Source organism: Natator depressus, chromosome 8 (assembly GCF_965152275.1).
Source record: "Natator depressus isolate rNatDep1 chromosome 8, rNatDep2.hap1, whole genome shotgun sequence".
Taxonomy (NCBI): domain Eukaryota; kingdom Metazoa; phylum Chordata; order Testudines; family Cheloniidae; genus Natator; species Natator depressus.
Genome location: NC_134241.1, coordinates 34461640 through 34601664, shown reverse-complemented (window position 1 = coordinate 34601664; position 140025 = coordinate 34461640). Strand labels below are relative to the sequence as shown.

Sequence of the window (140025 nt, the reverse complement as noted above, 5' to 3'; positions counted from 1 at the left end):
ACAGAAATGATGCCCAGCACAGCAGGGCCCTGCCTTCTAGGCACTACTGCAGGACAAATTCATAATAAGAAGTAAACCTTTACAAATTCTTTCTAGCCCTCTTGGAAAGCCTCTCAGTACTTCCTGCTTCTCTGATGCAATTCCAGAATGCATCTTTTGGCGACATCCAATGGATTACCATGGATTACCCAGGCTGCAGTGCGACCTCCGGTATTTGTGATGTCACATCCTGGAATCTCGTCAGAACTAATGGGATTTCATGCAAGGGGGGGGCAAAAGAATCGTATACAAGTAAATTAAACTGTATTTCTCTGCGGAATGCCCATCATGGCCTGGCAAGAGGTGGGGATGAGTATATCTCTAGGGAAATCTACAGCCGGAAAGCAAGACATATGAGCCCACTAGACCTTTGCAGTATCATAGATAACACCTTTCTGTGCCTACTACAGAGCTTTTGGGAAAGTTCACTACAGATGAACACAGCTCAACAGCCCTTGCCAGCCTTCTAAGCCACCTTAACTTTTCATCCCTTTGCTGTTTATCATGGACAGCAGCCAGGGAAAAGCTTGATCAGCCTTCTAAATTGCACCCATCCTGGAACGCCTGACATGCTGGCTCCATGACAAGCTGACCTGTTCAGAGCAAAGGACAACATGTTGAGCAAGCTGTAATCCCCACCATACCACAGTAGGGCAAGCCCTAGGTCTATGAGTACCCTAAATCCTATAAAGGAAGCACCCTTCCCTCCCATAATATCATATGTTCAGTGCCAGATCAGGAGAGTAGTGTCCTTCCTGACCCTATCAGTGATCAGCAGCAGCCCTGAAGCATGAGATTTTATTACTCAAGATGCTTTCAAATATTTTCTTTTTTATCTTAAACCAGGGAAGTTAAAAGCCAGTAACTATGTTAAATGCAACAGTAAAAGCTGGGATCTGAAAGCCACTTATGCCTGAAGAGACTCCCACAGGAACCATTCCACCATCCTCATGTGCACTGCAGTAGGGTCAGTCATTAGGTGACCATGTAACAATGGGGCAGGCTCGTCATTAGATATATAGGATGGGATTTTCAAATGCACTCAGTTTTGATTGGCCTAACTCCACTCTCCATTCAAGCCAGTGGCAAAACTCCCGTTGATTTCAAAGGGAGTAGGGTTAGGCCAATGCAGAGAGCTTTTGAAAATTCCCTCCTTATTTGACAAATAAGAACGGCCACATGGGGTCAGACCAAAGGTCCATCAAGCCCAGTATCCTGTCCTCTGACAGTGGCCAATGGCAGGTGCCCCAAAGGGAATGAATAGACAGATCATCATCAAGTGATCCATGCCCTGTCACCCAGTCCCAGCTTCTGACAAATAGAGGCTAGGGACACCATTCCTGCCCAAATATAAGTGAAATAGCTGGTATTATAGAAATGGGCCAGACACTGAGGGGCACAACTTGCTCTCAGTTACAGTATGTTAGCCTGGAGTGAATCCACTGCAGGATCCGCACTGCAGAACATTGTGAGCTTTTAACAAAGAGAAGAAATGTGTAATGGGTCCATCATCTGGGGAATAAAAAAAACAGAAGGCCTTTTTTCAAAGGTAAGCATGGGTTCATCTGCTGGAGACCCTGCTTGTGCAATCAGATCTGCTAGTGTAGCAGGTGAGAGGGGCGTAAATTAGGGTTACATTAGCCCAGACATCAAGATTCTTCACAGGTGCTCTGGTATGTGGGTCTGATTGCAGGATCAGGACATGGCGTGATCAGTATTTGGATTCCTAGTAAATGCAAGAGCTGATCAGTTGTCTACTGGTGCTAATCTGGTTTTGTTTTTTAAATGTGATCACGTGCGGCACCAGAAAAAAGCAACAGGAGTGACACTTGACGCTCTGAACTGCCAGGCCCTCTTCGCTCCGGAGAATATGCTTTGCCCAGCAAGCTGGAAAGATAGGTTCAGATGGACCTGCTAAAAATGCCTTGTTGTCTCCCTTTGATGAATTTGTGTCTTTCCCCTGTTCCAGGAAAATTTTGTATACACTTGAGAAGATGAAGACACTGAACAAAATAGCTGGTTTTGAATACTTTGTTTTGCTTTGTAATGCAGAGGTTATATCTGCAATGAGATAGGACTGGACGGGACTGTCACACTGGACCCTGACCTGCTCGTGGGGCTAAAGGAACCTTTCTCTAACATGCATAAAACAAATACATTTTTAAAGGGCAATAAAAGTGGTGAGATTTGAAACCATTATATTAATCATGTGTGTGAAACTGTATCGGAAGCCACCTTACGGGGGGCGCGGTATGTTGATGCAGATTCCTGATATGTTCGACTTGAATGCAATTCTTCCGTACAGTACAGGCTGATTCACTGTGGTGCCGATCCAAAGCACAGAGAAGCCAATGAAAAGCTTCCTGTGGATTTCAGTGGGCCATGGGCACTTTGGTAGTCAACCTGCTATGCCAGTTCAGCCTCTGTCCCCATTAAGGGGCTGGTCCTGGAAGCTGTCTATTTGAGGAGCCCCAGTTGAAGATAAGTCACCTCTGTTTGCAGGCCTGGACCGTGACAGAAAACATCATTAAGAGACAATCCAAAAAAACTTGAAATCGAATACAATGCTGCATGGAACAACAACCCCAGGCTAAACTGATACTTGTTGCATTTCTGTATTGCTGCACTCCACAGGGTGTTTTGGGTAGGCAAAATATGCAGGATCAGGCTCTTCCTCGTGATGAGAGTTTCGCTCCTTCTTCTTTTATTATTTCTTTGCCTTTCTGTTGGGCTGCACAAACAGAAATGATTTAAGCCCCACAACGCCCCGGGAGGTAATTAAGTGGCATATTATTTTCATTTTGCAGATGGGAAAACTGAGGCACAGAGCTATGCAAGCTCTGATTCTGCACTGAAAGCTGTGCAGGTGGGAGGTTCGGGGTCGGGGGGGGAACCCAGGTTTAAGCAAAAATAAAATCTATCCACCTGGAAAGAGCAGCAACTGCCAGGAATGGTGCCACCTGGTGCTTTACTTGACTATTGTATTCTATTCTATATGGGTTCTTATACCATGCTCAGCAGATCTATGTACTGAGACCTGCCAACTCATTTCACAGATGCCACTGACCTGCCGTCTTCCATTCACCAGCAGCCTGCTCCATTTGTGCCCGTCTGAGCCAGGCTGACCTTTCCGCTGTATATCTGAGCCAGCTGTAGAGTCAAGCCCTCAGTGTGTGCTGCGTGGAAGGAAAGGGGTATGTTTGCTTGGACCAGGCCCTACATTTTCAAGCCTTAAGATTCTAAGTGGTTTTCTCCCCGAGGGCAATATAACTGCAAGTCTGCTCTTCCGATCTGCTGATTTACCTGGAGGCGACTGAAATTTCACAAAGATGGATCCAAACTTCCTTAGTGCAGCTAGGAATTGTGCCAGTCAGCTGATCGCGCCTGGCCTGCAGCCACCGGGCTAACCCTTGCTTGCACTTTTAGCTCTGAGCAAGAGGCCTGCCGTGTTTCAGAGCACATCAGTGAGCCCAGGGGGTGGGGTGGGGGGAGCTTCTTGTAGCTAAAGCAAAGGGGGCAGAGCAAACTGCCATACAAATGTGAGAACCTGGTGGGAGTTTGGACAGAAGAGCTGGGGGTGGGGGGCTATGATGGATTTGTGCTTAGTGCCCAGCTCCACCCTCCAGTGAATTAATAAAGCCTGGATTCCCTGAAGATAGTTACAGAATCCAAAATACACCGACCAGCTGCCTGATTGCTTCAGTCAAAACACAAGGGGCCAAATCACCAGCTAGTGTAAATCAGGCAGCTTCAGCGAAGTCTATGGACTGCCCCAGCTGAGGCCATTGTGTCATGGAACAGTATTTGTTAGGAGAGGCTGTGACTGTCCACAGAGCCTAGTGGAGTTAGATGCCCCAATGAAACCATCTCTCACCTGTTGGAGTTGCAGACTGTCTGAGCAACGTTTGGGGTCTGACCCTGCAGGCCTTAATCAGGTACTGCTCCCACTGATTCAGTGCCACAGGGCTGGGCTCAGGCAAAGTTTGGCGCCAAAGAGAAAGTGAACCACTCGTTACCACTGCTAGAAAAGCAACACAAGCTGTCACTTCCTCCTCCCCTGGGGAGACGTAAGGCGAGAAAGTGGAGGGAATGCAGCAGGGAAGAACGATCAAGTAATCAGGGGATTGTTGGGGGGCTGATTGAAAAAGAGAGAATAAAGGATTTCAGAGTGACCAGCTTGTAAGTGGGAACTTGAGAACTCTTTGCAAACCCTGGAAGTGTGCAACATCTCAGCTGGGGTGTGGAATTATTTAGGGTGGCATTATTTATCAGGAGGACAGAACTAGGGATCAGGAGGTGGAATTAAGCTGAAAACACTCCTAGGTGTTAGTGAATGAGGCAGAGGAATAAACTCTCCCAGGAAAGGGGTGGAAACCTGAGGCCTGGGGAAATTTAACCCTAGACTGGCCAGGAGGCTAGCTAATAAGCTCAACTCTGCATCAGCCCAAGAGGGAAGCAGTCTGGTTGCTCTCGTAGGACTTCCAGCTGTAACACCTTCATGCTTCTGTGTCTTTATATTTAGCTTTCAGAGTAACAGCCGTGTTAGTCTGTATTCGCAAAAAGAAAAGGAGTACTTGTGGCACCTTAGAGACTAACCAATTTATTTGAGCATAAGCTTTCGTGAGCTACAGCTCACTTCATGCATCCAATGAAGTGAGCTGTAGCTCATGAAAGCTTATGCTCAAATAAATTGGTTAGTCTCTAAAGTGCCATAAGTACTCCTTTTCTTTTTATATTTAGCAGAACTATGGCCACAAGTGACCCCCAAACACCACAAATGCCTTGAGACTGAAGAAGGGGAAAACCGTGGAAAGCTGCAGCACCAATGCCCCCCAGGGGTTTGTACCAGGGCCTTAATCAACGGGGTTTTCATTTGGGTAAAAAAACTACAACAAAGCGGGTTGTGCAGAGGGTGACACTGCCTTGGTGAAGTGTCAGTGTCTTCTCATTGGCCAAAGGGTTTGCTTATTGCTGACCTGCTGCTTCCTTTCAGCGCATTCAGTCTCTCTCCCTTCTCAGTAGCTTCCTGAGAGGGGCTCTCTAAGCAGGGGAAATGAAGTCACTGCTGTCGGCTGTCTTGGTGCTGACCTTTTTTGATCTAAGAGCAGCAGATGACAGAAAGCATTCTCCCTGCAGCAACCCCCTCGGGGACTCGGGCCCAGTCTCGGAGACGGCCTTCTCTGCTACGGCCCCCCGCTTCAACGCTGAGGAAGCCTATTCTGCCCATATGCCTGAGCACCTTCAATGTGATGCCTGCAGAGCGATAGCCTTCCAGGTGAGTTCCCGCCCCACAAGCATTAGGGCCACTGGGCCTCAGCGGCCCGGGACAAAGGCCCACACAGAAACGCATTAAAATCTGAAGCAAATCAGTGGATCACAGAACTGAGGGTTCACCTGATGATAGTGACTGTAGTTACACTGAAGTTTATAATACAGTGACTGTAGTTACATTGTAGTAATTAGTGTATAGTTATAGTGTGGTTATGCTTCCAGTACATGGAGATACTATTAAGAGGCAAGTGAACTCCATGACTGAATTACTTGTTGTTACCCTTTTAGGGTCACTCTTAACACATGACACTACAACAACTGTGAAACGGTAGTTTTGGGTACAGGTACCTAGCCTGAAATCCTATACCCAGACAGTGAAGTAACTGGGTTACCCTCTAGCATTACGCTGTAACTGCCGTGTAATTACAGTCGGTGTATTATAATGTATGAGCAAAAGGCGAGATGGACAAATCCTGTGAGAGTCTCTATTTTGTTGTTGTTGTTGTTACTGTTATTACATAGCAACCCCCTGTCATGGACCAGGACCCCAAAGAGAACAAGAAGACAGTCCCTCCCCTTGCAGGATCCTTACACAGGGATTTCCAATGCTGCTCAGCTGATTTTGCTGCTGGTATTTCCACCTGGTTGACAGAGGAGTCCATGGCACAGAGAGGCTGCATATGCCCCCCACCCTCCTGCCAGCCAGGGGAGCATGGGCCTCTTGGTTGTCCTGTGGAGGAACTTCTGAAGGCTCAATGGGTGGGTTGGATCAGGCTCTCACCTTCCGTGACCAGAGTAACCCAGCCCTAAATCTCTATGGGGCAAACCCTGCCTTATCCTCCAGCCCTGGGATGGGCTCTGCCCATCACTGAAGCACACAGGTTCTGCTGCTCAGGGAGTGAGGGGGCAGGCACTGAGAGCCAGAGCATGAAGGGGGATCAGAATACCAGAGCTGAGATCTGCCAGGCAGAGCTAAGAGGAGAATCCGGCTCTAAAATCTTGGCAAAGGAATTTTTGCCAGAGCTGCTTCCCTTGCCCACATTCCTAGAAACCGTGAGGGAAGAGGAATGGGTCAGCGGCCACTGTCAAGGGAAAGCCAGGGGAACAATATCCATTCAGTCTCCCTGGCATGAAGCAGGCATTTCCTGGGCCAGAGATTTAGGACTCAGTCGTGCAATTGGATCCTCTAGCACTGGCTCTCCTGGGTATTTCTCCCCTTCCTCTGGTATAAATTCCACAGTTGATGCAAGTGACTTGTAATATGTAACCCAGATTTAATGGCCTTTTATTTACTTTTTATGGTTGACATTGTGGACCGGGTACAAATTGCTGTGCCTGGCTATAAACCAAAGTTATATGCATCGCACACCACTTTGCTGTAATAATCTTCTGGCTCAGCAAGGCACTCTGAGGCCAGATTTTGAGAACCTGGCCCCCAACACAATTTAGCACCCACTGTTATTCGGAGGCACAGTTTATGTTGTAGACACCTTATCCTCTCAGCCCATTCAGGGACTTTCCCATCCAAATGCCATGTGCCACGCTCAGAAAAACTCACTCCAAATCACCTCCTTAAAATGCAGCTCTGCTCTGCAAAGTAACCCTGCAAAAGTACAGCTTCTTACTTGGCAGATCTGTTCCTCATGGGTGTTGGAGCTGAGTTTATCTAGACTTGCTCTGAGCAGGGTTAGGCAATGCAGCAGCTAAATTCCAGCACCTTGTCTACACTAGAGCTGCCCTGGAGTTAGTAATGGCGTGAAGACATCTTAAGGGGGAAAGGCTAGAGTAGACAAGTGGTGCGTCCGTGGGCATGTTGGGCTGATCCAAAGCCCACTGAAGTCCAGGGGAGTCTTTCCGCTAACTTCAATGCCCTTTGGATCACGCCATTGTGAAACAAATGTTCAGTCCTAACAATGGCACAGCACCTTCCATCCAAAGCTCTCAAGGTGCTTCCTAAGCATGACTGAATTAAGCTTCGCCCCCCTCCCCCAAAAGCTAGGTGGGAATGGACATACGGCTACCAGTGACCTGTCCTGAGCCGAAGTACTGGGCCTTCCCTGGGCTCCTGGCAGTCCTGCTCTCCTCCGGCTTATCTCCTTAGCAAAGCAGCATATCTGCATTGAACTCCGAGGCAGGAGCAACTGCTGAGGGCCTTGGGTCCCTGTATTTCAGACAGCCATGCTGCGCTGCACAGGAGCTAATGCAGGAGAGCCCAGCTCCCCAGGAGACAAAGGGGTGAGGCGTTCATAGCTTGCCAGTCCAACATGGGCAGTTGCAGAAGTTAAATCTACATTAGAGGATGTCCCTGGTGTATTAAAAAGAAAACCTCCTCTTGCAGAGAGGGGCAGGATGCTGCCGTTAACAGCTGGCTCACAGCCGTCCCAAAGCAGCCTCTGTTTTCCCGCTAGAGGGTAAAAATGGATTTATGCAAATCACCCCAACCAGAAGCCTGCAGGTGCAGAGCGTCCCAGGAGAAAATCCCCGAGAAAACAGCCACACAGCTGCTTTCAATAGCCTTCGCTGGGCTCAGGCTGCAGTCAAGCCATACCAGCCCTGTGCGAGTCTGACTACAGCCCCTTCTGGCTGAGATCTCACAGCTCTTTCCTACCCAGGAATTCAGCCTTGCAATCCCTGTAGGAGGTAGGGAAGCATTTATGCCCCATCCCTCAGACGGTTAGGTGACTTGGCCATGTTCGTGCAGCAAGTCAGTGGCAAAGCTGGTCATAGATCCCCCGCAGGAGCCCTGATCACTGACCAGCTGCTGTGTCTGTGCCCAATGCCTTTCTGCCCATGAACTAATGAATGGGTTTCTTTTGCTGCATCCAGCATCCCGCACAGCTCACCGCTCTGACGTAGTACTGGAGCCCCCAGCTCTCTGGACTTGGCTCATTGATAGAGACTGTTGCATTGGGAACACTTTAGTGGTCTAGCTCAGCTCCTCAGAGGTCTTCAGGCACCTGACTCCCTTTGACTTCAATGGGAACTCGGCAGTAGTGCCTATGCCTGGCTCCAAGTGTGTGTGTTCTGTGCTGGGCTGGCAGCCCCCTAGATAAAGCACTGCTAAGAGCAGCGCAAGCTCCCTCCCATCATGCCCTGCTTCCCCACATGTGCTTCAGACCTGGCCCGGAGGGACCACTCCTACGGGAGAGTGGGGGGTGCCGGTTCCTTGACCCAGAGCAGACAGCCAATGAGAAAGCCAGTCATGGCTGTAGCTGCTCTGAGTTATAGGGGTGGTTGCTGAGAGCTAAGACTGAGGCCCATCAAACTCATTACACATGGTCAGCAAACAGCTGCAAATGGGCACTGACACCCTGGGGCTATGGCAGGGTGCTGTGGTGACTGAAACAGGTCCTTTCCAACCATGCAGAATAAAGACGAGCTGAGCTGCAGCTGCCCCTGAGAGTAACTATTTTTTGGCTCTTGTGCCAGGCTTTGCCAAACAGCTTGGCATGTTGCGTATTGATAAATCAGTCCCTTGTTTAGGTGCTGAGCTCTAGCTAGCCTCACCTCTGTTGTGAGTGCTGAGCCTTCAATACCTAGTCTTTCAGCTTGGCAGGGTAGCACAGGGCTCATAAGAATTAGAGAGGGAGGGGCCTTAGGCCATCCAATGCAGGTTGTTGTCTTCCTATCTCTTTGTCCAGCTCTCTCTTCTCCATCGTTCCCCGCCCCCCTCCACCAGTCTCTTTCATCTGCCATCCTGCAGGACCAATGCCTGTTTGGTTTTCTGTTGGCCTCAGGCTTTGCTCCAAACGTTTGCTAACAGGTGGCCTGCTGCTGCCTCTGCATGCCCACTGCAGCTGAGCCTTACTGGTATGTGAGGGGAGGATGTAAACTTATTTTAGCTTCTGGCCTGAAAGAAAGGAAACGCCAGGCGAGTGTTCGAGGACCACATTGCAGACAGGCTCCTGCCCCCACTCACGTGCAAAATGGACTGGAGGTTTGGAGGGAGGGGACACGTGGTATGTCCCACTTTTAAGCAGATTATTTAACGAGTTGATTTGCATTTTGAAAAGACTGCCCATATAACTTTCAGCTTCAGTCTGTGGGCAACAGGCCCTGGCCCCAGCAGTGGCCGTGCACGGAGCTGCACAAACCTTGGCATTAGGGGCGTGTGTTCTAGAGAGCACCAGGGGGCTAGGGATATGGGTGGATGCTGGCAGGTGCCAGAAGGGGAACCAGGGGTCATTGCTGTTCACTGCTCCCCTTTGGTCCCTGCTCCCCCAGCGGCTGCTTCCTGGGTTGGATCCAGCAGGGGGTGCAGCACAGGGTGAGAGAAAGGGGTCTTCTGGCTGCTTGCGACTGCACCCCTGGTGGCCACCAGCTGCAATTGCAGGCCAGGCCTGCAGGATGGTTGGTGGCTTTGCTACCAGCTCAGTCCCCTCCAGCGCACTCTACTCCCCGCCTGTCCAGGCTGGCCCTGCCTTCCCCACACCCAAATCCCCCCAATCAGCGGGGGGTGGCTGAGGCAGGCCAGAGTAGAGCCAGAGCTGCCTAGTTAGGAGTCCCAGCTGCAGTCTCCAGCCTGCCCAGCTGGGGACTGATGAGACCTGCTGGCCAAGCCCAGCAGCTGTTAGGCCGCTGGCACAGGAAGGGGGAAGGAGCTGGACAAAAGCTGGGGAGAGACATTGTTTCCTCCATTGACACCCCCCTGAAAGTTGGGGATATATGTTGGGGGAGGGATAGCTCAGTGGTTGGAGCATTGGCCTGCTAAACCCAGGGTTGTAAGCTCAATTCTTGAGGGGGCCATTTAGAGATGACCTCCTGATGTCCCTTCCAACCCTGATATTCTATGATTCTATGACAGAGGCAGCCAGGCTGGCTTTAGGAGCTGCTCCTGAGCAGCCCCATTGACTGGGGCAGGCTTGGTAGGGCTTCCTAGCCAGTACTGGCATGGCTGCACCAGTGCAGGTCTGAGTGCCTCCCGGGTTCCTCCTCCATGCATGCCAAGGGGAAGGGATGGATCCTTCCACAGTAGGGTTCCAACTTTCTAATTGCTGAAAACCAAATACACTTGTCCAGCCCCCTGCCCCACTTCTTCCCCCGAGGCCCCGCCCCTGCTCACTCCTTGCCCCCCTCCCTCCATCGCTCACTCTCCCAGGACGCACCTGGCTGGGAGGAGCTGACACAGAGCTTGCCCAATCAGGGCACTGCGAGGGCTGGGGTGGGGAAATCAGGGCAGACGGGGGGTGGACAGGATCCCCACCACCACCAGGTGGCGGCACCTACCTCTTGGAGCCCGATCTGGAAGCCAGCCACTGCTATGTCAGGCGTCCCAGCTGAACGGAGAGCAGTGGCTCCAGCCACAGCTGCTGCTCTTCCTACCCCCAGTGGCGAAGGCCAGTTACTGTGGCCAACTGGACTTTTAGCATCTGGTCAGCACAGCTGACCGGACGCTGCCAGGTTCCTTTTTCAGCTGGACATTCTGGTTGAAAACCAGGCACATGGCAGCCCGATTCCACAGAGCAGGAGTCAAGGCCTGGAAAGAGTCAGTGACTTGCTCTAGTAGAGCCAAGAATTGAACCCAGCTCTTCTGAGTGCAGGGCCTTACCATGACCCTTACACCACGGGCTGGAAGGGGCGGACATAGAGGCACGACACAGGAATCTCCTTATGCCAGGAGACCCTGAGAGTCATTTATCATCTGTTTACACCAGCAGAATGGTTTCAAGGGGCCACATCAGTTTGGAAGATTGGGCCCTGTGTGTGTAATTTAAATATATGGGTGAGGTACCCTGGCTAGGCACCATGAAAGCCTGCAGGTTTGTTTGTGTGTGCGTGCACTGTCACATCCGCTCGGTGTTTCCCTTCCACGAAAATCTAGGCACTAGAAGCACATTCAGACAAGTGGGTTTGGGCGTCCCCTGACCAGAGCAGGGCTGTGCATTGCTAACATCCCCACCATGCTTCATGGAGCAGTGTTCCCTCCTTAATATTATATCAATCTCAGCTGACCGGTCTCTGTCTTGTATTGAAGATGCAGAAATACCTGACAAAAGCAGAATCCAAACGGTCGTCTGCTAAAGCGCCGGCCGCTCGCCTCAGCGAGTCCGAATATGTGGACACACTGGAGAACAGCTGCTCGCAGAGCTGGGAAAGGTGAGTCAGCGCACGCTTTGATCTGAGCCCATCATATGTGCGTGGTAGCCAATATATCTGCCCAGCGTAGCCCAGCCTGCTCTCCTCCTCAGCCCCCAGGAAGGAATTGAGCAGCACTTTGGGACCCAGCAAAGCTAAACTCAGAGAGACCCGTGAGCATTTCCAGGGAGATGCCTGCTAATGCGTCAGATGGGAATGGGAAGGGCACCAGGCTCCCCACAGCAACTCAGTCCTCAGCAGTCCAGGGGGAGCTTAGAATGACTCAGAGAAGGTCATATTTAGACAGCACAGATGATCAAGGCAGGTCTTGGGTTAGTGGGATTTCTTCAGACTGGGGAGTCGTGCTCCAAGCCCAAAGCAAAGGGTGATGGAGGGGCAGGGAACCACCCTTAGGCACAGCCCCATGCTCTGTGGCCTCTTAGGCACAGCACCGTGATCCTGGAAGGTGCTCAGCACCCATGGAAGACACCAGGAACCTGGGTGAACTGTCTCCCAGAGGTGCTCAGCACCTGGCAGCACTGGGCCCTGAGCAGGCTGGTGGCCTTTGTATTTCCCCAGCATCATTCAGCCTTGTGGTTTCCCCACTCAGGGCAGCAGCTCCCTGGCCTCTTTCACTGGAAAAGGTGGTTACCGTCTCAGCTGGTCTGATGTCCCAGCCCCAAACACCTGACCCAGGCAGTCAAGGCTGTCGGTGCTGTTCGGTCAGCCTGGATCGCAGCTGGTTGGGAGAGGGACTCTGCTGGCCCCCCAGCCTGGTGAGCCGACCAGTGAGCAAAACAACAGTGCAGACCTGCGGCTGCTTCTCAGAGTGTTAGCCCAGCCCATGAGCCAGGCCACCAGCGCCTGGTCCAGCCCTTTCCAAACTCCGAGACCCGGGTGAGCCAGTTCCTTTGGGGCTCTGCCGCCCCAGAGACAGCCCGGGCACCTGACACTGGGTTTTCTGAGTCCTAGGCAGCGCCCTGACCACTGGCCCTTCCTTCCTCTCTACAGGGACAAGTCTGGGTTTGTTGTCATGTAGACCAGCCCCATGTGAGAGCTGCCAGGAAGCCAGGCACTGTACAGGGTCCTGCAAGATGTGTGGGGAATTTTTTCTGCCTGCTGAAACTTGACCCACTATGACACAGCTAGCCCTGCTCCTGGGAAATGGGCCTGGAGCCTTGAAGAGGCTCAGGACCCCATTTGACGAGACAGTGCCAGGAGCTCCCCTTTCCTGCCCACCCTGGGCAAGGCAGGCCCAGCTCCCGCCTCTCTCCACTGCGGGTGTGAGATCTCCAGTGGGCGGTGGGAAGGGGGCTGCACCCGCTGCCCTGGGTGTAGACTGGGAGGCATGCTGCAGCGCCCTCAGAGTTGGCAGAGGTGTGTCTCCAGTGTGCGCTCCCTATCCTGGCTGACTGCCACAGCGCTGCCTACAGCCTCCAGCCACACTCTGGCCTCTCAATACTCCCTCTAGCTCACTCGAGGGTGCCAGGGGACAGAGCCCTGCCCTCGGAGAGGGGCCTGTTGTGTGAGGCTCAGCCCTGCACTACCCCGGCCCTCAGAGCACTGGGATCCAGGGCTGCAATTCAGGCCCACCTGGAGACGGGGGCCAGCTGTGCCGCTCAGCTCTGGAGCTGCCCATCTCGACAGCTCCTGAGGGCTCAGCTCTGGGCTTTGGGCTCCAGCCCAGCCCTGCAATTGATCAAAGTTCAGATTCAAGCCAAACTCAGGGAGGGTGTTTTATTTAGCTGCAGGCAAATTCCCAAGGCTCAGTGACATGTAACAACAGGGACATAAACAAGGGGGTTAATAGATTCCTGCTCACAGGCCCCCCATGTAATCAGAGGAAAGGCCTGGGCTGCCCTCCCCTCACTAGCCCCAACCACCAACTGCTTGGCCTCACTTGGCCTAGCCCAACCACCAACTGCTTGGCCTTCCCCAGGGGACTTGGGGTTTGTGTGGAGCAGCTGCTTCCTCACGGCTTCTTAAAGGCGCAGACTCATGTTTCATGTCACCATCACTGTGACTTTGTGATGTTCCCTCTTCTCTCCCCAGCTATGGAGTGAAAGAAGTGGGGGGAGTGAAACGCTTCGCAGGGCCTGGCCTGAAGAGCCAGGAGACCATGAGTGTCATGATGACGGGTGGACCATGGCCAGCAAGGTAATCCCACAGCCAGGCAAACAAGAGTGGGGGACTGGGGAGCGTGTTAATGGAGGAGTAGCCTTGGGGTGCGCAGCAAAGTTTGAAATACCAAATGCAATTCCCTGCTGTATTTGGGGGGAACAACCCCCCTAGAAGCCAACTGGCTGTTTTTCTGGATGCTAAATAGGTTGCCAGTGGCAAACTGGGCTCTATTAATGGTGCCTTCCAAAAGAAATGGAAACGGGGCTTCCACAGGTCCCCTGGGGCTCTCGCTCCCAGTCAGGGACCAGCCTGAGCCTCCACTTCCTGCTGAGCACCAAAGGAGAGAGGGCAGCTGCTGAGCATGCTCTCCACACCTGACTCCCAGACTGGCACTGTGACGCGGGTAATGTTTGCAGAAGTGCCCAAAGGCCAGATTTTAAAAGGGTTTTGGTGCCTAACTCCCAATGGGACTTAGATGCCTAAATACCTTTAAGAGTCCAGGCCTGAGTCCCATTTTCCATGGTGAACATTGCCAACCTTGTGCGAAGCAGTAGCAGATTTCGGAGCCATGCACGTTGGCGGAGAAATCCATGGCCCTGAGTCTGGATATTTTTGTAGTGTCACTTATTTGTTGACACTCTTTGTGCCAGTCCAGGAATGGCGGTGTTCACACAGCACCCAGACAATCCCCTCTTGCAGAAATCTCAGCCCCAGTAAGCAACTCTAGCTCAGGAGATTAAGGCAGAGAGCAAACTTGCTAGATGTTTGCAACAGCTCCCCGCAAAGAAACTAGATCACAACCCTGCATTGCTTCCAACTCCGTGCACGGCTTACACGCTGAGATAAACAACCTGTTGTCCTGTGTGTGACAGCGCCACCTGGTGGCACCTGCCATAACAATGACGTGAATTCCTGTTTCTGTTTCTCGTCTTTGTAGGTTATATAAGCTGTGCCACAGCTACCTGGGTGAATTTGGGGAAGAGCAGATCTACGAGGAGTACCGACGCAGGCCGGCTGCCTTGGCAGAGTTCCTGTGCGCCGAAGAGCAGAGAACCTGTACAAGACTTCGCAACACCAAGGGCAAAAGCCTAAACAAAGCGAAGGCTCTGCAGAGTGAGCTGTAGTTCTGCTCCCGCTCAGGCAAGATTGGCAAGTAGGGCTAAGCTGACGAGTGTGTTCCATCAGCCTGGCTTCTGCCAAGGCAGATTGGCCATCAAAGGAGACCAATGTGATGGTTCTGGGCTTTACCCCAAAAAAGAAATGCTTCCAGGCTCTTTTACATCGTTGCTATTGCTTAAAAAAGATCAATCCCTGTAGCCTTGCAGGGCTGACAGGCAACCCAATAATAACAAACCACCGTGTACATCCGGGCAACCCAATAATAACAAACCACCATGTGCATCCGGGCAACCCAATAATAACAAACCACCGTGTACCTCCGGGCAACCCAATAATAACAAACCAAAATATATAGTCAGGCAACCAAATAATAACAACCCAATATGTAAATCCAGGCAACCCTATCATAACAAAACGACACGTACAGTCAGGCAGCTTTATAAGAATAAAATTATATTCTTAGCCCAGCAATTATTTATTGGCAACCCTAAAATAAACCAACACACATATATAATTACACATCATATATCAATCCAATGCCAGAAACACATGGTGGCAGATCCTCAGTGTAAATTATCATAGCTTCAGTGAAGTCTGTTGGAGCTGGGCTGTAGTCAATGGCACTCTGACAATTTCCACCTGCTGAGGCTCTGCCCATTAGATCTCATATAAGCTCAGTATACTGAAATAGTTACATCCAGCCTGCTTTTTAGAAGCCCCGACTCCTCACAGGTCCCTTTGACTTCCTTTCCCGCATTGAGGCATGGGGCATATGTAGGTTTGCTGTTGAATTCCTCAGGTTTCTAGCTGTACATTCTATAAATAATGCATTTTACTAACTATATGAGTATAAATCAATGGCCCATCATTTCCCACTGTATCTCACATCTTTAAGTCATTCTCAGAAGGTCATTTCAATGATCGTCAACCCTATGATGCCCATGGTGCAAATACATGTTTCAGGTGGTTTGAAAAATCTCTTTCTAGGCTGTTCCCTCATATGGGCTAGTGCCCATTGCCTGGCAGTGCTAAGGTGTCTCCTCCACCACCCTAACTGAGCACAAGGGCATTGATGGCTTAAGTCAGTGTGGAAACTTTCTGTCTTTGTTTAGGTGGAGGGGTTTTAAGTGCATTTGGGGGCCTTTTACTCACTGTATGATTAATTGTTTTCCCTTGGCTATTCTTCCCCTGTTATTTCTATCTAATTTTAGGCTGCCTGTCTTTTGCTCATCACCTGTGGGCTCAACAGGTAACCCTGCTGCCCTATCTTCCCAGCACTTAGGGACCTTTCAACCCTTTTCCACCTAACTTCATTCAATTCTTCCTTCACAGTGGGATTTTTCTGACAGCGAGAGTCATTCCTTTGGAATGTTTCCAATTATTAGCTGCTTCCTTTTGTGGCTCACAGACCTGCAGTCTGATGAGCAGGCTGTGTATTTAATACTTTGTTCTGATCCTGTTCTAGGTTCCTGCTTTACATTGTTAAGTTCTAGCTGGCCGAGTGTCTGGGCTGAATGGCGCTGTTATTTCAGGGGATGGTTTGTTTTATAAAACATGATGGCCTGAAAACTGGTTTATTTTGCCACAGAAAAATACAATGAAAATTAAAGAAAACTTGAAAATGTTGACATTGCATTGAAAAATCAAAAAAGCAAAAAGTGTTTGGTTTTCAGTTTTTCAATGAAAACTCAAAATATCCCAGGGAAAGCAGCCACTTTTGGGGGAAAAATTTATTGAGTTGAAAACTCAATTTTCTGTCAAAAACCTGCTGAGATCAAAAAATTTTGACCAGCCCTACTCATGGGCCTGGCTTAGTAAAAGGCTCAGGACAGTGGGAGCTGAGCACTCTGGGAGATCTGGCCTGATCTTGTGTAGTGCTGAGCACGTCCTGAGACAGCATTCTTCAGCTCTGATTACTGTCAGTAGGAGTTGGAGGCACTTAGCACCTGGCTGGATCAATCCCTGCTTGTGTGTGTTCAGGCATTTGTGGAAATGTTCACAAGTGCTGAAAGTTTTCCCAGCTTAGCAAAGAGCATGCTCGTCTGTAAAGCATGTTGTTCGTTAGCCTTTCATGTAACAACTTTTAATGATTCACCATTTGCAGCTGATTAAAATGGTTCATTCTTCCAATCAGGGAATGGAACAATGTCATGTGACTTTTGGTAATCGACTACATGCCCCAAACAAGGAATAGTCTGAGTGAACTGTTCACAATCGACTTACGGTCTGAAAATTATTCACTCCAACACATTCACTGAAAAAAAGCCTAGACTGATTCATACACTGTTCTCTAACCAAGAAAGGGTCTGATGTCACGATGCATACTGTACATAATGAATAGCTCAACCAGTTCATGAAATGAGACCATTTGTAGATCCTCTGTCGGGATCATCACATAGTCCAACTTTTTTTACATTGTCCCTTTAAAGAGCCATTGACAAAACCAAAAGAAAAAGTGTAACATTTTCCAAAGTGCCTATGTCACGTCGGAGTCTAGGACTCGTTAAAAGTCAAAGGGCATTAGGCACTTTTTCAAATCGGATTTAGGTTCCCAAGTCACTTATGCACTTTTGAAAATTTTACCCACAGCCTATGGCTGAATGAGCGCTGACATCAAACTGAAAATGAGGGCCCAAGTCTGCTCCCCCTTATATTAGTGTAACAACACTGCAATGGAGTTGCTCCTGTTTTACACCAGTGTTAATGAGAGGAGGATAAGGCCCTAGGGCTTTGGCTACATGGGAAGGTTTTGCAGTATAGCCTAAAGTGTGAATTTAAACCATTATAATTCTACCAGCATAACTCCCTCTATGGACACTCATACCAGAAAAAGTGTGTCCACACAGGAGGTTGGCTATGCAGTATAACTATAGCCATGTAACTGGCACAACTTTCCCATGTAGACAAGGCCTTAGTTAAGTCAAGTCAAGTTCTAATATGCTCCACGGCCATTATAGCATCCCTCCTCATTCTACATGAGAATAGCTACTACATTCATGTACAATGTTACCATGTCCCATAGGGCTGAATGCTCAAAGAGTTAGATGCCTAAATACCTCTGAGGGTGTAGTCCAGATTCCTCTTCCCATCACGCAGCCCAAGCAGTGCTGGGCAAGGCAAGTGGGGGAGCATTGCCTTGTGCAGCATCACCTTGCATTGGGTCACTTGACCGCTGCAGGTGGCTTCAGGGGCAGTGACCAGCAGCCATCAGATGACAGCATGGCCAAGGGCTGTGGGAGCAGAGCAGGCAGCTACTCAAAAGCACTGGGCCTCCATGCAGATGGCATTGGCCTCTGCAGGTGTCCAGAGAACTGTGCAGGACTTAGCAACATTTACAGGACTAGGGGGCCAAACCCCCAGCTAGAGCCCTGTTCTTCCCAGCCCCTTAGGGAATGAGTTGGAGCAACTCTGGTAGTTTTCTGCCCCCTAGCTTGGCTTTTAATGTGGCCACCAAAAATTAGAGATGGAGAAGACATCTTTGGTCATCAAGTCAATCCCTGCCAGCATAGGATTGTACTTTGGGGCTTATCTATACATGGTATTTGTATCACTATAACTCCAAGCCTCTAGTGTGGATGCAGTTATACTGCTGCTTATAGTTACAGCAATACAAAATCTGGTGTAGACCAGCCCTTATAGGGTCATTCTCAAGTGTGTTGCTCAGGTCAGTTCCCCACCATTCAAGCACTGGGCCTTGCAGTGCTTCCCATGGGGTTTCTCTCATTCCAGATGGGATTCCCAGATGAGCAGCCCATCCCATCTTTGTCCCAGATCCCACATTTGCCATCCTTCTGGATGCATCAAGAGCTAGGTTTCCTCTTTGTGATGGCAGTTAACATGACTAATTCCACTCTGTGTGTGATGGGGTGTCCACACCACACAAGGCAGAGCAGGCTGCACCTTGGGGAGAGCACAGGATTGAAAGGTTGATTGATGATGGAGCCCAGCTGAGAAGGAACAGGTAGGGCTGGTATAAAGCCAGGAAGTTCACAGCAGAAAGAGGCTTCAGGGGAAGTAGTCTGCAATCACCCCCTGGGAGAAGGGAGTTTGGGCTGGTAAACCCGGAGGAGTCAGAAGATGTAGGAAGGAGTCCAGGGCAATAGCAGCAGGGTCTGGGAGAAAGCAGACCATGATTGCTAGACATAGGGTCCCTGGACTGGATCCTGGAGTAGAGGGTGGGCCTGGGTTAGAAGTGGTGCAGACTGGACAGTGGAGCAGAAGACTGCCTGGGACTGTTGTACAATAGGACTTTGCAACTGCAGAATGGGAGAACTATAATGGCCTGGCCTGAGGGCCAAGCCATGAAGAGAGAGCCTCCTGAGTCACACAGAGAGAGGGAGGGAGGTGGCAAGGTGTGTGAATGAGCGGCAGCAGTGGGTGTTGGACCCAGAAGGAGCTGGTCCCCAGAGAATCCAGGAGGAGGTGCCCTAGAAGTGAGTGGACCTTGTGACACCTTGCCCTCTCCCATAGTCCTGGCCCCTGTCATCAGCTGGGACTTGGAAAACATTAGCTCCCCCATCCATCAGCAAACATTCTTTAGCATCTAATGTTGCAGTTAATGCTTAATTTCATAGCAACCTTTGTAACTAATAGGCTACTAGAGAGAATCGGTGTGAATCATGGATAGACACGGGTACAGAGACTTTATGCCAACAGCAGCACAAGCCTGGGGCTGTGGACACCTTCCCACCAGCCTCCTGCCACCCTTGAGCTTTAGATGGTGAAAGACACTGGATGGACAGCCCTGGTGACCAATTACTCTGGGTCTTCACAGCATAGAGAGTGGCAGCACAAGCATCTTCCATATTCCCCGCCATTGTGCCTCACCCCTGGCCTGGAGACACCAGTGTGAAAGGAGAGTTTGGTCTGCATAGCCCATTCAGTCCTTGGCCTATCTACTGTAGTGGTTAGCCACTGGGAACTGGATCAGCACCACCAAACAGCAGGATGACGGTGCCGACTTTCAGCTGCTGAGGTCCAGGAACAGATTAGAACCAGCGTTATCAGGCCATGCCTTTAAGGGTGTGTCAACTCTGAGAGAAGTGTGTGGCCATAGCTCCCTGAGAAATGGGCTGTGCCCCTTTTCTGTGGGTCGAGGCATGTAAGCTGAGGGCCTAGTGCTGAACATAAACTGGGGTGAATCTCTGCTAACAATTCCCACCCATCCACGAGTTTTGTCGGGAACGCTATTTCAAGAGAGAGATGCTTTTATGGGAAGGAAGAAGCTGTGGTGTTGTCAGATACAGGCCAGGTCTACACTAGAAATGTTTGCCAAGGCAATGATGTTGCGGGCGGGGCCTGATTTTTACCACATTTCTGCATAGTCCAAGCCAAGACATTGGGATCAGAACCCAGGCCCAGAGCTGACTTGCCCCAAAGTTTGGGGCTGTCCTCTGACCGATGGTGAATCTGTTTGTAAAACAGCTGTGGTGTCTGCAGACCTGAAATACCCATGTTGGGCTTGTCAGTATAATGTCTAGCCCTGAGGCAAGCATGACCCCAAATGGAGTGTGCGTTTGGAACTACTCAAGGCTGTAGCTTTGCCTGTGCAATGCACTGCTCTGTTTGCTCCTTGGGGGTCCCCCTGGGGAAGCCAACTCTGTGTAGCTGCCTCTTGAGTCGGGGAGGGTGTCTGAGATCTATGAGACCTATGGGGAAATGCTCCACCTCTTGTTGTCGGGTGATCTGGGACTTGGGATCACTGGGTTGTGTTCCCAGCTCTGCATCGCCTTGGACAAGTCAGCAAAGGGCCTGCCACGCAATCCTTCCTTCATGAAAAAGGAGTGAAAGGCTCAGCCCTATTTGCTGTGCCTCAGTTTCCCTGTCTATAAAAGGAGGGTGTAAGAGGCTCAGTTCATTGATGTCTGTAGCATGCTGAGGACCTTGGGAGGGAAGCACAAAGTGCTGTTATTTAAGGAGCACTAAATGCCTCCCATACTTACTAAAGAGGACTGCAGCCTGCTGGTCCCACATCTGCCATCCCACAAAGATCCCACTGTCCAGAATATGGCACACGAGCCTCTAAACATTTGGAGCAATAACACAGCTCTGATCTCATCAGCATGGACCTCCTGCCAAGTTAGCAGCTGGGGTAGAGGAAAGTAATCAGTGTCTGTAATAACCTCCGCCAGTCCCCACTGGCTCAAGGTGAAAGGCAGCTGGAGCAGTAGCCTAAGAACAGGTCTGTCTAAGGTCATTTGTGCCTTCTTTGTTCTCATGGCATGACACTGACATATCTCTGCACTCTCCTCTCCCACACAGACACCCTGGAGCAGCAGCTCTTTGCCCGCTGCTGTCGCTTGGCTCTGAGAAGCAGCAATGCCCATCAGCTTTGCCTGCCTACTTTAAAGACGTCCCCCCACCTCCAATCACTGGCTCTAAAGGCATCAAGGTTTTGTGGGCACCAAGATCCAGACTTGCACACAGTCATTTTCCAGGGTCTAAAATATCCAGGTACCTTTTGTTATTTCTCTTTCTGCCTGTCCAGGTTCCATCCTCTAACAGGAAGTGCCATGGAACAATCTCTTATCCAGAGATGGCCAGTCCAGAGTTCAGCACGTGTCTGAGGTTTAGGGGTGTTCTGACTGGATTTGGAAAAGTCTGCTGGGCCCGAACCAAAACCCCAGATCCAAGCACTCACTGCATTGTGGAACGTCGCATCTGGGGGGATCTGCTTCCAAACCAGAACCACCTGCCCAATGAATGTACACCGCACGCAGCTCTAAGAGCCTCTGACTGGGGGCGCTCCAGTGGGCTGACACATCAGAGAGTACAAGAGTGGGCGCAGATACATTGGCCCAGCAGGATGGTGCTTCCTATCAGACTTGATGAGCTGATTAGTGCAATCTGTAATTCTGTCCATTTATGAACTAGTCAGTTACACTGTAACTCAGCTCTCTAATGTTTTCACAAAAGAGCTGTGAAAAACCGATACATTTAGGAAAGGCGGATCATTCCCCTGTGATGCCAAGCATAATTAATGGAGTTAATATATTATCTTTAAAAACACAGCTCTCATTTCTTTCACAATCAGCAGCCAATAGCTGTGGTTATAGATTGACTCCGTGAACAATGTCGGGTGTATTGACTAAAGTCCTCCCCAGGACCATAAAACAGCGTCACTCTACAAAGTCCCCTTGGAAATCCCAGTGGCACTCTGCAGGAGAATGGGGAACAGTTCGGAAGATTTGTCTCAAACCAAGGTGAACATGTTGTTTGCTATTACCGTATTTTCACTCCCTCCTCTTCCCTCTCCCCAGATGCATCCATTTCCTTTCTTACCGGTGTTTGAGGTAACTATCTGAGAATTGGGTGGCAAACTATCTGTGTTGGTAAAAAGAAAAAAGAAAAGGAGTACTTGTGGCACCTTAGAGACTAACCAGTTTATTTGAGCATGAGCTTTCGTGAGCTACAGCTCACTTCATCGGATGCATAGCATAGGATGAAGTGAGCTGTAGCTCACGAAAGCTCATGCTCAAATAAACTGGTTAGTCTCTAAGGTGCCACAAGTACTCCTTTTCTTTTTTCTTTTTACGAATACAGACTAACACGGCTGTTACTCTGAAACCTATCTGTGTTGGTTGTTAGAAGGGAGGGGAGCCGTGATCACAGGTTCTTTCTTAGACTTGTGTCTGAAAGTAAAGGCAACTTATCATTTGATCATTTTTGGAAGCCAGATTTCACAAAGCGCTTCCCTTTGGACTGACTGATTAAACATACCCATCTATCTTAGAAGCGAAGTGGAAGCGACTTGGCCCCCAGTGGGGGGTGACTCCGCTGTGCCACTCAGGAATGGAGCACTTGACATCAAACAATGACTTAATAGTCAGAATGAATAAGGTTCAAGTGATGTCCTTTTGTCGCTGCTGGTTCCCCTCCTTGGCTCTGCCTCACCCTGGGCAGCTCTCCCCTTCGACATGGCCCAGGGAGCCCTGGCAGCTCCACTATGCGTTCACGGACTCAGCTAAAGGCTTGTGAGGTCCTAAGAATCAGGCTGGGACTGGAGGTCAGGCAGACCCGTCAGTCAGGCCCCAGGAGAGAAGAGAGCCCAGACTCCAGGCCCCAGAGGGTAAGGACCACAGACAGAGAAATGGGATCCAAGAAACTGAGGAACTTTGGGGGTTTTGTCAGGTAAATTTGCAAGGAACTTGGCTTTATTTTGTACAGGCTACTGTAATACAGGGACTGATGCTGTTTTCTGCTGAGCGCATGCAGCTGCCACTGAAGATACTGGGTGTGAAGTGCACTGAGCACCCCAAAGCAGCCTCAGCCCTTTGCAGGATTGGGCCCATACTGTGGAGGATTTGGTGTGACTCCTTTACAATGCAATGTAGCATGTATTCAAGATCCAGCTTCCCTGGGGCAGGGGAGGGGAGAGCAGGGCGGGTATTAAACACTAGTGTATTCTATAGCAATGATCCAAACCCTGTCAGCATTACTAGTGAAGGGAGAGTGAGCTGAGCCCCAGGAACTCCTGGCTGCTAATCCCACCACGGACACCAATGGACTGGGTGACCTTGAGCAAGTCACTTATTCTCTCTGCCTTGGATTTCCCATCTGTAAAATGGGGGTGATAGGTCACTACTATCTCCTGGGGGTGCTCTGAGGTTTAACTAGTGTTCTGTAAAGGTCTTTGAATGTGCTACACAGGTGGTGACAATGCTGTTAAATCCATTCACTTATTTTAAGGAGGGATATTATGTAGCTATGTAACTGCCATTTGATTTCTCTGTACTGTACCTTTGTGTTTCTAAGGCCCGGCCTACACACCGACTGATATAGCTATTACAGTTAGGGAGTGTGATTTTTCACTGATATAGTCATACTGGTGTCAGTGGATGCAATTATACCAGTATAAAGGTGCTTCATACCAGTATCGCTCATTCCCCTTCCTGTATGGGGATTGCTCTACTGGTATGAGCACATTTATACTGGTTTAGCTGCCTCCACATTGGGGGATTGTACCACTTTAACTATACCACTCTGATAACATGTTAGATCCATATAGTTAAAGCTGAACAACTTAGATAAAGCCTAATCTGCTCAGCTTCAAGGCCAGCAGCCCTTGTGCGAGCAGCGCTGCTGCAGCGTGTCACAGAGGAGACACACACATGGCGCTCTCACTGAGCTGCTCCGTTTGCTGCTCCCTGTAATGTCAATCAAAGCCACTCAGACTGGATCGTGGTGGCTGCTCTTTGCATGGGGAACAAAGACCAATTCTTCGCTCTCCCGTCCTGTGGTACGTCTCTCTGGGTTCCCAAAACAGACAAGCTGCTTTTAGCAACAGCCACCAGCATGGTGGAGACAGTGGCATCCTTCCAATCCGCACTGCCTCTTCTGCGCTGCGATCTTTTATTTTCCTGGTGATGGTGCTTCCACCAGCAGTTTCTCTAAGAAGTGACTTGCTCTGTCTTCCATGCCCCTTGGGGAAATGCAGAATGGAAATGCAGCTTCCACCTGGCACGAGGGGACCCCCGAAATCATCACCGAGAATTCGTATGGGAAGGAGCTGGAGAGCGAGGACAAGGTGAGACCAGCCCTCTGCCTAGGATGCCAGGCAGCTGAATCTGCAGCTTGCCACTAGCTTTAGCTGAGGGATGGGTCGATTGTTAGGTGAGGGGCTCAGCTGAGCTCTGAGCGAGGGGCAGCATATGGCTGCGCTGCCTTAGGGGCAGACCAAGGACCAGGCTGGGACTTGAGAAATCACAAACTGCCCCCTTTGGCTCCATGCAAGAGGCGATCTGTGCCAGCCTTTTACCTGGTGCACATTACTGCAGGCTCAGCTGGCATGCTGTGGGGATGCCACCGAGGCTCCACTCACTGCCTTCCTGCCATCCCTTCTTCACCCAGCCAGGTGCAAGGATGGGCAGTGGCCCCACACTTGCTGCCTGCTGCGATACAGGTAGCTACCACAGGAGAGAAAGGGGGCACTGTGGGCGCACTGAGCATGTCATAGTCTGCCCCTAAAAAAATGACATTCCTTGTCTTTAAAGCTCATTGTGGGCTCGTTCCACCCTATCCCCTTGTCTCTCTGTTGCCCCCCGCCCTTGCTCAGGTAGCAGCTGGCCTGTCTCAGCACCTCACCACTGGCTTGGTGCAAGAGCCTTCTCCTCTGCAGCCATTGGTGTCTGCAGCAGCCCTCCTGTAGCCCACTGACTCGCTGGGTATTTTCCAAGCTCCCTGGAGAGTCATCCCTTCCCCTCTGAAACACAAACATTGGGGCCATTGCGGAATGTGGCAGAGTTAGAGCGGGTCTTTTTTTTTTTTTTGTTGGTCAGTGACGTTCCCAAAGCTGGGGAGGTTTTGAAAAGGGATGGAGTGAAAAAAGGGAGGGGAGGAAATAACCCCCGTGAGCGGTGTTCTATTTCACTCAGTGGCAAAATGGGGCGGGGGAAGGAGGGGAACAACAACGACCCTTTCACGTCTAAAGAAACTTCGCTTTTTGAAAACTGAATCGACACACCAAGCATTCACTTGATTTTCCCTGGGAAATTTTCCTATGAAAACTGAACAAAAGAGTTCAAAGGGAAATTTTTCATTTGAAATGTTTTGGAGGGAGGGACAGGTATTTTGACCAGCTGTAATTACGAGAGTCTAAAATCATTGGGGCTGGTAACACTAGCTGGAGGATTGGGGATAAAGCACTGGGTCTGGGCAGTGAAGCCAGAGGCTTGGTGATAGCAGAGGATCTTTTCTCTGGGTCTTGGCAACTGTTTCTGGGCTTTCAGAGGAGTACATTCACAGATTCCAAGGCCTGAGGGGACCATTCTGATCAGCTAGTCTGACCTCCTGTATAACCCAGGCTGGAGAACCCAGGCAGTGAGGCTCGCATCTAGATCATCATTCCTGGCTGAGCTGTAGCATCTCAGTTAGAAAGACATCCAGTCTTGACTGACAGACATCAAGCAATTCAGAATCCACCACATCCCTAGATCAAGTGTGCCAATGGTTAATTACCCTCACTGTGAAAAATTGGCACCTTGTTGCTAGTCTGCATTTGTCTAGTGTCAGCTTCCAACCACTAGATCTTGTTATGCCTTGTTCTGCCCTCTGCTGTCAGAAATCTCTTCCCCATGCAGGTACTTATAGACCATGATCAACTCACCTCTTATTCTTTTCTTGGACAAACTAAATGGACTGAGCTTCTTTAGTCTCTCGCTATAAGGCAGGCTTGGCAGACGCCACATATTCTTGTAGCTCTGTTCCGCACCCTTTCCAATTTCTCCACATCTTGTTTGACATGTGGCCAGCAGAACTGGACCCAGTATCCAGGCCATGTGCAGAGGTAATAGCACCTCATAGAATCATAGAATCATAGAATAACATAGTTGGAAGGGACCTCTGGAGGCCATCTAGTCCAACCCCCTGCCCAGAGCAGGACCAATCCCAACTAAATCATCCCAGCCAGGGCTTTGTCAAGCCTGACCTTAAAAACTTCTAAGGAAGGGGATTCCACCACCTCCCTAGGTAACGCAGTCCAGTGTTTCACCACCCTCCTAGTGAAAAAGTTTTTCCTAATATCCATCCTAAACTTCCCCCACGGCAACTTGAGACCATTACTCCTTGTCCTGTCATCTTCTACCACTGAGAATAGTCTAGAACCATCCTCTTTGGAACCACCTCTCAGGTAGTTGAAAGCAGCTATCAAATCCCCCCTCATTCTTCTCTTCTGCAGACTAAACAACCCCAGTTCCTTCAGCCTCTCCTCATGTGTTCCAGACCCCTAATCATTTTTGTTGCCCTTCGCTGGACTCTCTCCAATTTTTCCACATCCTTCTTGTAGTGTGGGGCCCAAAACTGGACACAGTACTCCAGATGAGGCCTCACCAATGTCGAATAGAGGGGAACGATCACGTCCCTTGATCTGCTGGCTATGCCCCTACTTATACATCCCAAAATGCCATTGGCCTTCTTGGCAACAAGGGCACACTGTTGACTCATATCCAGCTTCTCGTCCACTGTCACCCCTAGGTCCTTTTCCGCAGAACTGCTGCCTAGCCATTCGGTCCCTAGTCTGTAGCGGTGCATTGGATTCTTCCGTCCTAAGTGCAGGACCCTGCACTTATCCATGTTGAACCTCATCAGATTTCTTTTGGCCCAATCTTCCAATTTGTCTAGGTCCCTCCATATCCTATCCCTAACTGCCACCGTATCTATCACTCCTCCTAGTTTAGTATCATCCGCAAATTTGCTGAGAGTGCAATCCACACCATCCTCCAGATCATTTATGAAGATATTGAACAAAACCGGCCCCAAGACCGACCCTTGGGGCACTCCACTTGATTCCGGCTGCCATCTAGACATGGAGCCATTGATCACTACCCGTTGAGCCCAACAATCTAGCCAACTTTCTACCCACCTTATAGTGCATTCATCCAGCCCATACTTCTTTAACTTGCTGACAAGAATACTGTGGGAGACCATATCAAAAGCTTTGCTAAAGTCAAGAAACAATACATCCACTGCTTTCCCTTCATCCACAGAATCAGTAATCTCATCATAGAAGACGATTAGATTAGTCAGGCATGACCTTCCCTTGGTGAATCCATGCTGACTGTTCCTGATCACTTTCCTCTCGTGTAAGTGCTTCAGGATTGATTCCTTGAGGACCTGCTCCATGATTTTTCCGGGGACTGAGGTGAGGCTGACTGGCCTGTAGTTCCCAGGATCCTCCTTCTTCCCTTTTTTAAAGATGGGCACTACATTAGCCTTTTTCCAGTCATCCGGGACTTCCCCCAATCGCCATGAGTTTTCAAAGATAATGGCCAATGGCTCTGCAATCACAGCCGCCAGCTCCTTTAGCACTCTTGGATGCAACGCATCCGGCCCCATGGACTTGTGCAAGTCCAGCTTTTCTAAATAGTCTCTAACCACTTCTTTCTCCACAGAGGGCTGGCCACCTACTTCCCATGCTGTGTTGCCCAGCGCAGCAGTCTGGGAGCTCACCTTGTTCATGAAGACAGAGGCAAAAAAAGCATTGAGTACATTAGCTTTTTCCACATCCTCTGTCACTAGATTGCCTCCCTCATTCAGTAAGGGGCCCACACTTTCCTTGGCTTTCTTCTTGTTGCCAACATACCTGAAGAAACCCTTCTTGTTACTCTTAACATCTCTTGCTAGCTGCAGCTCCAGGTGCGATTTGGCCCTCCTGATTTCATTCCTACATGCCCGAGCAGCATTTTTATACTCTTCCCTGGTCATTTGTCCAATCTTCCACTTCTTGTAAGCTTCTTTTTTATGTTTAAGATCCGCAAGGATTTCACTGTTAAGCCAAGCTAGTCGCCTGCCATATTTACTATTCTTTCGACACATCGGGATGGTTTGTCCCTGTAACCTCAATAGGGATTCTTTGAAATACAGCCAGCTCTCCTGGACTCCTTTCCCCCTCATGTTATTCCCCCAGGGGATCCTACCCATCAGTTCCCTGAGGGAGTCGAAGTCTGCTTTCCTGAAGTCAAGGGTCCGTATTCTGCTGCTTACCTTTCTTCCCTGTGTCAGGATCCTGAACTCGATCAACTCATGGTCACTGCCTCCCAGATTCCCATCCACTTTTGCTCCCCCTACTAATTCTTCCCGGTTTGTGAGCAGCAGGTCAAGAAAAGCTCTCCCCCTAGTTGACTCCTCCAGCACTTGCACCAGGAAATAGTCCCCTACATTTTCCAAAAACTTCCTGGATTGTCTGTGCACCGCTGTAGTGCTCTCCCAGCAGATATCAGGATGATTAAAGTTGCCCATGAGAACCAGGGCGTGCGATCTAATAGCTTCTGCGAGTTTCCGGAAGAAAGCCTCATCCACCTCATCCCCCTGGTCCGGTGGTCTATAGCAGACTCCCACCACTACATCACTCTTGTTGCTCACACTTCTAAACTTAATCCAGAGACACTCAGGTTTTTCTGCAGTTTCATACCGGAGATCTGAGCAGTCATAATGCTCCCTTACATACAGTGCTACTCCCCCACCTTTTCTACCCTGCCTGTCCTTCCTGAACAGTTTATAACCATCCATGACAGTACTCCAGTCATGTGAGTTATCCCACCAAGTCTCTGTTATTCCAATCACGTCATAATTCCTTGCCTTCACCAGGACCTCCAGTTCTCCCTGCTTGTTTCCAAGGCTTTGTGCATTTGTATATAGGCACTTGAGATAACCTGCTGATCGCCCCTCATTCTCAGTATGAGGTAGGAGCCCTCCCCTCACAGACGTTCCTGGCTGTGCTTCCTCCTGGTATCCCGCTTGCCCACTTACCTCAGGGCTTTGGTCTCCTCCCCCCCAGTGAACCTAGTTTAAAGCCCTCCTCACTAGATTAGCCAGCCTGCTCGCAAAGATGCTCTTTGCACCTCCTTATTCCTACTCGATATGGCCCTGTTCACACATCCAAGCATCACGTTCACCCTTTTAGCTACAGAATCGCACTGGGAGCTCCAGTTCTGTTGCCCCCGAAGTCCTCTGCAGCGTCACTGCTTTCCAGGATCCTGTCCCTCCTCCTAAGCATGACCCACGTTCTTTGTCCCTTGCATTTGGCTGTATCAAAGGCATGTTGGTCAAATGAGCCCAGCTTACCAAGTGATGTATAAGTGACCTGTCCATCTTGCCACCAATTTGTGTGTCCGTTGCCCATCTTACTAGAACAATTTTCTCCTTCCAGAGCTCTGAAAAGGATAGTGAATAGTGTTGGGCTCAGAATAGATCCCTGCGGGACCTCACTAGCAACAGGGAATGCTGCAGGGGTTTGGGGATAGCTGGCAGCTCCCTTCTTAAGCAAAAAACCTCAAGCAGCAAGGCCCTTACCAATGAGCTGTTGGGATAAGAGGAGAGCAGTTCTTCCCTGTGGATTGCACCACTCTGTACCACATCCTCATGCACAGCATTCCTCGGGAGAGGAGACACCCCTGGAGAGGCCTTTGCCCCTTGCATGTGAAATTCAGACGCCAAGCATGCACTTTGCCCAGGAAACCCTAGAGCTTTTGGAAACAGCAGGCAAAGGGCCAACAGCTGTAGAACTCCCGGGTAGCACATGGGGTAACACAGGGTCAGAGCCAGGCCCAGCTGACCGAGTTTTGGGGCCCTGTGCACTCTGGAAATTGGCAGGGGGCCCACCACTTTCCTTAAACTAGAACTCTGCTCCAGCTGCCTGTGCCCACTTATCCTGGCAGCCCCCACACATCCCAGCAGCCCTGACCTACATCCTGCTCACCCAACATCCGCCCACTTGCCCCCAGCCCCTCACCCACTGCCCCAGGGACCTTCCTGGCCACCAGCACCCTCTTCCCCCCATCTCAGCACCCTGCTCCCATCCCAAGCTAGGGCAGCTCCCCCTGATTGCAGCCACCCTCACCCAGCCCTGCGCTGCTCAGGTTTGACCCGGCAGCTCCCCTGTCATGATTGGAGAGCATGGTGCTGTGACCTGGCGCACGGGGTTACAGCACCACTCCAGCTTGGATTGGGGTTGTTTTCTGTGGGTGGAGGCTCCCTTGAGATGGGGGCCTTGTGCAAGTGCACCCAATGCATGCTGGGTAATCCCGGCCTGCTCTGAGCACTGGCCCTAGGAACGTGTGGCTAATGGAAACAGCAGCGCAGTGGAACCAGAGGCTTCAGGGAACCGGAGACACCAGCTCTGGGTCTGAGTGGTGACACCCAGAACCTCGGGGGCCTGTTTGGAGCCGGCCCCAGGGGGGCTGTGCACAAGTGGGCAGGGAACAGAATGCTTTGTCCCCCCCTGTGCAGGAGCGAGCCAGAATTCCACTGGAGAATGCAGCCCCGTCTCCCTGCTAGCCCTTCACTGTCTGAAGTGGGCATGAGAGGTGGGGCAGGGTGGTACTAAGTTCCTTTCCTCCCCTGCTGTGGGCATGGAGTGGGGAACACACTGCACTGGGGGCAGCACTATTGCTCCAGTGTGGGCTCCCTATGAGGAGCCAGCCAGGTGCTCGCCTGTGGGCTCCAGCTGCAATGTGGCCCTTCAGCAGGCCCGAGGGCTCTCAGGACAGAGTGGGTGAGTATGTTACTCCAAGGCAGCCGGGGCATAGCAGATGTGTCTCAAATCTCCCTGCACTGGGGCGATCGCTTCAGAGACCAAGTCATGGGGGAGCAAGGAAACCTACTCGCATTTGATTTCTGTCAAGCTTCTCAGCCTCGCTGCCAGCCTCTGCTTTCTGCCCCTGCTGGTGCTGAAATCGTCCTTCCTCCATTTCCAGCGCCAAGCCACAGACACAGGGAGGGAGCAGAAAGAATTCGACATGATCTATAAAATTGAAGACGTGCCCCCATGGTACCTCTGCATCCTGCTTGGCTTTCAGGTAAGGAAGGAGAGAGCAGAGGGCTCTGCCCCACTCTCTTGCTCCCGGTGCTGTTATGGTCATGACATACACACAGAGAAGTTAGGATATTCTGTGGTTTTTAATCTTTCTGGAAGGGTGCAATGTAACACCACTTTATGTCTTAAAATCCAGTCCCTTACCAACACAAAGAAACAAAACCAGAGAGAGAAAAAGCAGGCTGCTCCTTAAAACAAGTATTACTCATTGTCTGGTGCAAACTGACAGTGGCTCACACACTTCCCTACAGATCTCTCTAGATTGCAAGCAGGACCAGGTGAGGGTGGGGTGGGCGAGGGGAGCGAGCGGAGCAGGGTGGCTGCGATCAGGGGGAGCTGCCCTAGCTTGGGATGGGAGCAGGGTGCTGAACATTTAAAGTGATCGCTGTACAATTTTAATATAGTTTTCCCTATACCACATGCCCTTATACGTGACTCTGAGTTTCAGTCTCATTAGCAGTGGCAAGAGCAAACCCCTGACATTCAGAAGTCCAGCACAAGTCGCACATAGCACATTGGGACTTAAGTGTACCACAGCCTTGTGCAGAGGCGAACTTCATTCTCCCTGGGAATGGAGATGGGTTATCAGATCCTCCCAACAGCCTTAACCAAGGACTCCTTTCCCTTCCCCGCTCCAGCACTACCTGACCTGTTTCAGCGGGACGATCGCTGTCCCGTTCCTCCTGGCAGAGTCCCTGTGTGTGGGAAAGGACCAATACACAGTCAGCCAGCTCATCGGCACCATCTTCACCTGCGTCGGGATCACCACATTAATCCAGACCACGCTGGGGATCCGGTAGGTTGCACTCTATGGCAATTGTTCTCCACGCTTTCTTCTGGCTGTTGCTCCCTGTTGAACCATTGCACGGGAAGCTCTGAAGGCGAGGCAGAGCAGTAGGTGATTGTAAATGAGGCTTTTCCTTCTTGCTCATGCAGACTCCCCCTGTTTCAAGCAAGCGCACTCGCCTTTCTGGTTCCTGCCAAGTCCATCCTGGCCCTGGAGAAATGGAAATGTCCCCCAGAAGGTAACTGAAGCTTCGTTTACAACCAGGTCATGCGGTAAAGACCATGAGTCACTTAACGGCCCCACCAAGTACAGCCCTTACAGGTAAGGATACAACAGGGCTCAAGGCCAGAAGAGGCCACCAGACCTCCACTAGCCTGAAGGGGCCACCACTAGCCTGACCTCCTGCATATCAGGCCAACAACCCAACCCGGGACCTGCACACTAATCCCAACAACCAAAAGGGGACCACGCCCATAGGAGACAACGCTAGAATGAGCACGAACTAGGAGGGGCTGAGATGCACCAGTGCCCGAGGCCCCTGCAGTGGCAGGGAACTGATTAAGTGAGAAATACCCAGAGTATCTTGGCAAGCGACCTGCCCCCCACGCCACAGAGGAAGGTGAACCCCCCAAGGTCACTGCCAATCTGAGCTGGGAGAAAATTCCTGCCTTACCCCATATAGTCCTGTGAGCAGGAACAGCCAGCCAAGCACCCAAAAGAGTGAACGCTCAGGGCCAGCACCGAGTCATGTCCCACCCTGCCGAGTGTCATGGCTGAAGCACAGCTATCAAGAGGTAGTATAGTCTAATGGGTAGGGCACCGGCCCAGGAGGCCGCGGCTCTGTTCCCAGTTCCCTGCTGGGTGACTTGGAGCCAGTCCCTTCCTCTCTCTCGTCTACACAGCAAATGAAGGTGTGATTGCAGCACCATTAGGCATGCCAGGGTTAGCCTGAATCCAGCTGGCATGGGTAATGTTGATCGTGGCGGCGCAGGCTTCTGCACAGGCAAGCCACACCAGTACCAGCCCACCAGAGATCCTGGGTACCTACCTGGGCTGCTGGTCCATGCTGCTGCATCTCCAGTGCTATTGTTGCCCATGCTGGGTAGATTAAAGCTCGCCCAGATATGCTACCAGTGTTACAATCCCACCTTTACCTGCAGAGTAGATGTACCCTTTGCCAGTCGGCTCTTTGGGGCAGGGATCGGTCCTCGCTCCATGGGTACATGGTGCCAGCACAACGGGGTCTCTAGATTCCAAGGGAGATGCACCAGTGTAAACAGGACTAGTGCAGCAGTGAATCATGCCCTAGGCGGCAGGGCCTGGAGCGCTGTTATCCCCGCGCGTCTAACAGCCTCGTTTTGCATCTTAGAGGAGATCTACGGCAATTGGACGTTACCGCTGAACACATCTCACGTGTGGCACCCGAGGATGAGAGAAGTAAGCTGTGCTCTGTGACTACATCGCCAGGGGCGTACGTGGGTCAGGGGCCCTGGGGAGGAGTCTCACCAGGACACGGGAAAGAAGACTCCCCCCCAGACAAATACCCAGCTTGCTTACGTCTCGGCCGCGTTAGGGCCACGCACCTTGGTGTTTATGGCCTCGTCGGTGGGGTAGCGTGAGTGTGGATTGTTCAGCAGCACTGCAGCCTCCGCTCCCGGGTGAGATTCACCCCTGTGCAGGCGGCCAGTACAAAGTGTAGGTGCCACTTCTGTCCCTGGTAAACCACAGCAATTTCCCCCTCCTTCTGCAGTCATGTCCAGCCAAGGCGCACAAGCAGGAGGGCCCTCCAGGTGACTCTGGGTGCACTTGGCTGGTCAATGGGAAATACCTTCAAACACATCTCAGGTCAGTGCTCAGACATGCCAGTAGCACCATAGCTGTGAATGGTGCTGGTGTCTGTCTCAGTGCAGAACAATGGAGAGGAAGCATTGCCTATTAGTTAGGACACTGGGATAGGATGTGGGAAACCTGTGCAGAATTCCCTGCTCTGCCATGTACTTCCTGTGTGACACTGGGCAAGTCACTTAGTCTGTCTGCCTCCGTTCTCAGCTGTGCAATGGGGCTAGCGCTGCCCTACCACACAGGGTGTGGGACGATAAATACCTTTAAGATAGTGTGGTGCTTTAAGATCTGCTGCTGGAAAGGACTATGTAAGAGCCAGGTATTGTTATTAACAAGGTCTATGCTGATGGATGGAGAGATACCATCCTCCCTCAGCCCAGAAAGCTCCAGTGTGCAAAAAAACCCAGTTTGGAATGGGACAGAATCTTCCAGGCTCTAGAGCATAAGCCAGCCTCTAACTATTGAGAGCTAGGAGGAATCATTCCCTCGGGGCTAGTTAGCCCCTAACAGCCCACTGCAGGGCTCCCTGCAGCTTCCGATGGAGAAGCTGGTGCTGGCCCCAGCTGGAGGCAGGATCCTGGATTAGATAGAGCCCTGGTCTGATCCATTGTGGCAATTCCTGTGTCCAACGGAAGGTGGTCACCAGACAGCATCTCCTGCTGGGAAGTAGGCTAAGACCCAGAAAATGCAGATCATCGCTGGGCTGCCTGGCCACGGTGGAGAGTTTCAGAGCTGCTGGGTTTTATAACGTGTAAAGTGCAGTTATTCTCCAGTGGCTTAATCTTCTAACCAAACAAGAGGACTTACTTTACAGCAGCTACAAGAGTTCTGGCTCTCGCCCTGCACGCAAACAGGAGAGGCCTGGCCTGTGGCCTCCCAGACATCGTCCGACTGGACTGACTGTGGCTCCCGGGCTTATTCACTAGTCAGCTTCATTTTACCCAAGACACATTTTATGTGGTTTTAGTCATTTGCTCTTCTTTGAACCAGGATGCAGCCATTTAGAATTGCTCTTGCATGATACTGGCGTGTCCCCTTATGCTGTTCAACCCAACCTTCTCTAACTTGTGAAGAGCATGGGCTGGATGGATGGATGGATGGATGGATGGATGGATATAGTGACTGGATGGATGGATATTCCCATTACCATCCCAGTCCAAGGTTCTTCCATGCTTTAATCCTTCCCCTTCCTCCATGATGAAGCCTTCCCCAGCACAACAGCTAAACCCTTGTAGCTGATGGCCACGGTGCTCCCTGCCCATGTGGGGCAGAATGTGCTGCCTTCACAGCCCCAGCGATGGGGGGCTGGGCTCAGCACGCGGGGTCAGAGCCATGCCAATGCCACTCGGCCTCCAGGCTCTCCCCTATCTCTGGCACCTGCACAGGCGGAGGAACCTGGCAGCATGTGACAGCTCTGAGCTGACCACATCTCCACACCTCACATGCTTTTTCCCCCCTTTTGCTCCATAGATCCAAGGGGCGATCATCGTGTCCAGCCTGGTGGAAGTGGTGATCGGGCTTGTGGGGCTGCCAGGAGCGCTGCTCAGCTACATTGGACCTCTCACCGTCACTCCCACCGTCTCCCTGATAGGACTGTCAGTCTTCCAAGCTGCGGGGGATCGCGCAGGCTCTCACTGGGGCATTGCAGCACTGTACGCGCCTCGCTTATCATACAGAGACCAGCCACAGGGCTCACAGAGTGACATGCTGCTAGTACTTAGTGTCACACCCTCATGGGTATGCATATCTGGAGGAAAAATCTGGCCCTTAAGCTCCAAGTTACCCCCAGCTCAGGATTAAATTCCATCCTTAGACACATTTGCTGATTGCAGCGGGGTTTGCCCTATAGACCCGATCCTGCTGTTATTGAAGCCAATGGGAGTTTTGCCTACATTTGCACATTTCATATGGAAAACGTGCAGTGCTGCTCCATGTAACTTACAGCAATTGGTTTTTCATAATCAAGATCACTTGATAATGAGTATTCGAGCCAAAAAGGGGGGCAAAGGTTGAGAGGGGAAGAATAGATGACATTAGTCATTGCTTTGCTGAGTTTTCAATAGGATGCAAGGTTCAAAATCTGTCTGATAACTGATCTGTCTGTGTGTCTGTCTATCCTAGAAGCATATAGGGCACCAACCACCACCATATCAGAGCTGACTGAAAATACCATGAAAGTTCAACCTGTGTTTTTGTCCCAAATTAGGATGAAACATTGAAATATCAAAATTTTTGGCAGAGCAGAATGTTCTGAAAAATTGAATTTTCGTTGGGGAGCAAAAAGTTTGGAAAAATTTCTATTTGGAAATGTCAAAATATTTCAGCTCAGTTCTACATTAAGCTGTGTGTGCCTGAGCTGCACCAGTATCTCATGGGAGTTGTACTTCAGATGCCTCATGCCTCCATTCACCTCTATGGGCCAGGGTCCCTAGCCAGACTACATCTCCCATAATGCAACAGGGGCATGGGACTCTCAAGATGCACTGTGGCAGTTCAGCATGAAGGGAAACTGTGATGCATTATGGGAGATGCAGTCCAGTCAGGGAGTCTGGCCAATAGAAGAAAATGGGGGCACAAGGCACGCAAATTACAACTCCCTTGAGGCCCTACCACAGCTCAGTCAAACACAGGTTAACGTCAAACTGTCCCAAAACAAAACATTTGATTCAGTTTGACAAACCAAAATGTTTTGATTCAGCTGGACCTGACCCAAAGCAAAACATTTTTATTTGATTTTCCAAGTAGAAAATCAAAAAAATTCCATAAAATTGAAATTTTCCCTTGGAAAAATCTTGATTTTGCAGCCACTGCAGGAAAAAAACATTTTGACAGAAAATTCCTGAGCAGCTCCACTCAGCACCCAATACATCCTGCTGTTGTAGCCCAGCTAGTGAACAGTGGATTAGCTTACTCCAGTCAACTAAACATATGTAATGCAAACACCTCACCGGGATTATCTTTCACCATTCACTTGTGACACGTTCTCAGAAAACAACAGCAACTCTGAACTTAGCAGACACAAAATGATGAATGAGGAAATTGGCCACTGGCACCCGCAGGCATGTTTGCCACACCAGCATGGATTGTGTGTTCTTCTCATACTCCAGATCTGTTCTCCTTCCCATTTCTGCATAGCCTAATGGACACTGGCTTGCATGGACTGGCCCGTAACTGTTTAAAAGCATTTGGGTTCAAATACACTATTGTTAATATTATTTATGGTAGTGCCCAGGAGCGCCAGTCATGGACCACGATCCGGTTGCACTAGGTGCTGTATAAATGCAGAACAAAAAGATGGGCCCTTGCCCAGAGAGCGTACTATCTCTGGACAATGGTGCAATTCGGCCCTCAGAGAGTTCCCCTTCTGCATTTCCTAGGGATGTCCTAATGACTCTTTTTCTCTTTTCAATAGATCCATTTTTCTGATTGTTTTATTTGCCCAGTACCTGCGAAATGCGACCTTTCGGCTGCCTGGGTACAAATGGGGGAAAGGCTGTATTGTGTTCAGGCTACAGATCTTCAAAATGTTCCCGGTATGGACTGTCCCGTCCTCTGCTAATTTATCAGTGACAGGTGAAACTTCCCACAGCTCAACGGTCTGGGTCAGATACATACCAGGGGGTCTCAGGCCTGTGACAGAAATGTCTATGAATGATCTAATGCTGCTGGGGCTGTGGTGTCGGGCTAACAATCACTAGCACTTACAGCTGGGCTAGAAAGCGTGGCCGTGGCTGTGGCATTTTCGCACTAACTGTGCTGGCCAGAACCCAGGAAAGCGAAATACTTGCAAATGTGAAATAAACAGGGGAAAGACTGGAGTTAACTGAACTTTTCCAGACCTCAAAATACTGTCCTGGATGGGTGCGAGTGCTGGTGTCATCACTAAAAGAAAAGGAGTACTTGTGGCACCTTAGAGACTAACCAATTTATTTGAGCATGAGCTTTCGTGAGCTACAGCTCACTTCATCCGATGAAGTGAGCTGTAGCTCACAAAAGCTCATGCTCAAATAAATTGGTTAGTCTCTAAGGTGCCACAAGTACTCCTTTTCTTTTTGCGAATACAGACTAACACGGCTGTTACTCTGAAAGGTGTCATCACTGCCCTCTAGAGTATGGACTGGGTACTATTCCACTGTGTAGCAGGGTCCTGCTACAGCTAGGGGCTGAGAGAGCTCCTTCAACGGGGCTGAATTGTGGGGTTGGATGTGCTAATTTCAAGCCCTGCTGTTGCCGTGCTGGTGTCAGCAGTCCCATAGCACAGAGATCTCTGTGAAACCATAGAGGTCCTGGAGTTGTTGGCACAGGTTGCGGGTTTTGATTCCATGGTGGGCAATTCTTGCTGTATTTGGAGCAGTTCTCCCATCTGGCTTCCGGGGGTGTTGCTGCTCTGTGTGCCTGGACAATTATGTTACATGGGCCTCTGTTTTCATCCCCAGATCATCCTGGCCATCATGGTGGTGTGGCTGTTGTGCTATATTTTAACACTGACGGACGTTTTCCCACGTGATGCTGAGGCATATGGCTACAAGGCCAGGACAGACGCCAGGGGGAAAATCATGTCAACTGCACCCTGGTTCCGCCTACCATATCCTTGTGAGTGAACGTGAGATTCTCTCGTGACTGGCTCTGTCCAATCACGAGGGATCAGGGAGAGTGTGTGCAGAAGTGTATGCACGTTTCCGTGCAGTGCACAAGTTGGGTTTGCCTACCATTGGTGCACATACCAGCCCAGCTTGCAGGACACTTTTGCACACTTCCCCAGGCAAGGCAAGGAGCTGGGGCACCTTGCCCCTGCTCAGTATCTTCCACTGATCCTCAGGATTTTCCCCCCTCGCTCTGTTCCCCATGCTGGAGCTCAGACTGGGGGAGTGAAATTACCCTTTCCCCTAATCAGATACTCAGCAGAAGCTGCTGGCAGGAAAACATCACCCTCTATCACCTCCCCTGGTGTACAGCACCATGCTGAGCCACTGGGGTCCATACTGATTCACAGGGAGAAGAGGCCATTGGTAATGCCCACAGCTGAGTGGGTGGCCCAGGAACAGAGGAGAGACACGAAGGCTGGCTGGGTGTGGCCTAAGCTGGCATCCTCCTGCACAGGCACTGCCCCCGTGGCTGGCAACACCACCGTAGCAGAGAAGAAGGCTGGGAGGTTCTCAAGTAGCAACCTGCAGCAGCAGAAGCTTATCTCCAGTGTGTGTGTGTTTGGGGAGGGCTCTAGGGGCTTGCAGCTTTTCCCACCCGCACTGCCCCACAGCTGGGTTTGGGCTGCCCGGGTCACCTGTGCCAAGAACAAGTCCATGGTGGGCTTTGTCAGAAGGATAATGGGCTGGGCAGCCTTTGCCAGCACACCCTGTGTCTGGTCCTCTGAGCTGGGCAGGGCGCGGTCCGGAACCCATGCTAGTGTGGCTCCTGAGTGGGCATCGCCATGTTCAGGGCCATGCCCGGGCTAGCTCATCCCTTGCTCTGCTTTCCCCGATACAGGTCAGTGGGGCTTGCCCACCGTGACGGCAGCAGCTGTGTTAGGGATGTTCAGCGCTACCCTGGCTGGCATTATTGAGTCCATCGGGGATTACTACGCCTGCGCCAGGCTGGCAGGGGCTCCAGCGCCACCCATCCATGCTATTAATAGGTACGTACAAGCAGCTCAACCATCTCTCTAAATCACACACGGGTTTGTGTGGGAGACCCGGGATTTGCACCACAGCAGGACAATTCCTACTGGGCAGCAGTGGGTGGGAGCCAGGACATCTGAGTTCTAGGCTAGCCAAGTTTTCAAATGCCCAGTGTTTGGCCCCTCAGTAACTTTGGCCTGACTTTCTAAGGGGCTACACACCTGAAGCTCCCATGAGGTCAGCTGGAGCTGCAGTTTCAGCACCTTGGAAATGTAGGTGCCGAAACATGGCTGTTGGTGCTACCCTTTGGCACCCAAATTTGACAACTATAACAGGCTTCTGTTTGGCACCCGTAACCTGGCTGAGCTCGGCCTCCCCAGGTGGTAACTGGGACAACGCTCCCCACCTCCCATGTTTGTCGAGCATTTAGAACATGCAACATGCTGTGCAAGTGTCCCGTGCGTGACTGTGAACCTCGCCCATGCTTTGTGCCAGGGACGGTTACAACGCGGCTGGGGCATGCCCCATCCATGGCGCTATTCCCCATCGCGGGGGAATTGCTAGCCACTCGTGGCAGGCTGTGTGTGCCGCACCCTTTCCCATCACATGGGAGCAGAAGCCGCTGGCTGGAAATTCTCCCACCACAGCCCTGCCCCATCTGCACCCCCTCCAGTGGAGGCTGTGTCTGCCACATGCAGTCTGCCCCTAAGTGCCCTCATGCATCCCTGCCCTCTCCAAATGATGCCCTGAGAGCTGCCAATGTGATGGGAAATGCAATTTCACCAAATGAAATTAATAGGCAGCAGATTTAAAACACACAAAAGGAAGTATTTCTTCACACAACGCAGTCAACCTGTGGAACTGTCTGCCAGAGGATGTTGTGAAGGCCAAGACTATAACAGGGTTCAAAAAAGAACTAGATAAATTCATGGAGGATAGTTCCATCAATGGCTAATAGCCAGGATGGGCAGGGATGGTGTCCCTAGTCTCTGTTTGCCAGAAGCTGGGAGTGGGCGACAGGGGATGGATCACTTGATGATACCTGTTCTGTTCATTCCCTCTGGGGCACCTGGCAGTGGCCACTGTCGGAAGACAGGATACTCGGTTAGATGGATCTTTGGTCTGACCCAGTATGGCCGTTCTTATGTTCTTATGAAATCTCTTGGATTGGCTTGTCTGTTTACAGAGGCATTTTTACAGAGGGGATCTCCTGTATCATAGCTGGGCTGCTAGGAACGGGCAATGGCTCCACATCCTCGAGCCCCAACATCGGCGTCTTGGGTATCACAAAGGTACCAGCCAGTGAGCTTCTTTGGACACCTTCCCTCTGTGCTGAGTCAGGAGGGATCGCTGCAAAGCTCTCGGCACCTGGACAGATCAGCTGGTGCCCAGCACAGCTACCTGCCTCTCACCTGGGCTGCAGAGAATATCCGCATCTTCCACTGGCATCCTGGTTATTTTGTGGGTGCAACAGAGGGTGCAGGGTTCAGGCTATAAAACCCTTCATGGATCCATAGACACCATGGCCCAGGTTTTTTCCTTACGAAGTAGCCCCTCTACGATGCTATTCCTAAGCCATAGAGGGCTTAAACGGCCCATGCAATACTCTGCTCTTGAGGCTGGTGGGGGTTCTACAGCCAGCACAGAGCTGGCATAATAGCTCTCTCCAAGCCCCTGGAGTAGGTGATGGACTGGGGAAGCAAGAGATCAGGAAGAGGCATAAGAGCACATGGAAGCTGACACAACTTAGAGCAGTACTAGGGCTGCTCTAAATTGCACCCACAGCCCAGCATAACACTGAATTAGGAAGGTGCTGTGGTGGCTTAATGCCATTTTGTGTGCCCAGTGTAGAACCGAAGGAGCAGAAACTCTGGCCTATTCTCGCTCATAGTGCACTGGCCTGGCAGTTCCGCTCAGCATAAAGTTGGTAGCCACAATTTGCTGGGTCTGGGGCAGGTGGCAGAGCGTTCTCAGCAGCCAAACCTCCATTCTTGGATTCACACTCCATCTGGGCCTGAGTCCCAGGTCAGTACAGGGTCTATCTAGTTTCTGATGCTGGCCCTGAGGCCCTTCCTGGTCACTGTGTTTATATAAGGTGTGTCTGCAATAGCCCCTCTATGACACTGCTGTGGCAAGGAGAGGGCAGCCTCTTCGGCCCCTGAGTTCTTGGACCTGCCTGGTTCCTCTTGCCTCGCAGTCAGAGTTCGCTTTCTGTCCCTGGCCACCTGTCAGTAATTCTAGCTATCTATGGTGCTTCTCTGCCCCCTCTTGTGTCTGAGTGCCTCCCACTCCCTGCATTTAACCTCACAACCCCACTGCGAGGTGTGTGTGGGGGGGGATCCCAGAGCTTGGACTGCAGCCCAAGGCCAAAAATCAACAGTGCAATGAAACAGCCCCACGGCAGCGAGCACGAGTCAGCTGGCCCGGGCCAGCTGTGAGGTTTGAATTACAGTGTAGACGTACCCAAAGTGCCTTGCCCAGGAGCGTGGCAGGGCTAAGATTGGAGGGAAGATGCTGTAGAAGGGCTCAGACTTGCTGGTGTTTCTTACCCAGTGCAGGGTAGAGCATGCACCACTGAGACTAACTAATAGTGCTTAGCCCATAGCGAAAGCTCTGGCTCACCAGTCTCTCCCCATGAAACAGAACATCCCCCCCTCTTTAATTTCTAAAGTCTGATGCAGCTTGGTGCACTGAGCAGAGAGTGAGGAGGCCTGGGGTCTCAGCCACTGCATGAGCTTGCACAAATCTCACTGTATCTCAGTTTCCCCATCCCACTGTCACCCAGAAATCAGTGCCAGAGTTTGGGTATATTGTCAGTGCCGTGTATTTGTTTAGACTGAGTCACTCAGTCCTTGAGCAGAGGAAGTCACAGACAGCACCCAGAAAAACCACGTTCAGGGTTCTCAGAGAGCAACCCCACTGCTGCAAAAATTCCCACTATGTTAGAGAGAGTAAGGCAACGAGCAACTCCTGTCCTGCTTGCAACAGCTCCCCCAAAAGGAACTGTATCACAAACCTAGCAACAACACAGCAGGTCTTCACAGACTGTGCCCTTGTTTGCGTGCTAAGAAAAGGAACTGGTAAAACTCTGGGTATGTCTACACAGCAAAAAACCCCGCAGGTGCGAGTCTCAGAGCCTGGGTCTATAGTCTCAGGCTTGCAGTGCTCCCACTACAGTGCTAAAAACAGCCATGTAGACATTCCCACTCAGTCTGGAGCTTGGGCTCCGAAACTGTGTAGATGTACCCTACACAGAGGCATCTGGTGTCTCCCACCATAACAATACTTACCTCCTTTGGGAAGTGCTTTGAGATCTCTGGACGAACAGAGCTGTATAATAGCTACGTATTATTAAGCCTGGAATGACTCTAGCCAATTTGCTTCACCTTGCTGCTGGTTTTCCTCTACAGGTGGGAAGCAGAAGAGTGGTGCAATATGGAGCTGGGATCATGCTTGTTTTGGGAACCATCGGCAAGTTCACGGCTCTGTTTGCCTCACTCCCTGACCCTATCCTCGGAGGGATGTTCTGTACATTATTCGGTAACGTACCTATAAAGATATGTTTATAAATGTAATCAGCAGGGTATCAAGGCAAAATTAACATTAAATTGTCGTGCTCTTTCCTACCAATTGTTTCCTAATATATTCATTTAAATTTGATTTGTCTAAAGGTGACTTACAGAGCTTGCGCCAGGCTGAGATTTGCAACGGGGCCTAAGAGAGTTGGCTGCCCAGTGCCCATCAACATTGGCTTTGAAGCTCTCCACTTAAACTGCTTGCTTTCCTTTCAGAATCAGTTACAGGGAACAACCTCAAAGATGCAAAAGAACTGCAGCTCCATAGCATCACTGGGGATAGGGAGGGTAGCAGTGGGATGCACAGCTACTGCCTGTATTCTAGGGTTCAAGTTTTCCTCCAAACCTAAGAGACTATCATTAGTGCGAGCTATACTTTTGTCTCTTGACCCTAAGTGGTGGGGCTGCCAATGCATTATAGCAGCCTTAGGCCTTGTCCATATTTAAAGTCAAATCAGTGTAACTTTAAATTGGTTTCAGAAGTGATTTAGTTAAACTGGTGCAGAATACAGTGTGACTGCAGTTAATTCAATTTCAGGCTGGTTTATATCGATTTAGCTTAACTTGGTAATGAATCAATTTAAGCTAAATTGATATAAACCAGATTTAAATCAAATTAAGAGCGTCCACGCAGGTGTTTGCACCAGTCTGATTTTATCAGATTCAGATTGCTCTTTCAGGCTTGATCTACACTTCAAAGTTAAGTCAACATAGCATAGTCAGAGGTCTGAAAAAAATCACACCCCTTATTGACATAGCTGTGTCAGCCTAACCCCCGTGTAGACGCAGCTATGTCGACAGAAGCAACCCCTTCTGTCAATGTAGGCTGTGTCTACGCAATGAGTTAATGCCAGCATAGTTACGGCGATGCAACTATGCCAGTATAGTCTCTCTACCATTAGACATACCCTTAGTTAAACTGGTGCAACTTTCAGAATAGAGATGGCTTTAGTGGTACCTAATTTTTTGCCTCTCAGTCCCAATGACTCAGCAGGTGGCCACCTCTGCCTTGTCCAGAATGCACACAGACCCTTTGTGTCTGTAACAAGGCTGCATTTTCTCTGTTTGCACATTTGCAGGAATGATCACAGCTGTTGGCCTTTCCAACCTGCAGTTCGTTGACATGAACTCATCCCGCAATCTTTTCATTCTGGGATTCGCAATGTTTTTTGGGCTGACGTTGCCAAACTACTTGGATTCACGCCCCAGTGCCATTAACACAGGTATGCCTCCCTGGATGAAAGCCTCAAAACATGCTTTATATCCCCTTTTAGTACTGCAGTGAATGTAGGACTCTAATGAACTCTTGGCATCTAGTAAGATAGGAATGTGGGTCTCTTGGGCACTATGCTAATGCGTGGTATAAATGATTATCAATATTGCAATTCTTAATTATGATGGAATGACATTAGGAATTTTATGTAGCTTCCATAGGAATGTGGGGGGCTTTAGGGCGTTTGTCATGCTCCAAATGAGATCTAAACCCTAGTTAGCTTGCTTTTGTTTGCAGCTGTTGGTCTCTTCTCCCTTTTGATATGTGCCTATAGCTACTCTCAGCATTTCAACATAGAAGTGTGCTTTGTAAACTAGATTTTTAGGAACTCTAATAAAACAAAATGGACAAGGGGATACGAGATAACACATACACTGAGTCAGTGGGCCTGAGATACTCATATAAGCAGAGTGACGAGGGAAGGCAGGTAGATAAAACAGATGTCTTGGAATATCAATTTAATCTAATCTGGGCCCACAAATACCTTCGTCATAATCATAAAGTTATTGATTGCATGGCATCACTGGTGTTTATTGGTAGAAAACAGCCAGTCCTCCTTAAATACACACACTCTAGTCTTATTTTTCTTTTTCAGACAGAAGATAGTAGCATCTAACCTTGTGCTCCGTGTTAATTGGTGTAACATTCTGCATGTTTTGTAGGTGTTCCTGAAGTCGACCAAATATTAACAGTGCTGTTAACAACGGAAATGTTTGTTGGGGGTGGCATTGCCTTCATATTGGACAACACCATTCCAGGTACAGCCATTGCAAGCTTTCACAACAAGGCCTTATAATGCACTGGTGCTGTCAGCAGCTTGATTCACTTTGTGCATGTCTGGTTGTATACTGTTTTAGTTATGATTTCAGTCCTGGCTGGAGAAGCTGAGCTAAATTAATTGTTGTTGGAGAACTATCTTCTGGCAGAATCAGTGATTCAGGGTTGTAGCTAGAGGTAGAGCAGGATTTGTATGCGATAAGAGACTCTCTCTTTGAATATAGTTAGAACAGTGATACTCAGACCTCAGTGGTTCAGGAACCAAATCAGTGATCAATGTTACGCAAAAGAGCCACAGTTGTGTGAATTCATTGTTTCATTTACTAGTTATATATATATATATATATATATATATATATATATATATTATGCTCACAGCAAAATGATTCACCAAGTATTCAACAATTGGTTAATAACATAGTGGTTAATAATAATAGTGAAAGCATCCTGATTGGTTAATAACCAATAATTAACTGGTTAATAATAAGTGAAAGCATCCTGATTGGTTAATAACATAGATCAGTTATTAATTAAATCACAGTGTTTTAATATCATAGGCAGGAGACACATTAAAGAGCCACTGGTGACTCATGAGCCTCAGTCTGAGTATCACTGGCCCAGCACAGTAGGGCCCTGTCTTGATTGGGTTCGCCAAGTGCTAAATAATAGGAAAAGAAAAGCTTTGAGAGAGGAATCTATTGAGTAATTAATTCCATATAATGATGGGTAAAACTGGTCAGTCCTTCCTGTATATCCCATCTCATTCCCTGACAACAAAGGGTCACTCAGTGAAGTTAAACTATGAGGACATATTTTATGTAGCACATACTCAACCCGTGGAACTCACGGCTGCAGAAAAACACTGAATCAAACACAATGGTAGAGTTTGTTTTTAAAAAGGGTGGGATAATTTTACAAACACTAGCAAGATAGGTAGCACTACAAGCTTGATCCTGCCATCTTTCCTGTATGCAGAGGTCTCACTGGAACTCAGGATCATTGTAACTGCATCTCCCGTCCCCTGATAGAGAGGTAATGCAATCTTATGCTTTCAGGTATAAAAGATAGGGGTGTTCCCCCCCCACGTAGAGCATTGAATAACTGGCCAGGTGCATTTTTCTGTCTTTTTGGAAGCATCAGGCCCCGGCCATTTCAGAAGGCAGGATATCAGCCTAGTCCATGGTCTGAGCTGCTGCGGAACAATCCTTTCTCCGGACCACTGTTTGTGCAGAACTTGAACCACATCCAGTGAAGGTTACTTTGAATGAATAAGCTATTTAGTTATTTTGCTCTCCTTACACTCAGGATCTCTCACTCTCCCCAGGGACACAGGAGGAGCGTGGGCTGGTTCAGTGGAAGGCTGGAGCACATGCAGACAGAACCACAGCTGCAAATTTGAAAAGCTACGATTTTCCATTTGGAATGAGCATGGTAAAAAGGATCCAGTGGTTCACGTATGTGCCAGTATGCCCTGTTTTCAAGGGATTTCATTCAAGAACGAAAAGGAATTGTGACACAATGGAAAATGTACAAGAGAACACAGACAACCTGTTCATATGTACTAAGGTCTGAAAGACTCCTGTAATGTGACAAGCTCAAGTTGTTCAGTGCCAGTTAGGTACAATGTACCACAGTTCTAGTTCTGAAGGAAGGCCAGGGCAGAGAGCAGTGTCAAACTGAAGAGGGGAGAACAAGGGGATCAGTTCATAGGGGTTCCCGCATAGTTTTGATTCATGTCCCTGTGGAGTCTACAAAGGGCAACACACCCTAGTTTGTGTCATCTTTACGCTGTACTGTACATTTGGTCTAAGCATGTGAGACAGTTGTGGCCTGCTTACTCTTGAGATCGCACAAGCCTTCAGTATTGTACATGTGGCTAGTGTGTGTCATCCTAACAAACCCCAAAGCAGCTCAGCCAAAACAGCAAAGTTGTGGCTCGACTGACTTCAGAACAACTTTTGCATAGTTTCCAATTCTAACCCCAAACTGGTTTAAGATTTGTTCAAAACTTGGCTCAGATTCACTAGAATGTTTATGAATCTAGGCAAAACTAGTCCAAGTTTTACACAGCTCAACTGGTCATCCTGTGTAATAAACTGCTATCTGGACACTCTGGGCTAAATTCATTTCTGGTGTAACTCCATAAACTTCAGCAGACTTATACCAGGGATTAATTCTGGATCAGCATGGCCACCATGGCACACTTAATATGGAGACTATGATGCTTTTTGGGGGATAATGTATTCGATAGAGAAACAAATGATTTGGAATATTAATGTGTTTTCATTGACAGCGGAGAGAACTGCCCCTTATATTTGCCTAACTAGTCCTGCAGCGTAACCCTGGAAAAGTTTATGTTGGATAGCTCTGCTACACTGACCATCTTTCCTATTGCCTGTTACATTGAGCATAAACTACCTTGGCCTTTGCCACACTGCTATTTAATGGACAATTAATAGTTACGATTTTTGCCAGGCGGGTGTTAGAATTCTTGATCTGTCATGCATGGAGGCCCATTAACACCTACCTGAATCCCTGATCCAATGGGCTGAGGTTCAGAATCTTTTGTTAGCACAGGCTCTGATGGATAGCATCAATGTAGCGATGACCTCCATACTCAGCAGTTCATGACCAGAGTAAAGCAGCGTTTTTCCACCTTGTGAAGAAAGTTCTGCTAGACAAATGCACCAATAACAGCTGAGCAACTACCTAACTTTCAATAGTTTGCATAAGTATAATTAGATCTTAAATAATTGAATTATGTCCAAGGATGAACAGACAAGCTCGTTTTCTGAGCTGCCTTGGCTCTGCAGGGCTAAGAGAAGTAAACATGAGAAACTGACTCTGAACACAGGATCAGATATTGTGCCCAGTCACTTGCAGAAATTTCCTACTAGGCAATTCTGGAAAGAAACCACTACACCAAGTCATACCTGTGAACGCATCTCCCTAGGAAATGGAATGCACAAGCACTGCAGCTTGACTGGACTGAATATGGATATGTTTAATGCAAAGGTGATCCCGCCCTGGACCCTGATGAATTGCCCTGTTAACACCAAAACGCAGCTTGTGACTGGATATGCAAGTGTGCCTGAGCTCCCTTACTGATGAGTGATACGATCTAAAAGGGGAGGGCCTCTATGTGACTGACCAGCAACGCTCCCAGAGAACACCCACTGCCACTTTGAATATCATTAATACACTTCTCATACTACACATGCTTTGTTAGCTCTTTTCTGTTGTCTAAGTCATTTTAAAGATTCTTGGTTGCATTACTACTCTACCACTAGTAGGCTCCTACATATAGTGTATGCAAGTGACAGGTTTCAGAGTAACAGCCGTGTTAGTGAAGTGAGCTGTAGCTCACGAAAGCTCATGCTCAAATAAATTGGTTAGTCTCTAAGGTGCCACAAGTACTCCTTTTCTGTATGCAAGTGAGAGCATTTAGCAGCCACATGCCTCCATAGCATCACATCTCAGAATTTAATCAAGTCAACTCACTGAGAGTTTGGAGACCCTTTCAAAGACAACTAAGGCTGGAGGAGGAAGTGGTGTTGGCAATGCAGGAGCACTCTTCTGGGGTGAAATTCACCCTACTCCCCAGCTCTGGGGGGGGGGGGGGGAACCCTAGTGGTGTGGCATTTCTTTTTTTTTTTTTTTACTTGACACATTTCATGTTCACCTAACATTTGATACTGATATTAGGCTCTAAGCACTATTCTGCAAAGGAAATGTAAGAAAGGAAGTGATGAGATCAAGGTTTTTGTTGCATCCCTTAAGAAGTCAGCTACAGACCTGACGAGACGTGTATTAGAAAGGGGAATGATGATTTAGGAGGGCACAGGGCTAGTAAATGGAGACAGATGTCATAAGATGTTGGAGAGGCCAGTGGGTGCAGTTTGAGGTTAGTTGGTCTAGTTTGGTAGAATCTGTAAATATCTTGAAAGTGGGCATGGCCTCCAATAGTGTGGATTTATACTAGATTGTCAAATTCATCTTATTTTCCCCCCTAATCTCCAGAGATTCTTCTAGGTGGTGATTTCTCATTCTAAATGTAGAAAATATTAAAGTTCCTGATCAGTACTAGAAATGGGTGCTTAGATTACCAAATACCAGTGTGTGAATAAATTACTCAACATGCCTACAATCAGAAGAGGAAGCAATCCAATAGATTTGAATGGAAACAAAGCTTCTAAAATAAAATGCTGGCATTGTCTAGAGTACATATAAGTAGAAGGACAGAAAGGATTTGGGTTCATCTCAGAGAAAGTCAGTTCAGCATTAAGTGCACCACTAAACAAAACTAGCTGGGTGGAAATTAGGATCCAACTCTATTCTGCCAACACTTTGAAGCTACCCACTATACCCATAATGATCATTTAAGTCCCTTTCCAGTGTCTTCCAACAGCTTTTCATTATCAGCTGCATTCAGGCGCAATTTGCCTGTGACACCCAAAGTGTGGCAGGACTCAGACTGTGCCATAAAAGCTTCTGAAAGCTTCTGACAGTTTTAGCCATTGTCCCTCAAATGGTGCCATCAGCTGGGCACTGTCTATACTAGGGTTTGCAATACTGCAAGCAATGATGGAGTTGAACTGCCATTAGTAGTAGTGAGAAATGTCCCTAAGGGAAGATGGTCAAGGAAATGCTAGTATGAAGAAAGGAGAAGTAAACCAGATACCAACTTCAAGTCATTACTTTGGTCTAGCCTGTTACAAGGAGCACCATTCATTAAAACCTAAAGCACTAGTCTTGCTGGGGTAGTGCAGAATTATCCCCCTCATTTCCTCACACTACCAAATGCGAGTGTCTGAGTAGGGTGCATATTAAAAGAGACAACCACCAAATCATTTCTACTATTATTTATTTTTTTAAATATTTTTGAAAAAATATAATTTTTTTACAATATTTTCAACTTAAACACTATTCACACTGAACACGTATGGCAGCTTAACCTACCCAAATATGAAGTTTAAGAAGCCAAAACTGTTCTAGCTTTATTAAAAGAAAAAAGTTGTTGTGCTGTAGACTATTGTGTAGTGATGATTAAACAAAGCAAGGGAAAAGCACCACTCAAATCACTAACGCTAAAGGTTTCTTGGTTAAATCCAGCTATCTTAAGGTTGTATGCTAAAAGTTACATAGACAGTGTGCTATGTATCCAAGTTCTTGGAAGAAATTGTGATGAAACTCACATCTCCTTAAATGTAATTAGGAAGTGAAACAAACATTTGTAACATGATAGACTGTAAATACAGGAAATTTCTTCCAACTGCTTATTTGTTAGTTCAGTAGCTGAGATCTAGGACTCTGTACAGGTCTGTAAAAGTCTGGTATGATAGTTCATTTACACTTCTCAAAAAGAAGAGCATGAAGTAAAGTTTTTCTTGATAAGGAAAAAAATTAACATTAGTAAAAATACTGAAACGGAAAGTTAGCTAATTTGCATAATGATCCGATAACCTTGCTTTTATTTTTAAATTAAGGCATTATCAGGTGCAAATTAACACCAGTTGACATGTTTTAGTAACAGACCATCCTTAGTTAAATCCTGTTAAAAAGACAGAGTCTGCAAGAGGTTTTCAAAAATTTGGTACTTTGTCTCAACTTGACTGGTGCTTCTTACCTCACTGTCTCCTTCACAGAAAGCCAGGGTCCAATTATGTTTTCATTAAACTTTTGACAGCTTTTTACTTAATAACAGTCTCAGCACTTTTATTAAGCATGCAAGACTAACAAAACTTTGGCAATGCATAAGTGTAACACAGTGACGAGAAGAGAGCTTTTACAATTAAATCTTCTAATACTGGCTTCACAGTGTGGAAATTGTGCTACATCCACCAAAAGAGGGCCCAGTCTACTCATATATTTAGTACTTCACCCCAGGAACAAACTCCTTTGCGTTTGGATTCAGATTACTCTTGACCTGGGGAGAAAGAGACAACCAAATCACGGTATTACTTTTATCTCACTTTTCCTGACCAAACAAAGCATTGTTCATAGCCATAGTTTACAAGTTTAAAGTGACAGACAATTTAACATGAGTTCTTGAATACATTAAATCCAGTGCAAAGAGGTTTAGAACCCTTCACCTGTTCATCACGGCTATTAATTCACTATTAATATCTTTTTAAAAAACAAAGAAACCCAAACAGCAGCAGCACCTAGAGGCTTCAATTAAATCAGAGTCCCATTGTGTTAGTACTTATTTGTATAGTGCCTAAGGAGAAAGTCCCTTCCCTGAAAAGCTGTAAGTTAAAGCCTGTAGTCCCCCCAAAACACCCAAAGCACCAGAGTTTTAATTCAGTCAAATTGACTCTGGACAAGTGTCACATGGTCTTTAACCTTATACATTTGTTTGTAGACACATTCTGTATGTAACATAAGCAAACAGACTTGACGTTAGATTTAAATAATTTTAAGCCATTGACTGACTGGTTTTTCTTTCAAAGAAGAGTTATGTTGAAATATAATATGAATGTGCTTATTTCATAATTAGCCACCCTATAGCATTTCCAGAGAACTCAGGAATGTAAGAACTTCCATTTGGGCAATAAGCAGCACCAAGAGAAACTTCACTTTACACAATTTCCATGTATTGCCTAACAAAGGAAGAGAACAGAAACTGGGATAGCTGGAAGCATGAATTTATTTAAACTCTTAATTGGTTTACACATTAGTTTTGTCATCAGCATCTTGGTTACCACTTTATATTTTAGGCCAGTTGTATGTTTTGCGATCTTGAGTCATTGGGCTGAAAGATACATTGGCCTAGAAGTTACAATTTTATTTTTTCAAGGCTTATTGTGAAGTATCGATATTTAACAAGAAACTTCAAGTCCACAAGAACATTTCAGCAGTACAGTTTAGTGTGTGGTTGATCACTAGCATTAATGTCAGGCTAGCAACAACTCTCTCTACTGTCGGATTTCTAGAGAAGTCCAACATTACTGAATGTACCCTGTGTACCTCTATCATGGGTCAATAGCCATTGCACTGAAGGCAGCTGCAAGAGGGCGTGCACTGAATATCAGGGACATTAGGCAGCTGTAATAAGTGTCAGCGTTGTATGTCTCAGCACTGCCATGTAGTTCCCTTGCTTTTGGGAGTGCCAGTTATAACATTTTATACTAGTTGCTCTTGCAAGTTAACTATTCTGGGCTAACAGGTACTTTCTGAAGCTTGTTTGGGTACTTTTAGTTCATTTCAACATCTTTGTAAATTTAAGAACAGTTCCTATTTTAGGAACCTAGACATTAAAATACTTCCAAGTACTTATTGTTAGGATATAGATATTCAGGCCCGTCTGTAAAGGCCTATACTCTAAGAATTTAGGTGTATCATCACTTAGCTAGTTATAGCGGTATAAAAGAAAGAATCAAAATCACTGTCTGCCGGTGTAAGGGCCTTCTCTTACTGTGACAGTCTGAGGCCCTGTTCTTAGGCTAAGGCCTTTGTCTAAGCAACAGAGGCAGCCATAAGCTGGGAAGGGACCGGTCACATCCTCACATTCCAAACTAGTCACACTGAAATAAGGTGCTATTGGGCTGTTAGGAATACAATCCTGTCCTGATAATGCCTATCGCCTCCAGAGAAAGGGAAGTGCCTAGAAGATATAAAAGGAAACTTAGTTTGATAGCATCCTGTCTGGCAAGAACTCACTTATCAATAGCTGGGATGTGAAATCCTCATTTCCTTGTCGTTCTATCACTGTAGTCCCCATTTCCCTATTGTTTGTCTGTATAATCTCTGTCTGGTTCTGTGATAGTTTGTCTGCTGTATAATTAATTTTGCTGGGTGTAAACTAATTAAGGTGGTGGGATATAATTGGTTAAATAATCGTGTTACAATATTTTAGGATTGGTTAGTTAAATTTCAGTAAAATGATTGGTTAAGGTATAGCTAAGCAGAACTCAAGTTTTACTATATAGTCTGCAGTCAATCAGGAAGTAAGGGGGGGAAATGGGAACAGGGAATGTGGGTGGGAAATTGGAATCATGTTTAGCTAAGGGCAGGAATGGGAACAGGGACACAGGTAAGGCTCTGTGGTGTCAGAGCTGGGAAGGGGGACACTAAGGAAGGAAACTAGAATCATGCTTGCTGGAAGTTCACCCCAATAAACATCGAATTGTTTGCACCTTTGGACTTTGGGTATTGTTGCTCTCTGTTCATGAGAGAAGGACCAGGGAAGTAAATGGGTGAAGGAATAAGCCCCCTAACACTTGTAAAGGAGAGTTAGCAAGATTTACGCTAAGTTTTTGCAGAAGGTTTAGTTTTCCTGGCACAGATAATCACTCCTAAGTGCAAGTAAAAAGATCATCTCCACCTATTTTAAAGTTTTGGCCTGACAAATCAATAATTAATGATACTGGCTACAGTCAATATAAATTTAGGTAATCTCTTTCAAAATGTTCTTCCAATATATCTCAAGCTATATCTGGACTGTATTATTTCAGTCCTAAGGCTCTACTTCCAACATGCCAAATTCAGTGATAGTTAACATGAGATCTGGATGTATATCAGACTTTGTCTGTAACAAGAGCTGTTAAATTAAGCCATTGCTGTTGGATTACATGCTATGCAGTCAGTATGTTCGACCTTTTGCCTTTCATTTAGTAACAATTTCTGCCAAGCAGCATATACACCCACACACCACTAGTATTTGTGGCATGAACTGTGCGAAACACTCATGCAATTCTATGGACAATCCCAAAGAACTTCAGCCACTATCACATTCCATACCATTTTTGGTATGAACAGTACTGTATCTAATAATTTAGTATTTCCCCCTACAAGTGCATATCAGGTTAAAGAGATTTCTGGATTATGTATGGGATCTGAGCTGGAGAGCCATGATATTACTGATAATTAGTTGTTGCTGTTGGTTTTTTTTATTAGCCATTTTAATGACCTATCAAAGCACGTAGAGTCTTTTGGAAGGTGTTTTTTTTTTAAATTTCAAATACAAAGTTATTAAGAACAAGCGGAGAGGAAACATACCACCAGATCCTCCAGTGATGAGCTGTCACTGATAACGAGGTCATTAAACTGGTCCTGGATTTGATCCATTGTTTGTGGGAGGTCTCGAGCGGGAATAAACCACTCATGTTCTTCCTCCTCTTCCAGCATTTCCTGGAAACAACGCTCAATAAATTCTTCTTCCCATAACTCCTCTTCAATCTAAAGTTAGAAAGGGGAAAAGAGTGTTCTGGTGGGTAAGTGTCTCTATGGCAGTGGTTCTCAACCCTCGACCCAATCAGCACACAGCTGCAGTCCATGTGACATCCTCATGGCCACACCGGTAGAATATGTATTGTGTTGACACAGCCCACAACACAGACAGCTGCATATGCAGCCCACAATGGTAAATGGAGCAGTGGTTCTCAACCTATCATATCTGCACAAGTTAACTCAGCACCCAGGTGTGATCAGCCACAGTGCAAAGCCCTGCTTGAATTACCATGCGCTCACTGGTTCTGTGCGTGTGTGTGTGTGTATAACTAGGATTTCTGGGGGACATATAAGAACACAAAAACAACCCCACTGGGTAATACCAATGGTCCATCTAACCCAGTATCCTGTCTTCCAACAGCGGCCAATGCCAGGTGCTTCAGAGGGAATGAACAGAACAGGTAATCATTGAGCAACCCATCCCATCATCAACTCTCAGCTTCTGGCAGTCAGAGGCTAGAGACACCCAGAGCCTGGGGTTGCATCCCTGACCATCTTGGCTAACAGCCATTGATGGACCCATCCTCCATGAACTTACCTAGTTCTTTTTTTGAACTGAGTTATAATTTTTGGCCTTCACAACATCCCCTGGCAACGAGTTCCACACATTGACTGTGCATTGTGTGAAGTAGTACTTCCTTTTGTTTGTTTTAATCCTGCTACCTATTAATTTCATTGGCTGATCCCTGGTTCTTGTGCTACATGAAAGAGTAAACAATACCTCCTCACTTTCTCCACCCAGTCAAGATTTTATAGACTTCTCTCATATCCCCCACAGTGGTCTCTTTTCCAAGCTGAAAAGTCTCAGTCTTTTTAATCTCTCCTCACAGGGAAGCTGTTCCATACCATTAGTTGTTTTTCTTGCCCTTCTCTGTACCTTTTTCTATTCTAATAGATCTTTTTCAGATATGGTGATCAGACTGGCGCACACTATTCAAGGTGTGGGCACATACCATGGATTTATAAAGTGTTACTATGCTATTTTCTGTCTTATTATCTATTCCTTTCCTAATGCTTCCTAACATTGAGCTTTTTTGACTGCCACTGCATATTGAGCAGATGTTTTCAGAAAACTATCAACAATGTCTCTTTCTTTAATGGTAACAGCTAATTTAGATCCCATCATTTTGTATATAAGGTTGGGATTACATTTTCCAATGTGCATTACTTTGAATTTATCAACATTTAATTCATCTGCCATTGTTACTCCTGGGGGAATTCTGCTCCAAAAAATTAAAAATTCTGCACACAATATTTGTCAAAACGACACTATGTAATCACGCCAGTTTCAATTATTGTGTTAATTTATTTCAAAACACCGGTCAGCATGTCTGTAACAATACAGAAAAGAAATCTCCCCAGGAGCAGAGAGTTAAAGAAATCCCTATGACAACCCAGTTCCTGTTTCTTTGCCCTCTCCCACCCGAGCCTGCCAGACACTCACTCTCCCCCAGAGCCCAGCTGTGGGCCCCTCCCCCCCGGCCCAGACACTCACACACCCTACCCCCAGAGCCCAGCTACGCGCTCCCTCTCCCCCCAGCCCAGACACTCAGACCCTACCCTCCTAGAGCCCAGGGATTCAGAGGGAGAAACAGCCTGATGCTAGGTCCCAGGGCTTGCTCAGCATTTCCTGCGTGTTGATGTCTCCTTACTTCAGGGTGTGTGGGCAACTGCAGCTGCTGGAAACCCTCCAGTTCCCTCTCCCTCAACACAGTCTTGTCTATTTGTGAGCTGGGCTCTGCCGGGTCCAGCAGCCCCTAGTGGTGGCCAACATCTCTGCAGCCTATTTCTATGGGGAAAAATGGAAATTCTGCAAGCCCAACATTAATTTCTGCAAAATTCTGTATTGTGCAGTGGTGCAGAACTCCTCGAGGAGTACATTGTGTTGCCCAGTCACCCAGTTTTGTGAGATCCCTTTGTAACTCCTTGCAGTCTGCTTTGGACTTGAGTAATTTTGTGCCATCTGCAAATCTTGCCACCTATTTACCCCTTTTTCCAGATCATTTATGAATATGTTGAACAGCACTGGTCTCAGTACAGATCCCTGGGGGACACCTCTATATACATCTCGCCATTCTGAAAACGGACCATTTATTTTTACCATTTCCGGTCTTTTATCCAGTTACTGATCCAGGACAGGACCTTTCCTCTTACCCCTTGACTGCTTGAAATATCGCATGGTTCTCTGTACTGCAGTAAGCTAAGCCACCTGATTCTTTCCTAGTGACTTGTGGGAGAACCTGTCTACTTGTCTGTCCTTCTGGGTATGCAAGAGGAATTGTGGGAAGGCAATGGAAGGCTATCAGCACTCACATAGTTTAGCCTGTGTCCTCACTGCACGATAAGGTTACCAGCCTGAATGAAGGAAGAACCCAGGCTCTAACCCACAACTCCAACCAGGCCAGCTAGCCTGGGTTGAAAACACCATTGAATTCACTTGAGCGAGGTGTGTGTGTGTGTGTGTGTGTGTGTGTGTGTGTTTGGAAAGGGGTTAGGGGAAGCACCTGAGTAAGAGCGTAAGCAAATACTGTAAAAACGACATAATTAAGGCTAAGATGATGTCACGGAAGCGGTGCCCTACGGCGACATTCGTGACAGTGGGAGCCCCGCAGCTGACCAGCCGCAGCTGGCAGCGGGGGACCCCACAACAGCCCAGCCCGGCCTCCGCGGGCAGCAGGGGACCCCCCTGCAGCTGCCCATCAGCTGCAAGTGGCGGGACACCCCCCCGCAACTGACCGGCTGCCGCCATCAGCAGCAACACCTGAGCTGCCCAGCTTCGCTACTGGAAGGGACCTCCCGCAGCTCTCCTGCCACCGCAGGGCGGCGGGGGGAAGCCACCACAGCCACTGGGGTCCCTGCAGCTCCCAGCCGCTGGGGGTGGGTGGATGCAGGGTGCTGGACCCTCCTCCCTCCCCATTTTGTCAGGGATGTTTTTAGTAAAAGTCAGGGACAGGTCATGGCTTCTCTGATTATTTGTTTATTGCCCATGACCTGCCTCTGACTTTTACTAAAAATATCCATGACAAAATCATAGCCTTAGACATAATCCTTAACAAAAGTATTGCTGACAAGCTTTGGAGAGAGTTCTATCTGACAGCAGCATCACTGTGCTGCAGGACCCAGACAGAATAAAAAGCAGCAAAATGAAGATGGGCACCCCATGTCTGCCAGGCATAGCCAGGGAACAAAGGTGACCCAGGGAACAGATTAAGATTAGAAAATGTGTTCAGAGGAAGCTTGAACAAGTCTTTCTCCACTCTTACAGTTTACTCCAACAGATTTGGCTCATGCACTCAAAAGTTAGGAAATCCCAGAATTAAGGTTCCTTGGGCAACCTTAATGCGTATTCAAAGGGGGCTGAATTATGACTCAACCTTCAGTTACATGAACACATTTTCACACAGCCCTCTGCCTCATTCAGTGCTCATGGAAAGAGGCAACTGCTCATTATTTCTTTTTTATCCCCGTCGTCCACTGCGTGGACCTTCCCTATTTACAGAATATAGTTCAGACCCTGCAGTGAACAATGCAATATTCATTTCATCAGTCGTTTTGAGGATGCTGTTCAGCAGGGCTGATCTACACTGAAAAGTTAGGTTGACCCAGCTATGCCGCTCAGGGGTGTGAAAAATCCCTGGTGCGGACAGCACTAGGTCAACAGCTACTGCCTCTCGAGGACATGGATTAACTACAGCCTCAGAACCCCTCCAGTCACCATAGAGGCTGTCTACGCTGAAGTGCTGCAGCTGTGCAGCTCTACCATTTTAAGTGTAGACACTGCCTTAGTCCCTCCCACAATAAGTTTATCTGCACATCTTCCCTGTAAGATAACAGCTCCATTTTACAGGCAGAGAAACTCAGAAAAGAAGGTTTGCCTAAGGCAACACAGAGTCAGTGGCAGAGCCAGGAGTAGAACACAGGACCTCTGTACTCCACCCTGTGCTCATTCTCCAGGTCACACTGCAGTATCACAAGAAGTGCTTGGCACCCACAGCTCCCACGGACTTCAGTTGCAAGTATTCAATACTTCAAGAGCAAGGCCCCAGGTATCTCAAGGTGGGCACCTCAACACAATTAATAACCACTTGCCAAAATGTTGGTGTAAGCGAGTCACTCAGCACCACACTGAATGTCTGTAGCAAAGGCAAGAAGAGAACAGAACTTTGGCATTTACCTGCCACAACTACTTGACTGTTCTCCCTCCTATAATCCCCTGCCTGGTTTTCTATACACCTTTCAACTTCTAGAGAAAAGGCGGCAGGGATCCCACAAATGGCTTCATTCACTACACAACCCTGGTTCATTCTGAGCATTAACCATCCTACGCACTGAATAAAGCACAGGGGGTCCCAAGAAAAAATTGTCTAATTACATATTATCATAATGCATATGCACAAAGGGCAGAATTTACACTGCACAAGCAACCTAAATTCTGGTGTTTCCTGACTTTGTAACCTAAATAGCTTTTTTTTTTTTTAATAGTTTCTGTATGGTATTTCCTCGGTTTTTCCTAAAGGAAAACGGTGAAATCAATTTCTGTTATATGCAATTGCAACAACTGCCCCATCAGTAGGGTTTAAATCCTGAACCCTCAGCACTGCAAGACAGACTGCTAACATTTGAACTATAGGACTAGCTACCCCCTCATGGGTAGGGGAGGGTGGCAGTGGTTATGTGCTACGGAGGCCATGTATTGAGTGAGAAAGGGAGTGGTTGGGGGAAGCCTCTCTCTCCCCATCCCAGGAGACGAGCAACTGAGCCCATGAGCCAGATCTGGAGGGGCAGAGGTTTGTTTTGGGGGATTCTGGCATAGCTGCCAGAGCTCCCTCAAAGCAGCTTCAGATTCCCAAAGCTGGTTTTGAGTAAGGATGTTCATATTTAATTATTTTGGCAGCACAATATTGCTAACAGTGCAAGTGAGAAGAAAATGGAGATTTTCATAAGTTTGTAACACAACTAACAAATAAAATTTCATGGTGCAGAGAAAGAAGCACTTTTCTAAATCCAAAGACTTCAAAGAATTTCAGAGGCCTGCTGTAAACAGGTGTAAATCCTTCAAGAAAGTCAAAAATCTTTTATAAAGGAAAGCATTAGGCACTTAAATATTGGGGGTCACTACCAACTCCCCCTCTAATACTATGTTGCCTCAAGATTCCCATGACCAAGTAGGGTTCTGCAGGTGGATTTATAAAGGCCAATGGTGTACTTGTAGGCATGTTTTTCACCTGGTTATATCTTAAAAGCACAGTAACCTGGCCTCATGAGATTAACCCCCCTCCACAAAGGGTCTCATGAGAAGTCTTCGAACCTACAGTTCTTTCCTGTAAGCCACACTGTGGAAGACAGCTTTACACATAGCATATTCTCATGTAATTCTGTGCTAATAAAACAAAACTGTACTTCTACAGTGTTTTTCATCCAGTCATCAAAAGATGGGCAGTTACTTATTTTACTGGTGGGGTAATCGAATCACTGATTGAAACTTTCCTACAGTAACATCAGCAACCCAGTGGCAGAATCAAGACTAGAGCCCAGGTCTACAAACTACCTAGTCTCTACTCCAGTCACTAGACCATGCTGTCTTCCCTGTGAGCTAGAAAACACAAGTGGAATACACCACAACAGATCTGAAAACTGTAAAGCAACTTACCTGTCTGTTAAACTCCTCTTCATTTTCCATCCACATATACTCAGCGAATGGATTGTCGTCTTCATGAGAGTGACCATTAATAATCACATCTTCGTTGATGATGCTTGGGCTAGTACTGCTGCGACTTGGATCTTTCATGGTTGAGCCTTTGAGTTGAAGCCTGAAAGTAATTGCAGTAATCAAAGACTTAAATTTGGCATCTGTATAAACCCCATCCAGTAACCATTAGTAAACACCGGACCTGTATTTACAGACTCCAGTCACCAACAGAAAAATCAATCGTAGTTGTGGAGCTTGTAAATGACCACCACCCCACAGAGTTACAACTTCTGCTAGCTAAGCAAAAGTCACACAATGGCAAAATGTGGGAGAACCTTAACAGAAGTTCAATTTACATTTTAAACTCTGCTCTGTGTACATTCAAGAAGTTTTCCTTGTAATTACCTCAATAAGCCACACCAAAACACTAAGAGGCCTGCTGGTCTACACCTAAAGCTTAGGTCAACCTAGCTACATCACTCAGGGGTGAGAAGAGTTCAGAGAGATGAATTCAGGTACACTAAGCCAACCTAAGCCCTGGTGTAGACACCCTACGTCAATGGAAGAATTAGTCCTTTGACTTAGCTACCACCTCTCATGGGGATGGATTTACTAGTGACAGAAAAACTCTCTTCGTCACTGTTGTAAGCATCTACACTGCAGTGGAGTAGCTGCAGCACTTGCCAACACACACAACTTTGAAAGCAAAGGTTTTTTTGTAGATATGAGCAAAATGATTGGGAAAGTGTTCAAAAGTGAGTTTTCAACATACCTGTACCTTTATAACCTCTTTTCTGAATTAAACTCCCCATAAAGACATTATCCCTACTACTACAGATGAGGTAACTAATGTTTCAGGGGATTGAATTCTTTTGAGGAGACTGGGGCAAGGTGGAGGTGATCTAAAAAGTGAGACTTTTTACAGAACACCACGCATGCACGGATGGACTTTCAGATGGTCATTACACTGCTCAGACACCCTGGGAAAGTTCAGAGAGACTGCAGTCACTGAATTTTAATTTGGTTCTCTCATACGCAGCCACTTTGGGCTTGTCTACGCTTGAAATGCTACAGCAGCAAAACTGCACCACTGTGGCGCTTCAGCATTAAAACTACCTAAACTGATGAGAGGGATTCTACTGTCAGAACAGGTAATCTCCAGGAGAGGTGGTATTGTAGCCATCTATGCTGGAGGTTAGGTTGCCTTAACTATGCTGCTCAGGGGTGTGTGAATTTTTTCACCCCCCCCCCCAGTGATGTAGTTAAGCAATCTTAATTTTCCTAGTGTAGACCAGGCCTTTGATGGGACAATTCTATAGTTACCCCATTAACAAAAGCCCACTGACTGAGGAATTTCATCTAAGAGATCAAATTTAGGATAAACTGGAAGACAAGACAAGCTTGTCATAGATCCCAAATCACTCTCAGTATGTTTAGCATTAACACATTTGCATAAATTCTAGAGTCAATTTCTCCTTTTGAGGTCAGGATTCTGCATTAGCCCTGCAGTACACTAGGAAGTCATGATAGCATGCAGAGTTTTTGAGTTCAGGACTCTGGCAGGTATAATATGTGAAAAAATTCAAATCTTTGTTATAAAACTGCATTTGTAATTTAAACCTAGACTTATGACAAATCCCACAATTTTAGTCTTTGCCAGTTTACAAGGTGTAGGTTCAAAAGTATTCAGTATCATAACCCTTTTACAAGGCTGGCAGGCCATGAAGATCAAACAGAAACATATCACTTCTGAATCTATTTGAGTTGTAAACAGAAGAGTGGTTATTCAGCCCTTCATTTTCAGTTTATTTTGTTTAAGATTTCCCTGGAATTTATCAGTGTTTACTACAAAAATTAAAAATGGGTGAAAAGTGGCACAAAACCTAACTATTATTCTGGCTAAATATTGGGATTAACATTCAGGGATGGGAGGACAGAAAAAAGCAAAGAGAAAAGTAGAGTATTGAAAATAAAAGCAGTTTAATGCTGTGGTTTATTCTGAACTGTACATTAAGAGTACGTACACATGCACATCTTTCACTACACTGCCTTGCTCTGACAGCCAAGCATTTACACTTAGACTCAATAACACATCTACCTAATGTAATGGATTGGATTTTCTTAACAATCAGTATTTTCATGTACTTTAGTCCAAAATCTGGGTGAAAAAAATCAGTAAAAACTGAATAGCTTTTGTAAAACAAACAAAATTTACAAATTTTAAAAAATGGTAAAAACTGAAAACAAAGAACCTGACAGTCCAAACTAAAAGGCCAATGTTTTGGTCTATGCTGCATTTAAACCTAGACATTCTTTTACTAGTCTTAGGAAACTTGACTATTTTGACCCCAGGACACCATGTTTACTTTTGAATCTAATCACCTCATGCATTTCATGGTGTTTTTCTCGCCATTTACTATAATTAAGGGAGCTGTGTTCACATACAGAGTTCCTTGTTGGCAGCCCAATTTCTCCTCCTACTGCATGTTGTAGTGAGGTCATTGATACTACGACATCACAATCATTTGTGTGAGATATTAGTTCAAAACAAGATTATGACTTTGCAGATCTCTTTATTGAGATGATGTAAAAGTGGATCAAGCAGAAGGTGAACAAAATCAACTTTATCAAACCAGCTGGGGAAACAGAGAGATACTGTCAAAGTAAGTTTTTGAGTAAGTAATTGGCTGTATTGAAAGATGAGAGTCTTAAAAACCACCAATGTACACCCTGGTACGCTTACTACAGTAGCCACATTAGCTATTAGGGCTTAGAAACGCTGATCCATATTCTATCTTTGGATAGATATGCCACAGATTGCTTCAGAGAAATTGATTCTTGGATTATGAGAGTTCTAGGTCAAAGCTTCACCTTGTCTAAATATCAACAAGACATTGAACAAAGATCTTCTATATGCCTTTTTGAAATCAACCTAGTATTGTATAGTGTTGATGAGGAAGATTAGCAGCTACCACTCCAGTTTGTTCCATTATGGACTTTATAATCCAAAACAAAGGAAAACAAAGTCAGTTTAACTCAACAGAAAATGCAACAAAATGAGATCAGAAATGAGATTACTGCCTGGTTAGCAATTAGCAGTATAAAGAACATAGTGGATTCTTTTTCTGGAGTTTTACTGAAACACTTTTGTAGTCCTATATTAAGCTGAAGAGCATTAAAACCAACATGACAATTCATATGCTTGTTTACATTTGTACTTTTTAAAAATGACTCATTTACAGTATTTTGCTCTTCACTCTTTGCAGCTTACATTTAGAAGTTTACAAAATTAAAAAGCTTTCTAGAATTTATGTCATCTTTCCCTTCTATGGCAAGTTCTTCCCCACCCCCTTAGTTTGGATATCAACTTTGATATTAACATTACATGTGACTTTTTGCACACCAGCGTAATTACCCAGATTTTTTTCCAGGAATTAGCATATAGATATAATCTATCCTGTTTTATTAAAATCCATACAAAGTATGAAGAAAGATCTATCTAGTCATTTATAGTCCCCCAATATAGCTAAGCACCTCCCAAATATGTATGGTATTATCCTCCAGAGCCTTATGAGGAAGAGAAGTGCTTTTACAAGTAGGAACTTAGGCACAAAGTGATTTGCCCAAGGACACACAGAAACTGAATTCAGATTTCTTAAATCCCATGCTAGTGCCTAACCCAGAAAGATAATTCTGTGTATTTCAATTTTCTGCAGCTCTTACTGAATAAAAAAAATCATTTTTAATGCAACATGCAGTATATCTCCACTTCTCCAAAGCATGATCAGTTAATCTTCATAACTGATCACATTCATTAGGCAGACAAATTAAAATAGTCTTGATAGTTTCTGTAGCACTAGAAATATGATGTGGTTGCACATGTAATTTGGCTGGTTCAGTAAAGCAGTGGATAAAGGAGGGCAGGCTGACAAACTAGACTTTCAAAAAGCCTTTGAAAAAAAATCCCACCCTAGAGGCTACTAAAGGAACCAAGGAGTCAGGAAGTGAGAGGCAGAACACTGTCATGGATCAAAAACAGCTGACACACAAAACAGTAGGAATAGTGGTCAATTTTTATTGTGGCTATAAGGAACATTGAGGCAACCTGCTGTTCACTTATCAGATTGACAAAAAAAAAAAAGAGTACTAGTGGCACCTTAGAGACTAACCAATTTATTTGAGCATAAGCTTTCGTGAGCTACAGCTCACTTCGTCGGATGCATTCAGTGGATGCATCCGATGAAGTGAGCTGTAGCTCACGAAAGCTTATGCTCAATAAATTGGTTAGTCTCTAAGGTGCCACTAGTACTCCTTTTCTTTTTGTGAATACAGACTAACACGGCTGCTACTCTGAAACCTGTCATTATCAGATTGAGTGTTTAATATATTGATGACTATGTAACAGGGTGGAGACTTCAGAAAAGTTATGCCATAATGAAACAGCTTCATCTGGAATAGTGTACGCGGTCACTCAATCTCAAAACAGATATTCCATAATTAGAGATGGGTCAGAGAAAAGCAATAAGAATGATTAGGGGCATGGAAGAACTCTCATGGAGAGATTTAAAAGATTGAGGCTGTTTAGTTTAGAAAGGAGGCATGATTAGCACATATAAAAGTAAATGGTGTAGAGAAGGTAGATCAGCAGCTTCTGTTCTCTGTCTCATAACATCAGAGTAAAGGAACATTTGCTGAAATTAAAAGGTGGCAGGCAGATTTAGGATTGATTAAAAGAAAATATTTTCACACAATGCATATTTAGTTTGAAGATTAAGGACAAGAATTTAGCACGATTCAAAGAGACTAGATGTGTATATGGATCATAAGACTATCCAGACCTATAGTAGTTAATGTTAACGAAAAATTTTGAAAGAGAAAAAGGCTCATGTTTCAGGTCTTAAAACAGATCTCTATTATGGATGAAGAGAAGACCCTTCATAGGGGGAGATTAACCCATATCTACTTACTGAGGGGATTCTTGCACCTACCTCCAAAGCATCTGGTGCTGACCACTGGACTGGACGGTCCACAGATGTAATTCAGTACAGTAATTCCAATGTTGCTCTACAAAAACTGATAGAGTTCCTTCCAAATTTCTAAAGTATTAAGCAGTACCGTAGAGACTGACCAACAGCATCCTCTTAACATTTACTGGTAGCAGTTGACTGAACATTAAGCAAAGTTATGTTACTATGCCAAAAGAATAAAAAACCTCACTGCAGTGTTCTGTTTGTTTACACTACTGCAATTTTATTTCTCTGGCTCTGGCTTCACTAAATTCTTGGTCACATTATCTAAACAGATTTAGCAAGAGCCAATTACTAAACAAACAAGATTAAGAAACCAATTAACGATATGGGGAAGCCATATGATAAAATCCATGCAGGATGCAAACATATCACTCTGCATAGAAGAATATTTCAAAAATACTTCAGTTTTCCTTAATGGACGTGCTAGTGAATAAACTGAGAAACGAAGCTTTGTTAGCGTGATCGGACAAATAGCACAGAAATCACTATTAATACTAAACTGAAATCAAGATGCAATAAGAACAGACTTGAAAGCCAAGGCAGCCTGTTCTGTTTCAATTCTGAAGTCAGAACTGGTTAACCCAAGTTAGTTTCATTCAGGTAAAAAATGCCTATATTTTAACAGCAAGCCTGCTAAAACTCCTAAAGCCTTTGGTAGCCAACTGTAGAAAGGCATTAATACAGAAATCCACTCACAAATTTCAAGGCATAGTGAAGAAAAACTTACGCTGTGTGATTTTGGGCAAGCCAAATATAGTATATCTATAAAATGGACATAGTATCTTCCTCACAGGGGCGAAGATGGTTTTAATTAATGTTTATGAGAAGGCTTTAAAGTGCTGAGATGGAAGGCACCACAAATTTAATTAAGTTCTAAAATAAACATTTTGAAGCTCTCAGATAGAAAGCCCTATAGAAGGGCCAACTATTTGTGCTGGGTTCTGTTACACCATTATCTCAATTAGAAGTTTAAGCTGTTTCCGTGGCATCACTCAACTGGACAAAAGGAGGACCTGTGGCACCTTAGAGACTAACAAATTTATTAGAGCATAAGCGTTCGTGAGCTACAGCTTACTTCATCAGCATGCATCCCACGGAGTGAGCTGTAGCTCAGTAACGCTTATGCTCTAATAAATGTGAGAGTCTCTAAGGTGCCACAAGTCCTCCAGTTCTTTTTACGGATACAGACTAACACGGCTGCTACTCTGAAACCTGTCAACTGGACAGACAGCAGCTGGACTGGAACTATTTATTATCGGAGCCGAGCTCCGGTACGGTTCCTGCCCAGGGCATCTCCCCGACCCTGGGCAGCACTCGGACCTAGAGGGGCTGCTCTGCTGCAGAGCACTCCGCACGGCACCTTACGGCAGCGAGAACGGGACCAGGCACCGAGCGGCAAGTGGCTGAATCCCTGGTCCCGCTCCATGCAGAGGGGCAGAGTGCCACTGCCCTTCCCCGGCCCGGATCCGACCTGCTCCCCTCCCGTGGCGGCTGGCCAAGCACATGCCTCTGCCTCCCAAAGGCTGCCCCAGCGCTAGGGATGGCCACGCCAGCTGGGGCTGTGCCCCGAGCCCTCTCCTCATGAGCCCGCAGGCTCCGCGCTGCTGCCCCAGAGAGCCCACCCCCCACCAGGGCCGCGCTCCCATATAGAGGCCCCTGCAGGGATGCCCGATGAGTTGCCAAGGAGGCAAGTCCCGCAAGCGGAGCAGCCGCGGCATGCCCAAGCCCAACCCCCCTCCCGGTGACGAGTCCCCGCGCGCGCCGCAGGGAGCAACTGAACCCCCCAGGCGCGCGCCCGACGCTCACCACTACGTCGCGCGCCTGTGCCCGACGCCCCGCCTACTCCCCGCCGCGCGCGCTTTGTTCGCCAACAATAAGGCCACCTCGCAGATCTCGTATGTGTGTGTGAGGGGGCGAGTGCTATCCCATCATGCCACGCGCGCGGCCAGAGACACCCCTTTCTTCCCCCACAGTACCCGGATGGAGAGCCCAAGACAATAGACAGGCGCCATTAGACGACCCAGGCCCTCGGCTCCGGATCCTTCAGGGGAGCCTCCCTCCCCCGCACAGAGCCCGGAGGGAGGAACGGTCCCCACCACCTTCCACCAGCCGGGCTGGTTCGAACCCCACCTCCCCGGGCCCACCTGCTGTTGGGAGCGGGATGGCAGAGGGTGCGCGCTGGGGCTCCGAGCTGGTCTCTTCCGCCTCGTGCCCCCCCACTCTTTATTCGGGTTCTTCTCCCTCCACCCCTTTCCCCTTCCAAACACAACAGCCAGGCCGGATGTGAAATCACTTCCGCTACCTATGTGACCTCACAAGCCACGCCCCATCCGCTCCGGAACCAGACGGTCCACTACACATCCCGGCATGCCATGCGCCGACTTGGGGCAGGGCATCTAAGGGACACCGGCGGAGAGGTGGCGCGCTGCATGCCGGGATTCGCAGTCTTTTCCGCGTCGACGGCGTCCGCTTGAAGCGCAGGAGCAGAACGCTGACTAGCTCGGGCGTGCCGCGCTGCATACTGGGACTTGTAGTCTGGGGCGGGGGTTATGCCTCCATCTTGAACATCGAGGGTGGAGCGATGAAAAAGAAGCATTACATGCTGGGACCTGTAGTCGGAGGGGGCGAGTGCGGAGTGAACCAAGCCTCCATCTTCTGGCTCTGTGGGAGAGGCCAGGATGGAGGGATGCATGGGGCGGACTCAGTGTATGCTGTGGGGCCAGGATTCCTGGGTTTTGTTTGCTTTACAGCCATAGGTGCTGAGCAGGTGTTGGTGCAGCTGCCCCACTAGTGTAGGAGTTGTGGGGTGATCATTGAACTCCTGTCCCCTTCATAGCGGATCTTCCACGGCCCCGCCACATGTGTTGGCAGCCAGGCACCACCAGAGCTCGGTACCGTCTGGACTGGTGTAGCCTCGTGCTGGGAACAAACAGCCCAGCCTGCAAGGAACAGGCCAAAATAACAGGGGAGGTGGGTGGCAGTCATGGAAAAGTTAGTACACCGATGCTGCCACACCCAGCAAAATAGACAGAGAGCTGACAGTTCCGTGGTACTTGGTTACCATGTATTCAATAGCCAAAGTACATTCACCTGCGAACAAACAGCACCCAGTCCAATGTTTGTGAATGTTAATGTGTGACAGACGTGTCAAATATGTGTGTGCAGAGTTTCACTCAATAAAATCACTAGAAACAGCATAGGTGTTGGAATAATGCTCACGCTGTAATACCCTGTTAAATAAAAGCTCTGAGGACAATATTCCTGTTAATGTCTCTTTAAACAATGCTCACTGTTGTAATGATTGGTTTGTGGCAGAGATTTACATGGCAAGGATTTATAAACTTATGAAAACCTCCTACATAAATAGTTTTAAAAAATCCAAGTCCTTCTGAGAACAATCCTGCAACACAGGATGGGTTGTTACTGTCTGAAGGCACCACACTTCAGTCTTGCCTGGTGCTGGAATACCGTGCAGGAGACAAAGGACGAGGGAGCCTTTCACCATATTCGAGCAACAAGCACGGGAGACTACTAAGAGGTGGGCTTGTGTGAACCTGGTGTGTACAGGCATGTCTGGGAAAGGTGACATGTAAAACCTCCACAACCCGGCTTTGTATGTACCACCAGCAACATGTGCTGATAAGTCAGAATGCCTTTACTCCTGCTCCCCACACTATGGGGCCTCAGCCTACCCTGTGGAATTCTGGCCTAGCTGGCAGGAGCCCCGCAGCAGTGGATATCCTGGCCAATATCTCTGCTCCCATCGCTGCAACAGCCAGCCCAAAATTTGGCACTCAGCCTCCTGTCTGTCTAGCACACTGGGTGTGGTAGCACTGGAGTATTACGACACTCTTGTCTTTCTGCTCACTGTAAATAACTTTCAACTCATGTGACTGTCTGAGAGAGGAGATGTTACTTAGGCCTTGTCTACACTATGGGGGGGTGGGGAAGAGAGATCGACCCAAGTTATGCAACTTCAGCTATATGAATAACGTAGCTGAAGTGGATGTACTTACATCTAGGGGTCCACACTATGCTATGTCGACGGGAGACACTCTCCCATCAACTCCCCTCACGCTTCTCGTTCAGATGGAGTACAGGAGTAGATGGGAGAGTGATCTGCCGTTGATTTAGTGGGCCTCCACTAGACCCATTAAATCAACCACTGATGCATCGATCGCCACACATCACTCCTGGGGTAAGTGTAGACAAGCCCTGAGAGAAAGAAAAACCTCCATACGTTCTAGGACCACATAGGAAATGTGCTGTGACATAAGTCACACTGAGAAACAAATAGCACTTGAAGCTCTTTCAGGGCAACTCCACCAAGTGTCCTGCTAGCAATGCTCAAGAGGACAGGGCAGAACCACAGCAGCCTGTGCCCGTGGTGCAAACACCCCATGTGCTGTGTACCACACCATGACGGAACTTCTGCACCTCCACATGAGTGTGTGAAGGAGCAGGGCCAGTGGAGCTTTAACAAGGGCCACTCACCAGCTATTGACAGGTTTCAGAGTAACAGCCGTGTTAGTCTGTATTCGTAAAAAGAAAAAAGAAAAGGAGTACTTGTGGCACCTTCGAGACTAACCAGTTTATTTGAGCATGAGCTTTCGTGAGCTACAGCTCACTTCATCGGATGCATAGCATATTGCTATGCATCCGATGAAGTGAGCTGTAGCTCACGAAAGCTCATGCTCAAATAAACTGGTTAGTCTCGAAGGTGCCACAAGTACTCCTTTTCTTTTTTCTTTTCACCGGCTATTAAGGAGGGTAAAGGTGGTGGGAGGGTGCATTAGCCCTGAGGTAACATTAGCAAACAAAAGGGAGGCCAATGGGGATTCCCATCCCCCTTCAACCTCTTTAGGGATCCTCACAATATCCAGTTACTTCATCTATGTATGGGGAAGAGGAGTTAGTTTAGTGTTGATGACAAGGACCATATCAACAGCTGGGGAGAATGAAGTTTCACAGCACAGGTTCTTCCTCCATGCTGCCCGAGTTGTGATTGGGCAGCCCCCTTTCTGAGTTCAGTCACCACCGCACCTTCCTTAGCCTCATCATGGCTGATGTAGCCAACAAAAGGAACAACTATGGATGAGCACAGCCATCCATCTGGAACTAGAACAAGTTCGTCAACTCGTTTCTAAGGCCTTGTTTACACTACAAAGTTTTGCCAGCAAAAGGCAGCTTTTGCCGACAAACCAGGAGAGGTGTACACACTACAAAACTACTTTTAGCAGCAAAACTCTGATGTTTTGCCGACAAAATAAAACCACCTTAACAAGAAACAAAAAGCTTTTTGCAGCAAAGTTAAAGTGACAAAGCATCAATGTAGAGACTGCTAGTTGTTTTGTTGACATAACTGACTTCCACCACTATCCCACAATGCCTTGCTCTTGCTCACTTTTTTCATCTCTGCTGCCCTGCAAGCATGCCTGCCTCCCCTTTCAAAGCTTCGGGAAGTATCTGACAGCTGAGCCTGCTGCTCTGTTTGGGGAACAAAGAAAAAATCATTAAGGTGGAATGCTCCTGTTCTGCCCTGCACTAGGAACACAGCAGCAGGCAGACTACTGCTGGGGGGAAGGGGCGGGCAGGACGACAGCTGTGCTGCTTTGACATTCCTCAGCACAGAGAGCTCACAGAGCTGATCAGGATGCTGCTCCTTGCTGTGGGAGAATTCGGAGGGAATCACAGAACCATAGGCAGGCAGAGAGGCAGCTTGGGGAGACTGCTGTGCTGAGCACAGCCAGGGGTGTCCCCCTCCCCCACCTCAGGATGGGTCAGTCAGCCTGCTGTCTCCCTCCCCCCACCACACTTCAGTTGAAAATCTAAGAGGATGCCCCCGGAATGAGGAGCTTCAGACACCTGCCCCATGAGGCATTGCAAACCCTTCCCAAAATACCCTGTGGCCAGTTGCACAGTGGGATAGTTACCACAGTGTACTGCTTTCTGTGTCAATGCAAGAGCTGTTAGTGTGGATGCACTCTGACAACACAAGGAGCTAGTGTGGACATACAACAGCGGTTTTAAAGTGCTTTAATTCAAGCAGCATAACTTTTATCGACAAAACTTTATAGTGTAGACAAGGCCTCGTTGAGGTGGTTTTATTTTGTTGACAAAAAAACAGGTTTTGCCACCAAAAGTAGCTTTGTAGTGTATACACCTCCCGTTGTCAGCAAAAGGCAGCTTTTGCCAACAAAACTTTGTAGCTCTATAAACCCATTCCCCCCAAGCCTTTCGAACCCCCATTCAGGGATATTTGATTTTGTCACCCTCAATGTCTGGCCTACAACAGCGATGTTACAGACAAACAAGCCAGGCACTGTACGAGAGTTAATCCTGTTATAGTTTTGGTCTTCACAGCATCCCCTGGCAAAGAGTTCCACGGGTTGATTTTATGTTGTGTGAAGAAGTACTTCCTTTTGTTTTTTTTAAAACCTGCTGCCTATTAATTTCATTGGGTGACTGCTAGTTCTTGTGGTATGTGAAGGATTAAATAACATTTCCTTATTCACTTTCTTCACACCAGTCAAGATTTTATAGACCTCTATCGTATCCCCCCTTAGTCGTCTCTTTTCTAAGCTGAAAATTCCCAGTCATTTTAACCTCTCCTCCTGTTTCATACCCCTAATCATTTTAGTTGCCCATCTGTGTACCTTTTCCAATTCCATTATCTCTTTTTTTGGGATGGGGTGACCAGATCTGCACACAATATTCAAGGTGTGGACGTACCACTGATTTATATAGAGGCAATATGATATTTTCTGTCTTATTAGCTATCCCTTTCTTAATGATTCCCAACATTGTTTGCTTTTTTGACTGCTGCTGCTGCTGCAGTGAGTGGATGTTTTCAGAGAACTATCCATGCCTCTAAGATCCCTTTCTTGAGTGTTAACAGCTAATTCAGACTCCATCATTTTGCATGTATAGTTGAGATTGTTTTCCAATGTGCATTACTTTGCATTTATCAACATTGAATTTCATCTACCATTTTGTTGCCCAGTCACCCAGTTTTGTAAGATCCCTTTGTAACTCTATGCAGTCTGCCTGGGACTTAACTATCTTGAATAGTTTTGTATCATCTGCAAATGTTGCCACCTCACTGTTTACCCATTTTTCCAGATCATTTATGAACATGTTGAACAGTAATGGTCCCAATACCGACCCCTCAGGGATACTACTATTTATCTCCCTCCATTCCAAAAACTGATAATTTATTCCTACCCTTTATTTACCATCTTTTAACCAGTTACTGATCCACGAGAGGACTTCCCTCTTATCCCATGATGGCTTACTTTTCAAAAGTCAATTTAAATTAAATACATTTTTTAAAAAAATTATATTTTTTTAGAAATCTAGACCTTTATCCTTATGTTAAATTTGCATTATCCTAACAAAACATTTACTTTATATCTCTTTTATATGTTGCAGGTCAAAGCAAAAAGACAAAAAATAAACAATTTTTCCACTCAAAAGCCTTAAAAAACTAACTAAGGTGAAGAACACATCAAGAACCAAGAATATCTCAATATGTCATTTGAAGGTTCAAGTGGTATATCTACATCCAACCGTCCGAAGCACAAATACAGCTACCTATTGAAGAAACAGTGTCTCCAAAACCTAAAGGTAGTTCCCGATGTTTGTCAGTCAAAGTGTTCCCATTTATTGAAGTTACAAAAGATGGCTACTGGTGCACCTCTTGCAGAAAAGCTTACAAAGAAGGAAAGCTTCCCAATGCTCTAATTGGTAAAAGTGGAGGAGCTTGGTTTGTCAAACCGATCAGCAAAGCCAATGCTGACAAACTATGTGAAAAGGCTGCAAAAACACCAGGCTTCTGGAGTGCATCAACATGCAGAAAGTCTTATAAGCCCACTTTCAAAGCCAATTTTAGAAGTACTTAATGAGGCTATTAATGCTGGAGACACAACACAGTTCATGCGAACAAACATGGTTGTGGCATCCTACTTTCTATTTAAGCAAGAGATACCACACTCTACAAACTGGAAGCCAATGTTAAGTTCACTGTCACTTGTTCATCCTGAAGTTGAACACTGGTTCCGAACAAGACCAGCAAATGCTCACTATCTTTCTGCAAGAAACTCAACTGGCTGGCTAGAAGCATACGATGCAACAGTGAAAGACTCAACAGTTGAAAAAGTGAAGAACTCTCACCACATTCAAAAAATTTGCATACATGGCTGATGAATGCACCGATGCAAATGGGCATCAAGTATTAAGTCATTGTGTACATTATCTTGATATCAGGGGTAGGCCAGTAGATGCATTTCTAGATGTTCAAGTTATAGAAGTCACATCGGCCGCATCTGTGACAACCCACATCTTAGAGGAGTTAAATGCTCGTCAATTGGACCCCAAACAGATGGCTGCTTGTGCATTTGATGGAGCTGCAAACTTCTCTGGAAGACATGGTGGAGTACAAGCTTTGCTCAGAGAAACGTGTAACCCTAATCTCTCCTATACACACTGCAGAGGCCATTTACTCCAACTAGCACTAGTACAAGCTGCAGAATCTTAAAGACATTAAAAAAAGCTATAAATTTAATGTCTTCATTATATTCTTTTTTCAGCAAGAGTCCAAAAAGACTGAATGTCTTGGAAAATATAGAAGATAGACTGGGACTGAAGTTCAAATTAGTCCAACCTGGGAAAACTCTCTGGCTTTCTCATGAGCAATTCTTGGCTGTTGTCTTAAAATTACTCCAGCCGTTATTACTGGCTTTGGAAAGTATCTACCAAGATGGGATGGATCTAAGTAGTGAGGCTGGTACTTTTGCTACTGTGTTCAGAGAAGACTATTGCCATTCTCTCTCTTGTAAGTCTACTGTTGAAACCACTTGGGTCATTAAACAATGCCATCCAGGCATCTGCTACAACAGTAGTAGATCTTTGTCCAGCAATAGAAGCTACATTTGGATCAGAGAGCTATCCATTGAAAAAGTACTGGAAGAAGCAAAGACTTCAGTCTAGAAGTTGACTAATGAAGGCATTTAAATCCAATCCTTAAGTGAAGAAGACAATAAGTGTTTGTTAAGACAACTGAAAAAAAAGTATACACTTGATTCTTAATCTACAAAAGCAACTTCTAGATTCTACTCAACCTTTACGTAGCTTTTACAGATGCCTGGCCTATAAAACACCAACAGTTGAGTGGAGTGAGGCACTACCAGCAATGGGGCTGCCATGTGATCAGGACAGAATAGAGAATTTGAACAGAGTGGAATATCATATGATGAATGAATGAAGATTTGACTTCAACTTCTTTATCATCACTAGTGGCTCGACCCGATCTTTGTGCTCTGTTTCCTGGGATGAAAGAAGTAGGAATTCATCTCGTTACTCCCAGTCACAACAGCTACAGCTGAGCGTTTTTTGATCATTGAATAGAATTGTGTTCTGAAAGAAGTCGCCTTCTGCCTGATCATGTGAATGAACTAATGAGCATATCAATTGAAGGAATGGAAGTACCAGACATACGAGAAGCCACCAAAGATGAATGCATTGCATTCAGGAAGTTCATTAACAGAGTTGTGCAAAATTATAACAAGAAACCAAGAAGGATGTAGATGATGTGCTTCATAGAAGGCTTGAGTAGCCAACTTTAATTTGTGTGATGATTTTAAAACATGAGTTAAATCTCATAAAATGGTCATGAAACATTTCAGTTTTTACTAGGTGGGCTTTATGGCACCATTCACCCTCACAGTCTCACCCCTCATCGGCCCTGACACCTGCCCCTGCAAATTCGAGCACCGCCCCTAATTTCAATTCCTGGGGAAACCACTGGTTGCTGCTGTTTGAATGGCAGGAGTTCCATGTGGCTGATACCTTTTGTAGGGAAGGGAAAGTTGCTTCAAATGGAAGCAGAGGCTGCCAGTCTCCCCACTTTGCCCCCTTGTCCCACCTTTTTGATTGTTGAAGGCTAAGGCCATGCTGGGTAACTAACCCCAGTTATACCTCAATTGTTCCAGTTTCCCAGAGAAGTTTAGTTTTAGAATTAGGTGTGTCCTGGAGGAGGCTTTTTGAGGGGAAGGGGAGGGAAAGGTAAGCATCTCCTCTGGCAATGGACATAGATCAAGGATTCATACTATTTTATTAGCACAGTCTTTACTAGCATGAGCTGTTGATGACTCCTCTGCAGGACCTGGCAAGGGTGAGGTCACCCTACTAGTAGAGAAGGCTTCTAGGGGTGTGATGAGCCATAGCTCATTCCTGACTAAAAGCTCACTGAACTGCTGCCACAGGTTTCCATCCCCTCACCCTTGATTAAGGTGTATTTGCAACACCCAGGTGAGACATCTGGGGCTGTAGTACAGCTGATACAACTACGGTACTCAGTTCTATGCCTTATCCTCAAACCCAGTTTTATTCTACCTTCACCCTCCCAAGGCCTAGCTGGATTTTAATGAATCCATCACTACTCCAGGCTTCCTGACTGACAGAAGATCTGAAAAAATGCCTGTCTGGTTATCTTAGCATTTTCTGGCTTATCTAGCAGATCTCAGGTTTAGCTATGCCTTTGTCACCTCTCATCTAGATTGATGCAATGTGCTCTAATTAGAGTCTTGAAGTCTAGTCAGAATATGCAGATAGTAGCAGGCACCTAATTTATGCATCACAGTCTGATCTGAAAAATCGCTCCCACAATGCTGTATTGGCTCCGAATTTGCCTTTGGGAGCAAATCAAGGTGATAGTTATGTAAAAATCCTCAAGACGCCTGGCATATGTCTGTACATTGCAATATGAGAATGTTCTTGTTATATGTCCCCAGGATTGGATTATTTTGAGGGAAGGGGGTTATCAGATGGACAATTTGCTTCCTTTTTTAAACTACTATATTGATTATTAAGAAACCGTACAATGCATGCATCCACTCCAACTCAGTGTAGGTAGAAGGTGCTGCCCTTATCAATGATCGGAGTAGGTTTGAGTTATCAGTAGTTAGTAACAGTTATTTTCAAAAATTCTGTACTATATCCTCCAAAGGAGGACTGGGTGTATAAGGTAGGTAAGGCAGCTATAAAGGACATAGGGCTGAATTTTCAAATATCTTTAGGCACCTAATGATTCAGAGAGCACCTCATTGGATTTTCAAAAACACCTAGACAGATTAGGTGCTTCTCTGAATCTTTAGGTGCCTAAATACCCTTCAAATCTGGGTCACAGTGTACAGCATTTCTAGAATAGCTGATCTCTGGACTATGTCACCTTAAGACAACACTATGGTCTTTAATTCTCTAAAGATTCCTTTATGTTCAACACCTGTAGACCATTCAATATATTACTTGTTTAATCCCTACTGTAATAATACACCTTCTATATTTACCACTTCATTGAGAGAACAGTGGATATTAAATCACTAAACTGTCTAGTATTTAGGAGGGCTGCTATAAGATGCCTAAATGGCTAAACTGAAGGGGGTTTTGTTTTGTTTTTTTAAACAGCTTTGGGAGCATTTAAATGGATCAGTCAACTATATATGCTGTTAAGAACCAGGTCTCTCCTTCCCCAAAGGCAACTTTCTCCACACCCCCTCCAAAATCTATTAAGAAACAGATTAAACTTATTTTTGGCAGTCAGTGTGTGGGAAAAGTCAAATCCATCACATCCTCCAACTTGTCAATTAATGCACTCCTGGAACCATCTCCCATTCATCTGTTGCCTTTTGCACTAATGGCAGGATAGCTTCTATATTAACTAAATCAATGCAACTATTATAGGATTTATATAGCAAGTCTTATTCAGGGACTTACTCTTTTCTCTTTTTAAGGGGTATGGCCTACTGGCAGAATTGGTGTTCAAAGTATTGTATATAGTTGTATTTTACTCTATGTTTATCCATTTAACAATCAGCAATTAACTATTTAATTAAAAAGACTGAGTGCAAAGCAAAGAATGTCACAACAGCTTGCTTACTGAAAAGGAAATATGGAAAAATGAATTATTGCAAATTAAAATTTAATTTTGTTTCGACAGCATTTTAGGCTGTGCTATTTAATGAAGATTTGTGCACCCAAAGCCAAGCAGCATTTCACCCTCATATCTTGTTGATGTTCAGAAAGCTGCATACAGTATCAATTCAAATTCTCACTTTACCCAAACATCATAATTCTCACAGAAAACAAGTTGCACCCAATGCCAAGGGACATAAAAGTCCAAAGTATTACTCTTTACATTTCAGCCATTCTTAATTATCTTCATTCATGAAAATCTAAAGGAGTTTGAATCTTAGTATTAATGCAAATGTATTACTTCCAAGAGGAATAATAAATTCACTCGCAGAAGCGCCTAGAACCATTTCACTAAGTGGCATTTTAATTCATTGTGCTGCAATGTGCGTGCATTAGGAAGGGGAGTAGCATAATGAGCTACTAAATCACACAAACTGTTAAACAAGCAGAATTAAAAACATTCACTAAAGGTTATGAGTTAAATCAGATACCATGAACACACTGGTCTCAACTGCAGTAAACACGTTGCTTAACATGCCAAACAAAAACAAATTACTGTTGCCTAGGTTTGTTTATTGGTAAATCACTTTAGTAACCTGAACCCACAAATAAGCAGTATATAATCAGAAAGACTACAGATAAACACAGATTATACATGCAAATTCCTGATCACATGTCACATGTGCAGGTACATTAATAGCACAGTTCTAGGAATTTGATCAAACCAGTTTTAAAATGCAGGTATGAAAAATTACATATGAAGAATATAAAGATACTTATTTTTTTTACATTTCAGGACTCAAATGCTGCTTTTGCTTATATCAGAGATGTATGACAGCTACAGGATTCAAGTAGCAAGCAGTAAGAGGTCAAGAAAATAATACTGGTCAGAGAAGAATAGGACTTTACATTTCACTAAAAAGTACGCTGAATAATAGAACAGGGGAAAAAACCTATCAAGAACTTAGAAAAAAAATCACAAAATTTTAAAGCTGACTACTTACTAATTTTCTTATTATCTAGATAACAGCAATGACATTAAAAGAAACTGCATCCAACATTTTAAAAATGCAACCTTTACATTTAAAGACTTTCCACAGTGAAATGCAACGACAATCTCACACTCCAAATTAAATATATGCTAGGCTCAGACTGAAATCTGGAATGTTCTAGATGAAAGCAATAAAAATACAATACCACGTTTTATTTTTTATTGAAGAATGGAATCAAAATTGAAGGATAACTTTTTGAAGCCTGAAAACAGTAGGTTTATATAAAGTTTGCTTTTTGTACATGAGCTTTCATAGTGGTGCAATAGTTTCTCTAGTAGCTTGAAATATCAATTGAAAGAAAACTTTCTTCTGTTGCCATTCCCATATTTTCCATGAACAAAAAATTTCTATTAGCTTCATTTATGTTATAACATTTAACACATGAACAGAGCTATACGCCTACTGTATTTCACTAAAACAAAAGAGTATAGTATTTTCCATCTACTATTTGTACTGCATTTAAAAAAGGTTAACATTAAAAACAAAACCACTTTCCTTGAATCAAGTTTTTTTTGCACTTAAGCCTCTTTCTTTTGCCTATGATCTTCTGCCATTTTATCCAGAATTTTCTGTAACAAAAAAGAATGAATTACAACAAAGCCAACCTGATTAGGGATTAATTAAATGAACTACATAAGACCATAATTCTAAGTATAAAACCATTTTAAAGGTTGTCAGATTTGTGAACTTAAATGTATGACATATTACTATGTCATACAATTTACTAACTACGCAACTGCCAAATAAGCCTGGCATTGGGCAAAATATGCCTGGTGCTCTTCTACTGTACCAGATACATAACTGATCCACTAAAGTGAAAACTGCTAGAGCTCCTTTAAAAGTACTGCATTTTCCAGCCACCTGAAGCTCTGAACAAATCAACGAGTAAAATTTACTTTCTACCTATGTCATACATCAGAGTCTTCATGAACATTTACCCAGTCCATGCACAAATATCTATTGTACTTGAGAGTCAGTCTAATCTGCGACAGCAGAGAACTGGAGTCAGAAAAAAATGGTTTCCATCCCCTGTTCTGACACTGATTCACATATGGCCTTGGCAGTAACTTATCCTGTGTCTCAATTTACCCATCTGTAAAATGGGGAGAATACATATTTACCTACCTCACAGGGGTTGCTGTGAGAATTAGTGCTTTGTGGAGCACTTTGAACAAGCAAAGCACTATATCACTGTCAAGTTTTATCATCTTTATCCACCTTTGCCATTATGAAGATAATGAAACTAGATGTATGATCCAAGATAGAGAAGGGGCATTATACTTATGCAAGTGTTGCTTTCTTTTCAATACTTTATCATTTAGAAATAATCAAATTCAAATGAAGCTAAAGGTTACTGGCTGCGTGTGGCAGAGAAAGCAAATTAAATGGTAAATTTTGCCTGTAAAATTAGAGAGATAAAATTCTGATAAGACTATTCAACAAGTCACTGGATTTGTTTTTCTCTTATACAAGTATCAATACTTCAGTGTCCCATCATTATGTACTTAACTGCACAAAGCCATGGATAAGGTGGTTTTCTACCCTAAGATTTGGATTGCTCCCTGGATTCTCTCAGCTACTCCCTCCTTGCTGATGCTGTGGCTATTCCTCCTTTGCAGAGGCTTCATGATAAAGGCCCGGTCTATACTACAGACCCCAAGCAATGTAGTTATACCAACTTAAACCCCTCCCAAAGTAGACAGTGCTAGGTCAATGCGAGACCTTCTCCCGCCAACACAGCTACCACTTTTTGGGGAGGTAGATTAACTATGCCAACGGGAGACTCTCTCCTGTCAGTGTAGAAGCATCTTCATGTATAGCAGCACTGTACTGGCACAGCTGCACTATACAGGAAGACAAGCTCACAATCTAGTTGCCCTTGTGTTCTCTCTACCACTTGCCCCCTTTCAGTTCTTGGTCCAGTTTGAGGCATTCCCACTCCCATAGATGCATCCCCTCCACTGGTAACTCTCAGACATGTGCCTGCTTCCTTCCTATAGGACAGAGGGAACTTATATACAGCTTGGCAATGAACTGAAGTGAAATCAACTAAATGTAGAAGCTTGGAATAATTAATGTGAAGACTTACTGTGTCTTAATAATGGTGGTAATTACTTCTTATCGTGTTAGGAGCACCCCATCCTCCCCCCGACACACAAAGTGTACAATGTCAAAGAGCAGCTCATAGTACACAAGCAGCACTAATGACAGCATAAACACATGTTGTGTTATTGCACAACATTTCACTCAATCAGGAACTTTAATACATGCCCATAAAATCAAAAGTTAGATATATCAACTTCAAAATATGCATAGTGTTCGGAGCGCTATTTAAAAAACAAACAAACAAAAAAAAAACCCCTCTAGCTTTGGTCTTGCAGTTTTTGGTCGTAAGCCACCCTCAAAGGAACTGTAGGGACAAGATTCAGTCACCTTTTATTCCTTCTTCAAAACTATTCTAAAGCTTACCTCTACTGCAATCAAAAAGTCCTATATATTCTCAATTCACAGGGAATCATAGGGTCCCGTATTTGACTTGTTCATTATGCATTCAAATTTGAACAGAGGCAACCGTGGAGAGGATTAATTTAAAACAACTAAAATTACTGTGATATGAAGCAACAGCTCTTAAGCATGTTTGGATAATTCAGTGTTCTAACTGGATGAATTTGTTTTTTCCTTTCAATGAAGCCGCAAACAAATCTATTCCTTACTCCTTCCCAACAAAGAATCACTTCACTTAAAATGGACAGTTTTACCTTACCTTCAACTTTTGATAATGTGGAAGGCTGCTGCAATGGGTCTTTTTTGCAACATCTTCATTTGTGTAAAACAAGGAACACAGTTTGCAATAAAACCCTGTTTTGGGTACCACATAATTCACACCTAGAGAAGTAAAGACCATAAAGTAACTAATAGAATGAATTAGAGTAATTTTTAAAACCTCAAATACACTGCTCACTAAGTGAATCTTACAGTAACAACTCAATTTGCACTGAACAGCTGCTTTACTTTAAATATCCTTGTTTTTATTTGTTCAAACCAGCACCTGTAATTAAATATGTACACACTTGCCTTTAGCATGTTTTTGGATTAAAACATGGCCGTTCTATTGGTTCCCTTTTCAGAAAGGTATGCAATGGTTTTAGTTACAATACATAGCGTTAATTTCAATACTAGTATATCTACTGCACATTACCCATGTCATGATGACAAATACATGATTTCATATATCAATCTGAAGTAACTCATCACTTCTGAAAGATATTTTGTGCTGTTATAATAGGTCTCTTTCATCATAATTCCAGGCTGGAGAGAAGCCATTGTCAAAGACTGCATGGGAACAGTAAAAGGGACCAGAGATCATCATAGAAAGAGAGTGTGAAGTTCTAAAATGAAATGGCAATCTTTGACCTTACTTCAATGTCTACTGGCAAATCTACACTTAAAATGCAGCTGCACTGCTGCAGCGCTTTAATGATGCTTTATGCCGAAAGGAGAGAGTTCTCCCATTGGTGTAGTTAATCCACCTCCCCAAAGAGGAGGTAGCTATGTCAGTGAGAGCAGCTCACCTGCTGACACAGTGCTGTCTACACTGGGGGTTAGGCCGGTATAACTACACCCCTGAGCGATAGACAGAAATAGGTCTATAGTGTAGACCAGACCTAAGAGCCAGTGCGCACTGCAAAAAATAAAGTTAACTAAATGAAAATGTTACCATAAAGCGCCCCCCCCCCCACAAAGCAGCATTTGAAAAGAGATGGGAAAATTCTTACCAACAGGAACATTTGGCTGATACGGTCCAATTCTATATTCGTCTGGAACAACAGATTTCTCCTGGATGCTTTTTGTTTCCTGTTCATCCTGTGCATCTGTATTTTCATTTGTATTTTTCTCCGTATCCTGGGTTGCTGTGTTGTCAGAAACTTCAACAGTTTCTATCTTCATATTCTCCTCAGTTTTGGTTCCATTTTCCAAGGTCTCATTTTCCTGCTCTGCTTCCTCCATCTTGTCTACCTTAATTTCAGCCAAACTATCATCATTTTTCCCAGCAGATTTAACTGCCATCCCCGATTTACGCAGTTTCTGATGATCTGAGTCTTCTTCATCACCAACCTCATCTAGAGTGACAAAACCTTCCATGCTCTGAGGGAAGCCACCCACATATCGCTGTTGAGAGACAAAGGTTTTTCATGTCTACAACTGTTAATTTACATGCGTAAAAGTATAATTTCTCTTATTTTTTAAGTTACAAAAGAAAAAAGAGACCTTTTAACTGTTTTTTTTTTTTTTTTTTTTTGAAGAACCCTGTATTTCCTGCCCCTAAAGCTACCTATATTCTTCAGAAACACTGTTCAAATCACATGAATGGGTATATCAAATTGCTTATTTTTTGCTTGATTTGTAGAATACTTATTTTATTTTGAAGTTTCAAAGTATTTTAGCCTCCATTTAAAAAATATTTTATTTTGCCAGGTTTCCACCGGGCCTTTAGTTTTCAGCTTTTTGCACTTGCTTCACTGGATTACGTTGATTCCTTCACTGCAGTAATTTATAAATTATTCAGATTAAAAACAGTTGCAATTTTAGAATGGTAATTTTAAAAAAATAAATTTTATCTTTTGTTTCTCTGCAACAAAGTAATTTAAAGATATTTACAATCTGGAAAACATTCCCACTGGATCCTAAATTTCAAGGGTACCTGAAGGTACAAATTAAAAAACCTGAAAAGGTCTGAGGGGAGAAATGAATAAAGTGCTGATTAGAAATGCAAGGCTTACCTTACTATAAATAATCCAAGATGTACCTACCTAGCTTTTTACTGAAGCTACAAGCTAGCTAGGTTATACATACTATTTCTTTTGTTTATATCCAACACACTATTCTTAATAAACCTTATTTTTAGCATGGTCACTAAAGTCTGCCCTCGAAGGGCAGACAGACAACCTTCTAAACTCATGAAGCAGCTGGAGAGAAAATTGTTCCTATGCTGGAGCACTGAGTTGAAGCAATCTCCTAAAATGTACCACTGAGATACTGATAACAGTCAACAGGGGCACAGAAAGCCATCACGCAAATGAGGTGGGGAAACCAAAAGTCACAGCATGTTCAAATAAAGGATAAACAGTGTTCTCTAAATCAGGGTGGACGGTTTTAAATTTAAGCGATTTTAATGATTTAAACTGGTAAGCAAGAAATCTTGATGCAAATCAATTTTAGTCTTGTTTTTATTTTAGTTATTTTCCTGAAGAAAGGTTGTTTCTCATTGGTTGGTATAATTTGGAACTTTCTGCTAACCAGGAAGATACGCTATATCTATAAACATTTACTTAAGCAATTATATAGCTTAACACATTTATTCAGATTCTTAATTTTTGTTGTTGTTGTTAGAAAATGGTAACTGACGCATTTCCTATTTACTAGACAATTAGTATGTGCAGGTGGCGGAGTCCCTATTGGTGCACCAGAGGTTAGTCCTGGCAGGAGTCACCAGGATCGGAGACCTTCTAGATAACGACCAGGGAGACTGGGTGGGTCCCCTTTGCGCTCACTCAGCGCATGGTGCTCTCCACCCTTCTAACTCCCGAGCATGTACTTCAGGAGGTGACGGCAGCCTTGTCATCCATCTCTCAGGTTTACCTTGAGTGGGTCCTGTAGCAGGGTGCTCCCCACCCACTCTACACCCCAGGCCCTCTGGATCTCTTTATAGGGCCCTTGCCTCATGAGCCCCCGCCCGGCCGTCCCACCCACCCACCGTGAGCCGGCTGCGCGACCTGTAGCCGGTTCGCTTTTGAACCGCCCCATGGGCACACCTGTACATGCTCATGGCTCCATACTCTCCATTTCCTCATCCTTGTGCCCCAATGCTAAGTGGTGGAACCTATTGCTACCTATTGAGGGTGAGGAACCCTGGTGGGCTAGCCTATATCCCACCTTAGTCCCACAGCCTGCCAGGTATATTGGTTGGCAGCTCCTTCACGGAGCCGTGAGCACGGGCATTTACCTAGCGCAGTTCATCCCCGATGCCTGTCCCTTTTGCGGCCTGAGGGAGATCCTGGCACAGGTTTACCTTGAGTGTGCCAGGTTGCAGCCCCTTTTCCGGCTCCTCCTAGACTTACTGTTACGTTTCTGGCTGCATTTCTCCCCCCAACTTCTCATATACGCACACTCTATCCATGGCACCACAAAGTCGTGGAGCCTCCTCATCAACCTCCTCCTAGCAATGGCCAAAGAGGCCATCTACACCACCAGGGAGAGGATGTTGGCTGAGGGGGTTCTCTGTGACCGTGAGGCCTATTTCTGATCCACCCTCCGTTCACGCATCCAGGCAAAGTTCCTCTGGGCAGCATCTGCTGGCTCCCTTGACACCTTCGAGAAGAAGTGGGAGCTGTCTGCGGTTCTCTGCTCGGTGTCCCCTTCAGGTTCCCTTTTTTGACGCTTTCACCTTCACAGCTATCAGTGTTATTTTTTTCTGTTGTCCCCCATAATTATTTGAGTCCCGGGCTCAGTGGATCCTCCCCACAGGCTGCGGAAGGGTCCTTTAGCCGCGGGTGGGCCTGCGCCCATCCACCTCCCAAGAACCCCACAGAACTAGATGAGTCATTTTACTTGGGATTTTGACAAGCTATATTTCAATTAAAATTGCACAAAAACAATAAAATTTTTTGTTTATTAGTTAAATAAAAGTACCTTAACTGTACTGGAAACAAGGAAAAAAATCAAAGCACATTTAAAACTAACTGATCTACTAAACAAAAGTAGTATCATATAGTTAGTGAGATGAACGGATTGCTTCTAATCACCATGTCCTGCAAGTTTTTAGGTCTAGATCTCAGCCTCACATATCTCTCTCTCTTTCTCTCCAGAGATTGGAAATGGGAAAACAAGCTTTCCTGCTTTTACAACTCTCAGTCTTGTTTCTCAACTCTGACTGAACTAGTCATTTACCTGAAATGAAGAAAATATTCGCTCTGCACCTGCAGAAGAGTTTACTACTTTTAAAAACTGGTTTTAGCTCTTCAAACTCTAGTTCCAGGCACTTAGCCAGTGATTCCTACCAGTTCATTGGTTTGACTTGGAAAGTTTGGCAGCAAACATGCCTGCTTGGAATTTTATATAATATTATTTTAATAGATTATATTTAAGGCTACGATTCTGGCATGGAATTTTTTAGTAAATGTCATAGTATAGATGGAGGTGTGGGGAAGAGAGAAGACAAGTCACAGAAAGGTCAAGGGATTTTGAAAGATGAGACCTGGAGAGGTGGGCGGGTTTGGAGAGCGAGCCTGCGTCGCACACCCTCTCCAGTGGTTGCTCTTGTCCCACAGGACTGGCCCCGCTCCCCACTCTGGGCTGCTGCAACCTGGCACCTGTGGCTGCGACACCACTCAGGTTTGGCCTGTCCACTCTTCTGTGAATGGAGATGGAGAGGCGGATGGGCCAAACCTGACTGGAACTGCTACCCTGTGTACCAGGTCGCAGTGCTGTTCAGTTTCACAGACCTTATTCAAATTCAAAATTTCTGTGACCCTTCCCAGGACAAAATTGTAGTTCTAATTATACTATGTTTACAACTTAATATAGGTTATCATGTCAAATGGATTTAAAAGAAAAATGTATTAAAATAAGAATTTTTTTTTTAATTTTTATCCACCCTACTTTGAATACCTGATCTCAAATCAGCATCATTTTCTTTGAGGTACTGTATTTTCTTCACAGAAAAGCCGAACACAAATTGTTTCTTTCCAGAAAAGTAGGAGTGGGTGTTTGTTTTAAAGTCCTGCACAAAAGAATTGGAACTATGTGGAGGAGCACAAATTAAACAGATACGGTTGCTCCCTATCCATACACCATGCCATCGGATTACCTTTTTAAGTTTTTTCTTTGCTGCTGGCGGAGCGCCAACATTTCCTTCAGTTTTTGTGGTAGTGTCATCTGCTGCATCCTTTTTTTCTTCAGCAGCCACATCACCTAAATTAGCAACATCAGCATCATCTCCTGCTGAGCTGCCACTTTCTAGCAATGCTGCTGCTTCTTCCTCATCTACTAGCAGCTCATCTTCAGATTCAAGAAGTAAACTAGGTTCCTCTTGGTCTGCCTGTTCACTGCCTTTTGCAGCTGATTTCTCAGCATCATCATCCTGTTTCTCCTCTTTATCTTTATCTTCAGCACCGCCGCTTTCAGTTTTCTGAGTTCCATCGGTCTTAGATTTTTTATCACTCGGAGAGTCTTTACTATCTGGAGAATACGTTCTCTTTCTGTAGGGGAGAAAAATATTTATCTTCATTATGTTTTAGTTTAACTATTTCAATTCAGGATTTTTAATAAATTATATTTAAAGACAACATTACCTAGCTTTATCTTTTTTCAATAGTTCAACTCCTTTGTTGGGAATCTAAAAAATAAAAAAAGCTTTCATAAGGTATAGCAGGTATATTATGTATTAACACACAGTTGTTACAGGATTCATTCAGAGCGTGAATTGCACCTTGGCTGCTCAATTCCATTGGCCATGTTCGATGTCTTCACCTTTCTTCAAGACATTCTGGAAAACACTCCAGTGGTGGCTCTCCCTAGCACCAGAGGTGCTGTTATATTAATTAAGTAGTCCTATTAGTTGCCAAACAGATGGCTTAAAAGGCTTAAGAACTGCAACATTATTTTCCTTTTAGTAGCAACATTCCCTCCCCACTGTCCACACCTTTGGTCTATTTTCTTCCCCTTCTTTTAAAGGATACGTCTGCACTGCAACAAACCAAACCAAAACCAAAATGAACAAACCAAAACCAGAACCACGGCAGTGAGTTTCAGAGCCTGGGTCAGCTGACTTGGGCTTGTGCTATGGGACTAAAAATAGCAGTTCCTACTTAGGCTCTGAAATGGTGAGTGGGAGGGTCTCGGAGCCCAAGCAAGAACATCTACACTGCTACGTACAGCCTTGTAGCACAAGTCCTGCGAACTCAACTCAGTAATGCTCAGACTCGCTGTTGAGGCTGGGGTTTTTTTGTTGTTGTTTTTTTGCAGTGTAGACATACCAAAACTTAATTTTCAAAACTGCCTTTCTGTGCAATCAAGTCTTTCCTTTTAAACTGCGGGTGGAAGTCCAGAATTATAAACTGATACTTGAATGTGGTATTAACACTGGAAATCTGTTATTGTATTGGTTACCTATATGAACTTGGCACAATCCATTACACCGCAGGAAGTGCAGTGCAGGGCAGATAAACAAAGCCACCATCTCTATTAGTCAGATTTTACACAAATTATTCATTTTGAAGTGCTCAGTTATGAACAGCTTGATCCTTGCCATCCAGTGCCTCAAAACTCTGCATTAGCCCTTGCACATGTATAGCCAGTAGCTGTTTATATTCTTCCCTCCACCCACAAAATACACACATGCAATATAATGGAAAGAAAGATATGGCCCTTCTTCATGTACCCTATCTGCAAAACAGAGAGGCAGGATATGCAATCAGAGAAATTAAGGGGAAAAGCCTTGTCAAGCTGATTTTTACAGCTCAAACAAGGTATTTAGATGAACGAGTTTCATTTAATCCTATCCTCTATTCAGAGCAGACTTTAAGAACTTTTAGTAATTAATGTGAATTTTTTTTTAAATTACACATTGCAGCCTTAAATTACATTTACTGAAAAGTGCTCAGTGCATACAAATGTGTTCTTGAATAGGTGCACTTCCAGGACAACATTTAAACATACATTAGTCATGTAAATGTTCAGATATTTGTCAGTGCTTCCTGTATAAGAGTTTTGAAAAAATAACCAAAATCCAAATTTAACAAAAAAATTGTTACTGAACACTTGACCCAAATGTCAGACTGAATTGATTATAGAGATGAAGTGTTAATCACTACAATGGCTTTGTACTATAATATTTGGCCATGACCCATTAATTTTATATATGGGTCATTTTTTGAACTTCACAATTCAAATTTCTTAGATGAATTTGCTGCTATATGTTTTACAGAATCCTGTGTATTAAAGCTTCTAGTAACAGTCCTTGAAAAGTGGACTTTAACCAAACCTACCTACCAACCCTTTTTTTTACATGTCCTCCCAGGCCCACTACCAATGCTGAAACTACCCACTGCAGAATTTTGCATTTCTGTTGTGTCAGCCACCCACTCCTTTATTCAAATCTTTCACTCTTTGGATCAGGTGTGCCCAGGACTCATGGGGGAGGCTCTTTCAATAAAGACTGCAAGGTCTGCTGAGTCTGTACTACAGAATTAGCAAGGAGTCAGGTAGAAAAAGAAAACCTGCTAAGAGTATGCAAGGTAGTTATCACAGTCAGCCCAAGATTTAAAGGTTCAGACCAAGATTTGTGCTAGTTCTTATATTCCTATATTAAGAATCATAATCGGATGGAGAAAGTCTCAGTTAAAAAAAAAAGAACACCCACACACATTTAAATTCTATCTAAGCACTCCACTGCCCGAAAAAGCCACTATTTTGTAAGCCAATTTGAGTCCCTCTCTTTTTGGGAATAATAAGAATTGCTACTGCAAAGCTGGTTTATATTACTTAAGAATCTATACAAACACATCCTTTTCATGAACAAAAACTCATGAGAAATTAAGCCACCTGCAGTTAGTATTAATCCCCTTAGTCTTGCATCCAACATAATATAAAATGTAAGTTTCAATACTCTATCTTAAAATGCAAAAAAAGCCCCAAATAAAATCTTCTATGTACTAAAGAGATATTTAGAGCACAACATAATGAATACAACTTCCAACTGTGGAAATCAAAGGAAGGAAATCAAGAATGAAGTAGAAGGAACAGGTGGAAGAGTAGATAGGTGTAAAGTTAGAAGTTGGTGGACAATTTTGAGGAAAAAATAGTTAAGAGGACATTTTGAATAGGATTCTGACATGAAAAGGAGTAACGAGACACCATATTCAACTAATTCATCATCCCCTGCTACCCTTTTTTTTAAAAAAAAACACACAACAACATTTAGAAGCAAAAAGAAAAGGAGTACTTGTGGCACCTTAGAGCTAACAAATTTATTTGAGCATAAGCTTTTATGAGCTACAGCTCACTTCATCGGATGCATGCACAAGTACTCCTTTTCTTTTTGCAGATACAGACTAACACTGCTGCTACTCTGAAATTTAACAAGCAGAATCCCTTATTTGTCTGTAGCAATTCGTCACTTGGAGTCTTCACACAATGCACAGTTCACCTGTGGAACTCATTTGCGAAAGGGTGTTGTGAAGGCCAAAAATATAACTGGGTTAAAAAAAAATTAGATAACTACGTGGAAAACAGCCATAGTGGCTAATAGCCATTGATTGATATAAGCCTTTGACTGCCAGATGCTGGGACTGGATAACAGGGGACGGATCACATGATAATTGCTCTGTTCTGTTCATTCCCTCTGAAGCATCTGGCATTGGCCACTGTTCGAAGACAGGCTAAATGGACCATAGGTCTGACCCAGTATAGCCATTCTTATACAGAAACAATCTACCGGGGAACCAAGTTTCTTGTTTTTGCCAGTGATACAAGCACACCATTTTCATGATGTGCTACATCAGAACACTGAATACTGACAGCTACTACACTTAAAGGGAAAGGATGAACTGGAAACATTCAGTTTACAAATGGCTACATTCTTATATAAACAAACTTGATAGTTGCCCTGTAATTATTGTTACTTACTTTCTCTCTCCCCTCACCCCCAGCCAACAGAACATCTCAACTTAGAGTTTTCATTTTAAAACAGTACCTACCCTTAATACCAGCTTCTTGTATTTTTCAGACAAGTCCACCTTCACACATCTGCCCTGGAACCAAAGTGCTTTGTTTGAACAATGCTCAACCATAGCCAAAGCATCTTCTCTGGTTTCCATCTCTATGAAAGCCTAAAAAAATTAGAATACATATAAAAACTATAGGAAGCGTATGTAACAATGCTATTACACAAAGTTCTTTAAACTAGAACATGGCTAAATCCTACCACTTTGATTTCACTACTTGATGTTTCAAAATGAGTATCTCCAGTTTCTACACGCTATCAACCCAGTTTTACATTATACTAGTAACACGAACCAGGTGCACAGATGCACTCAGTCTTTGCAGTAAGCAATATTTTCACTGCAAAGACGTTCTGAAATTACACGGCAGGAGCCCAGCTGATCTGAAAGTCCTCTTAAACACAGTGTCAATGTATCCCTTCTTTGAAATCTAATTAAATGATAGTTCGTAAACAGGAAACGCCCTCCAGTCAATAACCGTATTCTGTGCTAAAGCTAAATAAAGGGCTGAAAGGCCTACTCAGACTCATTCCATTCACAATTTCTGGAATGAAGTGTTAGACAGTTGCTCTTCCACAAGAGCTCTATGATGGATGGATCTATTCTGTTTAACATGGATAAATTTGCTGGGGAAGATAGTGAGGCAGTTTTGGCTCAAGTGTTATCAGTTCACAAAGGGTATAGCTTTTGCATCAAACTCGGAGTGGGTAGGATCTATGCAATTTTAACACGCAGCTGAGATGAGGGTGATCTGGTTATGGCTCAAACCAGATTCTATCTGGCTGGGGAAAGCAACTAGAGAATAAAGTAGGTTTGGTACCTGCCCCCATTAGTGAGGGGGTACCCAACTTTGACCAAAACATTTGCAACATTTTAAGAGGCTTCTGAATCCCCAGAAGAGCACTGAGTGGCCCGTGAGGTTTTTGACTTCTCTTGGCTGTGGACCTTCTGACAGGCATCCATGGTTCTTTCACTTCCTCAGTGGATTAATGTAATACATGGCACACTGCTACACTGGAAGTTGACTCAAACTTATTTCCCTTCACCTAGCAGTATCAGCAGAAGGATCTTTATATCACAAGTGTTCCAACAGACAGCTCTAGCTGCAATTCAAGGTGCTATTGGAAATATAAAGTTCTCTTTAAGGGAACTAAAATGTCCTCTGTGATTTGGGTACTCATCCAAGAAAACCACCTCTCCTTCACAATCAATCTGCTCAAGCACTCAACGTAACAGCTGTTAAATTTAGAAGTCTGGGGGGCTCCTCAGAAGGTGCTTTCAATGGAAAACTCTCAACTCTGGAATTTGATTTACTTTTTTACCCCAGAGCCAGTGTGGTGACCATGGTGCAAGGCCGATCTGCTTACAGAGTCTCTTGCTTGTTGATGGAAGTATGTTTTTATGTTATTGAGTTACACTTTTGTTTGTGGATGGTGTTATATAAAAATTTTTGCAGTTTTGTTTTTGTGCTTGTGTCTTGAGATGGGACATTTTAATAAATTAAAAAACTAAACAGTAATACATCAAGCTACATACTTAGCCAGAAAAACAGGGACAGAAAAAAGTATATTTGTAATAAGCAGCTAACATTGCTGTTGGATCTTTAACTTCTTTTCATTTTCACTGTGCAAATTTAATGTGTCAATGTATTTTGGCATCTAACTGCCTTAAAAAAACCCTCCAGAGCTATTTAGCTTGTGAAGACAACAACATTTACCATCAGAGCTCATAAGTACCTTGAAGCAATTGCTCACAATTTGCTGTGCATGCACACATACATGTTCAAGCTTGCTTGCACCCATTTAATTAAGAAAATGTTCTAATCTACTATACATGCTTAGTATGCAATTTTCAAGCAGATTTGTGAAATCAAACCCAAGGGTAACTGCCGTATCTTTACAAGGAGTGAGGGAGTAAAACAAAGGGCTTTTTATTGTTGCTATGTAATTATTTGTTAAGCTTCTTATGGGCAGTCTATGATTGGCTTTTGATAATGTTTTTAATCAATGCAATGATCCCACAGATTTACACCTATATAGGAGCTAATTAAATATTGTACCCAATACTGCATAGTTTCATAGAACTAGGATGCTTATGAGTTCCTCTTCTTCTACTAGACACGTTTACTGGGAAACAACTCTTATATTTTGCCATGTTCTCCAGTAGTTTCCATATCCATACTGAATCAGAAAAGAAAAAGATGGCAAAATAGAGGTATCAATCTTCAAGATCAAATGTAAACGTTTTATTCTGCCTTGAACATTTCTCCCTACTTCAAAAACAACACTTCAACTTAGTTTTTGAGATATTCAGACTGTATCCACTTTGGAGCTCTCACAATCCATTTAATCAAGTTCCCAACTTAAAATCTTGAAAATCTCTGGTTTCTTGCAGGCAGATCTATTCAACTTTCCACTTAATTATGCATGAATCAACTCAGTTATGTAAGTGTCTAGGGTGAATTACCTGGCTTTTCATTCTCATCAGTATGTAATTCTTTATTTTTCCATATGGCTCAGCTAGTTTGATTACGGCATTATCAGAATATCCTGAATGAGGTAAATTACTGAGGTGAATCACGCGACCAGGTTCTGGCTTTGGTGGCTCAGTTTTTTGGTCAGGCTTCCCTTCTGGTTTCTAAAATTAAGAGTTTGTGAAACCTTAAAAATAAATACTACATAAAATCTGACATTTATATAAATAAATAAATAAATAAATAGACATTGATATTAAAGATTAAGTTCCTGATTTTATTATATGTATTACAACTGAAACATAAGGCATCAATTTTGTCATGGAGGTCGCAGAAGAGACAGAATCTGTGGCCTCCGAAGACCTCTGTGACTTCAGCCCCGGTGGCTGGGAGCTGCAAGGTCCTGCCGCCTCCCACAGGGGGCAGGGAGTTGAGGTACCCCCACCGCGGGGGGCTGGGGGACCCCCGCAGCTCCTCTCTGCTGCTGGGGAGGGGACAGGGAGACCCTGGAGCTCTAAGCCCCCATGGGTGGTGGGGGCCCCAGACCTCCCAGCCACCCTGCAACTGCCCAGTCCCTTCCCAATTTATCACGGATATTTTTAGTAAAAGTCAGGGACAGGTCACAGGCTTCCATGAATTTTTCTTTATTGCTCATGACCGGTTTGTAACGTTCACTAAAAATATCCATGACAATCTTACCCGTAAACATAGCTAAAAATAAATTAATGCAAAAACTAAACGTTAAGATGACATAACACTGAATATATTATATTGATTAAAAATAAGATTTTAAAACGCAAAATTGAATTTACCTTTATTCTTTTATACTTATGGGACAAGTGCACTCTTACTGGCTTGCCAAATACTAGAGCTGGTGTTGTCATATAATATTCCACTGCAGCCTGGGCATCTTCAGTAGTGGACATTTCAATAAATGCCTGAAATTGTAAAAATTTATTTCTGCATTTATTTCAGTAATACTCTTTTAGGAGTGAATACTTAGTCTAAGAGCTTGTGCTGTTGAGTGCCTCTCTGGCAAAAAAAGATGCACTTTTAAAAAAGTGCAGTCAGGAAATGCAAAAGTAAAAGCTTTTTACAGTAGCATTAACTGGCCCCACAGAGTTAGGTATAAATTGCATATAGCATATTACTTAGGTGTACACCAAATATGCTCAGGACAAATTAGTGTTAATATAACTTTAAACAATCAAAGTTATAAATTTAAATACAAGTTAAATATAATGTTGCAGAATACTCTCTCGGTGTATTTGATTTCTGTGTTCCAAGGGGGAAAAAAAAAAAAAAGACAAGACAAGACATTAACCCTCCTTCCCCTTAGCGTTCCCCTCCTATGATAAGATGATACACAGTATATTCCAGGGAACATGGAGAATTCCAAGAACTCATCTGGTCTGAGAACAAGCAAAAAATTTCAATCTAAATAACTAACAAGGATTTGTAACGTAAGTGGCTTTGTAAACTAAGAGTGCTCACTTTCACAAATGCTGTAAAGTTGTCTGGTGTTCACCGATACCAGTGAAATGTTACCCAGAACTAATTATGCCACCAAAAGATTTAAATAAACTTACCTCATTAATTTTGTTTAGAATCAGATGATTTGTAATTATTCCAAATGGCTCAACAAGCTGCAGCAATTGGTACCTCAAGTTTTTCCCTCTTTGAAAATCCATAATGTGAACAACTCTGCTTGTTTCCTGATAAAAGCAGAAAAAACTAACTAGTAACGTTTACCAGTAGCATGAAATGAAATAGCATGTCAACTAACAAAGACATTATCAAAGGATTTCAGCCCCCAAATTTGACCTAAAATTACCAAGGAAAATAAGAACCATTTTACCAATGTCCTCTCTCCAGCCATAACTAAATGCATCAGGGCAAGACAGGGAATTCCAAGGGTACATAAGTCAATTCTGTACACCAAAGAAGAAATTTATTCTGATCCAAGATGATGACTGTGACAATCTGGGGATAAGAATGTCAATTTATTAATTTCTTTCTGGTTTATGAATTGCATTTAACACTGTAGCCCTTCAGTGTGGATTGGAACAGCTATTTTGTAGCAGGAACCGACTGCCTGGGAAGCTGAAATACAGCCTTCAAAATTGAATAGAAGAACTGTGCTGCTAACAACATTTACTCTTAAAGACTCTCTGCCCCAACAATCTCACCGGGGGTCAGAGCAAGGAAAATCCCGAGCAGAAGAACAAAGAGGTGTCACAGACTGCTTTAAAGGTGACATGCTCTCTAAGCGAGGGAGTCATTACATCCCCAGAAAAAGACGACAGGTGGAGGACTGGGGGCAGGAGGGATTTTGCCATCCCCAGGGACTCTCCAGAATGGTGAGGACTCAGAATGAGATTGTGTTCTGGCGTTTTTTGTTTTGCCTTAGATTTATAAGCTCTACTGTGCCAAAGAGTAAAGGGCATGGGTTTAAGAAGTTCCCTGCAAAGCCTATATTCCTTGCTTTAACTTTCACATGTTCCCCAAGGGTTCAACTGTAAACCAGAGACCCCACAGCTGGGCTGAACTCTGGGAGAACATGCAAAACAGCTGGAGAGGCTTGGGAGGTCTCAGTAATAGCTTCAAGGCCTAGGGCAGTTGGACTGTGGAGTCCCTTATCCCAGGGAAAGGGACCAGACAGGGAACCTGCATCCTAGAAATGTACTTGAGAAGCCAGATCTAGAAACAGTGTCTAGACACAGCCCAGACCCACATGGGATAGAAAGTTTGGGTCCATTTAACAGTGTGGTGCCCATTCACTTGGTGGATCGTGACAATGATCATAGTAGGTGGTGAAACATGATGACTGACAGACTTCGTAATTTTAATCCAAAAGAGTATACATTAAATATATTCTTACCTTTTTAAAAAAAGATTTGTATATTGGACTAAGCTGTTTGCTTCAACATCCAATACAACTTCGAATAAAAATAAATCTACCCTGATACATTTTAAAGATATTTTGCACCCCCTCCACCAAAAAAGTAAGTTTGACATTCCTTGAAGCACGTGCAAGATTATTATCCCCTGTGCAAATGAGATTTTAAATTAAAATGAACTTTTGAGCATAACAGTAATGACTGTCACTGAAAATTGAGATGTACAGCACCAGCAGCACAGAAACAATTTAAGTTTCTTACATCAGTTTGCATCTGCTTTAATGGTGATTTAAAAAAAAATAAAATCAGAAAAATTAGTGCATTTGTGTAAGCATTATGTGATGTACAGTCAGACCAAAAAAGCTCAAACAATGGAGAACAACATTCTAATGTATAGATGACCATGTCCCTCGCTGCACCTCAACCTAAAACTGACTTATGTACTAGACTACACCACCCAGAAATGCAATGCTTGAAGCTTCAAGGAATTTAGAAAAAAGGCTTTTGAATGTTTTGGTCAGGTTTGTCTTATTTCTTCCCTCTTCTGTTTCTCAGGTGCCTCTCACCAAGGTATGTAACTACCCAAAGGGCTGAAAAGTGATGGTCAACATTCAAACTCTCTAGTCTTTGTTGTAGAACAACAGAATAGCGTGAGGAACCTCTCTTACAAAGGAGTTATAAACCTGTTTTTTCAAGGTTTTATGGTTAGTCACGATCAGGCATAATATGGCTAAGGGAAATGCAAGCGGTGTCTCAATATCAACCTTGAGAGATTACCTCAAAGGCTGTGTTTGTCTTCAGGTTTCTTCAATTCTTGACTTCTTTGCTAAGACTACAAACAAGATTTCCACTTGGTACCAACAGCAATGAGGTCCGTATGACTGTCTGGTATGTGGACTGAGTACCAATCCATTTTACAACAGCCAGCAAATCACAACCGTAATGACTGTCACTATCAACTTGTACTGTACTCAAGTGAGCTAGATATGAAAGATTCTATAAAGGAAGTTTGGGTCCAATGGCCAAACTGGACTGGGAGTCAGAGACCTGGGCTCTATTCCTCGCTGCGCTACTGACGTGCTGCATGATCTGTACGTCACCTTTCCGGGCCTCTATTTCCCCTACCATCCATTTAGACTGTAAGCTCTTTGGGGTAGGGGTTGCCTATTTGTGTACACAACACCCAGCACAATAGGACCATCATACAAATAAAAATAATTCTACCTCCCAAAGACATCTAATTCCCTCCTGTCGAATATATTAAAATGGGCAAGCTTCATATCAGTGTAGCTGGATATTACTGTTTTGTAAAGCTGATTGTTAGAATAATAATGTAATACTAACCATTCTGTCTTTCTGCATATGTCGTGGTCCTGGCATGTTTCCATTTCCAGCCCCTTTATATTAGAAATTAAAAGTATATAAGCAACACTTAAATGCGTTATGGTTACTGTTGACATTTCATCTTTTAAAATTGTAACAAGTTAAAGATCACTTGTAATGCCATAATATGAAGTTATTTGTCAAACATTTCAGATTACTGTAAATGTATAAAAAAAGCAAATCCACATGTAATATTTTACAGTAAACCTTAAGAAGCAAAATCCATGGGTTGTAACCCAAAATTGGGGTCACCAGAATGTGTCAGTGGCCCAGAGGGCTGGTTCAGCTCCCTGCTCTGGGTGTTGCAACCTGTGCACAGAGCCACAGTACTATTCAGGTTTGGCCCAGCTGCCTCTTTATCATGACCTGGGGCTGGCCTGAGCAAGGCAAAATTTGAGCAAGTGGCACTGCAACCATATGTATCTGGTCACAATGCCACCTGGGCCAAACCTGAGTGGCTCAGCAACCCTGGAAGTCACAATGCCCAGCGCAGGGAGCTGAGCCCAGCACACTCTGCAGAACAGAAATGGGAAGAAAGCAGTTGGTTTCACATTCTCCATTAAGCACCGCCACCCTTCTCCCCTACCCCCACAAATGTACCCCCTGCCCAGAAGCCAGGACACACCTCACTTTCCATACCCTGTTGTCCCACTCCCCAGCCCAGGTCTTTCAAATGTACCCCTCCCAAACAGCCAGGCTATCCGTTTTGTCATCCCACCTGTCCTAGTCCCCAGATCTTCCCCAATGCACCCCCAGTTCCTTCCCCAAACCTCCCCACTTTATCCCCAGGGCCCTAAAATCCTCCCATCCCTTACCCTCTGCCCTCCCAGGGAGCCATGGGGGGCTGTCTCAGCTTGCTTCCTCCCCCAGTCCCAATTGCTGGTGGGGAGTACCCAGGTTTTCACATCTGGCTGGAGAATATGGAATCTTAGTGCCAAGCCCCGATAGACCCCTAGCTGGGGAGGAGGCCTACACTGGGTCTGGGGGCATGTTGGGGAGTGTCTGGGTCACAACAGGCCATCAAGGTTTACAAATGGGTCCTGATCCCAAAAAGGTTGAGAACTACTGCTTTTAGATATTGATCCAGAGCACACTGCTGAAGTCACTTAAGGTATGCATTGACCCCAATAACCCAACTGGAATTTAACAGAACTGCTATACTGAAAAGTCTCCCATATTTATTTATACGTAAATGAGCTGAGACGTTTTATTAAAGTGCAAGAAAAAAAAAAGTTAATGTAATGTTTTGGTTGAGATTTTGGATGCAAACCTCAGAATTATGACCCTACAGCAACACTGATTCTACCATACTGCATATATTAAGGAATAAATTAAAGTAAGTCTGTTAAGTAGTTAGTTAAGGCTCAAAATTTCGGCTTATGAAATTTCTAAGTATGAATGAAAAGAAACTAATGAAAGCATTAGTTCTCTTTAAAACATTTTTCTGCAGCGTTTGCAAGACAGATATGCACTAACATGATGCTAGCCTCTCGAGAATGACACCCAGAAAGCTAGATTGTCTCATCTACTTTAATGATTCATATTACTTGAAGTGGAAAAGTAAACTATAAATGAAAGGTAGGGTTTTTTTCTTTTGTTTTGTTTTAACAATATATGGTTTTAGTAACAAAAGAAAAGTTTTAACTATTTTTAAAGTTCTTGAGTTTTTTAATCTGACAGTGCCAACTTCAAACAAACTCAAAATAAAACTTGTGACTACGTTAATGTTGCTGTGAGATCCTTCAGTTTCCTTAGCTAAGTTTTGACTCTCATCCTGCATAGAGTTACATGTGTCATTTAGTAGAACCCAACATTTCAGATAACCAGGAATTTGAGAGGAGTGCATTGAAAAAGATTTGTTTACTCATGTTACCTCTTGGCCCAATTGGCGGTCCAAGATGAAACGGAGGTGGTGGAGGCCCCAAAATTCCTGGTGCAGGATTTGTAGATTGCTGCAACATAGACCGATCACCCCTAGAAACGTAGATACAAAACAAAGCATATTAACCTTTAAAAAAAAAAAACTTTTCACTGAGCCCCTAGAAAAGTTGTGTCCACATCACAAATACATTTGATACCATACCCTTGAGGGAAAGGAAAATTACAGCTAATTCTAGAAACCTCCCAAACTCACAGTAAGCTTTTCTACAAAGTTTGAAGAATTTAGCCAATTCCCAGTAGCCAGAGAACTAATCCTGAAGCAAGAAACAAACCCAAAAGATGAAAAAAGAACGAGGAGTACTTGTGGCACCGTAGAGACTAAAATTTATTTGGGCATAAGCTTTCGTGGGCTAAAGCCCACTTCATTAGATGCATGCAGTGGAAAATACAGTAGGAAGATAGATATATATACACACAGAGAACATGAAAAAATGGGGGTTGCCCATGTTCTGTGTATATATCTTCCTACTGTATTTTCCACTGCATGCATCTGATGAAGTGGGCTTTAGCCCACAAAAGCTTATGCTCAAATAAATTTGTTAGTCTCTAAGGTGCCACAAGTACTCCTCATTCTTTTTGCTGATACAGACTAACATGGCTACCACTCTGAAACCTGTCACCAAAAGATGAAGGTCGCCATCTGCTAATGAAATCCAGGGACAACACATGCTGAGAAACTTTGAGAAGGTGGAGGTTGGTGGGATTTCTAACAAGGGTGTTACTGGACCCTGTCTTGGAACTTCACCTGTATCCGCCACCTCTGGTTAGTTGGTGTCTGAAGAATAGAGGGGGGAAAAACCCTGCTTACATTAAGAAGATTCTTTTTGCAACCATAAGGGCTAGAAAATAGATTTTTTAAAAAACAAAATCATAAATCTGTTAATGGTTTAAGGCCCTTCTCTGCATCTGGGAAAGCTTCCTCCACACAACCAAAGAGTGGATTTTTAAAGATGTTCTTTCCTACATATAATGTTTCAACAATAGTCCTGTCTTAGGACGTACCAGGGATAGCGAGCAAGTGCTGCATCACATGAAAACCAGTATTCTACTTCTTCCAATGGTATGTGTCGTCCATTTATAGCTGTGATAGATCATCAGATGTGTGGTGGTATAAAAGCTTTACTGGCACTTATATGGGCTGAGCTGTATAAATCAGTAATGTCTACACTATTAATATTATTACAGCTAAATATAAAATTACCACAGTAATTAAAATGTACTTCTGCATCTTTATTGTATCAAGTTGTATACAGTTTAAAGATGAATTACTTGTACTAGTAGTTTAACTAAGAATTAAGGGGAAATTTGTAAGAATTATGCTATTTTAGCAGCTAATAGCTACAGTACTCATGATTGGAAGATTACGAACACAATATAATATATTCACCACTGCAGTGTGAGCACCCTAAATTCTACATATTTGTATGTCTAGGGGAAAAGATTACTGAAAACGAAAAGTCTTAACATTGCCTGATCAAAAGAGCAACCCTGAAAATCTTCTCTCACAGAAGTTTTCAGGTGTCTGGCATTTGCCTTAGAAGTCTGATCATGAAGTTTTAGCAAGTCTGCCTACTTCTCAGAAAAAAGTAGTTTGTGCTTTATTAAAAAAAAAGTTTGTCCAGCTTCAACCTAATCATTTTGGGACAGTGAAACTTCCAAGACAGAAATTGATCACATTCTTCCCATGCTCCACATCTGTGATCATTTGCTGAAGTCATGATCTGATACTGAACTCCAAATTTGAGATTTGGATTCCTAGGTATCAAAGGATTTAACAACCATTTTTATCCCATAGGTTTTATGGCAGGATTACTTCTCAAAATCTGGCAATTTTATAGCTAAGATTTCAGTTTTAGTGTAATGTACTTTAAAGGCAGATACTTTCCTAAACAATGGATTTCTTTAATTATTTTAGGCAAATATTTAGTTAGTTAAATAAATATTACTTTATCACCATGTAATGCTATTTAATAATGAATTATTTCAAGTTTTCATTCTGCAATTTATTATTCCCTATTCTCTGCACAAACTCCTCCAGAGTGAACATGAAGGAGTGAAGGAAACAGACATCAAAGCAGATAAAAATCAGGATTATTTTTATAAATCAAGTAACTTAAAAATCACTTTTTTTTTTTTACTTATATGCTGCTAGTTGTTTACTTTCTTCCCCTTTTTAGAGTCTTAAATTGCTATAGTGGCCATTTATATCTAATTTTCTAATCATTAAAAAAATTACGTAAAATCTGAAATTCTACTAAAGTTTCAAACTTAAAAAGTTCCTATTTGCTGAAAAAGAAAAAAGTCTAGAGCCTCATTAACATCCTCACTGTAAACATCACAAACTCAAAATTGATAAGCAAAAAGCCCATGCTCTATTTGGAATCAGCATCACCTTTCCATACACTGAACTTCCACAAGTCAATGACCTGATCCTGGTCCCACTGAAGTCAATGGCAAAACTCGCACCTATGACAGTGGTGCAGGATTTAGTCTTCAGTGCTCCTAAGTCATTTAGGCTCCCAAGGGTGAGATTTAAAACAAACCCTAAAAGCAATCTTTAGATTCCCATAAAAGCAATTAAGACTATACTTAATTATAAGCAAGAGTAGTCTTGTTGAAGTTGGAATCACGGCTTTCATTTTCCAATATTTTAGTAGTGGCATTAAGTTCTCTCCTGCTACTGCCAGGATTTATAATATAGTTCATTATAAATTTTTATCTAAAGTTGCGATAGCAAAAAAATTCAGAGTCATTTTACAAAGCCTCAATCTGATTTAAACAGCTACACTCCAGAAAATGTCTCTGTTTCCTAGATATAATTACACAAGGAGAGCCAACTCAGTTGAATCAGTGCTGCTTTTCAGCTGGTATAAAGAGCAGTCCACCCGTAAGGAAATTTGGACAAGTATCCAGATAGGGTAAAACTTTAAAAAACCAAAACCCTGCACTTTATCCTATACTGCGTGATAGGAAACTGAGCCCCTTTGTTCTGACACACTGAATGATTTTAGTATTTCCAATATTTGACAAAGTTGAAAAAAAATGCCAAGTTTTAATTACAATCATTTCATTGCATTATGTACTTCCAATATAAAAGTAACTTGTATTTTGCGTTGTTCATGTTTTACTTACATTCCATGTCCAGAATCACTATCAGGATTCCACTCTGGATATCTTTAAATAGAAAAAGGTCATTTATAAGAAAGATATAAAATTGGGATTGCAAAGGACAGTATCTACACAAAACTACTGCAAATTCACATTTTTCACGGGAAGCAGGAAAACATGAACACATTGTACAGGAATAATTTGGATAGCATGATTGGCAGCCATAAAACAAATGCAATTTATAACAGCCATAAGCACTTTAATGCTAATTAGGAGATTAGGTGGGGGTTTTTTCCAGACTAGGAAGTGTATTGTACTTAAATATCAAATATCTAGCAATAAGCTGTAGTATTACAAACAGGAGAGGTTTGAGTCTTCACTATGTAGAACAGACTGAAAGGAGAACCTCTTGGAAGTTCGCACCACAAGCACAACTAGGGAATATTGCAAGAAGTTACAAACATTCAACACCTGCAGCTGGCACTGTCTAACATATGTAAATTGTAAGGACTTAGTAGTCTAAATTGCCTTTCTCCAGCAAATTTGATTACTTTTTGGCCTGGAGATGCTTAAGGGGAATGGCTAAAACAAGTTTAACGTATGGTCTTCTCAGTGCATACCAGGCAAATTATTTAAACCTGCTCTGTAAAATATAGTTAACAGCTGTTGAATTCTACATGCCCTCATGCCACAAGAATGCTTAAGGTATTTCAAACTCATACATTTCAAGAAGAAGCTGACAACGTCGACTGTGGGTTGCTCCATTGATATGGTGGTTCCACTCCTGCAGTAAAGTAAACAGTTACAATTAACAACATAGGATCAAATATTTTGTAACAAAACATTCCCTCTGCACAGCTATGTACCTACTCTTCTATGCAGAGGTATTTAACAAATATTTGTGCATAGATGCTGAAGTCTGTTTGTAGTGCTTTAAAGATACAATGAATTTTGACCTACCTTAAAACTGTTATAACCTGACAAAGTGTCCGATGGAAAATGTCCTCTGGAATCTAAGGGCTTGATTCTGGCTTCAGATATCCAAAGCTCATCATGAGAAAATTTGCTAGAGTATGCCTGCAGGGAGCCCAAGGTTTTCCTTTCATAGCCTTGAGATTTTTTCCTAACCCCTCTGCTTTACACCTCAGACCTTCAAAGACTACCATACTTACAAATACTGCATTCAGTAGCACAAAACCCAGAAGATGAAAAATTGTAAGGAATTCAGAAAAGAACAACAAAAATCATTAAGGGGTTAGAGGGACTGACATATAAGGAAAGATTAAAAGAACTGAAAGTGCATAGCTCGGCCAGAGAACGACATTAGGGAGAAATAGAAGTGTACAAGTATTTGAATGATACAGACACCAAAGAGAGGAGGGACTTGTTTAGGATGATAATTAGGACTAATGGAATTAAATTAGGCAAAATAATATTTAGGTTAAACATCAGAACAAGTTTAATGAAAAGAACCCCTAGAATGTGGAAAAGACTCCAAAAGCCAAGTGGTAGAATCTTCATTTGCTTAGGTCATTAAAACAGGACTTAGTTTATCAAGTAAAAGACCATATTTTCCAAAGCTTTAACAGACCTACCAGACAACTACTAGCCAGAGTCAGATACAAAAGATGAGTACTGGGGAAGGGCAGAAGGGTCTCACATCTACCAGGTGCAGAGGCAACAACCTGATGATAAACCCAGTACTTCAGTTTGTGGGAAGAGGGAGGTTGCTGGGATTTCTATAAGGAGGCTATTCCTAGATCCTATTTAGGGGTTCAATTTTCCATATCAGCCTCTGAGAAAGTATCTGATAAATCTGAACTATGACTACAACTATTGAAAGAACTGAGTCTCCCCTCCCCCCCCCCGCACTGTTCCCCAGTCTTCCAACCATCAAAGGGAGCTCTGTGCTACTCTATTCTTTCCCCAATGGCCAGTTTTGGTTCTCTTCCCTCATGAAGATGTCCAGTGCCTGCTCTTGCTGTTTCTCGCAGCTTTCATAAGCAACTGCAGAATGAAAGGGACATGATTTCCGAGTTCCACTCTTGATCAGGGGTTCCAAACAAGTAGCAATGAAACTGACCAGAACCTTATTAATTCCACTCTGCTGCAGTCAAAGAAACCCATGATCATCAGCAGAAGTACTGGAGCAATTAGTTATAGTACAACTATATTTTCAAGCTTAAATTCTGCACACATTGACGGCCTCTCTGTTCTCCAGAAAAATCTTACTCCGTATGTGCAACGTTTCCATTTTTAAGATGTTATAACCATCCTCCTGGGTAAAGCAATGAAGTATCTGAGGCTAATTGTACTGCCTTGCCTCCAAGAACTCAGAGTTTTAATGGCCTTGCAGCAAAAGAATGAATGATCATTCAAGTCTCCCACGCAGCATTGTCACTAAGCTATAATTAGGGCCCTGCCAAATTCAAAACCATTAAAAATGCGTCACAGACCATGAAATCTGGTCTTGTGTGCTCTTTTACCCTATGTTATATAGGTTTTACGGGCGAGACCAGCATTTCTCAAACTGGGAGTCCTGACCCAAAAGGGAGTTGCAGGAGGTCACAAGGTTATTTTAGGGGGGTTGCAGTATTGTCACCCTTACTTTGAGTTGCCTTCAGACGTGGGGGGCTAGAGAGTGGCGACTGTTGGCCGGGTGCCCAGCTCCCCGCCAGCAGCAGTGCAGAAGAGTGGCAATACCATACCATGCCATCCTTACTTCTGTGCTGCTGCTGGCAGCGGCTCTGCCTTCAGATCTGGGCCTCAAGCCAGCAGCCGCCATTCTCCAGCTGCCCTGCTCTCAAGGCAGCACCGCCACCAGCAGCAGCACAGAAGTAAGAAGGGTAGCAGTACCATGACACCCCCTACAATAACACTGTGACCCCCCCCAATCCTTTTTGTGTCAGGACACCTATAATTACAACACCATGAAATTTCAGATTTAAGTAGCTGAAATCACGGAATTTATGATTTTTTAAATCCTGTGACCGTGAAACTGACCAAAATGGACAGTAAATTTGGTAGGGCTGATTTTTTTTTAAGATATATAAAACACATCAGAGAGCAGGATGAAATCCTGATCACTCACTCTATCAGAGGTTGTTTGTTTGTTTTCAAAAAGGAGGACACCACTTGGTGCAGGATTCACAAGATCTGAGTTCCCACTGTTGGCTCTGCAATTGTGAACTTGTAGAACAATGATTTTAACGCACGAACATGTGAACAAGCGTCAGTTTATTCCACTATATACCAAACATTCATTACTTAAAAATAAACGGAGGCCAAATTTGGAAAAGGAAGATCATTTAAAGCTTTTAAAAGGTGGTACAAACAGATTTAAGTCATTTAATACAAACAGGCATCCCCTAAACAATAGGAAAATGTAAACTTTGGAGTTTACAATGCACTTTTAATTTGAAAAGTTTCCAAGGCTGGCTCGGCTAGAAGTAAATGTGTATATGAAGTTGGCTTACAAGTTTATTCTTTAAAAGTGACAAACTAAATTAAATATCCTCTGTGTAGCCTGGCTGGGATTTTAACATATAAAGAAGTTGGGCACCCAATTCCACACTGAATTTCAAATTCCCTCAGGTTCTTTTGAAAACCCATCCTATACATATATTTACAAATTAATTTTTACAAGTGAAGTTTTTTTTTTTTTTAAAGTAAGGTGAAGTTAGCTTGCCTACTTAGATTTTTCTTTAATAGTTTTACCACATTCTATTAAAAGGGTTCTAGACTCCTTAAAATATTACTCAGGTTGCTTCAGGATCCAAGTTTCCCAATTCTGAATTTTCAGGGCATATTTACACACAGACATTGGTCTAGGTGCGTGTCTGAAATTAAACTCTTAAGTACCCTCAGCTCCCACTGAAGTCAATGGCATTGCTCATGACTTTAGAAAAAAAAAAATCAGGCCAAGCTTATTTAGGAGCCTAACTTTAGACATATATTTATTAGTCCTAGCTATTACTTTTAGAAACCCATGTCTCTTGAATGTTTTACTTTCAAGTTAACCTACTCATGCTCTTCCGTCTACCACAATGGGTCTGTTTTATTTTACGGGGAGAGTTAACATTTGCCTAAATCCTGTTCTGTGATGTAAGGGGTCAAAACTGATAAAGTTCGTAATCAGACAATTTGGGCAGTGTTTCTTTTCACAAGTAGATGTTAGAACAAGCTATCAATCATCAATGAATATTTATACACAAAGTTAAAGGAACAACTAGTAACATATACAGAAAAGGAGCGCAACTTCTTATATTTGTGAAGTCAAGTTAAGTTTTTCCCTTTGGCAGACTTTGATAAACCACATAGTCCCTTCTCTGTCCTCCTGATATTATTTCATTTTAGAGGAAAGAGAAGATATTGTAGTAATAAGCTAGAGTTGTCCCAGCTCAGAGAAGCATATTTCAATCTGCTTCCCCTAGAATTTGCTTCAGATCTTAGTGTTTTATCTGTGACTCAAAATCAGAAATACTATAACGTAAGGAATATCTAACAAAACTGGAGAAAATATGGTACCTATATCATTGCAGGAAAATATTTTCTTCTTGCAGTGGTGTTATTTCTGGATAAGAAAGCAGACCCCAGGATTTGGATCCTGGCAAAATAGAGGAACCGGTTTCCAAAATATTTTATATGATGTATTGGAAGTTTAAGTCTGCACATGTATTATGTTACTAACTTGATCTTAAACAGTTTAAAGTGAGCTAAAGAATGTTTATAAATTTAAAGTGTTTTCAATACACTGTCAAAAGGGGGGAAAATATTTTTTCGTATTCGAAAAAAAGCTTCCTTTCACAATTGGCTTCTTTTATGCCAAGTTCCTGTACAAAACAAAGCAAGCAGAATAGAGTAAGTGAAAGTGCTAAAAAAAACCCTTTATAACAGAAGAATTAGTTGATACCATTATAAAGTATCTCAAGATGTTAACATTTAACTTCTGTAACCAAATAAGATGTTTTCATAGAACTATGGGTTTGTTGTTTATTTTGTTTGTATCAGTTACAAAAATAAACTTAAAATAAAGGAGAAAAAAAATTATTATTGGAGTTACCGGAAGTAATAATTCATATACCTGTATTTGCTTTGTCAGGTTAGTAAATACAATACAACAGCTAAATTCTCAAGTTATATGGACACTTGAGGTTTCTTAATTTTAGTTGTTTTACACAAAATATTGCTTTAAAATGTTTTCAAGTGTAGGTAATACTTCCAGATGTTACTGTAAAGAAAAAGTTAGTAACAATACTACCACATTAAATCAATTTTAAGGCAAATGTATGTATTCTTAACTTGAATAATTTTCCCCAAAGCCTTCAAATGAAAAATATAATGTAACTGATTTTGACCAGAGGGGCATTAAAAGCCAATTTCAAAATTCAGCTGCCTAGTATATTGAAAATCAGCAAGAATGAATAAAACCAAAAAGCTGAAAGTAAGAGGGCTCTGAAATAATATCTGAGCAAATAAGCCAGTTTGAGTGAATTGTCACCTTATCAGAGACCTGAACTATAATTATGAATAATTTAAGAGGGAAGTCTGATCAAAAATAAATATACCAGAAGATCCACTCTATTTGCAAGTCAAGTAAAAGAACACTACCAGGAACACAGAGCAGGATACTGCAGCAGCAGACTGATTTTTTCTGAGCTTCTAAAGGGACAGATGCAACATGTGACAATAAAAAGGGAGTCTGAAGTGTGCTTAAGAAAGTTGTGAAAAAAGGAGAAAAAATGACAAATTTCAGCCATAGTATGAGATAGAGTGTTAAAGTGAAATTAAAAAGGCAAGAATGACCTAATCTAAAATGTGAATTATACTCCTGCAAATAAGTTCCAGGGCTCTACATTAACTCTTTCCCTTTGGCCATGGACAAGGAAAAAAGCAGTATTGTGCAAGAATGCATCTTAACTACATATAAATCAGCAATCAAGACAGATGTGGAGGAGAGCTGAATCTAGCTTCCTGAATAGCACAATAGATACACTGCGAAAAAAAACACAACCAAAAACAAAAATACCAAAAAAACTGCTTAAATGCCAGATGTTTGTGGTTAAGAGAACATGTAGGATGTAAAATATAAATAAGATATCCCAGCAGATGATAGCTGTTTGGTCTGAAGTTAAGCAATCTGGGTAAATAGAATATTAATGTAAAGCCCTGGTTTAAAGTGTTCATTAACAATTACTTTGTAAATAAACAAAGTGCCTTTTTCACTCTCAAATTTTCAGATTTTAAAAGTAATTAGGCTATAGAAATAGTCAAAGAAATAGGTAAAAACAGAATAGATACTACAATGTAAAGGAAAATAGAAGCATCTGATGCATAACTCACCTTATTAGAATGAACTGGCATATCACATATAGAGCACAGATGGGGATAACCCTTCGGTAAGAATCCATGGAAGTCTTCAATATTGCTATTTGGAGGAGCACCTCTCTTTTTCTCAAAGAGAGATCTCTCAGGACCAGGACCACGACCCATTCTGTCATACTCACTTTCATATTTATGATAGTTATGCGAAGTCTCACCATAAAAAGAGTCATCCCTACACCTTTCTCCATCTCTTAATCTGTCATCTTCATAATCCATTCTGTCATAATAACCAGATTCTTGAGAACGACTTCCATGGTCATAGTCAACCACTGGGTTGAGACTAGGACCACGATCATCAAAACTATCTCTTCTAAAGTGCCTTTTTTCTTCCCAATCATCCCTAGGTACTCTGTATGGTGGCTCCCGTGTAGATGATCTGCCATCTCTACCATAACTCAATGAAGGACCTTCTTCAGCTCTCCTCCTTTTAAGTTGTAGAAGGATTTGAGGCAAGTTTTCAGGAGTAATCTTGTCCTCGGGATAGCGACTCAGTTCATCTAAGTCTCTAGCAGACAGACCAAAGCTGGCCAAAATATTAGTGGCCTGGTCTGCATCTCCACGGTGCTGAGAAGACAAAGGGAGTGGACCTCTACTTCCAATGTTAAAAATAGATTGTAAATTATGGGAAGAGGTACTAGCAGAAGACAGTGCACTATGAGATCCTTGTTGGTTCAATGAAGAACTCATTCCAAGATTCATTAAGCTAGCAAGCCGTGCAGTACCCTGGTTCATCCTTCCAAGAGATGCTGGCATACTTAAAGACTGGGTAGCAGCAGTAAGAAGGCCTATTCCTGCAGATAGGTCACGCCCATGACCTTGTGAATCCCTACTTAGAGATGACTGCTGGAATGACTTGGACATTGTAGAACTATAGCTTGTCTACTTTATGGATCAAAATTTTAAAGATGGCTGAAAAGAAAGCTCACACTAGAAAGGTAAACTTCACTTCAAAATGGTAACGCCAAGAAAAAAGGATCAGTAATGACTGTAGATCTTCTTCAAGCTGAGAAACACCAGACAATTCTGTAGAAAAACAAGCAGTTTTAGTCATAAATCCCTTTAAACAGATGCAGTTTTAAACTTATGCATCATGTTGATCTAAAAAACATTTAAGATCTCAATCTTACAAGGCTTTTATTACATAGCTTAAACAGATTTGAGATGTACTCAGAACCTACATATATTACTTCAGATAAAAATACAATAGTTTTTCCTCCTATACAAACTAGTCTTCTCTGACAAAAAATGAGTCATACTGAAGATAAGTGAATTTCAGAAGCTTTAGATGTTAGAAAGCATCTCAAGTTTACTAGCACACAAGCCTTGATCTTTAATGGTTTTGTATACACCCTACATTACTATGCTAAGTTCCAGAAGACCACAAAAAAACAAAGCCATAGAAACCAAGATGAATTTGCCATATACACATTTGGAAATGAAAACTATACCACTATAGAAAAGGACGAAAGGGAAGTTATAAGTAACTGAAGTTTGGGCAACAAGTGTCTATTATAAGATCTAGTAAATAAGACCAAACATAATATTCAACCTTTATGCAGTCAAATCAAATTACTGAAGTGAAGACAGATGTGAACAAGAAAAATAAGTTTTAATTTGGTAGAAAGTAAATAAGACCTCTTGCTCAAATTGCAATTATATGGTTAATACCACATATGAAATGAATCTATTCACTATACCACAGCCATAACACATCAGCCTGTGCTATCAGATCTCAAGCTAAATAAGGCCAGGTTTCGTCAGTACTTGGATGGGAGATGTCCAAGGAAAACCCTATTGCTGCAGGATGAGGTACTGTTAAATCACAAGATGGTGCTATTCTCCCCGCCCCCAATCCCAATCAGTTCTGAACCAACACACTGTTAGGAAACACTGATGATACTGCTGTCTTTTGGATGTGACTTAAAATTGAGATCATGACCATGATGGTTGTTAAAGGTCCCTGAGCATTTTTCACAAGAGATGAATATTACCTGGAATTTACCTATGATACTAGAGCAGAGTAATATATTCTGCCTAATTACATTTCTTCTGCAGTTTCAACTGGATATGGTATTCTTCACTTCCTACACTGTTTTGTAGGGTTTCTGTGCACTTTTTGACAGCTGTTTTATTCCAATCCAGAGATGCTGTACTTCAAAGGGATTTCATTTTTGTGGAGAGGTGTGGTAGTGTATTTCCCCTCACATTTACACCTCTACAGACTTGTGGCATGCGCTGCCTAAGCAATCCAATTCCCCATATGAACGCCCTTCTCTGGTAACAGAGGAAGACTGCATTTGGGTCCTGAAAAGAATACACCCATTGAATTCCTGCATGGCCACTCACCCATAAAAGCATAATGGCCTTGCAACAGAGAAAAGAAACATTTTGGAGGAGAGACAAGGGAATAAATGCGAGGGTCTTCCTCTGAAGAGATGAAAAGCGGAGAAGCTCTATGGCACACACCAGGCACTTAGCCTTGCAGAGTTTCCCGTTCCCAATACTAGGATAATTCAAAAGTACAAGCAGGGGTTTACAAGTGTGTGATCCTCATAACTGCATACTGAATTTAAATCCATTTTTCGGTGGTGACTAAAGTAAAATATTTTTTCAGCAATATTTTTAAGTGTAAAGCACTTTGGTATCCTCTGGGGTGCAAGATGCTATATATGTCATATGTATCAATGCTTCACCAAATATTTATGATTTATATCAGAGATGTAGGGAATCCTATAATAGATGTGAATAATACACAAAGCCAACACAAAAGGACCACCACCAATGCATCCAACGTTATGACTATAATTTTGCTTTACCGATGGTTAAAAATCATCTGAAGCCTTTTGCAGTCAATTGACATAAGTTTCATTGTATATATTTCAGATGGTATCTATAAGATTAAGCAGCATGGGAAAAACTTATTTGGAAAGAGCAAATGATGTGGCGAGGTAGAAGGATATTTCAGACATCAGTAGTTGCACAATAAATTACTCAGTGACAAGAATGCAGGGAGGGACAGAGAAGGCAGGTGGCTAGGTGAAATGGTGAGATCCAAGACTCAAGCTGAACAAGTTTCAGGAGTCTCTTTATTTAAAAAAGGGACATTTTTGGACTGTATTGTTAAATTAAGAGCCAATTAAATGTTCAAGTATCAGAAATATGTTCAGACTTGCTCATATTCAAGATAAAGTCGGTAGCAGCATTCTGTAATAGTTCACACTACCTTCAAAATACTTCACAAACTACTCTACAAAGTAAATTTTACTTCATTTTATATACATCTGCATTAACTTAAATCCTTAAAGTATAGTTCATGTACACATTTGTAGCATGGGACAGAATTTGGTTTTTAATAGTGCCTTTCTTAAGGTTGATCAAGGAATTTTGCAGAACGGTGAGTTAGAAACTGGTAATAAAGGTTGAGCATACAGCCATATGCCCAGCAATAGCTTGATGTACCTAGCTTTGGACCTCAGAACCTGTTTAAACTAGAAGTTGAACAGGACACCAATGTTATCTACAGTATTATTCAAAAAGTAATGTTTCCCTCAAAAGCAGATCCACCACTAATCCTCCTGCCAAACTTATTGTGAGTTCACTATCCATAGCTTTGGTCAGAATACCACTGAACAAAACCAGGAGTATTTGAGTAGTAGCACCTCAGAGTTCTGCTGCAGAGAGAAACTGAGTTTCACTCTGTAGCCTGGCTCTACATATGAATTGCTTCTGCAGAGTGTAACTGCAAAGATGCTGTAGATCTGCAGAGAGGAAAAGAGAAAGCCAGAAAAACAGAAATGAAGACTACAAACACAGAAAAGACAGAGCAGGGAGAGAAACTCAGGAGAGGATGAAGACAGACAATTATGTGGAAAACCACTGCTGACAGAATTGTGGGTCTTTTAGTAGTTTGTGTACTATACCATAAATCTGTTTATCCTTGTTAACTTTCAAGAAGTAGAATATAGAGGGAAATTAAGCTTCTGGGTAGATGTCTCTAAATATTTCCTCATATCATTGGCATCTGATGATTGCCACCAGTCTTTTGTTTGTACATTAAGATCAAAAGTGGGAAGGGGACAAAAAGAAAGAAATAAGAGCCACTAATTTCATAACCAAAGGATGTTTAATTTCTACATGGTCAAGTTTAACATCTCATTCAAAAGACAGCATTTCTAACACTGCAGGCCCTTGAAGGACTGCAGTACAGTGCCTATACCAGGTATTGACAAGTCCTGATGAACCTATACCCCAAGATCTTCTGACTTCCAAGTGAGTGTGCCATCAACTGAGCCACACAAACAAGATGACCATGACTGATCAAAGCAGTGGAAGGAATTGAGGTTTGATTTAGCTCAGTTCAAAGTGTAGTGCTATGAAAGTGTTGTTCCCAGTATAGTTAAAATTGTAACAGATGTGTTTTGGAATCTAAATTTTAATTATAAAGATTTATAGTCAGAAAATGGATAATATCAAACTTTGAGAGTTTATAGTAAAAGCTATTTCAACATCAAATCATTTTTAAAGTCAAAAGGCTACTAACTACAGATAAACATGAACAATGTCAAACAATCTTTAGAAACAAGTTGTGCAAGAAAGTTCTCCAAAATAAATCTAATGAAAGGTTGACAAAATGCAAAAAAGAAAAATTGGAACCATACTGAATGTGTAGCTGCCATATACAAAGGCAGATTAATGCTGATTTTCAAACAGTACTGGGATTTTGTTCTATTTTAATATAGAAACAGTATTCATACTCTGTTTCTAAACATTTAGAAGTCTGATAGCCATACTGTGCCATCCATTTTCAGTGGAAATTCCCCATGAAAATCAAGAAGCATTCTACTTTAGCAAATGGATAGCACTACATAAGTCTAAGTTCTAAGGATACATCAATCTTCGGCCATACAAACCTTAGCAGCAGCATCTTTTTAAAGGTACACTTAGGCTGAAAATATTTTTGAAAATTAATTTCCTTACCTGTGTAAATACCTTAGGCTATTAAAATAAAGTTTTAAAAATCTAAATGACATTTCATAGTTTGTGCTGTTTTACTATTTGTATTTCTCAGTTTGGACAATGAAAAATCAAACAATTTTCAAAAATCAAACTTTTGTTTCTAGTCAGTTTCACTTTCTGGTTTTCCTGCACCAATGTAGTACTGCAAACACTTGGAGGGAGGGGGTTAAATAAAAATCATGATAAAAACATAAAAATAACATCGTAGGGTTTTTTAAAACAATTTTTTCACCTAAATTACCTGACAAATGCTTCCTTTAAAAGGATACTAACAAGAGTTAAAGCCAAAAATGTAACCCAGCTTAATGTTTTCATGTTTGACGTGCTAATTCGAAGTCTAATATGTTAAACTATGTGTAAATTTTCTCCTTAAGAATTAGACCTACTAAACACACACACACACATACACACCCACCCCCTTCCATTAAGGAATATTTCAACCCTTAGTCTTTAAGGACTGATACACATGTTATGGCACAAATGTTTATATAATCTACATATGTCACCAAAAACCATTTCATAATGGGATCACTTTTCAAAAGCGTATAAAGCCTCTGAAGCTCGTTTGCACACTCCCGAAAATAGTTTTTAAATAAGTTTAAATAAAAACCCTAGTCTCTAGTTGAGACTGTGTACCAAATTTCAGACAGCAACAAAACACAAACATAAGCACATAAAGACTTTAATTAAAGTGTTGACTAATTTGACTGTAATAGTATTAATATGCAATACCAAAATAAACTGACACTAAATACTGTACACATTTTGAAAATTAGACAAAAGCTTCAATGTCTATCTTTTATGTTCCACATCCATGTTGCCTCACCTTGTGAAGTGAGTGGACAAGAGTAAATCTACTCAGGTTTATTGCAGCTGTTCCATTTCCAATATGAACAAAAATCATAACTGTCTATTGTCAACGCAATTTTTGTACTTACTCCTATGTTCTTTGTTCAAACTCTGTTTTACTAGTCACAGCAATAATCCATAACTACAGACATATGCACAATCTTCTTCCTACATTTGTTTCCAGCAACAGAATACCACTGTTAAGAAGTTGTTCTGTGTAAGGAAACTGGCTATTCCTATGCTGAAATAGACTGAAAGAATAGGCTGTGGACTTAAAAGAACTCCTCCAACTTCAGGGTTTTGTTTTTGGTTTGTTTTTTTTTTTTAAAACCTTTTAGTAACAGTTAACTCCTATAGTTTCTGTAACGAGGATTAAAGGAAACATAGGAAAATGCGATAAAGTCACAAAAACAGGCAGGAGAATCAGGAGCAGATGAAATACAAAAAATAACTGGTTTATATGTTAAAAAGCTTTGCAAGTCCTATTCTCAAATGCTAATTTTAGCATATAAACACACACACCCCAAATATAATTAACAGAACTTATTCTAATATAAAGACATATCCTACAGTCCTTAAATAAGTTATGTATCTATAATGGATGTGTAATTTCTCTTAATAGGAAGCAGGTTTCACTTCTGCAGGGAGCCAAAAATCTGCTGTGTGTGTTTAGGATTTTAAACAGATGCAATAGACTGAAGTTTGTTCAGTTTGAAAGCTAACTGTTCTAACTTATGAATGATCAATACAGATCTTAATATATTTGCAACAATCTCTATATTTTTTCTTTAGTTTAAGCAGAAGCCCATTATAATTAATTTCAACTGAACTAAACTGACTTTTTGTAATTGTTGTCCAATCTTTAATTCTAAAGGGTATGGCTTGAAAAATAAACCCAGTACCTAGAAGCCTGAGGATTAAGTTTGCCATATTAAACTGCATTGGTTTAAATCAATCCAATCACTGATTTAAATCTTGTTTTGCATTTATAATTTTTAATTTTCTAAGGAAAGGTTGAGTTTCATTCATTGGTAACCATTAAAACATGTTGATTTACAAACTAAACAAGTGCAACTAAAACCTTTACACTAAATTTGGGACGGATTGCTAACCAGAAGGAATACACTATATCAATACACATGTACGTAAGCTATATAATTGCTTAAATAAATTTGTTTACACTCTTTATTTATTTTTACATTTTTAATATGTCACAAAATGATGAAAGATGCATTTCTTATTTATAGATTACTACTTTACTGGAGACTGCATTCGGATGAAAAGTAGAAATTAAAAGTGCACAAAACAGCATTTTAAAATTGTTTATTAGTTTAATAAATCTATTTCAATTGTGCTGGACACAAGAAAATTTATCGAAACATACTTTGCATTTAAAACTGATTAAAACAAAGGGAGAGTATTCTCCGTAGTTAGTGAATTGAACTGATTGTTTCTGGTCACCAGACCCTTCCATTGTAGAACTAGCAGAATTCAGCCTCTCTCACCTTGTTTTTACTGAGATTGGAAGAGGAAAATAAGCTTTCCTACTTTTTCAACTCACAACCAATTTCTCAACTCTCAATGAACTAATAATTGAACTGAACTACTTGAATAAATTAAAATGAAAAAAAAAAAAAAAAAACCTCTATCTGCAGAAGTGGCTACTTCTGTCAAAACACAGTATAACACCAACAAATCCTGGTTCTACTTGCTTAGCCAGTGACTTCAACCAGTTCAGTTGTTTGACTTTCTCTAAAACTTCAGTGCCAGATATATACTGCTTAATTTTATTTAATTTAAACTATTTTAACAGATCATAGTAAGTTTAGGCCTTAACACAGGTTGCCAACTTCAAAAGTTTTTTTTAATTTTAATAAAAATAGTTTAAATAGAAAATTGATTTTAATGTATTTATTTTTATCCATTGTGTGTCCACAGACACAAGAGGTTGCAGGATCAGAGCCATAGTTTCAGACCTGGGAATGCTATGTAGCAGATAACTGCATCAGAAAGCAGTGTCTCCATTGTTGTAAAAGAAGTTCTATTGTTTATCACAAAAAAAATAAGTTACGTCAAATCAATGTTAAAAAATAAACTTTAGCTTAAAGTTAAGAAAGTTTCAAGACAGCATGGACGTGGAGACAAAACAGCTCTTTGTCAAAAAATAAGATGCCTGCTTCCTATCTCAGTCATATGTAACTTTTTTTTTTTTTTTTAAGTAGAGTCATACATTTTTGTTGTGCTGAAGTATGCAAACGAGGGGACAACCAGAAAATCATTATTTACCCCCCCTTTTTTTAAACAAAGGCTTTACTAAAAACAAAACAGCAATCCTAGAAAAAACAGATTTTAAAAAATGAAGAGGCTGAGCTAAAGAAAAAGAAAGGGGCACAAGAATTATTTTTATAAGTTGAAAATAGGGAAATACAGAGTAGAGATTTTTTTTAAATGTAACTGTTTCATCACGATTCATCACATGAACAAGCTAGCCTGTGCAACCACATTACCTTATCGGTGCTATCCTTGTGCCTCTCCCCTTTTTCAATCCTGTTTGTTAAACCCAGTCTGTAGAGAACCATAGAAACACATGACCATTCCAGCTCAAAAGAGGTCATCTAGCCCACCCCACTGAGGCAGGACCCGAAAAGGTGTTTGTCCAAACTATTCTTAAAAGCCTGCCATGATAGGGATTCCACAAGCTCTGCTGGAAGCTTATTCTGCTACTTAACTGTCTAGTTAGAAAGTTTTTCCTAAAACACCTAAACTAAATCTCTCTTGCTGCAGATTAAGCCAATTACTACTACTCCTATCCTCAGTGGACATGGAGAACAATTGATCACCATCCTTTTTATACAGCCTTTCATATGTTTGAAGACTTACCAGGTTCCTTCCCTCCCCCCCCCCCCATCTTTTCTCAAGACTAAACACAACAAGTTTTTTTTAATTTTCCTCATAACTGAGGTTTGCTGAAACTCATCATTTTTGTTTCTCTCCTCTGGACTCTCTTCAATTTGTCCACATCGCTCCTGAAGCATGGCACCCTGAACTAGAAACAATATTCCAGCTAATGCCTCACAAGTGCTGAGTAGATCAGGACATTACCTTCCACATGTCACGTATAACACTCCTGTTAATACACTCCAGAATTATATTAGCCACTCTCACAACTGTATCACTCTGTTGGCCGACATTCAATTTGTGATCTACTATAACCCCTAGATTCTTTTCTGTAGTACTACTTCCTAGCCAGTTATTCCCCATTTTGGATCTCGGTGATTTTTCCTTCCTAAATGTAGTACTTTGCACTTGTCTTTATTGAATTTCATCTTGCAGATTTCAGAACAATTCTCCAATTTATCAAAGCCCTTTTGAATTATATATAAGCCTGTCCTTCAAAATGCTTGCCATCCCTCCCAGCTTGGTGTCATCAGCAAATTTTATAAGTATACTCTCCACTCCATTATCCAAGTCATTAATGAAAACATCGAATAGTACCTGACCCAGCGTAGACCCTTGCAGGACCCCACTACAGTTTGACAGTAAACCATGTTAACTACTCTGTGTTTTCAGAGTTATAACAACTTATAGTAATTTCATCTAGGCCACAGTCTCATAAGCCAACTAAGGAGATATCATGTAGGGCTGTGTCAAAAGCCATACTAAAAATGAAGACATATCATGTCTAGGTCAGTGATCCTGTCAAAAAAGGAAATTAGATTGGTTTAGCACGATTTGTTCTTGACAAATCCATGTTGGCTATTATCCTCTAGATGCTTATAAATGTACCTTAGGATGAAATTCATCCGGTCCTGCCAACTTGAATACATCTAACATCTAAATATTCTTTAGCCTGTTCTTTCCCTTTTCTAAAATGCATTCCTTCCCCCTTGTTGTAATATTAATTTACGGCTTGTCTTAAACAAAGGCCCTGATCCTACAGTGAGATACAGTCAAGCAAATTTCTGCACTCAAGGGGAGCCTGACTGAAGTCCATGAGGCTCTACTCAGGACCATGAGTCAACCTGTGCATGTGCCACTGAAGCACAGGGACCTTAGGTCTTAAGCTCACTGTAGCAGAGACCATTATTACTATGTGCTTATACAGCACTTTGCCACAATGAGCTCCTAATCTTGATTAGGGTCTCTATGCACTACAGTTACACAAAGAATTTATAACAAGAATTTTGAAAGTGAGATGGAAGATTTAAACAAGTAAATAAGACTTGCTGTTATTTAATAAAAAAAACCTAGACCTTACAATGTATCACAGGGGTTTTCAAACTGGGGGTTGTGAACCCTCAGGGCATTGTGAAGTTATTACATGGGGGGTTGTGAGCTGTCAGCCTCCACCCCAAACTCCGCTTCGCCTCCAGCATTTATAATAGTGTTAAATGTAAAAAAAAATTGGCTTTAATTTATAAGGGGGTCACACTCAGAGGCTTGCTGTGTGAAAGGGGTCACCACTACAAAAGTTTGAGAACCACTAAATCAGAAACAGAGTCACCCAAAGATGGAGCAAGTCACAAGTAGCAGAATAATACAGACATCCCAACCTTAGGTCTCTTGACACACCAAGATATAGAAGCTAAACAAAAACTGCATACCTACAGATAAAAAGAAAAGGAGTACTAGTGGCACCTTAGAGACTAACCAATTTATTTGAGCATAAGCTTTCGTGAGCTACAGCCATCCGATGAAGTGAGCTGTAGCTCACGAAAGCTTATGCTCAAATAAATTGATTCGTCTCTAAGGTGCCACTAGTACTCCTTTTCTTTTTGCGAATACAGACTAACACGGCTGCTACTCTGATACCTACACATATTTCTGCAATTAGACCAAGTTATTTTCTTTCCTGATGAGATCAAAATGCTGTTTGTGAACTTGCTGGCACATATTTTACTTGCAGAGAAGACAACGTGATGGTTCATTCAACAGTTTTACTGCCGAAACCAAAAAATCCTTTTGTTTAAATTAAGATGACATCATAATACATGTACGAAAACTGAGAAAGCACAGAAATACTAGGAGGCATTTATACTTATTTCTAAGAATTTTTGATTGGTTGCCATTTGCTGATCAGAGAACTAATCAAGAAGTCAACTGGCACCGAGGCAAGCACAGGAATAGATACATGGAGATCAATTCTTTTTGTGTTTGGTTGCAGCAGTCTCTCTTCCCATTGTCTGTGGCAGATCTAACCAAAGCTCTATTAGATGGGAACTTACCCAGTCCCCATCTTTCTCCTTTACAACATCTCACTAGCACTTTTTATTTGTATGGAAATGGCAAGGGAGGAAATCTATCAGTTCCTGATTTTCTCCTGTTAATGAATATTCGAATTTTTAGAAGTGAATTCAGCATGGTTCCCTAATTCATTCTGGAATATTTGAAAGTTCTTCCTGTTTTTTATGATACAGATATTCCTGATAAAACTAGGGGATAGAAAAAGTTGTCGGCAGGATCAGTTTATAAGTACTTACTCTATTGGTTACTCTTGAATCATTTGGTCTTGGAATGCCTGTAGCATCCCAGTTATTTCCAAATCACAACTAACTGTAAAGTCTTCAAGTATGGAATACTCTGCAGATGAACGCTTCAAAAAATAAAGACCTTGTTATAAACAGAGTCCCTATTTAAAAGATAATTTGTTGTTCATACCTTCCCTTCTGAAATAGCCTATTATCACTTTATACAAAAAGTGTGGATATGTCGTGACTTAACAGATGAGCTCAAAAGGTTCCCATTAACCTAGGTTGCAATTATTGAGTCAACATTTAGATACATGGCATCAGAGGGGTAGCCCTGTCAGTCTGTATCCACAAAAACAACGAGGAGTCCGGTGCAGACTCCTCATTATTTAGATACATGGAGTATTATTCTAAAATTAGAGCAGACTTTTTTTTTTTTTTTAATAATTTATTAAACAGAAAAAGATTAAGACAAGTATGTGTATTGCATTTGCACGTAGTACAATGTTTCAACATTTGGGAGACAGAATAATATTTTTCTTCTTATGCTTTTATAAATAAAAGGTAAGGTACTCACACACCAATGATGGGTAACCCTATAAGAAAAACCCTTAATAATCAAGGTTTTTTTTAATTAAACAAAGAATACTAAGTCTCCTAGATGTGAGCTGCTTATCTCATTCTGGATGGAAAAACAAGACCCCTTATGTTCCCTGAGCTTCATGAAACTCGAGAATTCTTTAAGCTAAAGTTTTTTGTTTTGTTTTTTTAATTTAAAATATAGCCAAAGACCATTAAACAATAAGCTTTTACTACTTTCTGTATTTAGGGCACTATCAGGTAGTTCTAGCCCAAACTGTATGCTCTGTAAAGCAAATAAATGTTTAAATAGGACATTTGACTTTTTGAAAGTCATATTTCTGTCTCAGAATTTTTAACCTAAAGTTGAAAGTAATGCTTATGTAGCTATAACTCAAAGCTTTTTAATATCTCTCTTTTTTCCCCCCTATTTTATGCATTTAACAGCGTTTTGTATGTGGTCACTTAGGCCCTGTGCATGAAGTTAAAACATGTGCATGTCTGCTAAATCAGGGCCCTAGTTGCCTATTTGTCTGGCTCTCTCTAGTGGCAACAGAATAATTTTTTGTTCTAAAAAAGAAAATGCAACTATAGAACCACAAAAAGTGGGGGGGCCACACTGAGGGATGTGTGTAACACTTAAGGTAATTTCAGTTCACTATTTGAAGTTCACTAGATTTCAAGTTAATGGTATTCTATTAAAAGGGACGTTATATATCATTTTAAAGGTGTAAATGACAAGTTTTCTTTTTCTGAGCCCAGGAGGCAAAGATTTAAACATGCCTGTGCAGTACTTGCAGCACGCATATGGTTCAAGTTCCATGAAAGTGAAACAGAGTAGAAACATATGTTTTTAAAGTTGATTTTTCCTCTCTGTCTTTGGCCAGGATAGACATCTCTGGAAGTCCTCAGGAGCAACAGCCTTCAGAAATGCTATTAACAGAAGGCACATGTATTAATGTGCTCTTTAGCCTCAGAATGTGTGTTTATGAAGCAAGCTGCTCACCCCACACAGTCTATATGGGAAGAACAAAAACTTCACCTGGGGCATGTGCACATCCACCTGAGGACACGGTTTATATGCTTAAACACCAGCGTTCCTGAGTCACCGACCATTCTCCTGCATCTGAACACAGGCCAGGAACCTACAGCAACTAGAGGCAAGTTCACCACGTGGTACGGGGCTGGGTTATCCAACGTGGTGAAACAGGCTAGAGAAGAGTGAGTACACTGAACTGCAGCGGAAGGGGCCCAGCAGGACGCTGCGTGTCTCAGAACCACAGTGAAGAGCAATGTGGGGGGAGAGCAAGCAGCCCCTATAAGGGACAGAAACCAGGAGCGAGGCACTCACTCATATGGGGTCACCAGAATCAGGGAGTTCGCACAGTACAGCACGATCTGTGCCTGGGGACAGGCGAAGTTCACGTTGCAATGCGATCGGGGCCAGGCAGGGTGCGCGGAGTACGGTATGTGGTAGGGAGGCCCCACGAGACGATCCATGCTCAGGAACGCGCACCGCTGTACAGCGGAGAAGGCACTGTGACCGGCCCAGGGAAGCACCAATAGCAAGGCATGGGTCCACACGGCTCGCTAAGGGGGAAGGGCAGAGCGCAGTACTGCGAGCCAGGGAGAGGGGGCGCGCGCCGCAAGGCACGACAATGGAGGAAACCAGGCCCGCACGAGCCAGGGCTGCAGCGCGGCGCAGGGGAGGCCTGCTGGGCGGCCTAGACCGGGGGCGCTGTACTGTTCCCCCGCCCCCGCCGAAGTCTCCGCTTAGCTTTCGCACGTGCGCTCCTGTCCCCAGGGGCCGGCTGAAGCCCCGCTTGTGTCACCATCAGGCCCGACACCACCGGGGACACACACCCGCCATAAGCTTCGGCCACTGAACAGTCTTGTCACCACCTCCCGTAGAGCCCGGCCTACCCGTTCCGGTCACCAGCGGCCCAGGCCCCCGTCGCTGCCCTCACGGTGAGGGAGAGGAGGAACAGCCAACACCAGCTCCTAACATGGCGGGGACAGCGAATCCCAGCCCCGCGCCTACCTCAGGCCCGCGATAGCGTCTCCATCCGCTGTCGCACCACCACCAACGGCTCCAGCGGGGGGGAGGTGGCTGCAGCCCGTGCACGAGCCTCACACCTCTCGCGATACCCCCACAAACAAACACTTCTCACTGTGCTCTCGCGAGATAACGACTACCCCTCCGCGCGCGCACACACACTCGGTTGCTTCTCCGAGATTTGGCGAATTCCCACCGTGTTGCTACCTCTGAGATGTCGCGAGGCTACCTGCCTGCGCCCGCAACTTGTTGCCGTCTCATCGAGATCTCGCGGAAGCCCTCATTCTCCCGCGCATACTGCCGCCACGCCACATCTCTTGTTCTCTTGGAGAACTCTCGCGATAGTTAGTCCAGTTATCTCTGCCGGCTCGCTCTCGCGCTCTCTCTCTCTCTCTCCAGATCGGCGCGGAGGATGAATTGAACTAGGCGGGGGCGGGCTACGGCTCTGTGCCCGGGCCCTGCGCCCCCACCTCGGCGTGCTCCCTCACGTGTCCCCGACTGTCATCAGCATGGGCCTGTGCCCCCCACCTACTCTCCTCACAGGACCCAGTCACCAGCACAGGCCTGTGCCAAGCCCCCACCCCTCACCTCGGCCTGCTCACCTCACGGGCCTGTCACCAGGCCAGGCCTGCGGCCAACCTTTCCCCCTCCCCACCTTCCCTCATGGGCCCCTGTCACCAACGTGGGCCTGCGCCCAGGTCCCCACCCCTTGGCCTGCTCCCCTCACAAGCCCCTGACTATCACCAGCACAGGCCTGCCCCAAGCCCACCCCCCTCAGGCCCCTGACTTTCACCAGCAGTAGGCCTATGCCCAGCCTGCCCTCCACATCTCAGCCTACTCCTCTCCCAGGCCCCTACCCCACTAGACAGGAACAAGGCCTTTGTCCGGAAGTTAGCGGCAGCGATCGATCATACCAGGTGGTTTATTGACGCAGACTGTGGATAAGGGGGCAGTGGGGAGTTCAGTAACATCCTGACCTGCCTAGATTCGCCCTGCCCCAGCATATCACAGCATCCCCCGTAGCACCCAGTGACAGCCCTGGGATTTTGAAAACTGAGGGTGTGTGAAATTGCACAGAAGTCTGAGATGACAGAGGTCCGCTTGCTCCCTTGCCAGATGCTTAATTCCTGACCTTAGGTTAGATTATACTACAGACCACAAGGTGAGATGCCCATCAGGCTCTTGTAAGGCCATAATTAGTGGCACAGGAACATGTCCGCTCCTGCTGAGCTCCACTACTGTATGACTACCTCAGATAGGTTTTCTAAGCCATGAATCAAGCGCTCAGAACTGACACTGGACTAGAAAGTGGAAGCCATTCAGCACTCAGCAATGCTAGGCAACAGCACAGGACAGGAAATGAAAAAGAATACTGGCTACAACTGAAATTGCCCAGGTACTTTAATTACCCAAACTAGAATTTGGTCAGTATAGTGATGCTAATGCGCTTCGAGTTTCTGTCCTGGCCAGTTAAAACCTGGAGTTTGTATAGCTCCTTATCTCTGGCTTCTTGTAACTGTTGTCAGTGCAATCATACTCTTTCACCCTGAATCTCAACTGACTGCTTTACCCAGTGGAAAAAAGATGTTACTGTCCCCAAAATGTTTGAGGCAACAGGCACTCCTTGCATACTAGGTTCATTACAAACCTTTGGCGTAGATTAGGAGATCCTGGTAAAAATATAAGAACACTGACTTTTGTATGTAATCCTTTCCACTAAAGTTGTGATGCCACCTTGCAGTCGCATGAAGACAGAATTGTATTGTACTTCCATATGTGTGTGTGGAGCTGAAGGCTTGGTGACCAAATAATTGTAGAAATTGTACTGTCACTTTCAGGTTGTGGAAATTATTTCATAATCAATACTTTTCACTCCAATTAAATTTTCTGACTGGGCAAAGTTTACAAGACTGATTTGCTTTGGTTGCTTTGTAAAGGGAAGAGATGAATTCACTCTTCAATATGGAATAGTCCAATTATACCTGAATTATGAGCTTTTGGGGGTGGAGGGGGAACTGCCTCCTGTTTGAAGTCACCAGTCAGGGAAAAGCTATTTTTTTTATCCATTTCAGGGCACAGAAAACAACAAGATAATTTCATTGCCTGGAACAATTTGAAAAGGGGGAGAATTAGCACTAAATCTATGCTGATGTTGTTAAAGAGCTGGGAGAGTAATTATAGGAAATGCAGAATTTATAAAGTTCCAGCATTAAATCCTTAGAACACAGACACACAAATCTAACCTTAGAATATATTTAATCCACTTAACTAACTCCATTTTGTGCTACAGTACTGTAGAGTAGCAATGATAAATGATAAAGCTTTTTAGATGAGATGTAAGACAACCTGACCACTTTTGCCCATTAGAAGTCAAATTTAGATTGTAATATCTGTGATAGGAAATGACTTTGTTTGTAAAGCATCAACAGAAAACTTATTGAATGATAAATCCCATGACACCTTTTCCAAGCACAAAAGCAAAGGATAACCCCACTGTCCTGGCTTTATTCCAGTTTGGATATTTTCTTCACATTAGACTGCCTGTTGTCTCCCAATTTATGGTGTGGTACTTACATCTGGGCACTGATGTAAGTCTGACTGTGAGCTTTATTGATCACATCTGCACTGCACAGCAATCTATACAGTATTAAAATCCTAATGTCTTGTCCCAGCCAGCACCAAGATCAGAGTCAAACCTCAATGGTTTCTCTAGCTTCTGTCTCTCTTCAATTGTTCCAAAGCCATGGTCAGCAGGAACACAAAGGAAATTTTACCCTACCATCTGATCCATTTCCATGTGTACTGAGGACTAATCTGGTCCTGTGGATCTGCACAGAGGGTGGTGCATAATCCTCCCTCTCCTCAGCCTTGTAAAGAGGGAAGCAGAAGGAGCTAAGAATATTCACAAAAAGAAAAGAAGTACTTGTGGCACCTTAGAGACTAACCAATTTATTTGAGCATAAGCTTTCGTGAGCTACAGCTCACTTCATCGGATGCATACTGTGGAAAGTGTAGAAGATCTTTTTATATACACACAAAGCATGAAAAAATACCTCCTCCCACCCCACTCTCCTGCTGGTAATAGCTTATCTAAAGTGATCACTCTCCTTACAATGTGTATGATAATCAAGTTGGGCCATTTCCAGCACAAATCCAGGTTTTCTCACACACCCCCCCACACACACACACAAACCCACTCTCCTGCTGGTAATAGCTTATCTAAAGTGACCACTCTCCTTACAATGTGTATGATAATCAAGGTGGGCCATTTCCAGCACAAATCCAGGGTTTAACAAGAACGTCGGGGGGGGGGGGGGGGGGACAAGGGGAAATAGGTTACCTTGCATAATGACTTAGCCACTCCCAGTCTCTATTCAAGCCTAAGTTAATTGTATCAAATTTGCAAATGAATTCCAATTCAACAGTTTCTCGCTGGAGTCTGGATTTGAAGTTTTTTTGTTGTTATATCACAACTTTCATGTCTGTAATCGCATGACCAGAGAGATTGAAGTGTTCTCCGACTGGTTTATGAATGTTATAATTCTTGACATCTGATTTATGTCCATTTATTCTTTTACGTAGAGACTGTCCAGTTTGACCAATATACATGGCAGAGGGGCATTGCTGGCACATGATGGCATATATCACATTGGTGGATGTGCAGGTGAACAAGCCTCTGATAGTGTGGCTGATGTTATTAGGCCCTGTGATGGTGTCCCCTGAATAGATATGTGGGCACAGTTGGCAACGGGCTTTGTTGCAAGGATAGGTTCCTGGGTTAGTGGTTCTGTTATGTGGTATGTGGTTGCTGGTGAGTATTTGCTTCAGGTTGGGGGGCTGTCTGTAGGCAAGGACTGGCCTGTCTCCCAAGATCTGTGAGAGTGTTGGGTCATCCTTCAGAATAGGTTGTAGATCCTTAATAATGCGTTGGAGGGGTTTTAGTTGGGGGCTGAAGGTGACGGCTAGTGGCATTCTGTTATTTTCTTTGTTAGGCCTGTCCTGTAGTAGGAGACTTCTGGGAACTCTTCTGGCTCTATCAATCTGTTTCTTCACTTCCGCAGGTGGGTATTGTAGTTGTAAGAATGCTTGATAGAGCTCTTGTAGGTGTTTGTCTCTGTCTGAGGGGTTGGAGCAAATGCCGTTGTGTCGCAGAGCTTGGCTGTAGACGACTGATCTCCTCACCAACAATCTATTCAGGGGACACTATCAGAGGCTCATTCACCTGCACATCCACCAACATGATAAGCTATTACCAGCAGGAGAGTGGGTTTGTGTGTGTGTGCGGGGGGGGGGGGGGGGGGGGGTTGAGAAAACCTGGATTTGTGCTGGAAATGGCCCAACTTGATTATCATACACATTGTAAGGAGAGTGATCACTTTAGATAAGCTATTACCAGCAGGAGAGTGGGGTGGGAGGAGGTATTTTTTCATGCTTTGTGTGTATATAAAAAGATCTTCTACACTTTCCACAGTATGCATCCGATAAAGTGAGCTGTAGAAAGCTTATGCTCAAATAAATTGGTTAGTCTCTAAGGTGCCACAAGTACTCCGTTTCTTTTTGCGAATACAGACTAACACAGCTGTTACTCTGAAACCTAAGAATATTGAGAGCTTCTGGGCCTGGAAGAGGATCTTGATTCACCCATCTGAGACCTTGGTCAATTATGAGAAGAAAGTGGACTAGGGAGAGCTTCACCTACCTTGATCCCTAAACAGACAGCCAGGATGAGATCATCACTCTTGCTATCAACAAGAGCTTCCAGGGTTCTGCCCCTCACTTCAGGTAATGGCCCTCCCCAGCTTTTTCTTGCTGCATGTCTGAGGTGGAGCAACCACAGGGTTGGTCTTGTGAGCTCTGTGTTCAGCTCTGACAGGATAGGAATAGTTTAAAATTGTATTACAGCAGTTTCTCAAACACCTACTGAGGTGTATAAATTGTCCATATACCACATGCTTTCTTGTGCAACTGTGTCTTTTAGGGAACAGTATAACTATTCTATATTTTTCATATGACCTGTCAAACTGTGTTCATCTATTTCAGAAGTTAGCATCTGAATAAGTGAACACAATTTTTCCAATATTAACTGCTTTGGGCAGTGAAAATTTGTGTGTATATAATTTGTAGAGTATTGATTCAAAGGTCAATTTCCAGCTGGATAAGAAAAAGTTGACAAGTGTGTTTTCAGGTGTAAAGTATTTGAATTGGGGATTTTTAATCAAGTGGAACACCATTTAGTGCTATAATCCTGAAAAGCATTAAATATTGTAATTCATTTCTAAATTCCTGTCACTACCAGCACATTTTCACAATTGTTATTTCTTCTGCAGAAATTATTTTAGTTGGTTACCTTTCATCCCGCCCCTTATCTCAGTTATCTGAACTTAAAAAAAATTACACAACATACACTTTTTATATGTGTGTGTATATATATATATATATATATATATATATATATATGGAAAAAAACAAATCAAGTACTTATAACTCAGAAGAATATATCAATAATAAAACAGAGTTATTGCAATACATGACAGGATCTGATTTCCTCGCATTATTTCGACCTACATTAGTAGGACGCCCCCCTGGTTTAGGTGGGGATAAGTAATAAAAAGAGAACAGAAAAACGGGAGAAGAGCGTGTAGTGGAGTGTAAGGAAGTCTAACAAAGTTCTGATTTTTCCCATGATGACACTTCGATGTTTTTTTTTAAATATCAAATATCAAATTTTTTCCAAAAAAACCTCTTTTTTTTGGTGCCCCCCTGCTTTGCTGGTGCCCTATGCACATGCTTAGTCTGCCTATAGGGTAATCCAGCCCTGCCTATGATGAGATATTAGATGAGGTGGGATCTGAGTTACTACAGAGAATTCTTTCCTGGGTGTCTGGCTGGTGGGTCTTGCCCACGTGCTCAGTTTAGCTGATCGCCACATTTGGGGTCTGGAAGGAATTTTCCTCCAGGGCAGATTGGCAGAGGCCCTGGGGCGTTTTCACCTTCCTCTGCAGCGTGGGGCACGGGTCACTTGCTGGAGGATTCTCTGCACCTTGAAGTCTTTAAGCCATGATTTGAGGACTTCAGTCGCTCAGAAATAGATTAGGGGTTTATTACAGGAGTGGGTGGATGAGATTCTCTGGCCTGCGTTGTGCAGGAGGTCAGACTAGACGATCATAATGATCCCTTTTGACCTTAAACTGAATGAGTCTATGAGGAAGGGGCTCAGGGCAGGGGGTTGAGGTGCAGAAGGGGTTCGGGGTGTGGGCTCCCGGCCAGCCCTGCTTACCTGGAGCGGCTCTGGGGTGGCAGCAGCGCGAAGACAGGCTCCCTGCCTGTCCTGGCCCCGCACCACTCCCAGAAGCAGCTGGCACCCCGTCCCTACGGCCCCCAGGAGAGGGGGAGCAGAGGGCTCCGTGCACTGTCCTCACCTGCAGGTACCTCCCCCGAAGCTCCCATTGGCCATGGTTTCCTGTTCCCAGCCAACAGGAGTTGCGGGGGGCAGTGCCTGCAAGTGAGGGCAACACACAGAGCCCTCTGCCCCCCATCCCCCAGGGGCCGCAGGGACTTGGTGCTGGCCAGTTCCAGCAGCAGTGCGGGGCCCGCGGCACCACAGGGGTGGCAATCCCGCGGGCCGAATCCGGCCCACACGCCATAGTTTGCCCACCCCTGCAGTAGAGAATGAGTTACCAGGCACCCAGCATGCACCTTCACCCCTATGAAACAGAAGGTCCTGGCACTTCCTCATCCCAGGGGCATATTTTAAGGAGTCCCTGTCACCCAGGAGGAGCTGGAACTGACTTTCACACACCCACAGGGGACAACCACCTCAGAACACCCCCCTCCCTCCCACAGGGAACTGCTGATCACTAACCCCAGGCAGGCAGAAGTGGTCAATGGGCTATGGTGCAGCCAAAAAAGGGATTTCCTAGGTTAAAGCACTAATTTCAACAAGATGAGCAGGCAGGGTTAAACATAAACAACTGGAATAAACCAAAAAAATCAACCCCAAAAACCTAGTATTTATTTTTAAATAAAATTTTAATAAAAAGGGTGAGAGGAAACCATCAATCCATGTCATCCTTCTCCTCACCTTTCATGTTTTATCTTACTAGGCTCCCACCCTGCAAACACTTCTGCACAGGAATAGTCCCATTCAAGGCCTGGGACTGCTCAAATGCTTACTCCCACCTCTCTAAATATCTTGGCAGTCACTCTTTAAAGCAGTGGTCGGCAACCGACGGCGCACAAGCCGATTTTTAATGGCACGCTGCTGCCTGCTGGGTCCCAGCTGCCAGCCCCGCTCAGCCCACTGCCGAACCCAGGCCAGGACCCCAGCAGGCAGCAGTGTGCCATTAAAAATCCTGCCTGCCCTGGCCTGCTCTTCTCCGCCCCCCCTGCCCCCAGGCAGGATGAAGAAGCTTGGTCCTGCCGGCTGCTGCTGCAGGGCAGGCAAGCTCCCCCGTCCCCCACCTCTTCCCCCAGCATACTGCATTCCTGCCCCTCCTCCTCTCAGCTGATGGCCCTTGCGAGGGAGGGGGAGAAGCAGAGCCCACACTCGCTGCTCTGGGGAAGAGGTGGAGAAGAGGTGGGGATGGGGCCTTGGGAAAGGGGGGTGGAATCAGGGCATATCCTCTCCAGCCCCCTGCCGTGAGCCGCTCTGGGCAGGGGGCTGGGAGCACCCCCACAACCCCAGCCACAGCCCTGACCCTTACATCCCCCCCCACATACACACCCCCCCAGCCCCCTGCCCTGAGTCCTGCACCCCCCTCACACACCACCAGCCCCCTGCACCCCACACACACACCCCCAGCGCTCTGCCCTGACCCCTGCACCCCCCCACGACCCCAGTACTCCCCCACACATACCCAGCTCCCCCCACCCCATGCCCTGACTCTTGCACACCCCCACCCTGAGCACCAAACAGGAGCTCCTGCACCCTCCCACATTCCCACCTGTACCCCTCACACCAAATGGGAGCTGCCCAGGTAAGCACTCCACACCCAAACCTCTTGCCCCAACCCTGCCCCCCCCCCCCCCCATTCTAGCTCCTGGCCAGACCCTGCACCCAACCTGCTCCTTCGCCCCCAGCCCTGTACTCAGTGCACTCCCACCCTCAGCTCAGTGCAGAGCGAGAGAGGAAGAGAATGGGCTAGAACCAGGGAGAAGGTAGGTACTCACTCTATATGGGCAGGGCCAGGATCCCAGACCAGCAGCGGGCTGCGTGGGGCCAGCAGCCGGAACCCTGGCTGGCAGGAGCCAGCAAACTGAACCCCTCACAAGCAGCAGGCTGAGCCACTCAACCCACTGCCAGTCTGGGGTCCTGGCCGCCGGCCCCGCTCAGCCCACTGCTGGTCTGGGGTTCTGGCTGCCAGCCCCCAGGGTCCCGGCCGCAGGCCCGGCTCAGCCTGCTGCAAGCCTAGGTGAACGGAACCCCAGGCTGGCAGCAGGCTGAGTGGGCCAGCGGCATAAGATCAGCATTTTAATTTAATTTTAAATGAAGCTTCTTAAACATTTTGAAAAACTTGTTTACTTCACATACAACAATAGTTTAGTTATATAATATATAGACTCAGAGAAAGAGAGACCTTCTAAAAAACGTTAAAATGTATTACTGGCACGCGAAACCTTAAAGTGAATAAATGAAGACTCTGCACACCACTTCTGAAAGGTTGCCGACCCCTGCTTTAAAGCAACAGCAACAGTTCCTCTCTTCTCTTCAGGCAACTACTGCTGCCCCCACTAGCCTCACTCCTGCAATAATCAGTCCAACCGAGAAGGCTTTTATCTGTAACTAGAAAAAAAACAAGTCAGCCAGCGGAGCCCTAAAGATCCATATTTCACAGGAAAAAAAGAACAGGGGTGGGGATTGTCTGCATTTTTATATTTAAAAAAAAAGAAAGACCACGATTGGACCAGCCTGTGCCTAATTTTCAGAAGGGTGGGTCGGGGGAGGGAAAAAAAAAGCATTTGCAGCCCCATTTTATATTACAGTACAGCAGGGAGATGATTGTGTTCGCATCCAGTCTAGGACTAACTCTACAGAGAGTTATTCCACTCTCAAGGATGCAAAGCGCTATCAAAACCTGGCACTGACAGGCACTAGAACAGTACCAGCAGTACCAGGTAACTTTGATGGCACGTTTCTCTCCCAGCAGTGTAACACTAGCACAGGCACAGAACTGCACTGGGCAGCTGACAACTGCTGGATTAAATAAACAGACCTTCCATGCTTTGGAAAGTGCGTAAGAGAAATACCCCCAAACGGACATTCCTTTGAGTAGTGTATATCTAAAGTCCCCTCACTTGGGTCTTGCCTCACTGAAAAACACTTCCTCTAGCGATCTGCTACAAGCCAGGCTGAACTAGAGGAGCACTGGTTAGCACTCCCAGGCTGGAAGTACTACCCCAGCAGGCACCCCATTCAAATACCAGCAAAGGCTGAGTATTCTGAATATTATTGATCAAATATTCAATTTGCCCATCACTGTTTGTGGCTCACAGAGGGATTTACACCAGGAAATTTCAAAGGTTTCTCCCCACCCCACACCCTAACTGCATTAAATATTGTTTCACATCTACAGAGCTAAGCCCAAAGGAGACACTTCCTAAGAGTTAGTGAGATGAGAAGAACTGCTTTCTTCTTAAGACAGAACTGAATGTGCTTCATTGGCTGCTCCCACATTTTGTAAGGCTCATTAGATCTCTTCAGTGCCTAAGGAAGAGTTACCTGTCAAGTCTTAATTTTGCAGAAAGCTCTTTGCTCCCCTGAGACTCTTGGTTTACATTGTTCCCCTTATGGAGGCACAAGCTGCAGGCCAGTTATGATACCCTAAACAGAACAGAGAGAGACAGCACATCTTGAGTGTCAGATATCTTTTAAACTAATACATATTGAACAGCTGGGGTTTGAATTGTGGAAGTACTAAGGAGGTTTCCCCGAAGTGAACATTACAAAGAATTCCAATTAAGCAGGATTTGTTGACCAAATATTCTTTGATCCCTTTGCCTCACTGTAATTATTAAATGCAATTTCCCCACATATGCTGCATAGAATAATTTACAGAAATGCACAAAGTCTTGTGTATTTCATCCATTGATCTGAAAGCCAGCTGAAGAACCAACTCAGTTACACATCTAAAAGCACTCCTGTTCTAGTAATCAGAATTCAGTTCACAAGCCCAATTCGCAAAGGGAAGTTCATTGGCTCCATAGAATTGCTGTGAGGGCTTTAAAATAAAACAGAAACAGAGAGATTCCAGGCAATCCTCCATGCTAAAAAGGCTAAACTGGGCCTACAGTTTGTAAAAGCATAATCGTATCCTCTTTAAAGCCAACCTCTGTCATGTCTACAAGTTCCAGCATATGGCACTAGCTGGGAAAGCGTGTTGAGACTGCTGTTTCTTCGGCTAAACTGTTTTATTACCTCTTCCTCCCTGCCATCCACTAAGTAGGGTCCATGTTACCATCAGTTGCATCCTGACACCTAGACTGTAGGCTATCTGGGGCAGGGACTGTTTTCTTTATTACTTATATGAACAGTGCCTAGCACAAGGGGGCTTTGATCCTCGACTGAAATTCTTTGGCCCTACCATTATACAAATAAATGAAAACAACTAGGAGTCCGGTGGTACCTTAAAGACTAACAGATTTATTTGGGCATAAGCTTTTGTGAGTAAAAAACCCACTTCTTCAGAAAGATTTATTTGGGCATAAGCAGTTAGTCTTTAAGGTGCCATGGGACTCATTGTTTTTGTGGATACAGACTAACACAGCCACCCCCCTGATACCTGACAAATAAATAAGTTATAGTTCTAAGTTATGCATCCAGCAGGTCATTTGTACACCCAAACAAGCTCACAGTCATGGTATTTGCAAGCACAAGTTAGCCATGCCTAAATATTTAAAAAGAAAAAAAGTCAGGCTCCAGAAGATTAAGTGGGTTTTGTGAGAGTAAGGTATGTGTGGACAAATGTTAATTCAAGTGTATTAGCATCCAGAGGACTTAATGCATTAATATCAGTTAAGGAATGCTAAATACCACAAAAACCTGTTATCAGTCAAAATTAATACAACGTCCCCGACACAGGTTTTACAAGGCAAATGCTCTCCAAACAGTGTAACACCATCAAAGGTATAAAGTGACCCTCAATAACTGATCACCACTGAGTACAGACAAGTGCTTTAGAGCCTGATGGCACTGCCTAAGAAGCATGCTACTGGCCACAAGAAGTACTAGAAAAGTTAAAAGAAAAGGAGTACTTGTGGCACCTTAGAGACTAACCAATTTATTTGAGCATAAGCTTTCGTGAGCTACAGCTCACTTCATTGGATGCATACTGTGGAAAATACAGAAGATGTTTTTATACACACAGACCATGAAAAAATGGGTGTTTATCACTACAAAAGGTTTTCTCTCCCCCCACCCCACTCTCGTGTTAAGAATTCATTAAAAAAAACCAAAAACCCATCATTAAGTCTCAGGGTAGGGACCGGTCACCATATTTTACTGATTGCCAAGCATCATATAACCAACAGTATTTTTCATAAGACTACATTCTATTAGCAACATTCTTGCTAACACCAACCTCTCAGAGGAAGAAGCAAGTTTCTGCTTTTGCATGCTTGCTTTTCTTGCCTTTTCAGATTTTCACTATCTTCCCTGAAAGAAAAGACACATCAGCATAAATATCCAAAACATTTGTTTCAGCAGCACTGACTTAAATCCATGCAGAATTTTAGAAATAAAATTAACAGACCCTGTTCCCTTGTCATCCCTATGTGCACACACAAAAATTTCTGAGTTTAGGTGCAGATCTAACCCGGTTTACGTATTTGCAATGAATCGCCTCAAAACCAACCCTCACGCCAGCAGCTGCGACCTGTGAAAGGGTCTTGGGACTGCCCGTCTTCTGGTAAAACACTCAATGAATGAGATCAACTGAGCAGCAAGGTGCATTGGGCAGTGCAGCTTAGCAGCTAGGACACTGGCTTGGTACTCGGGAAAGTACCTGGGTTTTAGTTCCAGGCTCTGCCGTTGGCCGGCTAGGTGACCGTGGGCAGATCACCTCCCTCCCTGTGCCTTGGGCACTACTGATGGAAAGTGCTCCAGAAGAGTTCAGGATTGTTATTGCTGGGTCCAGCCCAGCAGCCCCAGGAGGCTTGCTGTGGACGAAGGGCCAGGCCCCTCACAGGCGCAGGAAGACTGCCAGGTCTCAGCTGCACGTGGGTGGCCCCCAAGGGAGCAGGGCCAGCACAGCAGGGAGCCCAACTTTGCCCCGCCGGAGCCAGCGCACGTGGCCGCTCACCCGGCCCGGCCCGGCCCGGCCCGGCCCGGCGTAGGAGGGCTCTGCACCCGGCTGCTCAGCCCAGCCTCGCCTTCACCCTCCCCCCCACGTCCGGGGGTCACATACCGAGTTTCTCCCCCAACGGGGCGGCAGCCCCGGGCCCAGACCGGGCGCTACCATGCCGCATAGCTGGGAGGCCCCGTGCGCAGCACCCGCACCCCGCGCCGGCCAAGAGAGGAAAGGAAGAAGGCGGGGCCGCCAGACCGGGCGAGCAAGACGCGCCCCCGCAAACCCCGCCCAGCGCCGGCTGCTTCCCTCTTCCGCCTCCTCCCGACCCAGAGGCGCAAGCGCAGCCGGGTGCGCTCCAATGCGCCTGCGCAGGATTCAGGCGACGTCTGTGCGTGGGGGCGGGCGTTGTGGTTTGGGGTGATGGGGGCACTGGGGTGCTCAGGGTACTGGGGAGAGGAGGCGCTGTGGCTTGGCGTGATGGGGCTCAGGGGTGATGGGGTTGGTGGCTGTGGTGGGATGTGGCTTTAGGTGCTGGAGGATGGCTGTGGATTCATGCTGTGGGCAGGTTGGCTCAAGAATGGGGTTGCAGGTAGCTCCCTCCTGTCTTGTGCCAAACAGAGGGGCCAGCTGCCTCTCATGCAGCATCTTCTCCAGTCCTGGTGGGAAAAGAGAGACATCGCTCTGACAAGCCCCCTCCCCAGTAGGCATCATCTTCAGTGACCAAGGGACCTCATGACGTAGCTTCCCCAGGGTATATGTATGTGGGTTGAGACCAGGAGGGTGACAGAGCCAGAATCCACACAGAGGGCCTGATCTCTAGCTGCTCTGTCAGAATCGCTGGCCGGTGGATAGGGGTGGCAAATCCCATGCTTTCAGGAACAATTAGGGAGAAATCTTTGTGAAAGCCTCAAGGAGATGTCTATCTTTTTAGCCTCCTTTCATGGTCTTTCCCACTGGAGCTGGCGCTGTGATTTTATATTTTGCGTATATGTAGATATGCCAGCAGGTGGATTTTGTAAACTGAAAAACAAATACCTGTAGAATTTTCACACATAAGGCCCAGCACCGATTCTCAGGCACATGCATTAGTCAGTGCTCACGTGGGAAACATCTAATAAGGTCCTCTCCGTGAGGGCTGGGCTTTATTGTTCGTGGAGTGACTTTTATTGTGGGAGCCAGTGCGAGGGACCCACATTTTCCACTTTGCATAGGGCACCAGCATTTCCAGAGTAATCTGATTCATTTTGTGGGCAAGGAACCTTACAGCGACTGCCTAGAAGGGCCCAGGAGAAATGGAAGTACCTTGTTTGCTCTGGTGTTAATGGACTATTGAAGGTGTCTCAAACCCCAGACATTACTGATGTTCTGAATGCCCCGTGGGATGCACTGTTGCTCTCAGACCACATGGTCAAGGTTGCACCAGCCACCAACATCCCCAGGCTGTGGAGAGCAGCCAGCATATTAGTCTTTGGAAGCTTCATTTTCTGAGGTGCTGAGCAGCCACAGCTTCCACTGACTTTAGTTAGTGGCTACTCTACACTTCTGACAAACAGGCCTTTTGTACTGACTTTCTTTTTCTAGAGCTCTATGAAATCCTCAGTCCCTGATCGGCCTTAGATACCACAGTGATAGACATCTTCGTAATACCCAACATAGCAGATTAGTCTTGGAAACAGTTATATTTCAATTCCCTGATTTATCAATGTGATTTCACTCCCTTTCTTTGGCCCGGCATTTGCCCATCTTTTGCTGATGTCCAAAAGCGTTTGTGCTCTTGCCTGCCAGTATAGAAGCTGTATGTAGCTTCTTTTATTTCCCTGAAAACTCTTGGGGGAGGGTATTGATAATCTGGAAGTCTAAACCAGAACAACATTAGTAGCATATGTGCTGAGTTCCCCAAATGGGCATTTAGCAATTTAGTAGCTGAAAGCTCCCAAGAAACAAAAAGTAAGACTTAAATCACAGATGAAGAGAGAGTGCAGTCAAGTGGTTAGAGCTACAGAGACTCAGGACTCCTGGTTCCTCTTCCAGCTCTGTAATTGAATTGTAGCATGACTGGGAGCAAATCACTTAATCACTGTTTTACCCATCTGCAAAATGAGTATATTTACCTACGTCAAAGGCATCTTGGGAGGCTTCATTTAACATTTTGTTTGTTGGGGTTTTTTAAAGGTCTTTAAGAAAAAAAAAATCAAAGTGAGAGATGAAAAAGACTTAATGAGATCATCCAGTCCATCTCCCCCAGGGCCAATACCAGGTTGGTTCCTGTTGTACATTTAAAGTGTTTTGTTTAGTTTTAAGTCCCAAGCAATAGGGTTTCTACCCCTTCTCTTGGGAGGCTACTCCACTACCAATACATCTCACTGATATTCAGCCTATATTGTCCCTTTCTTTGGGCTTGGCTACACTTGCAAGTTAGAGCACATTAAAACAGACCTAGGCTCCCTAACTCCCAACCCATCCACACTGGCAAGGCACTTAGAGTTCCTGGACTCTGCAGCTGGAGCACTCCTGGTAATCCACCTTCACAAGAAGCATAATGCTTGCTGCGCCTCCATTGAAACACGCGGGCATCAGTGCGAACAACGTGTTGCATTACTGCGCTGTGATCGGCCTCCAAAAACATCCCATAATCCCCTGAAGTCAAGTGGCCACTCTTGTCATTGTTTTGAATGTGGCTGTAGGAATGTAGATATCCCCTTTCAAAGCTCCATTTCTGACAACCGGCATGCTTATCTGCTCTGGGACAAAGCAACCATTACTGTGGAATGCTGCTTGCTGTGAGTGGGGGGGGGGGGGGGGGGAGGGTGGTCTGCTGCTGTCTGAACTTACAAGATAGCATGTTGACACATTCAGCACCCCAAAAAACCACACTCTCCCCCCCCCACATATACACAACACACGGTCACACTCCACTGCCCCATTTGAAAAGCACATTGCAGCCACTTGAACACTGGGATAGCTACCACAATGCACTGCTCTGTGGCATTGCAAGAGCTACTAATGTGGCCACACCAATGGTCTTGAATCGGACAGCGTGAACACACTGCAGCGCTTTCCCTACTGTGCTCTCTGAGGTCTAGTTTAACTCACAGTGCTCTCTACATCTGCAAGTGTAGCCATGCCCTTAGTTCCAACCCCACACCTACTCATCCTCTTGTGTATCCCATGTAATGCTCTCTCTCCCTCTTTGCTGCTTACACCCCTCAGAGGCTTGTAAACAGATTCTCTGCATTAAGGCACTAGAAAAATGCAAATTATTACTACTCGTGCTGAATGCCCCTCTTACCCTGCTTGTTTTAGGGAATTATGCTCTTTTTTGTTCACATTTCAGATAGGTAGCAATACACTACACATCTCATTCCAGAAAGGTAGTCTTCCATTAGCGATTTTACTCCCCCCTCCTGCCTGGATAGTTTCGTATGTGTAAATGTAAAACAAAACCCCCTCATTGTGTGTAGTGGGGGTTTATCAGTTCCCCAGTACTGTCAGATCTCCACATTTTAAAATGTGGAACTAGTTTTAAGCAATAAAGAATGTCTGATGCCATCTAGTGGTAGATGTAAAAAGAAAAAAGAAAAGGAGTACTTGTGGCACCTTAGAGACTAACCAGTTTATTTGAGCATGAGCTTTCGTGAGCTACAGCTCACTTCATCGGATGCATAGCATATCGTGGAAACTGCAGAAGACATTATATACACACAGAGACCATGAAACAAAACTTCCTCCCACCCCACTGTCCTGCTGGTAACTAACAGCTTATCTAAAGTGATCATCAAGGAGGGCCATTTCCAGCACAAATCCAGGTTTTCTCACCCTTCCCCCTCCCCCCCCCCCCACAGACACACATACAAACTCACTCTCCTGCTGGTAATAGCCCATCCCTCTTTGAAACCTCTCTTTATAATGCGCATGATAATCAAGGTGGGTCATTTCCAGCACTAATCCAGGTTTTCTCACCACCACCACCCCCCCACACACATACCCCCTTCCAAAAACCACACACACAAACTCACTCTCCTGCTGCAATAGCTCATCTTACAATGTGCACAGCAATAATCCAAGTTTAACCAGAACGTCTTGGGGGGGGGGGGGGTTGTAGGAAAAAAACAAGGGGAGATAGGCTACCTTGCATAATGACTTAGCCACTCCCAGTCTCTATTCAAGCCCAAATTAATAGTATCCAATTTGCAAATGAATTCCAATTCAGCAGTTTCTCGCTGGAGTCTGGATTTGAAGTTTTTTTGCTTTAAGATAGCGACCCTCATGTCTGTGATTGCGTGACCAGAGAGATTGAAGTGTTCTCCGACTGGTTTATGAATGTTATAATTCTTAACATCTGATTTGTGTCCATTTATTCATTTATTTATTGATTATCATGCGCATTATAAAGAGAGGTTTCAAAGAGGGATGGGCTATTACCAGCAGGAGAGTGAATTTGTATGTGTGTCTGTGGGGGGGGGGGGGGGGGAGAAGGGTGAGAAAACCTGGATTTGTGCTGGAAATGGCCCTCCTTGATGATCACTTTAGATAAGCTGTTAGTTACCAGCAGGACAGTGGGGTGGGAGGAAGTTTAGTTTCATGGTCTCTGTGTGTATATAATGTCTTCTGCAGTTTCCACGATATGCTATGCATCCGATGAAGTGAGCTGTAGCTCACGAAAGCTCATGCTCAAATAAACTGGTTAGTCTCTAAGGTGCCACAAGTACTCCTTTTCTTTTTTCTTTTTACGAATACAGACTAACATGGCTGTTACTCTGAAACTAGTGGTAGATGGAGATTTATATATTTCAAGAAATCCACAGAACATCCAAGAGGCTGAATTCATCAGAGTTTTTAAGAACTGATTTCGCTGGCAGGTGATTTCGCTGTTTTTCCTGAAGTATCTATTAACAAGGTCTGTGAAAAGAATTTTAAAAATAGTGACATTGTGATGCGCTGGAGGTTCACCCAGAGCAGTGAGGCATTCTGTCACCCCCTGCCCTGGAACCCTGAATGCCTCTGTGCTGTGCAGCTTTGACTCAGAGCCCTGACACCAGCCACCTGCCCACAGCACAATGACCTTACCCTGGCTTCTGGCAGCCTGGTGACACCACTAGACCCTTCCAGCCCCAAGTCTCCTCAAAACTATTTCCCCAGTCCTCTGCAGCACTCACACCCCCATATCCAGTTCACTGCTCCTTTAAAGAGACAATCCATGGCACCTCTGTTAATTTGGCTGAAGATTTCTCTCTTTCAGTTCAGAACACTGCACTGAGATGGCTGTTTAATAACAAGATTAAGTTTGTTAACAAAGAACAGAGATTTAAGTGATACTAAATGCAAGGAATTGAGATAGAAATGGTTACAAACAAGCAAAAGTAAAAAAAAAAAAGTGCTTTTAAGATTAAAGCCTAATTTAACAATCTAGAGTCTTGGTTTCTCACTTATATTCAGTTTTCAGAAACTTACAACCCCTTGGCTGAAAGATTCCACTTTTCTCTGATGCACAAGAGCTCTGGCCTGTTGGATGTGCCCCCAATGGAGACCAAAATGGCTCTTGTCCTTGCTTATGTCTTCCAAAGTTCAATGACATTGCTTCAAGAGGCAGGAAGGTTTCCTGGAGCTGCAGCTTCCATGACCCACACTGGTTTACCTGGTGGCTTTGTCTACTTTTGCATGTAAATGTAATTTAATTGTCTCTTTGCTCAGTTTACGTTGGAGACACATTCAAGCAGGTGGACCCATGTTCCTTTGTCCATGGACTTAAACCTTGATGGCTAAACCCCTTTAAAATGCATTTCCAGCACATATTTATAATTTTTCATATATCTCCCATCCATACGCTATGCAAAAATATTAATGGCCAGCATGTTGCCAGTTTACATATGATACCTGACATGACACCTTTTAAAGACAAATTATGACAATTGTGAGTTGGGGTACACTGAGAAGGTCAGGTCAACTGAGGTTCACTGCTACATACTGAGGAGCCCCTTGCTCTCTGGCATTGGGGTGCTCTTAGGGTCACAGACATCTATTGTAAGGTT

General features: G+C 44.3%; 4 protein-coding genes, 1 long non-coding RNA gene and 1 other non-coding gene across 11 annotated transcripts; 2 read left to right on the top strand and 4 right to left on the bottom strand.

The window, feature by feature from the left end:
* Positions 1–5092: 5092 nt before the first annotated feature.
* On the top strand, positions 5093–16643 carry MZB1 (marginal zone B and B1 cell specific protein). The gene is made up of 4 exons (XM_074962126.1): positions 5093–5314; positions 11285–11406; positions 13438–13542; positions 14444–16643. Exons 1-4 carry the CDS (start codon positions 5093–5095, stop codon positions 14628–14630), a joined length of 636 nt encoding a protein of 211 aa, XP_074818227.1. The 3' UTR covers positions 14631–16643.
* Positions 16644–21670: 5027 nt separating this feature from the next.
* Positions 21671–52828, top strand: SLC23A1 (solute carrier family 23 member 1). Of its 2 annotated transcripts, none has more exons than XM_074960717.1 (15): positions 21671–21827; positions 24062–24151; positions 30744–30917; positions 31573–31730; positions 31871–31959; positions 33091–33158; positions 35034–35215; positions 36976–37096; positions 38000–38156; positions 39048–39195; positions 40365–40470; positions 42589–42718; positions 43833–43976; positions 44689–44784; positions 46128–52828. In XM_074960717.1, the coding sequence occupies exons 1-15, from the start codon at positions 21792–21794 to the stop codon at positions 46373–46375; spliced, it is 1947 nt and encodes a 648-aa protein (XP_074816818.1). In that variant the 5' UTR covers positions 21671–21791; the 3' UTR covers positions 46376–52828. The 2 variants fall into 2 exon arrangements, with proteins under 2 accessions (XP_074816818.1, XP_074816819.1); XM_074960718.1 differs by having other exon boundaries at positions 21674–21827; positions 30816–30917; positions 46128–52827.
* Positions 50441–67072, bottom strand: PAIP2 (poly(A) binding protein interacting protein 2). 4 transcript variants are annotated; one of them, XM_074960721.1, is made up of 5 exons: positions 66560–66576; positions 64712–64819; positions 59685–59844; positions 53804–53983; positions 50441–50729 (listed from the first exon to the last, which is right to left on the bottom strand). In XM_074960721.1, the coding sequence occupies exons 2-5, from the start codon at positions 64720–64722 to the stop codon at positions 50673–50675; spliced, it is 408 nt and encodes a 135-aa protein (XP_074816822.1). In that variant the 5' UTR covers positions 64723–64819; positions 66560–66576; the 3' UTR covers positions 50441–50672. The 4 variants fall into 4 exon arrangements, with proteins under 4 accessions (XP_074816822.1, XP_074816823.1, XP_074816824.1 ...); XM_074960722.1 differs by lacking the exons at positions 64712–64819; positions 66560–66576 and adding an exon at positions 66898–67072; XM_074960723.1 differs by lacking the exon at positions 64712–64819 and having other exon boundaries at positions 66560–66704.
* A 10185-nt stretch (positions 67073–77257) lies between these two features.
* MATR3 (matrin 3) lies at positions 77258–121848 on the bottom strand. Of its 2 annotated transcripts, XM_074960715.1 has the most exons (15): positions 121698–121848; positions 107703–108767; positions 102083–102144; positions 101385–101426; positions 98185–98285; positions 96273–96325; positions 93618–93743; positions 92841–92966; positions 92022–92192; positions 89532–89663; positions 86127–86170; positions 85643–86033; positions 81552–81945; positions 80540–80661; positions 77258–78344 (listed from the first exon to the last, which is right to left on the bottom strand). In XM_074960715.1, the coding sequence occupies exons 2-15, from the start codon at positions 108603–108605 to the stop codon at positions 78294–78296; spliced, it is 2718 nt and encodes a 905-aa protein (XP_074816816.1). In that variant the 5' UTR covers positions 108606–108767; positions 121698–121848; the 3' UTR covers positions 77258–78293. The 2 variants fall into 2 exon arrangements, with proteins under 2 accessions (XP_074816816.1, XP_074816817.1); XM_074960716.1 differs by lacking the exons at positions 107703–108767; positions 121698–121848 and adding an exon at positions 116117–116203.
* An 8160-nt stretch (positions 121849–130008) lies between these two features.
* LOC141992085 (uncharacterized) lies at positions 130009–134358 on the bottom strand. The gene is made up of 4 exons (XR_012640521.1): positions 134114–134358; positions 133289–133362; positions 131431–131532; positions 130009–130494 (listed from the first exon to the last, which is right to left on the bottom strand). It is a non-coding gene; the product is annotated as an uncharacterized LOC141992085 (long non-coding RNA).
* On the bottom strand, positions 130712–130910 carry LOC141993075 (small nucleolar RNA SNORA74). Its single transcript, XR_012640768.1, has one exon. It is a non-coding gene; the product is annotated as a small nucleolar RNA SNORA74 (small nucleolar RNA).
* Positions 134359–140025: the final 5667 nt, after the last annotated feature.

Excerpts from the sequence above, each read along its gene's own strand:
- MZB1 (XM_074962126.1), top strand. The coding sequence starts at position 5,093 with ATGAAGTCACTGCTGTCGGCTGTCTTGGTGCTGACCTTTTTTGATCTA. Across the intron at positions 5,315-11,284 it reads GCAGAGCGATAGCCTTCCAG|ATGCAGAAATACCTGACAAA; the intron begins GTGAGTTCCCGC and ends CTTGTATTGAAG. Across the intron at positions 13,543-14,443 it reads GGTGGACCATGGCCAGCAAG|GTTATATAAGCTGTGCCACA; the intron begins GTAATCCCACAG and ends TCGTCTTTGTAG.
- SLC23A1 (XM_074960717.1), top strand. The coding sequence starts at position 21,792 with ATGGGGAACAGTTCGGAAGATTTGTCTCAAACCAAG. Across the intron at positions 21,828-24,061 it reads AAGATTTGTCTCAAACCAAG|AATGGAAATGCAGCTTCCAC; the intron begins GTGAACATGTTG and ends GGGGAAATGCAG. Across the intron at positions 31,960-33,090 it reads ATGGAAATGTCCCCCAGAAG|AGGAGATCTACGGCAATTGG; the intron begins GTAACTGAAGCT and ends TTTGCATCTTAG.
- PAIP2 (XM_074960721.1), bottom strand. Across the intron at positions 53,984-59,684 it reads AAGAGGAGTTTAACAGACAG|ATTGAAGAGGAGTTATGGGA; the intron begins GTAAGTTGCTTT and ends TTCTAACTTTAG. Across the intron at positions 50,730-53,803 it reads CATCACTGGAGGATCTGGTG|GTCAAGAGTAATCTGAATCC; the intron begins GTATGTTTCCTC and ends CTTTCTCCCCAG.
- MATR3 (XM_074960715.1), bottom strand. The coding sequence starts at position 108,605 with ATGTCCAAGTCATTCCAGCAGTCATCTCTAAGTAGGGATTCACAAGGT. Across the intron at positions 98,286-101,384 it reads AGTGATTCTGGACATGGAAT|GGGTGATCGGTCTATGTTGC; the intron begins GTAAGTAAAACA and ends CTACGTTTCTAG. Across the intron at positions 78,345-80,539 it reads CACATTATCAAAAGTTGAAG|AAAATTCTGGATAAAATGGC; the intron begins GTAAGGTAAAAC and ends TTTTTGTTACAG.